The 144,179-nt window shown below is 43.1% G+C and overlaps 3 protein-coding genes across 3 annotated transcripts; 1 reads left to right on the forward strand and 2 right to left on the reverse strand.

Moving 5' to 3' along the window:
• Nucleotides 1–13,564: 13,564 nt before the first annotated feature.
• Nucleotides 13,565–14,893, forward strand: LOC311329355 (exodeoxyribonuclease 7 large subunit-like; the record flags this gene model as incomplete). Its single annotated transcript, XM_084463208.1, has 1 exon — nucleotides 13,565–14,893. The coding sequence occupies one exon, from the start codon at nucleotides 13,565–13,567 to the stop codon at nucleotides 14,891–14,893; it is 1,329 nt and encodes a 442-aa protein (XP_084319334.1).
• Nucleotides 14,894–29,656: 14,763 nt separating this feature from the next.
• LOC311329356 (motility hub protein FimV-like) lies at nucleotides 29,657–103,235 on the reverse strand (the record flags this gene model as incomplete). The annotated part of the gene is made up of 3 exons (XM_084463209.1): nucleotides 29,657–29,727; nucleotides 101,051–102,742; nucleotides 103,085–103,235. 3 exons carry the CDS (start codon nucleotides 103,233–103,235, stop codon nucleotides 29,657–29,659), a joined length of 1,914 nt encoding a protein of 637 aa, XP_084319335.1.
• Nucleotides 103,236–106,408: 3,173 nt separating this feature from the next.
• LOC311329357 (aspartate-semialdehyde dehydrogenase-like) lies at nucleotides 106,409–112,127 on the reverse strand (the record flags this gene model as incomplete). The annotated part of the gene is made up of 3 exons (XM_084463210.1): nucleotides 106,409–106,516; nucleotides 107,972–108,739; nucleotides 111,930–112,127. The coding sequence occupies 3 exons, from the start codon at nucleotides 112,125–112,127 to the stop codon at nucleotides 106,409–106,411; spliced, it is 1,074 nt and encodes a 357-aa protein (XP_084319336.1).
• Nucleotides 112,128–144,179: the final 32,052 nt, after the last annotated feature.

Genomic DNA, 144,179 nt, shown 5'->3' on the forward strand with positions numbered 1-144,179 from the left:
GAGGGAAACCGGTGTCGTAAGTTTATACGAGCAAGATGCTTAGATCAGATGGTAATCAAGAAGTTATTCCGTGTGGTTCCCTTGCTACGACGCCTCATTAATTAGTTCTCCATGATTACCAAGGTAAGAGCATTCATTATGGAATTTCCAATAAACCTGCCAATCTCCACTTGAATCCAATGAGTATAGCCCTCTTATAGAGCTATGTTTTGTTGGAGAGCTGATTCAAGGTGCTGAATGATAGCATCCAAATAATCACGAGCTTAGGAGAAGCATGAATAATCGATGGTATTGTTGTAGGATGAGTTCACAAGAGGCGGTGTTATGTAGTTATTGGTTTGACAACATTATATCACCATAAAACCGTATCTTTTTCGTTACCGGGTATATCGAAACCTCTAATGTTTAGCGGCTGCATTGTCGTATCAAAAGAGCCGTAGCCAAAGCAATGGTAGGATACTAGGTTCGGAAACTAATCTGATTTATATTATGTGGTCAGTCGCTGGTAATAGTGCTTGAAATTGCGAAAAGCACTCTGATAGAAATAGATTATGATGGTCATCATTTCACTGAACGATAGCTTGGATATCACTGTAGGCTTTGTTGAATGACAGATGAGTTGTCTATGCCATTGTGATTCACAATGTTATGCAGAAATCATTCACATCACAGAATACACCGACAATAGACAAGAGAGCCTCCAGTTCGTTATCATTGGGTTGGTATCCGAAAGATAGCTAAGTAGCTGTGGCTCACCTGTCTTCCACCATCACACTCACGTTAAATTACGTTCTCAAGCTAGGAATAAGAGAGTGTGGCCCAATGTAGAAAGAGAGACTGAGGCCGTGATAGAAGAAGCTTTCGAGGAAGCGCTCAGACTAGATCAGGAGCAGAAACGGCAGTGGATCATTGTTATTGATAAGCACCGGCATCAGCAAAAACTGATTACCTGATATTATGAAAAAGGAGGTAGTTAACGTGAGTTCTACGCTTCAATTTTGACTATAACCATTAGATTGTAAGGGCTTTAGGTATTGTGATGTTTTTTGAACAGTGCCCCATGGCTCCTTCGTATCCTTTGCCTGCCAATCAAGTACTCAAATCACTCCTTTTCTGCAACATGAATATGTACAAAAAGGCTGAAGCCTATGTAGCGCAAGGGATTATTTCGTCGAACTCACGTTAGTTACCGTGAGTTAGGCGCTTCAATTTTGGCTACATCCCTTGAATTTTAATAGCTTGAGGTATTGTGATATTTTTTGAACAGTGCCCAATGGCTCCTTCTGAGCCCTTGACTGCCATTAAAGTGCTCAAAGCACTCTTTTTCTGTAATATGAATATGTACAAAAAGTCTGAAGCCTATGTAGCGCAAGTGATTATCTCGTCAAACCAACGTTAATTATAGTTTGACAACGTTATATCGTCATAAAACCATCTCTTTTTCGTTACCGGATATATCTAAAACCCTAATATTTTAGCGACTGCATTGTCGTATCAAAATAGCCGCACCAAGATCATTATTGATGCAAAAGGAAAAGATAGGAAAAAGTACCATTATAAAAATATGATGCCGCGTTGTGAAAAACTGAAATCCCTGCCAGATGGGTAACAATATTTAGAGTTAGGAACTCCACCGCATGCACTTGAGTCAAAAGCGAAATCCATGAGCGATAGCGAGGCTGCTGAACAACTCTAGTCCGCCATAGAATCGCTATTTAACGTGAGTTAGACGCTTAAATTTTGACTACAACAATTGAATTTTAAGGGCTTTAGGCGTAGTGATGTTTTTTTAAAAAGTGCCCCATGCTCCTTCTGAGCCTTTGCCTGCCAATAAAGTACTCAAATCACTCTTTTCCTGTGACATGAATATGTACAAAAAGGCCGAAGCCTATGTAGCGAAAGGGATTATCTCATCTAACTTACGTTATCTAAAACCATGTTTGAACTAAAGGCCTGAAATCACGGCTTACGCTCTTTCTAGGCTCATTTTAGGATTGGGAAATACTGTAAAGACAAAAATAACCACTATTTTCCCTGTGCATGGTAGCTTCATTGTTTGTGATTCAGAGAAGCCATTATGGCTTCTCTATGACGGCAGGCAATTGGATCAAGTATCAATAATCTCGTAGCATGGTTCGTAATGGCTTACCGGTAATTTCATCCGATGCTGCTCAACAAACGACTGCAATAAATTGTCCATCTGCTTCATCAACTCTGGTTCACCACTGAGCTTGTAGGGACCGTGCTTACGAATACGGTTAACCCCTTCCTCTTTTATATTGCCTGCAACGATACCTGACATGACTCGCCGTAGGTTTGCTGCCAGTTGGTGAGTAGGGAGGCTACTGTCCAGTTCCAGATTTGCCATGTTTTCATGATTCGGTTCAAAAGGATGCTGGAACTCATTGTCGATTTTTAGCAACCAGTTAAAGTAGTAAGCATCACCATGTTTACGTCGGAAGCGGGTTACTTTCTCCAGTCCTAGGCTCATGATTGCCGCTACCCTTGTCGGATCATTAACAATAATCTGGTATTTTTCCTGAGCTTTTCTGCCCAGCGTATTGCCAATGAACTTATTGATCTTCTCAAAATAAGCTTCTGAACCAGCTGGACCAGTGAGAATCATCGTCATTGGTATGTCTTTGTTATCTGGATGCAAGAGAATTCCAATAAGATAAATAATCTCTTCGCAGGTTCCCGGTCCACCAGGAAACACGATGATGCCATGTCCAAGGCGAACAAAGGCTTCCAGCCGTTTTTCAATGTCTGGCAGGATAACCAGCTCATTAACGATAGGGTTAGGGGACTCGGCAGCAATAATGTCTGGCTCAGTCAAACCTATAAAACGTCCATTACTGATGCGTTGTTTAGCATGGCCTATATAGGCACCTTTCATGGGGCCCTTCATCGCGCCGGGGCCACATCCGGTGCAAATATTCATTCGTCTCAGGCCCAGTTGATAGCCAACCAGCTTTGTATATTCATACTCATCCCGGCCAATAGAGTGTCCACCCCAGCACACTACAATATTGGGCATCTGCTCGGTGATAAAGGCATTGGCATTCCTGAGTACTTCGAAAACCAAGTGGGTAATATCTGATGAGCTGGCGTGATCGAAACGCCTATCGCTGGTGATCAGCGAAGAAACATATAGTATATCCCTCAGAACAGAAAACAGATTTTCTCTGACACCACGTATCAGTTTCTTATCAACAAATGCGAATTCAGGCGCATTAATTAACTCTAGTTTTAGCCCACGATGTTCCTGAACCATGCGAATATCAAAATCAGTATAAGTTTGTAACAGCTCTTTAGCACTGTCTCCTTCCATCTCATTACTTAAAACAGCCAAGGCACATTGGCGAAAAAGACGGTGTAAGCCAGCCTTAGTATTATCATGAAGAATATTGACTTCCCGGCTAGAAAGAACCCGCATGAAGCCAACCGGATTAACAATGGCGGAGACTACATTAGATTTACTCATTCTGCCCCCTTATTAGAGAATAATGTTGGCGTCCGGCAGCGTCGTTTTGATGGTTCATGTAATATCAAATGCTTTACCAGACAAAACCATACTTAACTAACGTGAGTTCGACGAGATAATCCCTTGCGCTACACAAGCTTCAACCTTTTTGTACATATTCATGTTACAGAAAGGGAGTTATTTGAGTACTTTCATTAACTGGCAAAGGCTCCAAAGGAGCCATTGGGCACTTCTCAAGAAACATAACTATTCCTCAAGCCCGTAAAATACCTAGGCTGTAGCCAAATTTGAGGCGTCTAACTCACGTTAACTAGATATCTGATCCTATGAATTAAAATAGAGTGAAAAATACAGGTTATAAAGGCTTGGGAAGCTATATTTCCTATTGCCATGTACTCATTATACTGGTTACGCGGTACTCGATTTTTCTTACTTTCCAGAAAAGTCGAACATTCTATGATTTTCAAGGGCTGCAGCCAATACGACCATATGACCAACTTTGAAAACCAGAGAATAACTCCCAACTTACACGCTGATAGCCTCCAGATTAAGCATAATTATGTTGCGTTAATGGACACTGTTTACGCTGTAACCATTTGTACGTCATGGATTTTAAACTTTCATAGTCTCTAAAAAAGTCTAACATCGCGTACTCGTTTTATTCGATTAAGATCAGTCTTGACGAATAGTCACTCCTCTGGCAAATTGGAAGAAATATCATAAAATCATTCTTGTTTTCGTTTTCAGTACCAACTCCCAGAGTATCGTCCAATCATAAAATGAGCCTGATAATAGCGTAAGCCAGTGATTTCAGGCCTTTAGTTCAAAAATAGTTTAAAATAACTTGAGTTCGCCGCTTTAATTTTGGCTTCAGCCATTGGATTTTAAGAGCTTAAGGCATAGCGAGCTCTGTTGGAAAGTGCCAAATGGCCCCTTCTAAGCCTTTGCCAACCAATAAAGTACTCAAATCACTCTTTCCCTGTAACATGATATGTACAAAAATGCTGAATCCTATGTATCGCAAGGAATTATCTCGTCGAACTTACGTTAAATAGCTATTCCCTAGCGGACTGTAGTGGTTCAGCAACCTAGTTATCGTTCATTGATTTCGCCTTTGACTCAAATACATGCGGCGAAGTTCCTTCCTTCAAATATTGTTGCCCATCCAATAGTAGTAGTAGGAATTTCAGCTTTCCATTAAGGAGTCATCATATTTTCATAATGGTACTTTTCCCTCTCTTCCCCTTTTGCTTCAATAATGATTTCAGGAAAAAACATAGCCTGTGAAAGTCGATGTAAGATGTCAGATAGTTTTTATTAAACTCATTAACTTTTGCAGCATGATGTTGCGGTATATGGGCACAGTCCAACATCTTCCTGATAATTGCACCATTTTTTGATTCAACCAATGCATTGTCATTTGTCTTGCGTGATCTGGATTTTGTGGATTTTATGTGGATACTATTCAGTAAATCAGCTTCACGATAATTGATGTACTCAGACCATTGTTAGTGAAAACTATGTAATTTGAAGGGAAAAGCCACAGCAACTCTTCAAGTACAGGTATAAGAAAAGCTTATTGATTTGGTCTACTGAACAGACCACCTAAACTAGGTTACCTCATTCACTGCCTTGATATGTACAACCATTTCACTTTATCCTGATCCCCCTAATGAATAGTATCAACCCTGATGCAACTTGGCTGGCCATAAGGCTGTAGTTTCCGGCGAGTTCCAATGGCACGCTTTACATAACGAGTGACATTTTTATGCTGCCGAACTGTTTGATATGTCTTTGGCTGCCGCGAGTTGTACCACTGTGAAACTGAGCTATCGGACAGTAGCTCATAATGATGATCCCCACACTGATAAGCCAGTTCGCAATCCTCTTACGACCTAGCCATTCAGCTCATTATTGGGCCTATCGTCTACGCCAGCAACCAAATCTCCGCCTCGGTATAGCGAGATTTAAATCCATTGACCGTACGCTGTTTACGCTTCAGGCAGCCTTGGTCAAGGCACTCCTTAACCAAGCCGGTAATCTTGTCTCTGGAATAACCTGAAGCAACGGTTTAATGTTGCCTAATTATCCCCTTCTCAGACTTGCCCAGATTGCTGTATCGGAAATTGGTGCGACGCTTTTGATACGACGAGACAGCCGCTAAAACATCAAGATTTTAGACATATCAGGTAACGAAAAAGGAAAGGTTTTATGGTAATATAACATCGTCAAACTAATAATTACATAACACCGTCTCTTGTGAACTCATCCTACACCAATACCACCGATTATTCATTCTTATGACCAGCTCATGATCATTTTTACACTATCATTTAGCACCTCGAATCAACTCTCAAACAAGAGCATGGCACTATAGGCAACTATGTCCATACTGAAGGCAATTGGTGTAATTCTTTTGATACGACAACGCAGATGCTAAAACATCATGGTTTTCGATATATCAGGTAACAAAAAATAGACGGTTTTATGACGATATAACGTCGTCAAACCAATAACTACAATAGCACTGTTTATTATGAACGAATCCTACGCCAATACCCTCGATTATTCATTCTTCTCACTAGCTCGTGATCATTTGGGCACTATCATTCAGCACCTTAAATCCACTATCCAGCAAGAGCATGGTACCATAGCAAGCTATATCCGGACTGAAGGCAACGAAGTGTTGCGCCTTCTCCTCCAAGAATATCTGGATAAACAAGCCAATGATGAGTCGCAGCAATCGTCGGTAACGAGTAGCGACGGTGAGCAGAGCAATCACGTTAGAAAAAATACCTCCCGCCAACTGACCAGCTTATTTGGTTCTGTCATAGTCAGGAGTCGCAGTTACAGCCAGCTGTAGCAAGCAAGCGTGTTCCCGCAGCATGCTCAGTTAAACCTCAATACTGGCAAGTACTATGATGGCATGAGGGAACAAATGGTAAATGATATGATGGATCTCTCTTATGATTAAACGCTATCATAAGAGTTGCCCTAGGATAGTTGGAAAACGATAGTCTGTGCACCTGATATCTGATACGGCTCAAGACTTTTAGGCTTTTTACGAACAGCGCAAGGTTGTGATTGAGCAAACAGGAGACCTGCAGATCCTAAGTTTTTACGATAATGGCTTGGTGATGTGCTAAGAAAGGTTGAGGGAAGCAACACGGAAGAACGCGCAAAAGAGTCAGCATAAGCTGCAAACTAGGCTCAGTCCTAGAGAGAAGAAAGATTACAAACAAATGGCACAGGTAGCCACCGGCTATACGGTGAAACTAAATCTTCGAACGGCAGAATCGGTCATAGATATGGATCGGAAGAGCGCCACATTGCTCAATTCCGTTATCCCGTCAAGAATAAGAGAGTGTGGGACAGTGCAGGAAGAGAGGCTGAAGCCGTGATAGAATAGGCTTTCGAGGAAACACTCAGGAGAGATCCGAAGCAGAACCGGCAGTGTGTCATTGTTATTGATGGGCACCAACATCAGCGGAAACTGATTACTTGGATTATGAAAAAGAAGGTAGTTAAGGCAACCATAATCATGGGCTTTATACATGTACTTGCATATCTGTGGAAAGCCGGTCACTACTTACACGACAAGGGGGATGAAGCTATTGAAAGCTGGGTGACAAAACGGCCTATAAATATACTCAGGAGAGAGTCTGACCAAGTGGCCTGTGGAATCTGGCCAAGTGCGAGCAAGATAGGTATGACAAAACTGGAGGCTATTGATAAGTATGCAGACTATCTTCAAACAAACCGTCCCATGTTCTGCTACGACAAGGCGCTGGGTGTTGGCTATTCGATTGCCAGTGGAGTCATTGAGGGAGCTTACCGCCATTTGATCAATGACAGTATGGCTCTAACCGAGGCAAAGTAGCATTTGCAATGGGCAGAGGCTGTGTAGAAGCTACGCGCACCGGAGTCAAGTGGAGATTGACAGAAGTATTGTAACTCCCATAAGGAATGCTCTCACCTTCGTAAGCATGGAGAACTAATAAATGTGGCGTCGTAACAATGGAACCACACCCATAGGAAATGTCTGATGGTGGTCTCAATCCATTGGTAAAACTCATCTTTTAATTCCCTGCTGGGCTCGATATTAGGCGTTACTTGGAGTAGTCACTCTACCTGTTTGAGCATTTTGATGACCCGTGTGTTCATTATGCTTTTCATCCAGTAAGCATGGACGAAAGATTAGAAATTACATACTCATTTCATGCTTGAATAAGGCTTCCATTCAGGCTCATTTCATATCCTGATTGCCACAGTGCCTCAGTCATCTTGAGGAACCTTGCTGCCATGGAGAAAGTTCGCGCAGCCATGTAACCAAGCCTTGGTACCATTGCTTTCAAATCAAAGCACCGGTTGAATCGATAACAATATTCAGCAAGGTATCTTGGCAGATACTTCTGGTTAACATTGTGGTAACCACCTTTTAGAGAATTTTGGACGTCCCCGATCATAATGTTAACGCACGTAAACATCTAATCCATGAGCCATCGATTTGTGACCACCACCTGTCACCACTGCTGTATGTTGGTGTTCGTCATCGTCTATTCCTGTGAATGCACAGAGGCCATCACTGACAACACATCAGGTATGCTACCCGAGATGCTTTGCGCCCAGAGCTCCAGCTCCTTTTCCCGGAAACTGGTGACCATGCTGAAACGCATATACCGCGGGTAGTTGTCCTCGTGATTTTACACTGCAGCAACAAGTGAGTGTTTGTTTTCAGAACATCTTCCACAGTTACCTCCATGTTTTCCACCACCACAATAGGAATCATCCATCTGCACATGTCCTGCAGGAGGCGACTGTCATCCCGTTCTTTCATTACCTGCATAAGCTTGTACTTCAAGCAGCAAGCAGCATAATAACATATGCTCAGCTGTCTCGAGAGTTCCAAGGACTATATGCCATTCTTGGTCTGAGTCATTAAAAACATGCCTAGAAACCAAGTGGTAAAGAGCAGTGTGCTAGCTTCCAGCATAGTGGCACTGGTCACTGACGTCTGGCAGCAGCAGCGATGGCACTGGTAGAGCTAACTGGTTTTTAGGATGCAATACTCCAAGCGGCAACACAGAAGACATTCAAACCCATTCAGCCACGCCATTTAGAACTGGTACAAGCATTGTCGTTCCTAGACATATTGCTGAAAGAACTACACAAGGCCCATGCCTTTATGAAACTGAATTTTGTTCTTGGCCATAACGCACCTCCTACTTCGAGGAAAACCAGTGTCGTAAGTTTACGCCGAAAATAAAGATTAGGTTAGACAATAATTAACGTGAGTTATACACTCAGAAAGCCATTGGTACGCCTTATGTTAGTACCGGAACATCAAGATGTGGCTTCCTAGCCTGCCATGCATAGGCACTCAATACTACCACCAAGTTTACAGCAAAGTTAAATGGTAGACGGTGTCAAGTATGTTCGATATACGGAATATTCTTCCACTAATCATGTACGCTTTCTATTATCGCCAGTTTTCTCAACATCACTTTATCCAAGGCCTGCAGCTCTTTTGCTCCATATTTTCCCTGACTTTAGTTACTAGGTTCAGGCCTTTCTCCTGCAACCAAGCTACCAACTTCTCAGAAACATAGCCCTTATCTCCAGAAATCTAACCAATTAACTCTTCGATGAGATCTAGTACTAGTTTACGGTCATTGGTGTTAGCCGTTGTCACACAAAATGATAGAATTTCTCCAAGATGGTAAATACTCAGGGTGCAACTTAAAACCAAACTTCCAACCTGTAAACGTTTTCTCCAGTTTAACCTCTTCACTAAAGACCTTGTGGCTGCTGATCCTATGGTTGTCACAGATAACGTTGGGCGTTGAATCAATGAATGACAAACCAGTAGGTTGCCACATGAACTGAGATTTTAGATATACAGTCAGTGGTATCAAAGCCTGTTTCATAAGTTCTACAAAGCTATTGTATGATACTTGGTTCGGAACATAATCTGACTGATTGTTGTGTAATTAGTAGCTGGTAATAGTGCTTAAAATTGCGAGATGCACTCTGATAAAAATAGATGATGATGGTCATTACTCTACTGAGCGATAGCTTGGATATAACTGGAGGCTTTTTTAATGATAGATGAACTGCCTATGCCATAGTGATGCACAATGTTATTCAGCAATCATCCACATCACAGAATACACTGACAATAAACACGGGAGCCTCCAGTTTGGTATCCGAAAGATAGCTAAGTGTCTGTGGCTCACCTGTTTTTCACCATCGCACTCACGTTAATCAGGTTTCATATTGAAAGAAACTCCCGGTCACTCTCCATTTGATGTGGTGCGGTTCTTTTGATACGATAATACAGCCTCTAAAACATCATGATTTTCGATATATACGGTAACGAAAAAGAGACGGTTTTATGGTGATATGACATTGTCAAACCAATGACTCCATAACACCGTCTCTTGTGAACGCATCCTCCGCCAATACCATCTATTATTCACCATTCTCACCAGCTCGTGATTATTTGTATGCTATCCAGCACCTTGAGTCCACTCTCCAACATGAGCATGACACCATAGAGGGCTATATACAGACTGAAGGCAATGCAGTGTTGCGCCTCCTCCTCCAATAGTATCTGTATAAGCAGACAAATTATGAGCCGCAGCAATCGTTGATAACCGGTAACGACGGTGAGCAGAGAAATTGCGTCAGAAAAAATACCACACGACAACTGACCAGCTTATTTGGTTCTGTCGTAGTTAGGCGTTGCAGTTACAGCCAGCGGAAGCAATCCAGCATGTTCCCGCTCGATGCTCAGTGAAACCTCAATACTGACCAGTACTCTGTGACGTGAGGAAAAAATTGTCAGCAATGCAATAGATTGCTTTTATTATCGAACGATTAAACGACATCGTAATAGTTGTCTGTGTATGGTTGCAAATCGACAAAATATGCACTTGGTAACGGATACAGCTAAAGACTTTAAGGCTTGTTACGAACAACTCAAGGTTGGATTGAGCAACCAGAAGACCTGCAGAGCCTCAGTTTTGACGATAAGGCTTGGTGATGCGCTAGGAAATGTTAAGAGAAACAACTAGGAAGAACGTGCAAAAGAGTCAGCAGCTGCAAACCAAGCTAAGCCTTAAAGAGAAGAATGATCGCAAACTAATGGCGCATGGAGCCATCGTTTAAACGGTAAAACCAAATCCGCGAATAGCAGAATCGGTCATGAATATGGATTGGAAGAGCGACAACGTTGTTAAATTCCGCCCTCAGCTAAAAATAAGAGAGTGTGGGTCAGTGTAGAAAGAGAGGCGGAAGCCGTGATAGAAGAAGCTTTTGAGGAAGCTCTCAGGCGAGATCCAGAGCAGAAACGCAGTGTGGCATTTTTATTGATGGGAACTCTCATCTGCGGAAATTGATGCCTGTGATTATGAAAAAGAAGGGAGTTAAGCAACCATCATCATGGATTTTATCTATGTACTTGAATATCCGTGGAAAGCCGCTCACTTCTTACACGACAAGGGGGATGAGGCTATTGAAAGATGGGTGGCAGAACGGTCCCTGAAGATACTCAGGGAGAGTCTGCCATGGTGGCCTAGGGAATCAGGCAAAGTGCAAGCAAGAGAGGTCTGGCAACACTGGAGGCCATGGATGAGTGTGCAGACTATCTTCCAGAAACCCATACTGGCTCAGCTATGACAAAGTGCTGGGTGCTGGCTATCTGATTGCCAGTGAAGTCATTGAGGTAGCTTGCCACCATTTGATCAATGATCTCATGGATCTAACCGTGGCAAAGTAAAGTTTGCAAGTGGCAGAGGTTGTGTTGAAGCTACGCTCACTGAATTCTAGTGGAGATTGGCGGGCATATTGGAACTTCCATAAGGAATGCTCTTGCCTTCGTAATCATGGATAACTAATTAATGGGGCGTCGTAGCAAGGGAACCACACCCGATTGAGATCGCGAAGAACTTTACAGGTAAGCAAAAAAACTTCAATGGTGAGCACTTCTTGGCAAGAGGCTACTTTGTAGCGACAGTTGGGCTTGATGAAGAAATTGTGAGAGCGTACATCCAAGATCAAGAAAAGAATGCCTGCAATAGAGATGGGTGCGGCTCTTTTTATACGACAATGAAGTTACTAAAACATCAGGGGTTTTGATACACAAGGTATAGAAAAAGAGACGGTTTTATGGTCATATAACGTTGTCAAACCAATAACTCCGTAACACCGTCTCTTGTGAACGCATCCTGCGCCAATACCATTGATTATTCATTCTTCTCACTAGTTCATGATCATTTGGATGCTATCATTTAGCACCTTGAATCCACTCTGCAACAAGAGAATGGCACCATAGATAGCTATATCCAGACTGAAGGCAACGAAGTGTTGCGCCTTAACCTACAATGGTGTATGGATAAACAGGCCAATGATGAGCCACAACAATCGTCGGTAACTGACAGCGACGGTGAGCGGAGAAATTACGCTAGAAAAAATATCTTCCGACCACTGACCAGCTTGTTTGGTTCTGTCGTAATCAGGAGCCGCAGTTACAGCCAGCGGAAGCAATCCAGCGTGTTCCCGCTGGGTACTAAATTAAACCTCCATACTTACAAGTACTCTGATGGCATGAGGGGAAAAATTGTCAGAGATGTGATGGATCGCTCTGATGATCAAACGATTAAACGACATCGTGAAAGTTGCCCCTGTGTGGTTGGAAAACTACAGGCTACACAACTGGTAGCTGATGCGGCTAAAGACTGTGGGGCTTTTTACGAACATCGCAAGGTTTTGATTGAGCAAACAGAAGACCTGCAGATCCTCAGTGTTGGGGTAATGTCTTGGTGATGCACCAAGAAGGGTTAAGGGAAGCAACCAAGAAGAACGCGCAAAAGAGTTAGCAAAAGCTGCAAACTAAGCTCAACACGGGGAAGAAGAAAGATCGCAAACGAATGGCACAGGTAGCCACCGACTTATACGGTAAAACCAAATCCTAGAACGGCAGAATCGGTCATGGATATAGATATAAAGATGGATAGAAAGAGCGACAACGTGTTAAATTCCATCCTCCCTCTAGGAATAAAAGAGTGTGTGCCAGTGTAGAAAGAGAGGTGGAAACCGTGATATAAGAAGCTTCCGAGGAAACGCTAAGGCGAGATCAGCAGCAGAAACGGCAGTTGGGCATTGATGTTGATGAGCCCATCAGCAGCGGACACTGATTACCGTGATTATGGAAAAGAAGGGAGTTAAGGCAACCGTAATCATGAACTTTATGCATGTACCTGCATGTCTGTGGAAAGCCGGTCACTGCTTACGCGACAAAGAGGATGCGGGTATTTTGCACGCAGGGAGGCGGAACGGTCCCTGAAGATACTCATGGAGGTGGCCCGTGGACTCCGGCAAAGTGCGAGCACGAGCGAGAGAGGTCTGACAAAACTGAAAGCTATTGATAAGTGTGCAGACTATCTTCAAAAAAACCATCCCAAGCTCTGCTATGACAAGGCGCTGCCTGCTGGCTGTACGAATGCCAGTAGAGTAGTTTAGGGAGCTTGCCGCCATTTAATCAAGAACCGGCTGGATCTAACATGGGCAAAGTGGAGTTTGCAAGTGGCAGAGGCTGTGTTGCAGCTACGCTACTGGATTCAAATAGAGATTGCTAGATGTATTGGAACTTTCACAAGGAATACTCTCGCCTTCGCAATCATGGAGAGCTAATGGATGTGTAGTCGTAGCAAGCAAACCACACCAAAAGACAAAGATAGGAGATAAGTACCATTCTGGAAATATGATGACTCATTATGAAAAGCTAAAATCTCTGCCAGATTGGCAACAATATTTGAAGGAAGGAACTCCGCCGCATGCACTTGAGTCAAAGGAGCAATAAATCAGCGATAACGAGGAGGCTAAACAACTCCAGTCCGCAAGAGAATCGCTATTTAAAACTATTTTTGAACGGAAGGCCTAGAATTACTGTCCTAGGCTCTTTTCTAGCTCATTTTAAGATTGGAAAATACTACTCTTTTTAAGGCAAAGTAGTGAAAAATAAATAATCTATCTACGAGTTTCCTCATGCAACACTTTACTGACATCTCAGATAATTACATGGAGACACAGGGCAAAGCCCTCACTGTCACAGAGCTGAATGGTAAAGCCAAGCGACTGCTGGAGATTAATTTTAATAATATTCGTGTTGAAGGTGAGATATCAGGACTGGCTCGCCCAAGCTCAGGCCACTGGTATTTCACCATGAAAGATAAGCAGTCTCAAATTCGCTGCGCAATGTTTCGCAACAAGAACCAGAGGCTGAAATTCATACCAACAGAAGGGATGCTCCTGCTTGCCAGAGGTCGGGTTAGCCTTTATGAAGGTCGTGGCGACTACCAGCTTATCGTTGAGCATATGGACAATGTAGGCACAGGGGACCTTCAAAAAGCCTTCGAAGCCATGAAGATGAAACTAGCAGCTGAAGGACTTTTTGACATTACCCGCAAGAAGCCATTACTGACACACCATAAACACATTGGTGTTATCACCTCCCCTACTGGAGCCGCTATTCGAGACATTCTCACCGTATTGAAACGGCGCTGCCCTAGCATACCAGTCACTATCATCCCCAGTTCAGTTCAAGGCGAGCAGGCCAAAAGAGAACTGGTCAGCGCGTTACAACTGGCAGAAACCGCCAACATATTTGATGTGCTGATTATCGGTCGCGGGGGAGGCTCCCAAGAAGATTTGTGGCCATTTAATGAAGAGGCTGTGGCCAGAGCCATTTCAGACTGCCCTATTACCGTCGTCAGCGCTGTCGGCCATGAAATTGACTTCACCATTGCAGACTTTGTTGCAGATCATCGGGCAGCTACCCCTTCAGCCGCTGCTGAAATCCTTAGCCATGATAGGCAGACTGTGTTAATCCAGCTCTATCTATTACGCAGAAAACTAACAGTATTAACCAAACACAAGCTGCAGTTAAGCCAAAAAGAGCTTGGAAACCTCCAAAAACGCCTCAGACACCCAAGAGAGCGATTAAGAGATCACAGCCAGAGGCTGGATGATCTGGAAATACGACTGAAACAGGCCATAACACTGAAATTGGAACGAGCCAGCTCCAGCCTTGACCGAGCACAAGAGCGCACGCTCCAACAAAACCCACAACGCAAACTGGAACTGCTGAAAAATCGTAATGACAACCTAAACCAAAAACTGACCCAACTCATACTGCATAATGTGGAAAAGCAACAGCTTAAATTGGAAAAGGTCTCTGGAGGATTGAATGCAGTCAGCCCTCTGGCAACCATGTCTCGCGGTTATTCCATCACCACATCAAACAGCACAATTATTCTATACAGTCAGCAACTTAAAAAAGGAGAGCTAATCAGTACCCGCTTCTACAAAGGTGCAGCGCTTTGCAAAATAGAGAAGCTGACACCTTAATCTCAATTAAACGTGCAAGACTGTATTTAAATATCTGCAATCTTGCCATACTGCTTGGATTGGTATTTGAAAAGCTAACAGAATTTTATGGACTCCAGATAACTCTTAACCGTCGTTACAATGACCTGAGTCTGGCTATCTATTTCAAGATTAATTTTATCACTGACTACAACAGTACCAAATGACGTTATTCTCAGTGTTTCCTGAATCAGGTGGACACAAAAACGACCACCATCTACCTTCTCTCCAATAGTTAGACTGCAACCATTCAAAGAAACATAGCCTTTCGGCATGATGTACTCTTTCCACTCAGGAGCAAACTTGAAATAAACAGTTACATTATTTGCTTCCCGCTGGATATCACAAACCTCAACGGTATCATGAATATGACCAGATAACAGGTGGCCACCAATTTCATCACCAAAACTGGCTGCTCTTTCGATATTGACCTTATCACCTCCCTCAAGAACACTAAGATTGGTGACCAAGAGAGTTTCCTTCATCACATCAAAAGTTGCACTTCCATGATCAAATGCAACCACGGTAAGACAACAACCGTTAACAGCAATACTGGCGCCCGTTCTAAGATTCTCTAGCAGGGGAGAAGGCAGCAAAACCGTAATACGATGAAGCTCGTTTAATTTTTCTATATGCCCGATGGGAAAACATCCTTTCACAATACCTGTAAACATACATTACCTTTGTTGACATACTTCAGGATGTTTTTAGACAATGAACCAGTCTCTCAAGAGCAACCAAACTGTTTAGTGTATAATTCCGGCGGTTACGGTGACAACACCCCTTCAGGTGACTACATCACCACACTGGCAACCTCTTCTTCCTGCAATGTTAGGTCATCGTGTAATAGCAGCTGTAGACCATACTCCAAACCTGACAATCGCTATTCTAAAAGAAAAAGTACGCGATGTTCGACTTTTTTAGAGACCATGAAAGTTTAAAATCCCTGACTTACCAATGGTTACAGAGTAAATAGTGCTAGTTAGCTCAACATAATAATGCTTAATCTGACATCTAACAGCGTGTAAGTTGACATTATTCCCTGTTTCCAGCGTGTAGTGATATGTCCGTATTGCTTAAGCTCTTGAAAATAAGACAATTTTCGACTAACTTGGGAAGTAAGAAAAGTCGAGCATCTCGTAAAAAGTGGTAACTGGCAGTAATCTGCACACCGTCGATTCCAAGCTCTACGGCTAACTCTCGCTTGACAGCTTGATCGTAGCTTTCTCCTTAGTAACAACACCTCAGGTTGCAGGATCAAAATAACCATGATAAATGTCTTTACTCAGAGTACTTTCCTGCACATAGAGCAGCCATTTTGGGTTGAAGACACAAATATAGGTTGCTAGATGGCACAGCACTTCCCCTCTCACTTGTCCCTTAGGAACAGACCACAGGCCAACACTATGGCATCCACTACCGACACACTTTCCACAGACGCTTCCGCCTCTTGCTAGCCAAGCATCGAGATATCCTGTTAGCTGCCTTTCATTTATTTCTATGGCAGCATATTATATCTTATATCTTATATCTTATATCAAGCCATTCTCAATCAAAAACAAAAAATTACCCAATTGCTTCCCTGTAATCAATACCAGATGAACCAGTTTATTAAAATTTCCCATGATGATTTATTTCCAGCAACTGTGAAGAGCTGCCATTGCTGAACGCCACAGACAACCGCTAATTAAGTAATTCCAAAAGATAAACCATTGTACCTAACCAATAATCAAACTTAGCCAGCCCGCTTGGCTAGAAGTACTAAAAATAGCCTGCACACTCTTCTTCACTTGCCAAAGCTGTCGTATTGCAACAAACAACTTACCTCAATAAACTCAAGTTCACCTGTCGGTTGCAGGTCATACACAAAGAGCCATTACCACATACAGCTTTATCACTACTGTCTTTGCAACACGCCGGCCACTGATATGCTCTTTCTAGGCTACCTCCTGAGCTGAGAATGCCGGCAAATATTGTAGCATAGTAAAGGTGATATGGGTGTGGTCCCTTGCTACGACGCCCCATTCATTAGGGCTCCATGATTACGAAGGCGAGAGCATTCCTTATGGAAGTTCCACTACGCCTGCCAATCTTCACTTGAATCCAATAGCGTAACTTCAACACAGGCTCTACCCCTTACAAACTCCACTTTTACCAAGTTACTCCATACGGTCATTGATCAAATAGTGGCAAGCTCCATCAATGACTCCACTGGCAATCGAATAGCCAGCATCCAGCTCCTTGTAATAGCAGAGCCTTGGACGGTTTTTTTGAAGATAGTGACACACTTATCAATAGCCTCCAGTTTTGGAGGACCTCTCTTGCTCGCACTTTGCCGTATTGCCCGGGCCACCTTGTCAGACTCTCTCCTGAGTATCTTCAGGGACCGTTCTGCCACCCAGCTTTTAATAGCCTAATCCTACTTGTCGTGTAAGCAGTGACCAGCTTTCCACAGATATTCAAGTATCAAGGTGCTGAATGATAGCGTCAAATGATCACGAGCTGGTGAGAAGAATGAATAATCGATGGTATTGGCGCAGGATGCGTTCACAAGAGACGGTGTTATGGAGTTATTGGTTTGACCACGTTTTCATGGTGATATAACATCGTCAAACCAATAGCTCCATATGGTGTGGTTCTTTTAATACGACAATGCAACCGTTAAAACATCAGGGTTTTCGATATATCAGGTAACGAAAAATAGACGGGTTTATGGCTATATAACGCCGTCAAACCAATAACTCCATAACACCGTCTCTTGTGAACGCATCCTGCGCCAATACCATCGATTATTCATTCTTCTCACCAGCTCGTGATCATTTTGACGCTATCATTAAGCGCTTGGAATCAACTATCCAACAAGAACATGGCACCATAGAGAGCTATATCCGGACTGAAGGCAACGAAGTGTTGCACCTTCTCCTCCAATGGTATCTGGATAAATAGACCAATGATGAACCGCAGCAATCGTCGGTAACTGGTAGCACCGGTGAGCAAAGAAATCACGGCAGAAAAAATACCTCCAGACAACTGACCAGCTTGTTTGGTTCTGTCGTAGTCAGGCGTCACAGTTACAGCCAGCGGAAGCAATCAAGCGTGTTTATGCTGATACTCAGTTAAACCTCAATACTGACAGGTCCTCTGATGGCATGAGGGAAAAAATTGTTAGAGATGTGACGGATCGCTCTTATGATATAACGATTAAACGACATCGTAAAAGTTGCCCAAGTATGGTTGGAAAACTACAGGCTATGCACTTGATAGCGGATACGGCCCAAGACTTTGAGGTTTTTTACGAACAGAGCTAGGTTGTGATTAAGCAAACAGAAAACCTGCAGATCCTCAGTTTTGACGGTAATGGCTTGGTGATGCGCCACGAATGGTTGAGGGAAGCGACTAGGAAGAACTCACAAAAGAGTCAGCAGAAGCTGCAAACCAAGCTCAATCCTAGAGAGAAGAAAGATCGCAAACGAATGGCAAAGGTAGCCACCGGTTATATGGTAAAACCCAATCCTAGAACGGCAATCTGTCATGGATATGGATCGGAAGAGCGACAACGTTGTTAAATTCCGTCCTACAGTCAAGAATAAGAGAGTGTTGGCCAGTGTAGAAAGAGAGGTGGAAGCCATGATAGAAGAAGCTTTAGAGGAAACGCTCAGGCTAGATCCAAAGCAGGAACAGCAGTTGGTCATTGTTATGATGGGCACTCTCATCAGCGTAAACTGATTACCTAGATTATAAAATGGAATGGAGTTAAGGCAACCATAATCATGGACTTTATCCATATACTTGAATATCTGTGGCGAGCAGGTCACTGCTTACACGACAAGGTGAATGAGGCTATTTGAAAGCTGAGTTACAGAACTGTCCCTGAAGATACTAAGGTGAGAGTCTGACAAGGTGGCCATGGGAATCAGGTAAAGTGCAAGCAAGAGAGGTCTGACAAAACTGGAGGCCATTGATAAGGATGCAGACTATCTTCAAAAAAACCGTCTCAGGCTCTACTATAACAAGGAGCTGTATGCTGACTATCCGATTGCCAGCGGAGTCACTGAGGTAGCTTGCCGCCATTTGATTAATGACCGTATGGATCTATCCTAGCCAAAGTGAAGTTGGCAAGGAGCAGAGACTGTGTTTAAGCTACGCTCACTGAATTAAAGTAGAGATTGGCAGGCGTATTGGAATTTCCATAAGAAATGCTCTCGCCTTCGTAATCATGGTGAACTAATGAATGTGGCTTCGTAGCAATAGAACCACACCAATTGTTATTGATGGACACCCTCTATAAGCAGAAACTGATTACCGTAATTATGAAAAAGAAGGGAGTTAAGGCAACCATAATCATGGACTGTATCCATGTACTTGAGTATCTGTGGAAAGCCTGTCACTGCTACACGACAGATGGTATTAGGGTATTGAAAGCTAGGTAGCAGAACGGTCCATGAAGATACTCATAGGAGAGTCTAACAGTGACCATAGGAATCCGGCAAAGTGCTAGCAAGAGAGGTCTGACAAAACTGAAGGCAGTAATAAGTGTACAGACTATCTCCAAAAAAACCGTCCCAAGCTTTGCTATGACAAGGCGCTTGATACTGACTATCCGATTGCTAGTGAAGTCATTGAGGAAGCTTGCCGACATTTGATCAATGACCGTACGGATCTAACCGTGGCAAAGTGGAGTTTGCAAGTGCCAGAGGCTGTGTTGAAGCTACGCCCGCTGGATGCCAGTGGAGATTGGCAGGCATATTGGAACTTCCATAAGGAATACTCTCGCCTCGTAATTATGGAAAACTAATGAATGCCCCGTCGTAGCAAGGGAACCACACCCATCTCGCATTAAGCTTCCTTCACGTTTTTTAGTCAAAACATGAATATTAGCTACCGTAGCAACGGTAAAACCTATACAAGTCACACCGGCATAGCCGGTGGTTTATCAGATCTTAATTAAAGCTCACCTTCATTATGAAGATCGATCATGTCATTATCTGTCTGACGACTGCTGTCATTACGACTGGAAGCCAACAGAGCGAGATAATTTGCATCAATATTACCGGCCACATAATGACCATCAAACACAGAGCAGTCGAAGTCTTCAATAGCGTGGTTCAATGATGAAACTGATTTTTTGAGGTCATCCAAATCCTGAAAAATAAGCTTATCCGCACCAATGAGCTCTCCAACTTCTTCATCTGTACGACCGTGAGCAATCAGCTCTTCACTGGTTGGCATGTCAATGCCATAAACATTGGGATATCTAATAGCAGGCGCTGCAGAGCAAAAATAAACTTTTTTAGCACCTGCATCGCGAGCCATCTCAACAATCTGCTCACAGGTAGTGCCACGAACAATAGAATCATCCACCAGTAGTACATTTTTACCAGCAAACTCCTGCCCAATCGCATTCAGTTTCTGACGAACTGATTTCTTGCGAATAGCCTGCCCTGGCATGATGAATGTCCGTCCAATATAGCGATTCTTAACCAAGCCTTCACGATAAGGAAGGCCAAGACGTGTAGCCATCTCAAGAGCTGAGTTACGGCTAGTATCAGGAATAGGCATCACCACATCAATATCATGGTCTGGCCACTCCCTGAGAATCTTGTTGGCCAGTGTCTGGCCCATACGCAGGCGAGACTGATAGACAAAAATACCATCAACACTGGAATCAGGACGGGCCAGATAAACATACTCAAACATACATGGCGTCAACTTGCCTGGGACACAATGATCACTGTATAGCTTACGTTGTTCATCAATATAAATGGCCTCACCAGGTGCCACATCACGAACCAGTTCAAAGTCCAGAGCATCCAAGGCCACCGACTCAGAAGCAAACATATATTCCGTGCCCTGCTCTGATTCACGCTTGCCATAGACGAGCGGTCGAATGCCGTGAGGGTCACGAAAACCAACCATTCCATGACCATTTATCATGGCAACCACCGCATAACCACCTTCACAACGCTGGTATACCCCAGTAAGCGCATTAAAAATATCTTCTGCCAAAGGCTTATGCTTGCCCTCTTTTGCCAGCTCATGGGCAAAGACATTCAGCAGAATTTCAGAATCGGAATGGGTATTAATATGCCGGAGATACCTTTCATAAAGTGACTGTTTGATGTAATCCGCATTGGTCAGATTGCCATTATGAGCAAGGACAATACCATATGGTGAATTAACATAAAATGGCTGAGCTTCAGAGGAACTGGACGTTCCAGCAGTAGGATATCGAACATGGCCAAGTCCAGAAGTGCCACTGAGACGCTTCATGTGGCGAGTTCTAAAAACATCCTTAACTAGACCATTATCCTTACGCAGAAAGAAGCGACCGTCATCAAGAGTCACCATCCCTGCAGCATCCTGCCCTCTGTGTTGCAGCACAGTCAGCGCATCGAACAACAGCTGGTTAACATTAACCGTTGCCGAAATACCGACAATTCCACACATGTCTCGTCCTCAGGATTGATCAGCTTAATTGCGTTCAGTGCCAGCGACCGTGGCTTCCTGCCAATTCAATAGAATTTGCCTGTCCCTTGTTCCATCAGTCAACCACATAGCAGGCGGCTATCAAGGTTTGAATCATACGCTATTTATTAGGATAACTGGAACTATAGATAGCAAAAAGCCAGATTAAGTTCAAACTTAACCTGACAGTTACTTTACAAACGAAAGGAGACAATAGGCTGGATTCTGATAGTGGCCAAGCTTAGACTAGCTATGCATCAGTGGCCCCATAAGATCAACAACCGTCTGTTTAGACCAGTCGAACAATAGCATAAAATGAGGTAGGAGTACGGACTGCTGCCAAGCTTGATCATGTTCCAATGGAGCCATAGTGAGCAACCCAACCAAAATAGTGACCAACAGACAACCACGCAAGCCGCCAAAAACCATACCCAAAATGCGGTCTGTCCCAGACAAACCAGTGACCTGAACCAGTTCAGCAATAATACGGTTGACCAGCGCACCAGCCATCAGCGTTGCAATAAACAGCAAAGCGCAAGCTGCCATAACACGTACCGATGGTGTCGCAATATAGTCAGTGAATCGTTCTGACAACGCCCCGCCAAAAGACAACACAACAAAGATCGCTGCCAGCCAAGATAGCAAAGAGAGGACCTCTTTAAAAAAACCACGCTTTAAACTAATTAGCGCGGATATGATAACAATACCGGCGATCAGCCAGTCGATCCAAGTAAAGGTCAATGTAATACCACGTCAGCTTACCATATTAGCGTAAGCCCATAATATTTTAACGGAAGGCTTACGTAGTTAATTAGTATGATAATAAACTACATATCAAAACAATAACATTCGCTATGTTCACTTTTCTTACTTTCTCTGAAAGTCGAACATTCCCTGATTTTCAAGGGCTTCAATCAATACGACTATATGACCAAACTATGAAAAACTGAGAATAACGCCAAACTTACACATCGATAGCCACAAGATTAAGCATAATTATGTTGCGCTAACGTACACTATTTACGCTGCAACCCTTGGGAAGACAAGGATTTTAAACTTTCATGCCGTCTAAAAAAGACTACCGTCACGTTAACATGGAAGCTGCAATTAAGCAGTCTCAAATCTATGTGATTTTTTGACATTCTGCTTTACTGCGGAAGATAAAAATAGCCAATCTACCAGAACACTGTCCGGAGTAAAGCCAGAAACAAAGTCAACCATAATGCTTCTTGCATGGTCATAGTCATGACTCTCAATCGATAGTAGTATCCTCTCAATCCCCTGACTTAAAATCTCCCAATCAGAGCTCTCTTCCATAGCTCGATATATCAATGGATGCTTGGTCTCACCAACATTGTCACCAATCAACAGCTCTTCATAAAGCTTCTCCCCAGGTCTCAAACCAGTGTATTGAATTTCAATGTCACCCTCTGGATTATCACCATTCATCTCAATAAAGCCTGACAACTGAATCATATGCCTTGCAAGGTCAGCAATTTTAACTGGTTCGCCCATATCCAACAGAAAAACATCACCACCAGCTCCCATTGATCCAGCCTGAATTACTAATTGAGCAGCTTCTGGAATAGTCATAAAGTAACGCGTTATTTCAGGGTGCGTAACTGTAACTGGCCCCCCGGTTCGAATCTGTTCGCGAAACAGAGGGATAACAGAGCCACTAGAACCAAGCACATTTCCAAAACGGACCATCGTAAACCGAGTATTATTATTCACAGAGCAAGTCTTGCGAAACAGTGCCGGATCCAGTAACTGTACAGTCTGTTGATTACTAAAGGCCTGCAGTACCTGCTCAGCAAGGCGCTTGGTCGCTCCCATGACATTAGTGGGTCTGACCGCTTTGTCTGTGGAGATCAACACAAAATTTTTCACTCGACAAACCATTGCTGCTTGTGCCGTATATACTGTCCCCAGCACGTTATTGCGAATACCTTGTGAAATATTGTGCTCAACAATTGGCACATGCTTATAGGCAGCGGCATGGTAAACCGTATCTACCTGATACAACCTCATGATGTCAAGCAAGCGCGACGGATCATTAACCGAGCCCAATACAGACACCACATCTAATGTGAGAGGTAGTTTTGCCAGAATACGCTGCAAATCATACTCAATTTGATACAAATTAAACTCGGAGTGCTCAAATAGCACTAGACGACTGCAGCCTAATTTTATAATTTGCCTGCACAACTCAGAGCCAATTGATCCGCCAGCCCCAGTCACCATGACCGTTAAATCAGCAATACATTTATGCAGCAACTGCTCATCAGGTGACACCTGCGAGCGCCCAAGTAAATCAGAGACCTCAACCTCTTTGATGTCCTGCACTTTTAAACGACCACTGGCCAAATCTGCCATTGCAGGCATGGTCATAACTGGCAACTGCAGTCGTTCAAGGCTACTGATCACAGCCTTACGCCGGGACTCTGAGATAGATGGCATCGCCAATAAAACCTGATCCACCACCTGTTGCTTAACCAACTCTGGTAACTTACTACTATCGTATACTTTTCGACCATAGACAATACGCCCTGTCAGAGCAGGATTGTCATCCACAAATAAAACTGGCCGGTAATCCCAGCCCCTATCCAGCGCAGAAACTAACTGACAACCAGCATTACCAGCACCATAGATAGCCACTGGCTTACCTCGATGGTGGTAAGAACCTTCTATTACTGTCCAAAAGGGAGACATAACAATGTCCCGCAATGAAAACCCCAAAAGCCAATAACGAGCAGCAAAACGAGAAACCCCTAATAAGAGAATCAGCATCATACCGAACAGAAACGGCAAACTACGAGGTACGTCCCAACCAGCCACATAAGTAATTAAAATTAAGCCAGTAAATGACAGTACTCCGACCCGGAGTAAAGTCATAGATACTTGGGAATTCATGTACCTAAGCACAGCACGGTATAGCCCAGTGTGAATGTTGATCGGCAGAACCAGAAGTGGTGCTACCAGCGCCAAACGGAGAAACAACTGCTGATTAACTAAAAAATCACCCCACCCCAATCGTGTGATAAATGAGGAAAACAACGCAACCCAAGTAATCAATACATCAATAGCCAAAATTATGATGCGCTTTTGCACTCTGGGCAAGTTAATGAGTTTTGTTCGTAGCATAGTATGATAAATACTAGAATTAGGTACTGGTAACGTTACCACGTCTACCGGTTTAAAAAGAAAGGATATTGATATACCCCAAAATAGTATGGCACGGTTTAGCTGCTATAACTTCCGTAAAAAGTCAATCATTTGATTCCAAAATATATTTTATTTTCTCTATTACGAAGTATATTTGCTCTTCATTCATATTGGAACCAGATGGAAGGCATACACCAGAGCAGAACAAACTCTTGCAAAAATCATCATCAGAATGTTGAAAATACGTTACTCCTGAAAATAGCGGTTGAAGATGCATTGGTTTCCATAGATGTCGAGCTTCTATATTAAAATCACTTAATTTGGCAATCATTTCCCTAGGTTTCACTATAGTTTTCTCATGGTTCAAACGCACTGCAGTTAGCCACCTGTTTGAAAAATCACCGTCTGGTTCTGGCATCCATTCAAGACACTCAAAATCAACCAAACTATTTTGATACAACTCAAAAACTTTTCGACGAGCCAAAACTCTCTCATCCAATACTGCGAGCTGTCCTCTACCTATGCCCGCCAGCACATTACTCATACGATAATTATAACCAACTTCCACATGTTCATAATGAGGAGCCGATATTCTGGCCTGTGTGGACAAGTATCGTGCCTTTTCGATCATAGCCAAATCATCGGAAATCAACATACCTCCACCAGAGGTTGTAATTATTTTGTTCCCATTGAATGAAAATACGCCAAACTTTCCAAAGGTACCGGTATGTTTACCTTGATAAAGTCCCCCCAGTGATTCTGCCGCATCCTCAACGACAGAAACATCGTAGCGGTTACAAATATCCATTATTTCTGACATCTTTGCACTTTGCCCATAAAGATGAACAACGATAACCGCCTTGGGTTTTTGCCCTGCCGCCAGACTTGCCTGTAATGCCCGCTCAAGAGCCTGAGGCGACATATTCCAAGTATCCGGTTCAGAATCAATAAACACAGGCCTTGCACCATGGTATAAAATTGGGTTGGCACTGGCAACAAAGGTAAAACTGGAACAAAAAACAGTATCACCATAGCCTACATTCAGAAGCCGCAAAGCCAGATGAATCGCCGCAGTGCCAGAGCTAACGGCAGCAGCGTGTCCCGATTTTACATATTCTGAAATCTCTTTCTCAAAGCCATCAACATTAGGCCCTAAAGGAGCTATCCAGTTGGTCCGAAATGCTTCTTCAACATATTTTTGTTCCAACCCCCCCATATGCGGAATGGAAAGAAGAATTCGTGGCTGTATTTCTCTTCTCAAGTGCAGAGCCACAGGACGCCCATATCCATCGATAACAGGAAGCTGACTAACCTCATACTTATCCATTACGTCAAGTGCATACGAACCACTCATACCCACCGCCACCGTAATCGGTTTCTTGGCAGGTAATTGCATTAAGGTATCCTCCATTCCACGACCAGACAACAACAATCTCCGAATATCACCATCCGTTACGGTACGTTTAAGAACGCCCTCTTCATCGACCAGCAACAAAACCGAGGCCCCACTATTATCCAGTGAAACCAAAGCGTCTTTCAGTGTGTACTGACTTGTAACAAGAATATTGCCAAGTTCTTGCATCATTACTCCGTTAAATTTCTTTCCCCGGGACACCTGCAACAGTTTTACCAGCGGGAACATCAGAGGTGATAACTGCACCCGCGCCGATCACCGCATTTTGCTCAATACGAACCATGGTAAGTACTATTACCCCAGCACCAATATGAACGCCTCCGTATATTGTTGCATTGGGCGCAACGTGAGTGAAGGCACCGATACAACAATCATGGTCAATAACAACTCCATGATTAATGATGCAACCTCCATAGATAATTGCATCAAATTAAATACCTGAGCGTACCGCAATAAAAGGGCCCACAAAAATCGTGACAGAGGGTAAGATACTTGCGTCAGAATGAATAACAGAAGTTTAACAAGCGTTAATTCCCACAATAAGATCGGACAACTGTTTTCTTGCGCTACTACTACAATTGCAACATGCAAAATAGTGACAGTTTACCGGTAGTATCCATCAACTCTACTGCATATTTACCCAGAAGAGATGCACTGCCACAACATTATCAGGCGGTCAGCAAGAGCAATTTTGATCTTAGGGCTTGATAATCTATCATACTTCACTGACGACTTTTGCATGCCAGCATGCCCTATGATGAGTATTTCAGTAGACATTTACTTTCTCTAAAATAGCCATATCTATGATTAGATCATCCAAAAACCGGACAATATTTTCTGATGCACTGCCGCTACCATAAACATTCGACCACTCTTTCCCACGCAGAGCCATCGCCATATCCAACCCGAGCCGAACCTCAACCTTACTGGTTCCAGTATCGACTACATTAGGATTTCGCTCTCTAAAGTTCTGTCTTGTCCCAATATTCAAAACAGGAGTAGCAAGAGAGGCGGCCTCAATGATTCCACAACTGGAATTACCTACCATAACTTCCGCATAAAATATCAGTGATAAAAAATCATTCCTAGGAATATGAACAGCAGTCTTCATGTTTTTATGACTATGAAACTTGGCAATTTCTTCCTTGATCACCAGCCCACCTACATCAGAGTTTGGCATAAGCATCAACACTTGGATATCAAGCTCTAATACAACGGATAGTAAATTATTAACTTGTGACGAAAGGTATACTGTCTGTTGAACTACAGGATGAAACAAGACCAGAACCAAAGGCATATCCAAATCCAATGAATACCGGTTAAATAAAGGTGTTTTCTCAGCAACCTTTAGCCGGACAATCGAATCCAGTCCAGGAGCACCTATGACACAGATTGTATCCGGACGCTCGCCCATGCGAATCAACCGTTCTCGAGCGTCTTCTGTTGTCACAAGATGATAATGGGCAAACTTTGATACAGCGTGACGAATAGATTCATCAATAGTTCCCGAGCGTTCACCACCATGTATATGGACAATCGGGATATTCAGATGTACTGCGGCAATAGCACCGGCCAGCATCTCTCCTCTGTCACCCAGTAAAAGCAACAAATCTGGTTGCTCTCTTTCTAAAATACGACTAAAAGCAACTATTTTTTCGCCAACTGCACAGGCCATCTCAAGATTAGATGCGCCCGATAAAGACACGGGGACCTTAGCCACAATATCAAGGCAAGCATTTTCAATTTCCTGCCATGTATCGCCATACTCTTTGATAAGGTGCATCCCTGTAACAACAACACCAAGCGACAAATTCGGATGTAGGTGAATTTTTTTTAAACTTTCTTCCATCAAACCAAAATCAGCCCTAGTGCCAGAAATATATAGAATTTTACGCATCAAACCAGATCCTGCCAATTGACCTGAGTACCACTCTCCTTGGATACCTTAAGACATCGGCCAAGAACTTTGTGCAGGTCTTTTGGAGGAATCCCAGTCCCTGGTCTCAACAAGATAACCTCACTCTCCTGAATAGGTTTGTTGGCAGGAATATCAGCCACTAAAGTTACACTTCGACGAACCAGATCACGAACAGGTAGTTCACTTAGTGTCGGTTTTTTTTCACCATTACCTAGACAAGCTTCGACTTGTCTGATTTGCTTCACCATTTCTGCCAACTGATCAGGCTCCAGTGATGCCTTGTGATCCGGCCCTTCCATCTCACAGTCCAGTGTGAAATGTTTCTCGATAACCGCTGCGCCCATGGCCACAGCCGCAACAGGAACCAGAATACCATCCGTATGGTCAGAATATCCTACAGAGAGTTCAAACTGCCTAGCCATAGTTTTCATAGCCTTTAAATTTATATCTTCATATGTGGCAGGGTAGTTTGAAGTGCAATGCAAAATAGTCAGAGACTTGTTCAACCCACCTGTTAGATCAAGCCTCAAACGTTCCAATCGTATAGTTTCTACAGCCTCGGCCACCTCTTCCATGGTGGCCATACCAGTGGACAGTATGATGGGTTTATCAAATGCACACAGCGCCTTAAGAAATGGAATATTGGTAAGCTCGCCGGAAGGCACCTTTAGCCTTTCCATTCCAGAATCTATCAGGTAATGTGCTGAATCCATATCAAAAGGTGTAGACATAAATTCGATATTTTGTTCTTTGCAGTGGTTAAATAGCTCCTGGTGAAATTCAGCTGACATTTCAAGTTTTTTAAGCATTGAAAACTGATCATTAATTCCAGTATTAACTCGCTGGTATTCAGCAGTTTTAGCATATCTGGAGACTAGTTGCTCCGCTTTAAATGACTGAAATTTAACCGCATCGGCCCCAGCTTTTGCCGCTTCATCAATGAGTTGCAACGCAAACTCTAGAACCCCGTTATGGTTAACACCAGCCTCTGCAATGATAAAACAGGATCTCATATTAAAACTTCTCTAATAAATATCAAACGACAATCAATTGGTGCGGCTCTTTTGATACGACAATGCAGCCAATATAACATCATGGTTTTCGATCTATCAGGTAACGAAAAAGAGACGGTTTTATGGTGGTATAACGTCGTCAAACCAATAACTACATAACACCGTCTCTTGTGAACACATCCTACGCCAATACCATCGATTATTCATTCTTCACACCACTTGTGATCATTTGGACGCTATAATTCAGCATCTTAAATTCACTATCCAACAAGAGCATGGCACCATAGAGAGCTATATCCACATTGAAAGCAACGAAGTGTTGCGCCTTCTCCTACATGGGTATCTAGATAAGCAAGCCAATGATAAGCCACGGCAATCGTCAGTAACTGGTAGCGACGAGGAGTAGAGCAATCGCGTCAGAAAAAATACTCCCAGACAACTGACCAGCTTGTTTGGTTCTGTAGTAATCGAGCGCCACAGTTACAACCAGCGGAAACAATACAGTGTGTTCCCGCTGGATGCTCAGTTAAACCTCAATACTGACAAGTACTATGATGGCATAAAGAAAAAAATTGTCAGCGATGTGATGGATCGATCTTATGATCTAACGATTAAACGACATCGTGAGAGTTGCCCCGGGATGATTGGAAAACGACAGACTATGCAACTGGTAACTTAACTGATAAGGCTCAAGGCTTTGAGGCTGTTTACGAACAGCGCAAGGTTGGGATTGAGCAAACCGAAGACCTGCAGATCCTCAGTTTTGACGGTTAGGTCTTGGTGATGCGCCGGGTAAGTTTGAGGGAAACAACCAGAAAGAACGTGCAAAAGAGTAGCAGAGCTGCACACCAAGATCAGTCAAGGAGATAAGGTAGATCGCAAACGCATGCACAGATAGCCACCGTTTATACGGTAAAACCCAATCATAGAACGGCAGAATCGATCATGGATATGGATCGGAAGAGCGACAACGTTGTTCAATTCCGTCCTCCCTAAAGGAATAAGAGAGTGTTGGCCAGTGTAGAAAGTTAGGCGTAAACCGTGATATGAGAAGCTTTCTAGGAAGCGCTCAGGATAGATCTGTAGCAGCAACGGCAGTGGGTTATTTATGGGCACTCTCATAAGCGGAAACTGATTACCTAGATCATGAAAAAGAAGGGAGTTAAGGCAACCATCATAATGGACTTTATCCATGTACTTAATATCTGTGGAAAACCGGTCACTGCTTACACGAAAAGGGGAAGGAGAATATTTTAAGCTGGGTGGCAGAACGGTCCATGAAGATACTCAGGAAATAGTCTGACAAGGTGGCTCGGGAAATTCGGCAAAGTTCTAGCAAGAGAGGTCTGACAAAACGGGAGACCATTGATACGGGTACAGACTATCTTCAAAAAAACGTCCAAACTCTGCTACGACAAGGCGCTGGATGCTGACTATCCGATTGACAGTGTAGTCATTGAGGGAGCTTGCCACTATTTGATCAATGACCGTATCCATCTGACTTGGGCAAAGTGTAGTTTGCAAGTGCCAGAGGCTGTGTTAAAGCTACGATCACTGGATTAAAGTGGAGATTGGCAGGCGTATTGGAACTTCCATAAGGCATGCTCTCGCCCTCGTAATCATGGAGAACTAATGAATGTGGCGGCGTAGCAAGGGCACCACACCAAAAGCCATTGGGACACCTCCTGTTAATACTGAAACATCAATGTGTGGCTTTCTTGGCTGCCGTGCATAGGCATTCAATCCTGCCATAAGGTTTACAGAAAAGTTAAATGGTGAACGATGTCGAGTATCGTTAGATCTGCAAAATATTCTTCACCTGGTCATTGACTCTTTCTATTACTGCCAGTTTCTGCAACATACTTTATCAAAGGACTTCAGCTCTTTTACTTCATAGTTTTCCTGACTTTCGTTACCATGTTCAGGCCTTTCTCCTGCCACCAAGCTACCACCTTCTAAGAAACATAGCCATTATCTCCATAAATCCAACCAGTTAACTCTTCGATGAGATATGGTACTGATTTTCAGACATCGGTGTTAGCCGTTGTCAATCAAAATGATAGAATTTCTCAAAGATGGTTAATGATAAGGTGTAACTTAAAACCAAACTTCCAACCTGTAGGCGTTTTGCCACGTTTAGCCTCTTCACTGAAGACCTCATGGCTGTTGATCCTATGGTTGTCACAGACACGAGGACGTCTAATAAATGAATGACAGGCCAGTTGGTTGCCCCATGCACTGAGACCTTAGATAAAACGTCAGTGGTATCAAAGCCTGCTTCATGAGTGCTAAAAAGCTATTGTAGGATACCAAATTTTGGAAATAGCCTGATTTATGTTTTGTGATCAGTCGCTGATAATAGTGCTTGAAATTGCGAAAAGCACTCTGATGGACATAGATGCTGATGGTCATTATTTAACTAAGCGATAGCTTGTATATCACTGGAGACTTTTTTGCATGACAGATGAGTTGTCTATGCCATTGTGATTCACAATGTTACCGCAATGTTCTACTTTTCTTACTTCCACGAAAAATCGAACCTTCCATAATTTCCAATGACTTCAGCCAATACGACCATACGACCATACGACCATACGACCATACGACCATACGACCATACGACCATACGACCATACGACCATACGACCATACGACCATACGACCATACGACCATACGACCATACGACCATACGACCATACGACCATACGACCATACGACCATACGACCATACGACCATACGACCATACGACCATACGACCATACGACCATACGACCATACGACCAAACTCTGATAAACCGAGAAAAACGCCAAACTTACACGTGATAGCGCCAGATTAAACATAATTAACGTGAGTTCAATGGTGAAAAACAGGTAAGCCAAAGCTACTTAACGTAAGTTCGACGCTTAGAAAGCCATTGGTACACCTTCTGTTAGTACCGCAACATCAATATCGGCTTTATGGGCTGCCTTGCATAGGCAATCATTACTGCCATCAGGTTTACAACAAAGTTAAATGGTGAACAGTGTCGAGTATGTTCGATCTGCAAAATATTATTCAACTTATCATTTACGCTTTCTATTACTGCCTGTTTCCTCAACATCACTTTATCAAAGGCCTTAAGCTCTTTTGGCTTCATATTTTTCCTGACTTTAGTTACTAGGTTCAGACCTTTCTCCTGCAACTAGGCTACCAACTTCTCAGAGACATAGCTCTTATTTTCATAAATCCAACCAGTTAACTCTTCGATGAGATCTGGTACTAGTTTACGGTTATTGGTGTTAGCCGTTATCAGGCAAAATGATAGAATATCTCCGAGATGGTTAATGATAAGGTGCAACTTAAAACCAAACTTCCAACCTGTAGACGTTTTCCCAGTTTAGCCTCTTCACTGAAAACCTTGTGCCTGTTGATAACATAGTTGTCACAGACAACGATGGGCATAGCATCAATGAATGACAGGCCCGTTGGTTACTTCATGCACTTATATTTTAGATACCCAGTCAGTGGTATCAAAACCTGTTTCATGAGTTCTTCAAAATGTTTGTAGGATACTAGGTTCTGGCAATAGTCTGCTTTATCTTGTGTGATCAGTCACTGGTAATGGTGCTTGAAATTGCGAAAGGCACTCGGATGGAAATAGATGATGATGGTCATGATTTCACTGAGCGCTAGCCTAGATATCACTGGAGGCTTTTTTGAATGACAGATAAGTTGTCTGTGCCATTGTGATTTAAATGTTATGCAGAAATCATCCACATCACAGAATACACTGACAATAGACACAGGATCCTTCAGTTCGTTATCTATGGTTTGGTATCAGAAAAATAGCTAAGTGGCTGTGGCTAACCTGTCTTTCACCATAGAACTAACGTTAGTTTACGTCAGCTCAATATAATTAACGTGAGTTCTACGACCAGAAAGCCATTGGTACACCTTCTGTTAGTACCAAAACATCAATATGTGGCTTTCTTGGCTGCCGTGCATAGGCAATCAATCATGCCACCAAGTTCATAGCAAAGTTAAATGGTGAACGATGTCAAGTATGTTAGATCTGAGTGATATTCTTCAACTAATTATTTACGCTTTATATTACTGCAGTTTCCTAGACATCACTTTATCAAAGACCTTCAACTCTTTTGGCTTCATATTTTCCTTGACTTTAGTTACCACGTTCAGGCCTTTCTCCTACAACTAGGCTACCAACTTCTCAGGGACATAGCCCTTATCTCCATAAGTCCAACCCGTTAACTCTTCGATGAGATCTGGTACTAGTTTACGGTCAGCGGTGTGAGCCGTTGTCAGGTAAAATGATGAATTTCTCCAAAATAATAAGGTGTAACTTAAAACCAAACTTCCAACCTGTAAACGTTTTCCCCAGTTTAGCCTCTTCACTGAAAACCTTGTGGCTGCTGATCCTATGGTTGTCACAGACCCAGATGGGCGTAGGTTCAATGAATCACAGGCCAGTTGGTTGCCCCATGCACTAAGACTTTAGATAACCAGTCAATAGTATCAAAGCCTGTTTCATGAGTTCTACAAAACAATTGTAGGATACTAGGTTCGGGAAAATAGTCTGCTTTATGTTATGTTATCAGTCGCTGGTAATAGTGCTTGCAATTGCTAAAGGCACTCTTACGGAAATAGATGATGATGGTATTATTTCACTGATCGATAGTCTGGATATCACTTTAGGATTTTTTGAATAACAGATTAGTTGTCTATGCCATTGTGATTAAAATATTATGCAGAAATCATCCACATCACAGAATACACTGACAGTAGACACGGGAGCCCCCAGTTCGTTATCTATGGATTGGTATCCGAAAGATAACTAAGTAACGTGAGTGCGACACTCAGAAAGCAATTGGTACACCTTCTGTTAGTACCGAACATCAATATGTGGCTTTATGAGCTGCCGTGCATAGGCAATAAATCCTGCTATCAGGTTTACACCAAAATTAAACGGTGTACGGTGTACGGTGTACGGTGTACGGTGTACGGTGTACGGTGTACGGTGTACGGTGTACGGTGTACGGTGTACGGTGTACGGTGTCAAGTATGTTCGATTTACGCAATATTCTTCAACTAATCATTCACACTTTCTATTACTCCCGTTTCCTCAACATCACTTTATCAGAGTCCTTCAGCTCTTTTGTCTTCATATTACTCCTGACTTTAGTTACTAGATTCAGGCCTTTCTCCTGCAACCAAGCTACCAACCTCTCAGAGACATAGCCCTTATCTCCATAAATCCAACCAATTAACTCTTCAATGAAATCTGGTACTGGTTTACAGTCATCGGTATTAGCCGTTGTCAGGCAAAATTATAAAATTACTCCAAGATGGTTAATGATAAGGTGTAACTTAAACTCAAACTTCCAACCTGTAGACGTTGTCCCACGTTTTGCCTCTTTACTGAAGACCTAGAGACTGTTGATCATATGGTTGTCACCGGCAACGATGAGCGTCGAATCAAGAAATGACGGGCCCGTTGGTTGTCCCATGCACTGAGACTTTAGATGAATTGTCAGTAGTATCACAGCCTGCTTCATGAGTTCTAGAAAGCGATTGAAGGATACTAGGTTCGGGAAATAGTCTGCTTTATGTTGTTTGATAAATAGCTGGTAATAATGCTTGAAATTGCGAAAAGCACTCTTATGGAAATAGATGATGATGGTCATTATTTCACTGAACGATAGCTTGGATATTACTGTAGGCTTTTTTAAATAACAAATGAGTTGTCTATGCCATTGTGATTCACAATGTTCTGCAGAAATCATACACATCACATAATGTACTAACAATAGACACGGTAGCCTCTAGTTTGTTATCTATGGTTTGGTATCCGAAAGATAACTAAGTGGATGGGGATCACCTGTCTTTCCCCATCAAACTCACGTTGGATAAACAGGCCAATGATTGTTTCAGCCATGGCCACTGAAGATTTTATCACAACTGTTTACTGCCTGATCGATGATTTTCTTTAGGTGTGGTTCCCTGCTACGACGCACCATTCATTAGTTCTCCATGAGTCCAAGGCGGGAGCATTTCTTATGGAAGTTCCAATACACCTGCCAACCACCATTTGAATCCAGTGAGCTAGCTTCGACACAACCTCTACCCATTACAAACCCCACTTTGCCACGGTCAGATCCATACGGTCAGTGATCAAATAGCTACAAGCTCCCTAAATAACTCCACTGGCAATCGGATAGCCAGCATCCGGCGTCTTGTCATAACAGATCATGGGACGGTTTTTTTGAAGATAGTCTGTATACTTATTTATGCCTCCAGTTTTGTCATACCTCTCTTGCTCAGATTTTGCTGGATTACCCGGGCCACCTTGTCAGACTCTCCCCTTAGTATCTTCAAGGACCGTTCTGCCACCCAGCTTTCAATAGCCTCATACACTTTGTTGTGTAACATTAGTTCGACTAGATAATCCCTTGCGCTCCATAGCGCTTAAGCCTTTTTGTACATATTCATGTTACGGGAAAAGAGTGCTTTGAGTACTTTATTGGCTGGCAAAGGCTCAAAATGAGACATTATGCACTTTTCAAACAACATCACTATGACTAAAGCCCTTAAAATCCAAGAGCTGTAGCCAAAATTGAAGCGTCGAACTAACGTTAATTCTATGGTGAAAGACAGGTGAGCCACAACCACTTAACGATCTTTCGAATACCAAACCATAGATAACAAACTGGATGATCCCGTGTCTATTGTCAGTGTATTCTGTGATGTGGGTGATTTCTGCATAACATTGTAATCACAATGGCATAGACAATTCATCTGTCATTCGAAAAAGCCTCCAGTGATATCCATACTATCGCTCAGTGAAATAATGACCATCATCATCTATTTTCATAAGAGTGCCTTTCTCAATTTTAAGCACTATTACCAGCGACTGATCACACAACATACATCAGACTATTCCCCGAACTTGGTATACTACAATCGCTTTGTAGAACTCATAAAACAGGCTTTGATACCACTAACGGTTTATCTAAAATCTCAGTGCATGGAGCAACCAACTGGCCTGTCATTCATTGAATCGACGCCTATCTCGGTCTGTGACAACCATAGAATCAACAGCCACAAGGTCTTCAGTAAAGAGGCTACACGGGGGAAAACGTCTACAGATTTTAAGTTACACCTTATCATTAACCATCTCGAAGAAATTCTATCATTTTGCCTGACAACGGCTAACATCGATAACCGTAAACCAGTACCAGATCTCATTGAAGAGTTAATGGGTTGGATTTATGGATATAAGGGCTATGTCTCTGAGAGGTTGGTAGCTGAGTTGCAGGAGAAAGGCCTGAACCTAGTAACTAAAGTCAGGAGAAATATGAAGACAAAAGAACTGAAGGCCTTTGATAAAGTGATGTTGAGGAAACTGGCAGCAATAGCGAGCGTAAATTATCAATTGGAGAATGTTCCGCAGATCAAACATACTAGACACCGTTCACCATTTTACTTTGCTGTAAACCTGATGGCATGATTGATTGCCTATGCACTGCAACCCAGAAAGCCACATATTAATGTTTCGGTACTAACAGAAGGTGTACCAATGGCTTTCTGAGCGTCAGACTACACATTGTAGCAGCAGTGACCGTCTTTCCACAGATATTAAGTACATGCATAAAGTCCATGATTACGGTTGCCTTAACTCCCTTCTTTTTCATAATCTAGGTAATCAGTTTCCGCTGATGATGGTGCCCATCAATAACAATGACCAACTGACGTTTCTGCTCCGGATCTCGCCTGAGATCTTCCTCGTAAGCTTCTTCTATAACGGCTTCCGCCTCTCTTTCTACGCGGGCTTACACTCTCTTATTCTTGGCGGGAGGACGGAATTTCACAACGTTGTCGCTCTTACGATCCATATCCATGACCGGTTATGCGTTCGAGGATTTGGTTTTACCGTATAAACGGTGGCCACCTGTGCCATTCGTTTGCGGTCTTTCTCCTTTCCTAGACTGAGCCTAGTTTGCATCTTCTGCTGACTCTTTTGCGCGTTCTTCCTTATTGCTTTCCTAACCATCCCTAGCGCATCACCAGTCCCTTACCGTCAAAACTGAGAATCCGCAGGTCTTATGTTTGCTCAATCACAACCTTGCACTGTTCGTAAAAAGCCTCAAAGCCTTGAGCCGTATCCGCTACCAGTTGCATGCCTGTCGTTTCCCAACCATACCTTGACAACTCTCACGATGTCGTTTAACCATTCGATCATAAGAGCGATTCATCACATCGTTGACAATGTTTTTCCTCATGCCATTAGAGCACTTGTAAGTATTGAGGTTTAACTGAGCATCCAGCGGAAACACGCTGGATTACTTCCTCTGGCTGTAACTGCGACGCCTGACTACAACAGAACCAAACAAGCTGGTCAGTGGTAGGGAGGTATTTTTTCTGACGTGAGTTCTCTTCTCACCGTCGCTACCAGTTACCGACGATTGCTGCTACTCATCATTGCCATCCTTATCCATGTACCCTTAGAGGATAAGGCGCAATACTTAGTTGCCTTCAGTCTGGATATAGCCATCTATGGCGCCATACTCCTGTTGAAGAGTAGATTCAAGGTACTCAATGATAGCGTCCAAAGGATCACGAGCTGGTGAGAAGAATGAATCATCGATAGTATTGGCGTATGGTGCGTTCACAAGAGACGGTGTTATGGAGTTATTGGTTTGACAACGTTATATCCCCATAAAACCGCATATTTTCGTACTGGATATATCGAAAACCCTGATGTTTTAACACTGCATTGTCGTATCAAAAGAGCCTCACCAAATGGCATTGAACCTCTCAAATAGCTCGCAAGCTGCTGGCACACAATATCGTGGCATATCTGAACATCACGCCCTAGCGTACCTAAATGAAGTGTGAGGACTTAATAACTGACACTTAAGAAAAACAATAGAAATGCTGGAGCCTGCTTTTGGGTGAACCTATTGAACTTACAATAGTTAGATAAATAATGACCTATTAATAAACTAGTCGAACTTCGAGTGTTATCTTTTATTTCAAATCTATGACCATTTTATATCATTAACGCTGTTCGACTTTTTTAATTCGCCTTAAAAGTAGGACATCTCTTGAAGACCAAAGCTTACGGCTATTTTATGTATACGGTCAAGCATAAAAATACTGGCATTAACCACTATTTCAAACGTCACGGGACGTGTATTTAGCACATTCAACCACAGACTAAAATTCATTAATAGCTTTGTAGTCCTTGGTAACTCGAGAAACTTTAATTTCCACGGCTCATGGGAAAGTCTAACATCTAATATCATTATGAGTAGAAAACGGATGGGAGCGGTTGCATTGTCGTATCAAAAAAACAACACCAAAAGAGAATTCAATCTTATTTGTTAGACTGTTCTGTGAATAAGCTGCTTGCATTTTGGTCAGCTAATTGTGTAAGAATAAAATCATTTACTAAAGTACACTTAACTCCGTTAATATATTGAAATGCGCCGTCATAAGGTGGAAACCAAAAAGCTCTAATTTTTTTAGAAACATCATCTTCTGGTTTTACTTCCTTCATGGTTTCCATATCCATTCGACTAAAATACCTACCTCCAATATTAGGAATAGTGTTCAACATACTTCCATTCTGAATAATCTCATTAATAGTTTTCACAAACAGATCAAAAAGAACCGTCTGGGATTTAGCTTCTAATGTTTTCGCAGTTTCAAATCTTTGGCAAATTTTAAACCGTATAACATCTATTATACCTCCCGTGTCGATATTTTCATCCATATAGTGGGAGCTTACGCCCCACTCTTCAAGCTCATCCATAATAGCCATATTATAACCAGCAGTACCTTTGTAGTCAGGCAGCATGGCAGGGTGGAAATTAACAACACCAAGTTTAGGCTTGGTAAGAAACTCATCAACAAGTTTACGCCAGAATAAAACTGAAATACCTAAGTCAAAAGATAGACTGCCAACCTTTATAGCCTCCAGTGCTTGGGCAAATTCAAAAACAGTTAAACCATTGCTTTTAGCAACATCATAAGTAGGAGAAATATCAAGATGACTGTCGGTTAACACACCAACAACTTCAATATTATCCAGTGTTAGTAAATAAGCCAGTGCGTCGGCAGCTACCTGCTTTCTTCCCATAAAGAGAATTGTAAGCATTAATAATTTCCTTTATGGCATATATTTTTTAAAAAAGACCATATGGCATCAAATTTTAAGGCTCTTCCTCAATTTGAGTTGGGTGTGGTTACCTTACTACGACACCACATTCATTAGTCCTCCATGATTACGAAGGCGAGAGCATTCCTTATGGAAGCTCCAATACGCCTGCCAATCTCCACTTGAATCCAGTGAGCGTAGATTCAACACAGCCTCTGCCCCTTGCAAACTCCACTTTGCCACGGCTAGATCCATACGTGTCATTGATCAAATGGAGGCCAGTTCCCTCAATGACTCCACTGACAATCGGATAGCCAGCAGCAACGCCTTGCCGTAGCAGAACCTATGACGTTTTTGTTAAAAATAGTCTGCACACTTATCAATAGACTCATGTTTTGTCAGACCTCACTTGCTCGCACTTGGCCTGATTCCCATGACCACCTTGCCAGACTTTCCACTGAGTATCTTCATGGACCGTTCTGCCACCCAGCTTTCAATAGCCTCATCCCACTTGTCGGGTAAGCAGCAACTGGCTTTCCACAGATATTTAAGTACATAGATGAAGTCCATAATGATGGTTGCCTTAACTACCTTCTGTTTCATAATCTAGGGAATCAGTTTCCACTTATAAGAGTGCGTATCAATAACAATGACCTACTGCCGTTTCTACTCCTGATCTCGCCTGAGTGCTTCCTAAAAAGCTTCTTCTATCACGGCTGCCGCTATCTTTCTACACTTGCCCTCACTCTCTTATTCCTGCCGGAAGGACAGAATTTCACAACATTGCGCTCTTCCGATCCATATCCATGACCGATTATGCCGTTCTAGGATTTGGTTATACCGTATAAACTATGGCTACCTATGCCATTCGTTTGCTATATTTCTGCTCTCTTGGACTGAGCTAGGTTTGCAGCTTCTGCTGACTATTTTGCGCGTTCTCCCGTGTTGCTTCCCTCAACCCTTACTAGCGCATCACCAAGCCATTACCGCCAAAACTGAGGATCTACAGGTCTTCTGTTTGCTCAATTACAACCTAGCTCGGTCCGTACAAAGCCTCAAAGTCTTGAGCCGTATCCACTAACAGTTACATAGCCTATCGTTTCCCAACCATTCTTGGGCAACTATCACGATGTCGTTTAATCATTCTATCATAAGAACGATCCATCACATCGATGACAATTTTTACCTCATGCCATTATGGATGGTTAACTGAGCATCCAGCGGAAACACGCTGAATTACTTCCGCAGGCTGTCACTGCGACGGCTGACTACGACAGAACCAAACAAGCTGGTCAGTTATCGTGAGGTATTGTTCCTGACGCGATTCCTCTGCTCACCGTCGCTACCAGTTACCACGATTGCTTCGACTCATCATTGACCTGCTTATCCAGATAACCGTGTAGAAGAAGGCACAACACTTCGTTGCCTTCAGTCTGGATATAACTCTCTATGGTGCCATGCTCTTGCTGGAGAGTGGATTCAAGGTACTGAATAATAGAGTCCAAATGATCACGAGCTGAGGAGAAGAATGAATAATCTATAGTATGGGCGCAGGATGCGTTCACAAGAGACGGTGTTATGAAATTATTGGTTTGACCACATTATATCACCATAAAAATGTCTCTTTTTCGTTACCGGATATATCGAAAACCATGATGTTTTAGCGGTTGCATTGTCGTATCAAAAAATCCGCACACAATGCCTTTTTGCCCAGTTCTCCCAGATTACCAGCCTCCTTAAGTAACTTTTCCTGTACCATTTGGTCAGCGCTTTCTGGTCACAGAGCCTGCGATTACCATCCCGGAACATAACCCAACGTTGCTCAACCTCTCCATAACAGGAAGATACCTCAGCAGAGTAATAATCCTCATGGCCCTCAACAGGCTGCAATGGCATCAAAAGTGCTTTTTTAACTAACTCCTTTGCCTCCTTGATATTCATGGAAACCATAGAGATAAACAGCTGTTTTTGCTTATCTAGAGACTTAATGATTCCGGCAACATATCAGTGCCACATCAGCTACCATATAGCGGTTATTCAAAGCCTATTTACAGCAGGGCAAGTGTTTTTTGATGATCTCATTAAAGCAGGTTTTGTCGTTTATATTGCCGCGGCATGGAGCCATGAATAGAGGAATGCCAGCCTGATTCTCTGTCATTAACCACAAGACCACCAGATTAAAGTCAGGACGGTGATCACGACTATAGCCCTAGCAGATATGGATACAGCTCAAGTCATCTGGGTTTTCATCGCTGTTGTAATCACCATCCACATGCAGGCTGGTACCGTCCAGATTAACTGCCCTACAAGGCAGTTTCAGATTATTGACGACCTTGATGACAAGGTTCAGATACAACTCGCGGACGCCAGTGTCATACAAGTCATAAATAGCCAGTCCAAGAATTTTATCGTTTAAATGTTCTGGCTGAATGCCTTCTCCAACCAGCTGATCAACAGGCTTGTTCTCGAAAAATTATGGAAACATATGCAACATTTTACCGGCAAAACCAAGGCCATTAATAATCATTGCTACAACTACCTGTCCGATAGTGACATTCCGTGCATCAGAGTCATTGGTTATGCGTGCATCAATATATTCAGCTATCTTTAGCTACCGGCATGTTACGGCAACCAAACCAAAGTGATCCATACTCTTAATCTGGTACTGAAATGGCTGTATCATGATTCCCCTGAATGTCTTGTACCGTTTGGACAGTGTGATTCAGGAAAATATCAATTGGGCTGGTGAAAAGCAAATGGGTGTGGTTCCATTGCTACGACGCCAAATTCATAAGTCCTCCATGATTACGAAGGCAAGAACATTCCTAATGAAAGTTCCAATACGCCTGCCAATCTCCACTTAAATCAAATGATCGTAGCTTAAACACAGCCTCTGCCCCTTGCAGACTCTACTTTGACTAGGCTAGATCCATACGGTCATTGATCAAATTACGGCAAGCTCCCTCAATGACTCCACTGGCAATTGAATAGCTAGCATCCAGCGCCTTGTCGTAGCAAAGCTTGGGACGGTTTTTTTGAAGATAGGCTGTACACTTATCAATGGCCTCCCCTTTTGTCAGACCTCTCTTACTCGCACTTTACCTGATTCCCCGTGCCACTTTGTCAGACTATCACCTGAGTATCTTCATGGACTATTCTGCCACCAAGCTTTCAATAGCCTCACTCACCTTGCCGTATCAGCAGTGACCGGCTTTCCACAAATATTCAAGTTCATGGATAAAGTCCATGATGATGGTTGCCTTAACTCCCTTCTTTATTCATAATCCAAGTATCAGTTTCCGCTGATGATGGTGCTCATCAATAACAATTGGTGTGGTTACCTTGCTACGGCGCCCATTCATTAATTCTCCATGATTACGAACGCATGAGCATTACTTATGGAAGTTCCCATACACTTGCCAAGCTCCACTCGAATCCAGTGATCGTAGCTTCAACACAGACTCTGCCCCTTGCAAACTCCACTTTGCCACGGTTAGATCCATACGGTCATTAATCAAACGCGGCAAGCTCCCTCAATGACTCCACTGGTATTTGAATAGACAGCATCCAGCGCCTTGTCATAGCAAAGCTTGTGACTCTTTTTTACAAGATAGTCTGCATACTTATCAATTACCTCACGTTTTATCAAACCTATCTTGCTCGCACTTTGCCTGATTCTCCGGGCACCTTGTCAAACTCTCCCATGAGTATCTCCAAGGACTGTTTTGTTGCTCAGCTTTCAATAGCCTCATACCCCTTGTTGTGTAAGCAGTGCCCGGATTTCCACAGATATCCAAGTACATGGATAAAGGCCATGATGATGGTTTTCTTAACTCCCTTCTTTTTCATAATATAGGTAATCATTTCCGCTGATGATGGTACCAATCAATAACAATGACCAACGGCCGTTTCTGCTCCAGATCTTGCCTGATCGCTTCCTCGACAGCTTCCTCTATCACTGCTTCCGCCTCTCTTTCTATACTGGCCCACACTCTCTTATGCTCAGCGGGAGGACGGAATTTAACAACGTTGTCGCTCTTCCAATCCATATCAATGACCAAGTCTGCCGTTTGAGGATTGGATTTTACCGTATAAACGGTTGCTACTGTGCCATTCGTTTGCGATCTTTCTTCTCCCACAGACTGAACCTAGTTTGCAGCTTCTGCTGACTCTTTTGCGCGTTCTACATAGTTGCTTCCCTAAACCAGTCCTTGCGCATCACCAAGCTCTTACCATCAAAACTGAGGATCTGCAGGTCTTCTGTTTGCGCAATCCCAACCTTGTACTTTCGTAAACAGCCTCAAAGGCTTTAGCCGTATCCACTACCAATTGCATGTCTGTCGTTTTCCAACCACACTATGGCAAATCTCACGATGTATTTAATCGTTCGCTCATAAGAGCGATCCATCACATCGCTGACAATTTTTCCCCCTTATGCCATCAGTACTGGTAAGTATTGAGGTTTAACTGAGCATCCAGCGGAAACACGCTAGATTGCTGCCACTGGCTGTAACTGCAACGCCTGACTACGACAGAACCGAACAAGCTGGTCAGTTATCGGTAGGTATCTTTTCTGACGTGATTTCTCTGCTCACCGTTGTCCCCGTTACAGACGATGACTGAGGCTCATCATTGGCCTGCTTATTCAGATACCATTGTAGGAGAATGAGCAACACTTCATTGCCTTCAGTCATGATATAATTCCCTATGGTGCCATGCTCTTGTTGGATAGTTGATTCAAGGTGTTGAACGATAACGTCCAAATTATCACGAGCTGGTGAGAAGAATGAATAATCGATGGTATTGACGTAGGATGCGTTCACAATAGACAGTGTTATGTAATTATTGGATGAACGACGTTATATCATCATAAAACCATCTCTTTTTCGTTACCGGATATATCGAAAACCATGATGTTTTAGCGGCTGCATGGTCATATCAGAAGAACTGCACCCAAAGCAGATCTAACCTAAGCCTAATTCTCGTCTAAACTTGCGTCACTGGTTTTCCTCGAAGGATGAAATGCGTAACGGACAAGAACATAATACCTGTACCAGTTTTTCAAATGCCGGTAGCATAATGAGTTGGAATGTCCTCTGTGTTGTTGCTTGGAGCATTGCACCATAGAAACCCGTGAGCTCTACCAGTGCAACCGCTGCAGCCGACAAACATCGTTTATAAGTGCACTATTCTGGAAGCTAACAAACTGCCCTTTACCTCGGGGTTTCTAGGCATGTTTTTAATGACTAGACCAAGAATGGAATATCGGTCATGGAGCTCTCAAGACATCTGGGAATCTCTTATAATACTGCTTGGAGCTTGAAGATAATGAAAGAACTGAATAACAGCCATCCCATGCAGGGACATGTGCAGATGGATAATTCCTACTGGGGTGATGAAAAACATGTAGGCAACCGGGGAAGAGGTTCTGAAAACAAACACCCAGTTGTTGCCCCGCACGAGCCAACGAGGAAAACCACCCGCTGTATATGCATTTCAACATGGTCACTAGTTTCCGGAAAAAAGAGCTGGAACTCTGGGCGCAAAAGCATATCGGTAATCATACCTGCGGTGTTGTCAGTGAAGGCCTCGGTGCATTCACAGAGATAGCCGACGCCGGACACACACATACAGCAGTGGTAACAGGTGGTGATCACGAATCGATGGCTATGAATTGTTCATGTTGGTCAACACCATAATCGGGAACGTCAAAAATTCTCTGAAAGGCAGTTACCACAATATTAACCAGAAGCATCTGCTAATATACATTCCTTAATATTGTTATCGATTCAACCGACGCTTTGATTTGAAAGCAATGGTATCAAGGCTGGATTACATGGCTGCACGAACTTACCTCATGCCAGCAAAGCTCCTCAAGCTGTATTAAGAACAATGGTAATCAGGTATAACTAAACATTTTTAATAAGCTGGTATTTTAAAGCCCATCTACCATCTATCATCTCCCAAATATCTCTATTCCTAAATTTATCTACAGTATCCCAGAACTCTTCTTGTGAAACCTCATGAAAACGAAGAAAATCTTGAAAATATTCTTCAGGAAACTCATCGGATAAGCGATTAACAATATCTACCGCCTCATCTCGACTCATTCGATTATTCCAAATATCGTAACAGCATTGATCGGTAGCTCTCCAGAAACCAAACTTTAGATATTTAAACCATATATTTATTTCGCACAATTTCTCATCCATGTTGTCATAATTCAAATAATTGCCTGATAAAGGGCCAGCCCGCCGACCTGTAAACCCACGATCTTTTACAATCTCATAATTTTTCCTTCCATACCAATGAATAAAATGACCTAAATAAATACTGTTGATATTTGTTTTTTTCAACTTTCCATATTCTGGGTATTGGTAGAAAAATACATCTCTATCGGAAATATCTGAACCAAGCCAGTCATTAACTGTTTTTTCTTTAATCAGATCACTTTTATTAATTGCAATGGCGCTTGGTTTGCTCTCTTGCCTCTGTAGGCCACCAAACTCAAAAGCTATATCCTCACCCCAAACTACAAGTGGAACTTCATAAATCAGTGCCGTATTAATTACACTTGAAAACATCGCACAGTGCTCAGCCCAATTAGGTTCACCCTGCTCAAGAAAGCACTTTCTGCGGATTTTTCTGAAAACACTTGGTTTCATGGTAATTTTCATATGATCAACATTTAAATCCTTGATCATATTATTTAGGTTTTCAATACCTTCAGTAGTTGGCAAATGAGAAGCTAGGGTGACACATAACACTTTTAAACCAAAGCGCTCGGAGAGCATCATGGCCTGAAACCAACTATCTTTACCTCCGCTCACTGGCACAATACAGTCATAAAACGGATAGCATGCTGCTTTAATCTCTGCCACGAGCTCTTCTAGCTGACGAAAGCGCTTGTCCCAGTCTACGCTTTCTTTAATATCTTTTGTTCTGCATGCGTTGCAAAAGCCACTTTCATCAAGAACAACACCTGGTTTTGTATCCGGCATTACACAGTATGTGCAATATTTCATTCTTAGCCCTCAACGGCCTTGAAGTTAAACTCATCGATATAGGATCTACCTAAGAGAATGTATTCATCCGTGATTTCATGCTCTTCAAGCAGCTCTGTAATTTTATACGCCATAGGATCAGTGACTGGTAACTCCAGATATTTATCAGAATCAAGATTATGGTGATTTTCTACGGAATCTGTTAAAATCCATTGGCCATCAATATTTTTACCCCAAATTCGGCTATCTCTAAATGGTTCAAGATAATCCAAGAAAGCCTCTTCAGAAATATCCAGCCACTTCAAAAATTTATCAAGCTGTTTTGGTTTTACTGACTGATATTCTTTTACCAGTTCAATTGCATCGGAACGACTCAAACGACTCAACCTGATATCACGTGAAGCGTGGTCACTTACCTTGCCATAACCATATTTAAGAAACTTAACATAGTCGTGAACACTGGCATTATTACCACAATAGATAGATTCGTAAGTATTGTAGGTTCTTTCCTGTGTGCAGGTTTCATACCCATACTTTGTAATCATTTTATCTATCTGTTTTTGGGAGTCCCAAAACACATAATTACCAAGATAGAGACCACGAACACGAGACCTTTCCAGCTGTTCATCGCTGGGATATGTGTAGGTTTGAAGATCTTTTCTGGATATTTTTGTGCTCTCACCAATCAAAGACTCGGCATCTAAACGACGAAGAGAATGCTCTTTGCGAACTTTTTTAGTCATCTCAACCTGGTCATGATGAGAAAACATACCAACTTGGTCCAGCCAACCATTTACCCCCCAAATAATAAGAGAGATATAGAGTTTGGTTGCAACCTGAATTGGAAAGGTTTGACTACCGGCCAGAACATGCCAATATATATCACCTATTTTTTTAAAGGTAATCCTAGTAATTTCCTTGACTGTATCAGGACCTACAGTAGACATCATATGATCACAATCCAGCTTTGTGATCAGTCTGGCGAGATTTCGCACTCCAACTTTTGTATTGAAGTTCGTGTTATATGTTACCAGCAGAGGGTTGAGTTTAAATTCATTTTTTATAGTATCTACCACAAAAAAATCGTCACCGGTTCCTGTTACCGGAATAATACAGTCATAACTGGTTCTAGGTCGTTCTCTATACTGTGATAGCAGTTCACAAAACTTACCTTTTTTATCATCCCAATTAATTTGATATTTTTCCTCATGCACCAAACAACCACTACAAATCCCGCGATGATCAAAAATTGGATTCAATGGGTGATTCCAAGGGTATAAACAGCGTTTACAATATTTCATATAAATTATCTTAATCCTATTGTTTAGTATGGACGCCCCATTGAATCAAACTCAAAGTTTTCATACTTTACACTAGAGCTTAATCGCACATCAACACCATTTCTCAGCATGGTTGATTTCGCTGCGATAGTACTATGCTCACTGTGCTGAAATATATTAGCGGCCGCCACGGCCTGACACCCTCCTTCGATAATACCGACAGGTAAGTGATCAAACTGCCCAACCCCTCCACAGGCAATAACTGGTATCTTTAATTTTGAACTTACCGACTTCAATAAATTTACGTCATACCCATTTCTGGCACCGTCACGATCGACAGAATTAAGGAATATTTCTCCCGCACCAAGTGCTTCAAGCTCCAAAGCGTAATCTGTTGGCTGTTTATCAGTCAGCGCCATCTTTGAATGATCATAAACCCTGTAGCCATCTTCAGTTAATTTCACATCTATTGATACTGTTATACACTGGCTGCCATAAACAGCTGCTGCTTTACTAATGAACTCTGGGTCATGAATTGCAATCGAGTTAACACATATTTTATCTGCCCCTGAATCCAAAAGATTTTTCACACCCTGAAGGCTCTTTATTCCACCACCTATTGTCAAGGGAACAAAGCACTCTGTAGCAGCCAACTCTACCAGTTGTACATTGTGATTGCGGTTAGCACAGGTTGCATCGATATCCAGAATAACAATTTCATCCACATCCCAATTAACAAAAAACTCAATTGCCGTTTTAATATTGCCAATAGGTAAATAGCGATTAAAATTAAAACTTTGGACTACCAGTTCACCCTTGGTAATTATACATGGAATTAATCTGTATTTAAGCATAACCAATACTCTCAGCCCACAATATTGCCTGCTTCAGCGTATCCAATCCATTTTTATGACTTTTCTCAGGATGAAACTGCATACCTAATATATTCTTATGCTGAACAGCAGCTGTTAGCTCTTGATCGTACTCAAAAGTTGCTAGTTTATATTCCTCTGGACAATCTGCGTAAAAACTATGGACAAAGTAAAAGTTTTTATCTTCGCCTAATGCATCAAAAACAACAGACGGTTTCTTAACCATAATATCGTTCCAGCCAATATGAGGAATACGATAACTATTATCTAACTGCATGTATCTAACATTGCCTGGTATCCAGCTAAGTCCATTATTAAGACAGCCCTCTTCAGAAGTTTCAAATAAAAGATGCATCCCAAGACATATCCCAATAATTGGCTTGTGCTTATTCAAAACCTGATCATTTAACAACTCAACCAAGTTATGCTTTTTTAAGTTTTCCATAGCGTATGGAAAAGCACCAACTCCTGGCAAAATGAGAAGATCTGAATTTTTTATGACATCTGCATCAGAAGAGATATCAATTTGAAAATTTCCGATATGAAGTAAAGCATTTTTTATGGAACGAACATTTCCCATCCCATAATCAATAAGAGTAATTTTCTGCACCATATTTACTACACTATCCATTTACAAGCTCCAGCCACCATCAACAATGATATTCTGCCCAGTGATGTACCTTGACAGATCTGATGCCAAAAAGTGGCAGGCACCTTTAACATCATCTTCACAAGCCATACGACCAAGAGGCGTCATCTGCTTATATCGCTCCTGAAAATCCTCATCTTGGCCGCGCTCAATTCCACCAGGGCTTATGCAATTTGTTCGGATAGGAGCTAATACTGTAGCAAGATACTTCGTCAACTGAACAAGCGCGCCTTTACTGGCAGCGTAGGCAGCCGGCGTTAAATAATCCATACCACGGTACAAATCCATTTTTTGACCAGCTACACCATAAATGCTACTTATATTGATGATTGATGCTGATTGAGAGTGTTCGAGCAGTGGCAGGCAATGCTGAATCAGCGAGAATACAGCCGTCATATTTAAATCAAGTGCTTTCTTCCAAATGGAAACTTCCTGTTGTTTAAAATTAGTTGCCCAACCATTTAATTCTGAACTACCAACAAAGGCAGCACAGTTGATAAGTACATCTAAATGTCCATGACCACGTGATATCCATCCAGGAACACTGGCGATTGCTTTCTCATCACTAAGATCCACTACAAACCCACAATGGTTACCACCGTAATTGCTGGTCAGCTGATAAATCGCTTTATCTATGTTTGCCTGGTTCAGGTCAATTATAATGACAGAGGTGCCTACTTCAGCAAGTGCTTCAGCCATAGCTAAACCAAGGTGGCCTGCACCACCGGTAATCAGTGCTACACGGTTGGACATATCAGACAACTGGCGTAATGAACTCATATACTATGGCCTTTGTCTCACTAAAAATTCTGCAAACCTAAAATCTAACATTGTATCTATATCGATAGCTCTTTCATCTGGTATTAACACACTCTTAATCTGGCCATCAAAAATAGACTGTGCCTCCAATATAAATTCCGGAGAACTAACATATGCGACGGTTGTCATATCATAAACTTCAGGTACATCTTGCCTGCGGGTATAGCGTGTACAATCTGTAGACTTATTAACAATTTCGCAAAAGCCATACTTATTTTTAATTACCATGTTAAAAAATGGGCTACGAGCAGATTCTTTAACAGTAACAACTACGTCAGGATTTTCGGTTTTGTATAAATTTATACAGGACTCAACATCCTCAACACTTCGAAGTGGTGATGTTACAGGAAGACTGACAAAAACATCAAACTCCCAACGAAAATGTCTTTTATATTCAGTTACAGCGTGTTTCCACGCATCAAACTCACTACTATTGTCACCAGCTAATGCTTCAGGACGCATAAAAGGCACGTCAGCACCAAGGCTTCTTGCAACTTCAGCAATTTCTTCGTCATCTGTTGATACAATAACCTGATCAATCGATGGACTCTCTATTGCAATTTCTATTGAATATCCGATAAGTGGTATGCCATTTAGTGGTTTGATATTCTTGCGAGGAACCCCTTTAGAGCCACCCCTTGCAAATATGAAGGCAATACACCTATGCTGAGTTTTCATTGATAAGTGGTCTCGGATGTGAAGAAGAGCGAATCGAATCGATAACAGTCATTGACCTTAAGCCATCCTCGATAGAAACTGGAACTTCCATATTATGTTCAACAGAATGAATAAAGGCTTTTAATTCTGCTAAATAGCTCCTGTTACGATCCATATTACCATGATAAAGCGTGACCTCTCCGTCATGGCTGAACAAAGTAACATTGTCGGCTATAGCATCCCAAACAATAGAACCATTTTCACAGATGGCTTTGCACTGACGGAATGCTTTTCTTTGTAAAAAATCAAGATGAATCGTAGCATTGGTCATAGTGCTATTTCTTTCAAAACCTGCATGCGCGATTACCAGATCATCAACATCAATCTCAAGATTGCTGACTTTTATCGCAGCACCTGAAGAATAAACAGGCTTACCAAAAATCCATGACAAGTAATCCAGTTCATGACTTAACTCGAGAAGCGCACCACCTCCCAATGACCTTTTTGCAGAAACAGAGTCTCTATAATCGATCTCTGTCCTCCAATCGGGAAGATACTGGCCCACTTCAGCCTTAACACATAAGGCTTTACCATATTTTTCAGATTGCAGTAATGAACGGAAATAAATTAATGAATCCACAAATCTCATGTTATAGCCAACCATTACCTTAACATTCATCTCTTCAGATTTTTGTTTGAACTCTAAAAGGCCATGTGATGTATTACTGACTGGTTTTTCAATAAATACATTAATACCTCTTTCAATCAGCCGAGTTGCTGTGCCCAAATGATAAACAGATGGGGTGCAAATGAAGGCAGCCTGCACATCAAACTCCATTGCGGCTTCTAAATCATGAACGACACGGCACCCTTCATAGCTTGACAACTCTTTCCTTCTGCTTAGGATTATTATGTCTACTTCTGGGTAAGATGCTTTTATATTGGTAAGATGTCGCTTACCAATACTACCAAGTCCAATTAACAGCAGGCGCATAATGTTTACCATAACAACTACTTTAACGCGATGTTCTACTTTTCAGTCGATCCAATAAGGCATGACTGAACCTACTTTCTGCTATTTAAAGCAGTCCAAAATAAAGATGGTTTCAGCCAAGACCATTGGAGATTTTATCACGACTGTTTACTGTTTGATCGATTATTTGCTTAAAGAACTCTTTCTGGTATCTTTGCGCAGTTTGGGCTTACCACCAAAACTATCGAACAACGAAGCTATCACAATGAGGTGGTTCTCGAGTAACTTGGGCATCACAAAGACAAACATATCTGAAAATACTTTGCTTAACACTGGCTATACCTATTTCCTGATCTTCCATCCAGATCCGCATTTATAAAACAAGGTACCAATTTATGCCATGCAAAACAGTGCCTTCAGAAACAGCTGGTTCAGCTAATGCATACTAACAATGCTGATATCTACCTTATTGATGGTTTCCCTATTGATGTTGCTGTTCAGCCACAAGCGAAGAACAGCACAATATTCAAGGGCAAAGCTGATCACGGTTACTGCGCGTCCAAGCAAAAGCATTTCTACTGGTTTCATGGACACTTGTCGTTGAGGCTATAGGCATGCCGGGAGGTTTTACTATGACCGCAGAGAATGTTGATGAACGCGATGCTACCTACTACATACTCGAAGTCATTGCCAACCTCTTATTGAGTGACTAAGTGATACATACGGTCTGAGTTCAAAGATAATGGCCAAGCTCTGGCATCACTTTACAGACGCCGCTGAGGAAAAACGTGAAAATAGCAGACCTAAGTAGTTCATCAAGCTGATGATGCGAGTACGGCGAAGAATTGAGACCGTAATTGATCAGCTTGCCGAGCAATCTGAAATTAAAAAGTGCCACTGTCTGTATAAATGGAATTTGACCTCTCGAATGGCTTGCAAGCTGCTGCACACAATATCGGTCCATATCTTAACCTTATGACCACTGTGCCTCATCCAGCTAGGAGCCTTACTGACATGTGGCAAGTTCGCGCAACCATGTAACCAAACCTTGATACCATTGCTTTCAAATCGAAATACCGGTTGAATCGATAACAATATTCAGCAACGTATCGTGAAAGCTGCTTCTGGTTAATATTGTGGTAACTGCCTTTCAAATAATTTTTGACTTCCCCGATCATGGTGTTGACCAACGTAAACTACTCACTAGCCATCCATTCATAGCCACCACCACTTCTGTATGTAGGTGCCAGGCGTTGGCTATTCCTGTGAATACACAGAGGCCATCACTGACAACACAGCAGGTATGAGCACCTAGATGCTTTTGCACTTAGAGTTACAACTCCTTTCCCCGGAAACTGGTGACCATGCTGAAACGCATATGCCTGTGGTTCCCTTGCTACGACGCCACATTCATTAGTTCTCCATGATTACGAAGGAGAGAGCATTCCTTATGGAAGTTCCAATACACCTGCCGATCTCCACTTGAATCCAGTGAGCGTAACTTCAACACAGACTCTGCCCATTGCAAACTCCACTTTGCCTCGATTCGATCCATACGGTCATTGATCAAATGGCGGCAAACTCCCTCAATAACTCCACTTGCAATCGGATAGCCCGCGTACAGCACCTTGTCATCGCAGAGCCTCGGGCGATTTTTTTGAAGATAGTCTGCACACTTATAAATGGCCTTACGTTTTATCAGACCTCTCTTGCTCTCACGTTACCGGATTCCCATGTCCACCTTGCTAGGCTCTCCCCTGAGTATCTCTAAGGACCGTTATGCCACCCAGCTTTCGATAGCCTCATCAACCTTGTCGTGTAAGCAGTAACCGGCTTGCTACAGATATTCAAGCACATGGATAAAATCCATAATGATGGTTACCTTAACTCCCTTCTTTTTTATAATAACGGTCATCAGTTTCCGCTGATGAAGGTGCCCATCAATAACAATGACCTACTGCCGTTTCTGCTCCTGATCTAGCCTGAGCGCTTCCTCGAAAACTTCTTCTATAACAGCTTCCGCCTCTCTTTCTACACTCGCCCACACTCTCTTATTCCTAGAAGTAGGACGTAATTCAACCACATAGTCGCTCTTACGATCCATATCCATGACCGATTCTGCCGTTCGATGATTAGGTTTTACCGTATAAACGGTAGTTACCTGTGCCATTATTCCTTTGCGATCTTTCTTCTCTCCCGAACTGAGCCTAGTTTACAACCTCTGCTGACTCTTTTGCGCGTTCTTCCTAGTTGCTTCCTTCAACCATTCTTGGCACATCACCACGCCATTACCATAAATACTTAGGATTGCAGGTCTTCTGTTTGCTCAATCCCCACCTTGCGCTGGTTGTAAAAAGCCTCACAGTCTTGAGCAGTATACGCTACCAGTTGCATAACCCCTCGTTTTCCAACCATACTTGGCTAACTCTCACGATGTCGTTTAATCGTTCGATCATAAGAGCAATCCATCACATCGCTGACAATTTTTTCCCTCATACCATCAGAGTACTTGTCAGAATTGAGGTTTAACTGAGCATCAGCGGAAACACACTTGATGGCTTCCGCTGGCTGTAACTGCGACGTCTGACTACGCCTGAACCAAACAAGCTAGTCAGCTATCTGTAATATTTTTCTGACGCAATTCCTCTGTTCACCGTAGCTACTCGTTACCACGATTGCTGCTGCTCATCATTGCCGGTTTATCCAGATGCCATTGGAGGAGAAGGCGCAACACTTCGTTGCCTTCAGTCCGGATATAGCTCTATATGATGACATGCTCTTATTGAATAGTGGATTCAAGGTGCTTCATTATAGCGTCCAAATAATCACGAGCTGGAGAGAAGAATAAATAATCGATGGTATTGGCGTAGGATGAGTTCACAATAGACGGGGTTATGTAGTTATTGGTTTGACGACGTTATATCACCATAAAACCGTCTCTTTTTCGTTACCGGATATATCGAAAACCCTTATGTTTTAGCAGCTGCAGTGTCGTATCAAAAGAACCACACTCAACGCATATATAACTGGTGGTTTTCCTCGTTGGGTTGCACGGCGGCAACAAAGAGGTCTTTGTTTTCAAAACCTCCTCCATGTTGTTCACCACTTCAGTAGGAATCATCCATCTGCACATGTCCCTGCAGGGGGCGGCTGTCATCCCGTTCTTTCATTACTTGCATAAGCTTGTGTTTCAAGCGCCTAGCAGCATTATAAGAGATTCCAAACTGTCTCTAGAGCTCTATGCCAGATATGCATTCTTGGTCGGAGTCATTAAAAACATGCCTAAAAACCAAGTGGTAAGGGACAGTTTGCAAGCTCCCAGAATGGTGCCACTAATCAATGATGTCTGACAGCAGCAGCGGTTGCACTGGTAGAGCTCACGGATTTTTATGGTGCAATACTCCAAACATCAGCACAGAGGACATTCAAACCCATTCTGAAAAGGCATTTGAAAAACTAGTACGGCACTTACGTTCCTAGTAATATTGTTGAAAGAACTCCACCACGCTCATGCCTTTCTGCAACTGAATTGTGTTCTTGGCCATAACGCACCTCTTACTTATAGGAAAACCGATGTCGTAAGTTTAGAAGAAAAGGAGGCTTAGGTCAGATAGTAATTAGGTATCTTAATATCATGTCATGGCGTCCGCCAATACAGTCCTGATTACACTGTTCATCAGCTGCTTAAGGAGCCTTGCGGGCATGGGCCAAGTGCACGCAACCATCTAACCAAGCCTTGATACTATTGCGTTCAAATCAAAGCGTCGGTTAAATTGATAGCAATATTAATCAAGATATCTTGGCAGATACTTCTGGTTAATATTGTGGTGACTGCCTTTCAGAGAATTTTTGACGTTTCAGATCATGGTGTTGACCCACGTAAACAACTCATTAGCCATCGATTCGTGACCATCACCTGTCACCACTGCTGTATGTTGGTGTCCTGCACAGGCTATTCCTGTGAATGCAACGAAGCCATCACTGACAACACCGCAGGTACGATCACCGCGATGCTTTTGCTCCCAGAGTTCCAGCTCCTTTTCCCTAGCACTGGTGACTATGCTGAAACGCATATTAAGCTGGTGGTTTTCCTCGTTGGTTTACACGACGGCAACAAATTGGTGTTTGTTTTCAGAACCTATTCCTCGTTTGCCTCCATGTGTTCCACCACCTCAGTAGGAATCATCCATCTGAACATGTCCCTGCAGGGGACGGCTGTCATCCCGTTCTTTCATTACCTGCATAAGCTTGTGCTTTAAGCACCAAGCAGTATTAGAAGAGATTACCAGCTGTCTCGTGAGCTCTATGGCCGATACGCCATTCTTGGTCTTAGTCATTAAAAACATGCTTAGAAACCAAGTGGTAAAGGGCAGTTTGCTAGCTTCCAGAATGGTGCCATGGTCAATTATGTCTGGTGACGGCAGCGGTTGCACGAGTTTTTATGGTGCAATACTCACGACAACAACACAGAGGACATTCAAACCCATTCGGCCACCGGCATTTGAAACCATGGTCACGGCATTTTTGTTCCTGGCCATATTGCTGAAAGAACTCCACAAGCCTCATGCCTTTCTGAAACTGAATTTTATTCTTGGCCGTAATGCACCTTATGCTTCAAGGAAAACCGGTGTCATAAGTTTAGATGAGAAGGAGGCTTAGGTCAGATGGTACTCAGAATACAGTTCGAGAACTTAATCGCTGCCGCCTAAAAAAAAAACAATAGAAAGGCCGGAGTCTGCTTTTTGGTGACTACATTTGGCTTACGATTGTACAATAAAGAACTACTTATCAATAAACTAAGTCAAACTTCTAGTTACTTTAGTAAATCCTTGATAACAAAAATAACATTGTCAGTTGCAGCACCAATTTCAGTTAGTGAGCAATTTTCCGGCTTGCGGCCCAGTGCATCAATAATCGATGAATTTAGCTCATCAAGATGATCAACCCCAATAGAAACCCCCATTTCATCATATGGTGCATCACGAGAAAAAATAGAAAACTTAATATTGACTAATGGTTTTCTTAAAAGAGCTGCCTGCATACCTACCGTAGAAGATAAAACTAAGACACAATCAACAGCCACCAAGAGTTCATTAAGATCATCTTGCTGAGTACTTATTTCAACACGACCTGAGCAAATTAAAGGTTTTCTCATGTCATTTGGATGAGGCCTTATAACCAACCTGATATCTGGATGAGTATTTACCAGCTTACTTAGCTCCTCTTCTACTTTAACTGGCAATAAAACGTCTCCATTTTGATCAGAATAATGATGTGACTCTGGCTCAACATTTGATGCCCAAAGCACAACCTTATCTATTTCCTGCCATTTTTTTGTGTTTCGAAATGCTCTCTTATCCTCTAAACCATGGTATATCGACAGCTCATCAAATGCCGGATTGCCAGTTACGACAACTTCATCATAGAGTCTTCCAGCAGTAATCATTCTGTCTTTAACATAGTTAGAAATCACACATACCTTATTTGCAAAACCAGGCAAGCCGATCCACGAGATTTCCTGAATTGCAAATAAATCCACTATGCATATGGAGGGAATGCCCAGTTGTGATGCTGCGTCTATTGCTGCTCGTTCTGCTCTGGGGGAGTTTGTGGCTACAACCAGATCTGGTTTCTCTTTAGAAAGATATTTTTTCAAAGTATTCAAAGGGTAAAAGGCTTGCCTGCCATTTTTCCCGTATATTGCTTTTGCTTTTTGTTCCCCAAGATCATCTACCAAATCACAATAAGAAAGTCCCATATAGGCAATACTTTCTTCTAAAGGCACTATTGAATTTTGTTGTTCTTGACCAACAAGATTTTTCCCTACCTCAAGAGCATGCGAGTTGTCATTATCAATTAGATCTTTAAAGCCAAAAAAAGGTAGTTGATTATATTTTAATACCCGAGGTGCTGTGGTCAATGCAAGGTAATGGCATTCATATTGTTTATCAGTAATGAGCTTCTTATAAACAGGTAAAATGGTGTTAATGTGTCCACCACCATACGATACAAATAGAATTTTTTTCACAAGTGTTTTTTACCGAACAATAAATTCAAAAAGCAAATAAGACAATCAAGCAATTTCTTATAATTACAATATACTTTCCTGATTACCACTGTTTATCCGACAGCTTCAGGAGCCTTGCTGCCATGGAGCAGGTTCGCGCAACCATGTACTTAGGCCGTGATACCAGTGCTCTCAAGTTAAAGAGCCAGTTGAATAGATAGAAATATTCAGCAAGGTATCTTGGCAGATACTTCTGGTTCACATTATGGTAACTGCCTTTCAGAAAATTTTTGACGTTCTCGATCATGGTGCTGACCAACGTAAACAATTCATTAGCCATCAATTCGTGATTACCACCTGTTCCCACTGCTGTATGTTAGTGTACGACGTCGGCTATTCCTGTAAATACACAGAGGCCATCACTGTCAACACCTCAGGGATGATCACCGAGATGCTTTTGCGCCCAGAGTTCCAGCTCCTTTTACCAGAAACTGGTGACCATGCTGAAACGCATATACAGCTGATAGTTTTCCTCGTCGGTTTGCACGCCGGCAACAAATTGGTGTTTGTTGTCAGAACCTCTTCCACGTTTGCCTCAATGTTTTTCACCACTACAGTAGGAATCATCCATATTAACATATCCCTGCAGAGGACGACTGTCATCACGTTCTTTCATTACATGCATAAGATTGTGCCTCAAGCACCAAGCAGTATTATGGGAAATTCCCAGCTGTCTCTAGAGCTCCATGGCCTATACGCCATTCTTGGTCTGAGTCATTAAAAACATGCCTAGAAACCAAGTGGTAAATGGCAGTTTATTAGCTTCCAGCATGGTGCCACTGGTCAATTATGTTTTGGACGGCATCAATTGCACTGGTAGAGCTCTCTGGTTTGTATGGTGCAATACTCACGATAACAACACAGAGGACATTCAAACCAATTCAGCTACCGCCATTTGAAAAACTGGTACGGCATTGTTGTTCCTAGTCATATTGCTGAAAGAACTCCACAAGGATCATGCCTTTCTGAAACTGACTTTTGTTCTTAGCCATGATGCACCTTCTACTTCTAGGGAAACCGGTGTCGTAAGTTTAGCCGTGCAGGATGCTTAGGTAAGATGGTAATCAGGTATGTTTTTGCACAATTAAGGATTGTGTAGTTGGTAATTCGCCTTAGGTCATTGAAACGCATAACTCAACATGATTATCATTGTACCTCAGTCATCCTAAGGAGCCTTGTTAGCATGCCAAGTTCGCGCAGCCATGTAACCCAGCCTTGATCCATTGCTTTCAAATCAAAGCTCAGGATGAATCAATAACAATAGTCAACAAGGTATCTTGCCAGATGTTTCTGGTTAATATTGTGGTAACTGCCTTTTAGAGATTTTTTGACGTTTCCGATCATGGTGTTGACCAACGTAACCAACTAATTAGCCATAGATTACTGACCACCACCTGTCACCACTTCTGTATGTTGGTGTCCAGCATCGGCTATTCTTGTGAATGCACCAAGCCATCACTGACAACGCAGAGGTATGATCACCGAGATGCTTTTTCGCCAAGAGTTCCAGCTCCTTTTCCCGTAAACTGGTGACCATGCTGAAACGCATATTATACAACTGGTGATTTTCCTCGTTGGGTTGCACGGCGGCAACAGATGAGTATTTGTTTTCAGAACCTCTTCCCCATTTGGCCCTATGTTTTTCACCACCCCAGTAGGCATCATCCATATGCACATGTCCCTGCATGAGACGGCTGTCATTCCGTTCTTTCATTACCTGCATAAGCTTGTGCTTCAAGCGCACACAGCACTATGCGAGATTCCCTGCTGTCTCGAGAACTCCACGACAGATATGCCATTCTTGGTATGAGTATTAAAAACACGCCTAGAAACCAAGTGGTGAATGGCAGTTTGCTAGCTTCCATAATAGTGCCACTGGCCAATAATGTCTGGTACCGGCAGCTATTGCACTGGTAGAGCTCACAGTTTTTTATGGTGCAATACTCCAAGCAACAACACAGAGGACATTAAAACCCATTCGGTCACTCATTTGAAAAACTGATCCCATCATTATTGTCCCTAGCCATCATATTACTGAAAGAACCACACAAGGATCATGCCTTGATGGAATTGCATTTGGTGTGCTTCCCTGCTACGACGCCACATTCATTAGTTCTCCATGATTACGAAGGCGAGAGCACTCCTTATGAAAGTTCCCATACGCCTGCCAATCTCCACTTACATCCAGTGAGCGTAGCTTCAACACAGCCTATGCCCCTTGCAAACTCCACTTTGCCACGGTTAGATCTATACGGTCATTGGTCAAATGGCGGCAAGCTCCCTAAATGACTCCACTGACAATCTGATAGCCAGCATCCACCGCCTTGTCATAGCAGAGCCTAGGACGGTTTTGTGGGAAATAATCTGCACACCTAACAATGGCCTCACGTTTTTTCAGACCTCTCTTGCTCGCACTTTGACTGATTACCCGAGCCACCTTGTCAGACTCTCCCATGAGTATTTACAGGGACCGTTCTGCCACCCAGCTTTCAATAGCCTCATCCCCCTTGTCGTGAAGCAGTGCCAAACTTTCCACAGATATTCAAGTACATATATAAAGTCCATGATGATGCTTGCCTTAACTCCATTCTTTTCCATAATCCAAGTAATAAGTTTCCTCTGATGAAGGTGCCCATAAATAACAATGACCAACTGTCGTTTCTGCTCATGATCTAGCTTTGGCACTTCCTCAAAAGCTTCTTCTATCACGGATTCCGCCTCTCTTTCTACACTGGCCCACACTATCTTATTCTTGGCTGGAGGACGGAATTTAACAATATTGTGCTCTCCCGATTCATATCCATAACCGATTCTGCCATTCGAGGACTGGATTTTACCATATAAACGGTGACTATCTATGCCATTAGTTTGCGATCTTTCTTCTCTCACGGACTGAGCTTGGTTTGCATGTTATGCTAATTCTTTTGCGAGTTCTTCCTAGCTGCTTCCCTCAACCATTCCTAGCGCATCGCCAAGCCATTACCGTCAAAACTGAGGATCTTCAGGTCTTCTGTTTACTCAATACCAACCTTGCGCTGTGCATAAAAAGGCTCAAAGTCTTGAGCCGTATCCGCTACCAGTTGTATAGCCTGTAGTTTTCCAACCATACTAGGGCAACTTTCACAATGTCGTTTAATAGTTTGATCATAAGAGCGATCCATCACGTCACTGACAATTTTCCCCCTCATGTCATCAGAGTACTTGTAAATATTGAAGTAGAACTGAGCATCCAGCGGGAACACGCTGGATTGCTTCCACTAGCTGAAACTGCGACGCCTTACTACGACATAACCAAACAAGCTGGTCAGTTGTTGTAGGTATTTTTTCTAGCGTGATGTCTCTGCTCACCGTCGCTACTCGTTACTGACGATTGCTGCGGCTCATCATTGGCCTGTTTATCTAGATCCCCTTGAAGGAGAAGGTGCAACACTTCGTTGCCTTCAGTCCGGATACAGCTCTCTATGGTGCCATGCCCTTGTTGGATAATGGATTCAAGGTATTGAATGATAGAGTCCAAATAATCACAAGCTGGTGAGAAGAATGAATAATCTATGGTATTGACGTAAGATGCGTTCACAATATACGGTGTTATTAATTATTGGCTTGACAACATTGTACCATCATAAAACCATCTATTTTTCGTTGCCGGATATATCGAAAACCATGATGTTTTAGCGGCTGCATTGTCGTATCAAAAGAACCACACCAAATTGAATTTTGTTCTTGACCATGACGCACCTCCTACTTCTAGGCAAACCTTGGTCGTAAGTTTAGACGAGAAGGCGGATTAGGTTAGATGGTAATCAGGGATACTTTTTACGAAAAGATTTAAAGAAATATATACAACAATAACACATCAAAGCAGTCATTGGTGGTATAGCCATCATCATCGTTGAATATCCAAATAGCCCACCAATTAACGCCACAGAAATCAACAAAAGAAACAATTGCAACCATTTATAAAAAATAAATATAGTTACTATGAGCAAGCACAATATGAAAGCTATAAGAGAAATGTATATTTTGACAAATATTTCATAATCATCAAGTAAGATCGCCCCGAATCCATGGCCTAGCATCTGAATAAAACCAGCCCACCCACCACCATAAAAGTTAACATTTTTAAAAAACATCATTGACAGAAAATGGTACAAACATGCTGAAAAAAAAACAAATGCAAGTAATAACACCATACTTTTCTTAATATCAATTTTTAACAAATAATAAATTAAAACAAGAATAAATGAAATAAAATATACGATAAAAGTACCGCTACTAACACTTGAAAAAAACAAACCTAGAAAAAACCACAGTACTATTGATGATAACGACAGATTTTCCAAAAAAAAAGAAACGTATAATAAGATTGATGCAGCAAATATTGCAAAAATTATTCGCCCATTCATAAAGAGACTCACTAGACATAACATAAAAAAGATTAAACTAAAACTCATCAACCTTTGTTTTCTTGCAGCTAAACCTGAGATATAACAAACAACTTTATTAATGTACGATACTGTAATATAAATAAGTATTGGAACCAATATCGTAAATAAATAATTATAATCGACACCTATTAGTTTTGATCCTTCAAATATCGGCAATACCAAATAGAATCTCAACGCATGTTGATTGCTCATCAAGCTCAAATTATCATAACCAGAATCCCAGATATGAATAACTTGCAGCCATAATTCGAAGCAAAACACACCATATACGCAAAATAGAAGGTAGGTAAAAAACAAAGTCCATTTCAAAATAAATTCAGGAACTATATTGCCTATACTAAAAGCCTTCATTTGATTTAACACCACCATTAATCATTTCAATTGCATACAAAGTAATACCTGATGACAATCGTACCTAAGCTAGTTTGAGAAGCCTTACTGGCATGTGGCAAGTTCTCGTAGCCATGGAACCCAGCCTTGATACCATCACTTTCAAATAAAAGCGCCGGTTGCATCGATAACAATACTCTGCAAGGTATCATGGCAGATACTTCTGGTTAATATTGTGGTGACTGCTTTTCGGAGAATTTTTGACGTTTCCGGTCATGACATTAACCAACGTAAACAACTCATTAGCCATAAATTCGTGACCACCACCTGTCGCCACTGCTATCTGTGAGTGTCCAGCGTAGGCTATTACTGTAAATGCACCGAGACCATCACTGACAGCACAGCAAGTATGATCACCTAAATGCTTTTGCGCCCATAGTTCCAGCTCCTTTTCCCGGAAATTGGTGACCATGCTGAAACGCATATACAACTGGTAGTTTTCCTAGCTGGTTTGCACGGCGGCAACAAAATAGGTATTTGTGTTCAGAACCTCTTCCACGGTTGCTCCATGTTTTTCACCGCCACAGTAGGAATCATCAATCTGCACATGTCCAGCAGGGGACGGTTGTCATCCAGTTATTTCATTACCTGCATAAGCTATGCTTCAAGCACCAAGCATCATTATAAGAAATTCCAAGCCATCTCGAGAGCTCCACGGCCATATGCCATTTTTGGTCTGAGTCATTAAAACCATGCTTAGAAACCAAATGGTAAAGGGAAGTTTGCCAGCTTCCAGAATAGTGCCACTGGTCAATGATGTCTGGTGGTGGCAACGGTTACACTGGTAGAGCTCACAGGGTTTTATGGTGTAATACTCCAAGCAACAACATAGAGGACATTCAAACCCATTCGACCACCGGCATTTGAAAACCAGATCCCAGCATTGTTGTTCCTGACCATATTGCTGAAAGCAACTCCACAAGGATCATGCCTCTCTGAAACTTAATTTTGTTCTTGTCCATAACGCACCTCCTACTTCGATGGAAACCATTGTCGTAAGTTTAGACGAAAATGATACTTAGGCTAGATGGTAATCAGGAAGTCATATAACGATCTTTGCGTGACTTATCAAAATGTGAGGGGAAACTAAAGCACCACTTTCTTGGAGCCATTAACAGGTAACGATTCTGCACTACGGTTATTTACATTTCTATCGATCTCTAGCAATGACCGAGAATCGACAAATACCGTTACAGTCTAATAAAACAATCAGTCAATAAATATTCTAAACCAGATTTCAAGCGCCATCAAAGCCCGAATTTCACGAGTATTATTTTCTACACCACTACAATGTTCATCATACAAACGACGCACATAGTCATAATTAAATAGTTTCCTATCAGTTACCATCACAGAGAACAGCAAATCTTTACATAGCTCTGCCAGCTCACTTTTGAACCAATCACCAACAGGAACTGTAAACATTTGTTTTTTCCTATAAGCAAGCTCTTCACCAATCAGTGGCGCAACCGCTTTTTTATAGATGTATTTTGTTTCTCCGTTTTTCAGTTTAAGTTCACCGGGCATCGAGAAAGCCAGCTCTACCATGCGGTAATCAAGAAATGGCGCCCTGTTCTCTATAGAAACAGCCATCCCCATACGATCCGGCTTTACCAGATTATTACCTGACAGCAGCAACATTGTGTCAATATAGAGAGCCTGATTAATACGATCCATATTGGCTGCTTTTCCATAAAGTGATTTAAGCGTATCACCAGCATTTAGTGATGCTATTTTCTCCAGACTATCTTTAGAAAATAGCTTTCCCATCCCATCTGTATCAAACAATAAAACATGATTCGCATATTGTTCCTGAAACTCACTATCAGTTAACTGATAAATATCTTCATTAAAGAATGATTTGTACTTGTCATATCCAGCAAACAACTCATCAGCACCATCACCAGTCAACACCATTTTGACATATCCTGAAGCCAGACTTGCTACTTTATAGGTTGGAAGAAAAGACACATCTCCGTGTGGCTGATCACAGTGATAAGTAGCCATAGGCCACAAATCAATCAAGTTTGGTTCCACCTTCTGCAGTATGTGGTGTGTGGAAAACCTTTCAGCTGCCGCCTGCGCAAATGGTGACTCATCATACTTTGGATCATTGAACCCAATAGAAAATGTGTTAACCGGCAGTTTAAGATTCTGACTCATAAGCCCAACTACAGTACTGGAATCAACACCCCCAGAGAGAAACGCTCCAAAGGGAACGTCTGCCCTTAATCTTATTTTCACTGAATCAGCTAAAATCGTATTAAACTCATCAATCCATTGTGATTCAGTTTTCTCAACAACGCTAACTTTAGAGACATCCCACCAACAATAATTCTCTACGCCTTTCTCTGAAATTTTCAACCAATGGCCAGGCATAACGTGTTTTACACCATCAAACATTGTCAATGGAGGTGGGACATAGTTAAATGCAAGAAAATTATTTAACGCCTGATAGTCAAGATCTGGCTTATTGATGGCTTCTAATATAGATTTTATTTCTGAAGAAAAGACAAGCTGTTCATTTTTTTGAAAATAATAAAGCGGTTTTTCACCAACACGATCTCTGATGAGATACAACGCTCCAAGCTTTTTATCATAAATAGCAATGGCAAACATGCCGTTCAACTTTGCAATACCGTCTATCCCATATCTCTCGTAAAGTCTTAGAATCACCTCTGTGTCACAGTGTGTGTGACATATATGACCATCATTTGACAGCTCCAGCGTAAGCTCAATATGATTGAAAATCTCACCATTCTGGACAACAAATATATTCTTGTCATCTGAGACAAATGGCTGCTGCCCATGCTCAATATCAAGTATCGCCAGCCTCTGATTGCCCACGGCAACAGCCTGAGATGAATCATGGTAATAACCTTGTCCGTCTGGTCCACGGTGATTTATCGATTGACCAATTTTTTGAAGAGTAGTATCAGAAAGTCTAATATTGTTATTGTCAAAGTATCCAAAAATGCCACACATTCCTAGTTACCACCATTAGATAGAATTTGTTTAACCGTCATTAAGATAATCAGCAGATCCATACTCATAGAATTTTTATCGATATATTCAAGATCTAAGGCTGTTCTTTGCTTTGGCGTTGCCTGTGAACGTAATGTTGCTTGTGCAAGCCCTGTTATACCTGGTTTTACCGAGTTACGTTTTACCCATTGGCTCTTTTCGTACTCTTTTTCCTGTTCAGGAACATTGGGTCTGGGCCCAACAATACTCATATCCCCCTGCAATACATTCAAAATCTGAGGTAGCTCATCAAGACTTGTTCTTCTGATAAAAGCACCAACCTTGGTTATTCTTCTATCATTAGCTATAGTAAAGTAATGGCAGCTGCTCGAACTAGACGCACCAACAACCATACTACGAAATTTATAAATAGAAAAATGATGACCATTAAGACCTATTCTGGTTTGTTTAAATAGCACATAACCTTTTGAATCTAGCTTTATCGCAACAGCAGTAAACATAAGGATGGGAAAAACACATATAATAGTCGCCAAAGAAACTAATAAATCAAATAGCCGCTTCATTTCTTTTCCTCGCCACGAAATCTTTCACCAATGCTTTCAACCTTAGATTATCAACTTCTATTTGTTTCTGATCTCTTTGTCGTAAACGTTCCTCCTCTTTTTTCAAGTTATCTATTTCCTGCTTTAAATTCACAACCGTTTCCAGTTCTTCTTCGCTTTTACTTTGTCGGTAGAACGTTCTCGACAATATTACTGAATTGGAACCCAATCTTACATGCTCAGCAAGAACAGCCTCTCCAGGCACAATACCTTCCCCAATTCGTGCTATCCCACCAAAGCCAAAAGCAAGTCCTGCCTCTTTAATAATATGAACCATCTTATCAATAAAACCATTGGCCAGAGGCTCAAACATGAAATCAAGTTTCATGTCCAAATGAAGATCATTTAGCCCTATATATATTTCTGAAAGCCCCTTAACCTCAACTATACTTTGCAGAGAATTAGCCGCTTCATACGTTTCAACCAATGGTATAATCCCCACCCTGCCATCAACGTAGTATGAAAATATTTGCACTTCTTCTACCGACCTAAACATCGGCAACATTAACAAATCAGCACCAACGGAAATGGCAGAGTCTATTTCATACTTTGTGTTCCCGTGCAATGGATTCACGCGCACCATAAGCTGAATGTGTTTTAATCTAGACTTTATTTTGGGCACATCCCACAGTGAATGCTGACTAATCAGCGTATCGAGATGCCCCTGACGTTCTTTTTTCCCAAGTATTTCCAAATCTACAAATATTCGTCCTACTCCACAAGACTCAGCATATTGTGCAAGCTCAGGGTCATTGGTAATAAACAGGTATTGAATCATAGATTTCGCATCTTCATTATTAATCTTCCTCTCACCTCATTGTTAAGCAATGCAACAATCATTAAAAACAAAGCAGAAACAAGAGCAGATAAAAATATAGTTTCCCAATTAGATATGCTCAAATCTTGAATCTCTGAACACAGAGCATGTACCAATACTGAACTTATCAGAGCACCAAGGATAAACTTTATGTCAAATAAAACTTTTACCCATTTTATATGGTCGATGCGAAGAAAAAGCAGCAGGAAAATACTGATCAATGCATAACCAGAAATCATAGACAGCATTATTGCTGTCAGATCATTACCATAAACACATGATTTACAGATCAATACAAACGAAATTAAACCTGTAATGTTAACAACAAGCGGGATATACGTATTTTGCCTAGAATTAAATACAGAGGTTAAATACGTAGATATCCCCATTAATGGCAACAGCAACATCCCCTGCGATGCAAGTTCTGAAATACTATTTATGTTATCGACGGTAATTCTACCGTAACCGAACACAACTGAACTATAAGATTCACTTATAGCACTTAATGAACTAGCGACCAGAATTGACAGCACCAGTGTTGTCTGCATCCCATACTTCACTGCTTTTGCGTGGGCATCTGCATTATCAAAATAGCTTTTGGAAAGCTCAGGAAACAAAACGACAGAGAGGAATGTCACCGTCAATGCCATTGGAAATTCTATCAGCTTAGTAGCATAGTTAAGAACTGAAACACTACCATCCCCCAGATACGTTGCTTGAGACCTAGCAATAACTGGAAATAAAAGAAGTGTACTGCCTGAAACCACGGCCTGAATATAGCGCACAGCCAACTCCTTGTTAATAACACATGGTTTAATGCTTTTTAATGGTGTAAATTTTATATTCCCAACCTTTACTACTTGTGATACAAGCCTCAACAGTCCTCCAAATAGTACAAATACAGACAACAAATAAAGGCCACCATCCACTTGTCTTACTACTTCCAAACCAAAAATAATTGAACAATTTGCCATTAGTGTTCCCATCGCAGGGACAGCATATTGGTTCTTTGCTTGCAAAAAGGCAGTAGTGGCCCCAGACATAACTGTTAAAGGAACCAACCATATCACCCAGCGAATAACCTCGACTGATTTCTCCAGCTGTGCATTACTAAAACCTGGTGCCAATAATGAAACCAAAAACTCCATGTTAAAATAAAGATACACGGCCAAAAGGAAAAACAATAAACCAAAACATAATGTAAATTGATACAAAAGCCGTCTGCCAGTTTCTGGGACACGAATGAATTCAGGTATCAGTACCGCCCCCAAAGCCCCTCCCATGAGAATATTTACCAGTATATCTGGCACACTTAGCATAAAAACAACAATATCAGCCTCAGACCCTACTCCGTATACGGAGGCCACAAAGCTTTCGCGAATAAACCCAGATATCCTGCCAAATAAAATCCCAAGATTTAATATAATTGAGGAGATCAGAAGTGTTTTAAGCATTACATATAGTGCCCACGGGGAAATAATGAAACCACACACCATACAAGCACCTCAGACAGATATTTAGTGCTCATGGAGGCCTTCTTTTGCTTACTCTTAAAACCTGAGGTGAAGGCTAAATTCCATTGCTTAGCTGGTGACATCAGTGTCAGTTGTTACATTCATCAAACGACCGCAGTTAGCTTTACAGCTCCCGTCAGATCTCTCCTCCATGCCAGATAATGTGACAAGTACTAGGTTGTAACTACGTGAAATACACCTCCTATACAGCATTTAAAGTGGCTATAGTAAGAATTGACATGGTGTATATGGTAAATACCTTCTACGAGTGCTGGCCTGCTGACGTAACCCGCTCTTTCAACTCAAACCACAGTACGTCTGCAAGTTTCTCGTGTGCCACAATTGGCATCCGCGCAGACCGTAGCCTGAATCGATATACGTACATTTAAGTGCCTGCACAGACCAGTTGCACTTCCGCTTTCCAAGACACCATCAACGGTGTTCTTGTTACAGTCACGAGCCACCATAATCGGTATTTTTCTGACTTTGACAGGATCATTGGCGTGTTTTCGCGAAGGCCTTGCATATTTTTTCTTCGGCCCGTTAAGGATTCACGGAGAAAGGTTTCATCAAACTCAGTGATACCACTTAACTATTCTGCTTGGTAATTTTTAATAACTTCAAGAAAGTGATGACGCCAGAGAAACTAGGTTTTCAGGTCAATTTCACTCTCTGTGCCTGCTGGCCAAAGTGTCAGAGAGTGAGTATCCAGGCAAGATAACTGTCCTACTTTCCTAGTATCTGAGCATTGCCAAATGGTTCCACTGAAAGCATTAGTGTGGCATAACAGGGTTTGCAGTAGTAGCATTGTCTGCCGTTACGCTTTCCACAGTGATTTATGTGAATACCTCGGCAAGTAGGCCATTTTTGGTGTTTATTAAACTCGGTAAGTACCATCTTTTCAAGATCGGATATGACATCATTACCGGTAGGTACAGCTTCACCATAATAGTCTACTGAAACTTCTACAATCTTGATTAGAATACCTAGAAGAGTGCTGTCCAGCATACCATAGTGTTCCAGAGTTAAGGTCAAAATGGAATCAATAAATTTTTAGAATAGTCCAGATTGCATAAGATGACCCATACAACTCAGGAAGTAGTAGGAGTTTAGTTAGTCCAACCATTAACGGTAACTTAGCCTGCTTTGAAGGTTTTTGTATTATTCCTAGCACTAACCGCTACATGTCAAAAACCAGATAGCATTTCAGCAGCATTGCTTCTTCTAATTCGGCAATCATCTTCATTCATTGCAACATCAATCTTCCAATGTAGTTTATTTTCTATGACCCAATGTTCTCTTGCTTCTTTTGCTAAATCATCTTCTGTTAATTCAACAGATAAAATATAATAACACCTGCTAATGTGTTTGAATTGAATTCAACATCATCCATTCTAACGTAAACAACAATGTCAAGTATCTTCATTCCTTTCCAATCAAAAGAGAAGCTGACAAAGTCATCAAAAACATCACTACCATGGAGACGACTTTACATTATTCCATGACTTTTCTCTTCTGTACAATAACTATCTTAAGTGGTTATAGTTATCCGGACACACAGACTATGGTAGTATCAAAGCCCCCTAAGGGGTGTCCATATGTCAGAAAAGAAAGTTAAAACCTATACGGCAGAGTTCTATGAATCAGCTGTGAAACGTGAAACTGGTTGTAGAATCAGATCAGCCAGTCACTGCAACCGCCAGAGATCTTGGTGTTAACATTAATACCATGCATACATAGATTGCCAAGTATCATCGACCTAAGTCATTTAGAAAAGTCTAGAAGAATTCTGAGCCCGTATACAATGAGCTGAAACGTTTACGTAGAGAAGTAGTAAGGCTTACAGAGGAGCATGCCATCCTAAAAAAGGTGGCAGCCTCCTTTGCAAGAGAAAGTCTCTAAGATTACGGTTCATCAGAGCTATGAGCCAAGTTATGTCAATATCCTGCACAGGCTAGGAGTTCCAGTCCTGAGTCGAAAAGATACAAAGAAGATCAAGCATTCAAAGTAGATAACGTAAATTCGATAGTGGAAGACGGTGGAGCCCCAGCCACTTAGCTATCTTTCTGATACCAAACCAGAGATAACTAACTGGAGGCTCCGTGTCTATTGTCAGCGTATTCTGTGATTTAGATGATTTATGCTTGATATTTGAATCACCATGGCACAGACAACCAATCTGTTATTCAAAATACCTACAGTGATATCCAAGCTATCGGCCAGTGAAATAATGACCATCATCATATATTTCAATCAGAGTGCCTTTCGCAATTTCAACAACTATTACCAACGACTGATCGCACAACATAAATTAGACTATTTCCCGAACTTGGTATCCTACAATCGCTGTGTAGAACTCATGAAACAGGCTTTGATACCACTGACGGCTTATCTAAAGTCTCAGTGCATGGGGCAACCAACTGGCCTGTCATTCATTGAATAGATGCCAATCGTTGTCTGTGACAACCGCATGTTCAACAGCCACAAGCTCTTCAGTGAAGAGGCTAAACGTTGGAAAACATCTACAGACGGGAAGTTTGGTTTTAAGTTACACCTTATCATTAACCATCTTGGAAAAATTCTATCCTTTTGCCTGACACTGGTTAACAACGATGACCGTAAACCAGTACCAGATCTCATCGAAGAGTTAACTGGTTGGATTTATGGAGATAAAGACTATGTCTCTGAAAAGTGTTTAGCTTGGTTGCAGGAGAAAGGCTATAACGTGGTAACGAAAGTTAGGAAAAATATGAAATAAAAAGATTCCAAGGCCTTTGATAAAGTGATGTTACGGGAACGGGCAGTAATAGAAAGCGTAAATGATCAGTTGAAGAATATTCCGCAGATAGAACATACTCGACATCGTGCACCATTCAATAACTTCGCTGTAAACCTGATAGCAGATTGATTGCCTATGCACGACAGCCAAGAAAGCCACATATTGGTGTTCCAGTATTTACATAAGGTGTACCAATGACTTTCTGAGCGTATAACTAACGTTAAATATCAAGGCCACACATGAGACTAGTCTCCAAACTTACGGTGAGCATCGCATTAAAGACGATCTGCTAATATCGGCAAACCTGTCAGTCGTCAGATAATTCATCGCTTGATGGATGAAGAAAAAATCGCCGGTAAAACCAAACCAAAGTTTAAAGCAACCTCAAATTCCTGCTATAACAAACCAGTGGCAGAAAATGTATTAGACCGAGATTTCCAGCGGGTACAGCCAAATCAGGCGTATCCTAGCGACATTACGTATGTGCCAACTCGTGATGGCTGGCTTTACTCGTCTGTCTTTATCCACGTGTGCTCTGAGGCATTGTTGGTTGGTCTATTAGCAGCAGAACGACAGCAACGCTGGCCACTGACCCGCTGGACATGGCGATGTGTAAGCGTAGGCCACAGAAAGGTCTTGTGGTTCACAGTGATCGAGGTAGTTAATACGTCTCTGATCGCTATCAGCAGTTGCTTAACAACAATGGCTACATATGCAGCATGAGCCGCAAATGGAACTTTTGGGATAATGCTATAGCCGAGAGCTTCTTTCATACACTGAAGACAGAACTGACTCATCATGAAAACTTCCTGACAAGGGAAGAGGCAAAGCAGGCAATTTTTGAATATATCTAAGTGGTTTATCATAGACAGAGAAAACACTCGACTAATGTCTACTTGGCACCACTCGTGTATGAACAGAAACTTGCTATGGCAGCGTAAAAAAGTGTCTGGAAAATCCTTGCCATATCACTTCACCGCACGTTGCTGCATGCCGTCTATAGAATTCCAACCAAACTTCATTTGTCGTGCAATAGCCTTAATGGTTGCCTCTTGCAGCCAGTCAATAACCATGGCTTCAAGCATAGCTGTATATGGGAATCTGGTTCAGACCAAGAAGCGTTAATGGCCAACACCTTGTGTTCAGTACAGCTTGTGCGGGGCACACTAGCAACAAGGATGGTTTGAAATTAGCATGTATCCAAGTGTCTCCAGATTTGAATAATATAATCGTAACCGTGGCAGATAGCGTAACAAACACTGCATTGGCATGGCTTTTCCCCATTGTGTTCAATAATCACTTTAACTTGCTGTTCCTCAAGTGACAGCTAAACATTAGAAACGAACCAGAAAATTCTATACTCAGTATTTGAGAATAAAGTTGCTTATCACACACTCGTGAATCCTACCATTGAGTGTTTGAAATTATGCTAAACCACCAACTTAAATTGAGGAAGGCCTTATTTTTCCCTAATTAAGCACGCACCCGTTATGTTCACTCCAGCTTGCTGTAGACGCTGGTTCGCCATTACAATCTCATCGACTGTTGTTGTTTCTGCCTGCACGACCAGTATGTTACTATAACACAGGCCACCAACAATGGCTGCATCGGTATATTCCAGCACTGTGGGCACATGAATCAGAACCACATCATAGCGACCTGAAAGTTGCTCAATTAGTTGCCTGAAGGATTGCCCCCCCAACAGTTCAGACGGGTTTTCAGGGCAATCATTCCCGGCAATCAGATCAAGGTTTTTACCAACCGACATTACCTCTGGCTCAGATTCGTAAACTGAGCCTTCTGCAACCAGTAAGTCCATCAGACTAGTTACTGGAGAATCAAAGTCTTTATAGAGACTCCCACTGCGCATGTCTGCATCTATAAGCAATACTTTTCTACCAGCTGCCGCCAGCAATCTGGCTAGGTTGGTGACCACATAGCGTTTGCCAACCCCAGCTGTCGAACTGCAAACCTGTACCAGATTACTACCAGAATGACCATCAGCATTTGCCAGTATGTACAACAGGTTGGTTCTTAGCACCCTTAGTCCTTCGAGATCGTTATCAGCTACCGAGGCCAGCGTGACCAACCCTGTTTTGTGTTTCAGTTCTTCTGCGGTTCTTATGCCCTTGCGAAACATTTCACGGATAAAGACAGCCACTACCCCCACCATTCCACCCAACATTAAGGACAGCACCAGTACCAAGGTATATTTGGGAGAGACTGGTTTTTCTTCCGCTTCTGGCTGACTTAACACGTAGACACCGGAATCGGCCAGCTCACTGGCCCCATGAAGCATCGCCTGTTGATGAATGGCATAAGCGTAGCGGGAGCGTGCAACTGCAAGGTTATTTTCCAGCTGCAGTAACAATTGCGCTCTCTGTTTGCCCAAGGTAACCGTTTCGGGCAAGATTGTTTCAGTGAATTTAGCTTCTGCCTCCTGAAGGTCTACACGAATGGTAGCAACATGACCATTTAAAACCGTAACAGCGCGATTCAACGTTGCCTCCAATTTCTGACCGCTCGATTTAACGAAAAGATCATTGATACGGTTCAACTGGAGTATCAATTTTTGAGGCTCAACCCCACTGACCGATATTTCAATAACGCCAGTATCACGACCTTTCTCTTTAACCGAATACCGTTCCAGAAACGCATTGATATCAGTTGACGGTACACCTTCTTCTTGCAAGGCTCTACGGAGAAAATCAGGAGCTTTCAGTTGTTCTATATCGGAACTCAACTGAAGTTTATCCAACTTGACATTACTAACTCCAAAAAAAGCTAGGATAAATTCACTCTGATTATAATCAATCCTGATAAGAGTGCTCACTCGCCAGAGTGGCTGTACTGCGATCAGGTAGAGCAGTGCCAGCGTCAGAAATGCGAGTATAAAACCAACTACCACCCGCTTCCAGCAAATCAGAATTACACCAATCGCAGAGAATGAGATCATATCGTCATCAATGGCCTGCATAGCAAATCGCTCAGAGTTTTGTGTCATGAAAGTATGGCTAAATAATTATTGATTTCGCACAAACCAAAAAGGATTTTGGTCAACATAACACGGGCACGAAAAAACCATGCCACCTAGCACCTGAAAACACCTCAGACAGCTATTGAGGACTCACGGCTGCCTTCTTTTGCTTACGCTTCAAACCTGCTTTAAAGGTTTTTGTATGTATGCAGAGCATTAACCGTAACATGTCGAAAACCAGATAGCATTTCAACAGCATTGCCTATTCTAATTAGGCAATCAGATTCATTAATTGCATCATCCATCATCCAATGGAGTTTATTTTCTATTGCCAAATGTTCTCTTGCTGCTTTTGCTAAAGCCTACCTGATTACCACTGTTCATCAACCAGTTTAAGGAGCCTTGCTGGCATAGGCAAGTTCGCGCAGCCATGTAACCAAGCCTAAATACCCTTGCTTTCAAATCTAAGCACCAGTTGAATCGACAGCAATATTCAGCAAGGTATCTTGGCAGATGCTTAGATTAATATTGTGGTAACTGCCTTTCAGAGAATTTTTAACGTTCCCTATCATGGTGTTAACTAACGTAAACAACTCATTAGCCATCGATTCGTGACCACCACCTATCACCACTGCTATATGTTGGTGTCTGGCGTTGGCTATTACTGTGAATGCACCTAGGCCATCACTGACAACACAGCAGGCTATGGTCACCAGATGCGTTTGTGCCCATAGTCTAGCTCCTTTTGCCGGAAACTGGTGACCATGCTGAAACGCATATATAGCTGGTAGTTTTACTCGTTGGGGTGCACTCCGACAACAAATGGGTGTTTGGTTTCAGAACCTCTTCCACGTTTGCCTCCATATTTTTCACCACCCTAGTGGGAATCATCCATCTGAACATGTCCCTGCAGAGAACGGCCGGCATCACGTTCTTTCATTACCTGCATAAGCTTGTGCGGCAAGCGGCAAGCGGCAAGCGGCAAGCGGCAAGCGGCATTATAAGAGATTACCAGCTGTCTTGAGAGCTCTATGGCAGATATGCCATTCTTGATCTGAGTCATTAAAAACATGCCTAGCAACCAAGTGGTAAAGGGCAGTTTGCTAGCTCCCAGAATGGTGCCACTGGTCAATGATGTTTAGTGACAGCAGCGATTGGATCGTAGAGCTCACGGTTTTTTATGGTGCAACACTCCAGACAACAACACAGAGGACATTCAAACCCATTCGGCCACCGCCATTTGAAAACCTAGGCACGGCATTGTTGTTCCTTGCCATATGGTTGAAAGAACTCCACAAGGCTCATGCCTTTCTGAAAATGAATTTTACCTTGGCCTTGATGCACCTTCTACTTCTAGGAAAAACGGTGTCATAAGTTTAGGCGAGAAGGATGCTTAGGTCAGATGGTAGTCAGGAAAGCCTATGCTATTAATGCAACCGATGAAATATAATAACGAATGCTAATGTCTCCTGAATTGAATACTCAATCATCCATTCTTACTGAAACAACAATGCCAAGTATTTTCATCACTTTCCAATCAAAGGAGAAGTTGACAAAGTCATCAAAAACTATATAGAACGGTGTTCCATTCTTCCATAACTTTTCTCCTCTGTGCGATAACTATCACCTTCCAATTTATTAACTGTCTCAATTGGAAAGTGTTTTTTAAATGGATCATTAAGCATTCCATGGTTGCCTTTTACCGGCAGCAAATAACCTACCTCATTATCGACAATTTTCTTAGCAACCTCTCTCTGTCCCCATAGCCACAATAGCGACAAAGCATCCACGAAGTTCGAGAGATCTAGCAATTCAGGTCTACCGTAATTTCATTACTATTATCGTTGATATTAATTTATCTAAGAACCATTTCATTCGCAGCAACACAAGCACTCACCATACGGATTGCACCTTGTCCCTTGCTTTTATCATAAGATCACCTTGCTGTTTTACAATAAATAGCAATAATTTCACCTTCCCTTAGCTTACGACACTCTTTCATCCGTGCAATAAAGCAGGTTGTGATTGCTTTTGATTAACACAGTAACTTACTCTGTAAGTGGTATGATCTGAAATGATTTAGTGCTCAAATTCACCATACTGTTTTAAACAATCAAGTATTTCATTACCGCAATATTCAATTCCTTCCAAACTACCACACTGCAATAACTGTGCAGATAGTTCATATCAAAATATCGGAAAGTTTATGTTACACTTTCCCCTGCTAACGTGGATCGTAAATAACAGAAAGTTTGCTCATCAAATCAAGCGCACATCCAAATCTTTTCCTGATTACCACTGTTCATCAGTCAGCTCAAGGAGCCTTGCTGCCATGTGGCAAGTCCGCGCAGCCATGTAACCAAGCCTTGATACCATTGTTTTCAAATCAAAGCGCCGGTTGAATCGATAGCAATATTCAGCAAGATATCTTGGCAGATGCTTCTGGTTAACATTGTGGTAACTGCCCTTCAGAGAATGTTTGACGTTCCCTATCATAGTGTTGACCCACGTAAACAACTTATTAGCCATCAATTAGTGACCACCACCTGTTACCACTGCTGTACGTGGGTGTGCAGCATCGTCTATTCCTGTAAATGCACCGAGACCATCACTGACAACACAGAAGGGATAATCATCGAGATGCTTTTACACGCAGAGTTGCAGCTCCTTTTCCCGGAAACTGGTGACCATACTGAACCGCATGTACAACTGGTAGTTTTCCTCGTTTGGTTGCACGGCGGCAACTAATGGGTATTTGTTTTCAGAACCTCTTACACGTTTGCCTCCATGTTTTTCACCACTCCAGTAGGAATCATCCATCTGAACATGTCCCTGCAGAGGACGGTTGTCATCACGTCCCTTCATTACCTTCATGAGCTTGTGCTTCAAGTGCCAAGCAACATTATAAGAAATTACCAGCTGTCTCGATAGCTCTATGGCCTATATGCCATTCTTGGTTTAAGCCATTAAAAACATGCCTAGAAACCAAGTGGTAAATGGCAGTTCACTAGCTCCCATAAATGGTGCCACTGGTCAATGATGTATGGTGACGGCAGCGATTGCACTGGCAGAGCTCACGGGGTTTTATGGTGCAATACTCCAGATAACAATACAAAGGACATTCAAACCCATTCAGCCACCGCATTTGAAAAACTGGGCACGCCATTGTTGGTCCTAACAATATTGCTGGAAGAACTCCACAAGAATCATGCCTTCCTGAAACTGAATTTTGTTCTTGGCCATGATGCACCTTCTACTTCGAGGAAAAACAATATCGTAGGTTTAGACGAGAAGTATGCTTAGGTAAGCCGGTAATTAGGAATCTTTTTATACAAGACCATAAGTATTTTCGAAACCTAAAATTATCCTGAAAAGAGCGTAAACCAGTGATTTCAGGCCTTTCGTCCAAAAATTGTTTTAAATAGCGATTTACTGGCTGACTGGAGTTGTTCAGCCTCCTCATTATCGCTAATTGATTCCGCCTTTGACTCAAGTGCATACGGAAGAGTTACTTCCTTCAAATATTGTTGCCAATCTGGCATGTATTTCAGCTTTTCATAAGCCATCATCATATTTTCATAATGGTACTTCTCCATCTCTTGGCCTTTTGCATAAATAATAATTACAGGAAAAAAGCATGGCCTGTGAAAGTTGATGTAAGGTGTAAGATAGTTTTTATTAAGCTCGTTAACTTTTTCAGCATGATGGTACAGTATATTGGCATAACCCAGCATCTCCCTGATAATTGCACTATTTTTTGATTCAACCAATGCATTGTAATTGGTCTTGCATGATCTAGATTTTGTGCACTTTATGTGAAGACCAGCCAGTACATCAGCTACAAGATAATTGATGTACTCAAACCAATTGCCTGAGTGGAAACCCTGTAATGTGAATGGAAAGCCTCCAGCAACTATACGAGTACAGGCATCAGAAAAACGTCATTAATTTGTTCTACTGGACAGACCCCTTGTAACTTGGTTCCTAATATACTGCATTGATATGGTACAACCATTTGACCTTATCACTCTGATGAACAGTATCAATCATGATGAAACATGGCTGTCAATCAAACTTCGGTTTCCGTCTAGTCCTGATGGCTAACTTTACAGAAAGAGTAATGTCTTTATGCTGCCGAACAGTTTGATATGTCTTTGACTGGCACAAGTTGCAGAGATGTGAAACTAAGATGTCGGCCAGTCCTCATAACGATGATTTCCACGCTGTTAAGCTCGTTTGCAGATCCTCTTCACCGCCGGCCTATTCAGCCAGTATCAAACCGAATATCCGCCTTGGTATATAGAGATTTAAATCTATTGGCCGTCCGCTGTTTACGCTTCTGGCAACCTTGGTCAAGGTACTCCTTAATCAAGCAGGTAATCTGGGCTCTGTAATAGCCTTAAGCAACGGTTAAATATTGCCGAATTATCCCCTTCTCAGGTTTGCTCAGATTGAGGTATCGTAAATGTCTGGCGGTGGTCTCAATCAATTGATAACACTCATCTTTTGATTCCCATCTGGTCTCAATATCGTAGTTGTTTGAAGTAGTTACTCTATCTATTTAAGCGTTTTGATGAGCCGTATGTTCATTATGATTTCCATCCAGTAATCATGCACAAAAGGTCAGTAACAACAGGATCATTTCATATTGCAACTAGGCTTCCCTCAAGGCTCATTTCATATTGGAAGAAGCTTGCGCGTACTGTTAGGCACCAAATAGCCAGAAACAAAGATCACTTATTCTCTCCGTGAGAGTCAAGGAATAGCAGTCGGTTCATTTACAGCTCATTCATGGGCAACGAAAAATGACCAAAAAAGCTTGGTAGCCGGGTGACATACTGCCACCCAGCCCCTAAAAACCGTACGTGCAACTTGCATGCATACGTCTCAAACCTCACCTGCATTCACTACCTGCTATTTAATTACGTAGGGTCTTGGTTCCCTTGCTGCGACGCCACATTCATTAGTTCTCCATGATTACGAAGGCGAGAGCCCTCCTTATGGAAGTTCCAATACTCCTGCCAATCTCCACTTGAACCTAGGGAGCGTAGCTTCAACACAGCCTCTGCCCCTTGCAAATTCCACTTTGCCACGGTTAGATCCATTCTGTCATGGATCAAATGGAGGCAAGCTCAATAAATTACTCCACTAACAATCGGATAAACAGCATACAACCCCTTAACATAGCAGAGTCTAGGACGGTTTTTTGAAGATAGTCTGCACACTTATCAATGGCCTTACGTTTTATCAGACCTCTCTTGCTTGTACTTTGACTGATCCACCTGACCTCAGTGACAGACTCTCCCCTAAGTATCTGCAGGGACAGTTCTGCCACTCAGCTTTCAATAGCCTATCAACCTTGTCATGTAAATAGTGACCGGCTTTCCACAGATATTAAAGCACATGGATAAAGTCCATGATGATGGTTGCCTTAACTGCCTTCCTTTTCATAATCCCGGTAATCAGTTTCCGCCTATGATGGTGTCCATCACTAATAATGATCCACTGCTGTTTCTGCTCCTGATTTAGCCTGAGTGCTTCCTCTAAAACTTCTTCTATCACGGTTCCCGCCTTTCTTTCTACACTGGCACACACTCTCTTATTCTTGGCTGGAGGACGGAATTTAACAGCGTGGTCGCTCTTCCAATCCATATCCATAACCGATTCTGCCGTGCAAGGATTTGGTTTTAACGTATAACCGGTGGCTATCTGTGCCATTCGTTTGCGATCTTTCGCCTCTCCCGTACTGAGCTTGGTTTACAGCTGATGATGACTCTTTTGAGCGTTCTTCCATGTGCTTCTCCCAACCATTCTGGGCGCATCACCAAGCCCTTACCGTCAAAGCTGAGGATCTGTAGGTCTACTGTTTGCTCAATCACAACCTTGCGCTGTTCATAAAAAGCCACAAAGTCTTGAGCCGCATTCGCTACCAGTTGCATAGCCTGTCGTTTTCCAACCATACTTTGGTAACATCTAACTATGTCGTTTAATCGTTCGATCATAAGAGCGATCCATCACATTACTTACAATTTTTCCCCTCATGCCATTAGAGTACTTGTAGTATTTAGGTTTAACTGAGCATCCAGCGGGAACACTCTTGATTGCTTCCTCTGGCTGTACTGCGCCGCCTGATTACGACAGAACCAAACAGCTAATCAGTTATCTGGAGGTATTTTTTCTTGCGTAATTGCTCTGCTCACCGTAGCTACTCGTTACCAACGATTGCTGCGGCTCATCATTGCCCTGTTTATCCAGATACCCTTGAAGGAGAAGGCGCAACACTTCATTGCCTTCAGTTCGAATATAGCCTCTATGACGCCATGCTCTTGTTGGATAGTGGATTCAAGGTGCTGAATGCTAGCGTCCCAATAATCACGAGCTAGAGAGAAGAATGAATAATCGATGGTATTGGCGTAGGATGCGTTCACAAGAAACAGGGTTATATAGTTATTGGTTTAACGACGTTATATCACCATAAAACCGTCTCTTTTTCGTTACCTGATATATCGGAAACCATGATGTTTTAGCTGCTGCATTGTCGTATCAAAAGAGCCAAACCAAATTACGCCCACATCCTTGTGCCATTCGACACCAAGGATCCACCAATTGACGATCAGCAGGGGCTTTTTCCAGAACATCATAAACAGCCTGTTTGTCGTGTAATTGGTCACCGTGTTGAAACGATGCTCCACAGATGGAACAACTGTTTTGTCACCTGAACAATACCTATTGTCTTTGCTTAATAAAAGGATTCCTTAAGCTGCCTTCTCCTACTTCGCTGCTCACAGTATTCCCATTGATCAAGATCATGTGGGTTGAAGCCACATGAGCCTTAGTATGCTTGGTTATCTGTATACACTCATGCTAGGATAGACATAAGCTGTCGCCCAGAATGTCAGAACATCCATCCATGCTCGGGAAAATACCGGTACTTCACCCAATGATTTGACTTGTTTCGGTAACGGCGCTTTAGCCAGAACCAGATAAGTTCCTATGTTCGATGATCGACATACTGAATGTCCGCTTACTGTTAGCATGGCGATAATAGTTGCCACAACCACCAATGGCTTGGTTGAGACAACTGATCAGGCAGGTTTGCGTTGCCTGCTTATGTCCCGATATAACATCCTTTATCTGCTTAATGTGAGCCTCCACATTAACCTTCGCAAAATAGACAAGTACAATCTTTCAACTGTATCGCTTGATCTTGAAACCTAGGAAGTCAAAAACCTTGCCTACATGAACAATATTGGTTTTAGCTTCGCTCAACTGCAGTATCTGCAATGACAGACACCGCTCAAGCTACTGATCACATACTCCGTAATCACTTCACTCGACAAAGCAGTGACGGCAAAATCGTCAGCAAAGCACATCAGGTAAATGCCTTTGTCGTTTATTCGGCAAACAGCTGGACAAAGGTGTCGACCGCTTGTGCTGGTACAACCAAACCGTCTTTCCAGACCATCCATAGCAATGTTTGCCAATGATGCTAGATAGTCACGCCTTGTGGTGTACCTGCTCCCGTTGGTTGCATTTAACTCCATTCAATAACACCAGCCTTTAACCCACGACGTATTGTCTTGGTGAAACCCGGCGTCCGATCCAATATGGCTTCATGCTTTATGTTATTGGAATAACCGGGAATATCAGCATCAAGCACCCACTTGCTGCCATTATTTCTTCGCAGTGGATGGCAATGGCAGTGACGGCATACATACAAGAGCATCCCGGTCGAAAGCTATAGGGTGTGGTTCCCTTGCTACAACGCCCAATTACCAATTACCAATTACCAATTACCAATTACCAATTACCAATTCATTGGTCCTCCATGATTACGAAGGCGAGAGCATTCCTTATGGAAGTTCCATACACCTGCCAATATTCACTTGATCCAGTAAACGTATCTTCAACACCGCCTCTGCCACTTGCAAACTCCACTTTGCCCAAGTTAGATCCATACGGTGATCGATCAAATGGCGGCAAGCTCCCTCAATGACTCAACTAGCAATAGGACGGCCCTCATCCAGCTCCTTGTCATAGCAGAGCCTAGGACGGTATTTTTGAAGATAGTCTGCACACTTACCAATGACCTACCGTTTTGTCAGACCTCACTTGCTCACACTTTGCCGGATCCTCATAGCCACCTTGGCAGACTATCCCATGAGTATCTTAATGGACCATTCTGTCACCAAGCTTCCAACAGCCTCATCCACCTTGTCGTGTAAACAGTGCCCGGCTTTCCACAGGTATTCAAGCACATGGATAAAGTTCATGATGATGGTTGCCTTAACTCCCTTCTTTTTCATAATTCAAGTAATCAATTTACAATAATGATCGGTACCCATCAATAACAATGACCCTCTACCGTTTCTGCTCCTGATCTCGCCTAAGCGCTTCCTCAAAAGCTGCTTCTATCACGGCTTCCACCTCTCTTTCTACACTAGCCCACACTCTCTTATTCTTGGCTGGAGTATGAAATTTACCAACGTTGTCGTTATTCCGATTCATATCCATGACCGATTCTGCCGTTCGAGTATTTGGTTTTACCGTCTAAGCGGTGACTACCTGCGCCATTCTGTTTGCGATCTTTCTTCTCTCCCCGACCGAGCTTTGTTTGCAGCTTATGCTAACTCTTTTGCGCGTTCTTCCTAGTTGCTTCCCTCAACCCTTCTGGCGCATCACCAAGCAATTACCGTCAAAACTGTGGATCTGCAGGTCTTCTGTTTGCTCAATCACCACCTTGCGCTGTTCGTAAAAAGTCCCAAAGTCTTTAACCGTGTTTACTACCAGTTGCATAGCCTGTCATTTTCCAACCATATCGTGGCAGCCATCATAATGTCGTTTAATCGTCCGATCATAAGAGCGATCCATCACGTCGCTTACAATTTTCCCCCTCATGTCATCAGAGTACTTATCAGTATTAAGGTTTAACTGAGCATCCAGCGGAAACACGCTGGATTGCTTCCGCTAGCTGAAACTGCGACGCCTATCTACGACAGAACCAAACAAGCTGGTCAGTTGTAGGGAGGTATTTCCCATGACGTGATTCCTCTGCGCACCATCACTACTCGTTACCGACGGTTGTTACGGCTCATCACTGGCCTGCCTATCCAGATACCATTAGAGAAGAAGGTGCAATATTTCGTTGCCTTCATTCTGGATATAACTCCATGCAGCGCCATGCTCTTGTTGGAGAGTGGATTCAAGGTACTAATGATAGCGTCCAAATGATCACGAGCTGGTGAGAAGAATGAATAATCTAGGGTATTGACGTAGGATGCGTTCACAAGAGACGGTGTTATGTAGTTATTGGTTTGACAACTTTATGTCACCGTAAACCAGCCTCTTTTTCGTTACCGGATATATCAACACTTATAATGTTTTAGCGGCTGCATTGTCGTATCAAAAGAGCCGCACCAAAAGCCATAAGAGTTTACCTCCAAGCGGCTTTCCCATGGTGGTTCCATGGACAGTTTTAAGTTTTACTAGTGCCTGCATGACACAATCTTAAACAATTGGAATTTCCAGATGACGTTGCTTCCTGTTGGCCTTGATAATATAAACTAGGCGTACCGGTTTTGGCCTATACCATCTCAGTGTCAATCCTTCTTACAGCAACGCCAGACGTTTAACCTGAGTGTCACAAACAACTCCATCAATACCAAGCGTGTTTTTACCACCATTCCCCCATTGTTACCTATCGTACAGCCAAAAATTTTGCGCTAGTGAACAAACCAGCACCTTCTGAAGACTTTCTACCTTCTTCCACAGTTGGCCCTTTGCAGCACGATAGGTACAGCCTTACAGCAAACGAGCACTGTCTTCGACATTAGACAAGTTTATGCCAAGCCAACCTGAGTGCTAGTGTCCTGTAGTGGGTTCAATGGCAAGCATTGCCTAAACCTCTCTACAAACAAACGTTATGGCACAGCTTGTCTAACGTTGAGGCCAGTCGGAAGTTGGCATCCTTTCGGATTGGGTCAAAGTTCTAAACCATATCTACCTCATTACAAGACAGTATTCGTTTTTCCCTATCTCCTCTACCCTCTCCACCGTACCTTTCCTTACGGTAATGATCCATTCATACACGGGGATTAACGGGCTACACAATTGATAAGCTTGAGTCAAATGAACCGAGGATGGTGGAGTGTGTACTCCGGCAGAAGTATTGGTATCGTCAGATTTAGCGCGCAGAAGCTAAGATCCTGCCTCCATCCATTTCTGGCTCTGCCTGCCAGTTTCTTGGGTAGGTTGCCGGTGACGAAGCTTGAAACTCTTCACTTACGCCCACCCATCCGGTCCTCTCCTAGCCTGCCACCGGTTGAGACTACCGGTTTGAAGGCTTTGTCCACGGAACTTCACCCCTTGGATTACTCCTCAGTATCTCTTGGTAGGAGCATCTGAATATACAGTAGTCCAAATCACACAAGGTGTAGACACCTCAAACTTACAATTATAAATCAAACAATGGGCGCGATTTTATAGCCGCGAGCACGCTACCGCCAGTCGATTCAAGCACATACCGAAACAGCTCTGAGTAATACAACGCGCCCAACAAGTGGTTTTGTCACATCCGCGCAATGAATTCTTATGGCACCATAAAGTAAAAAGACCTATAAAGCCTCATTACATTAGCAGCTCTTATAAGAGAGATCATTCTACACGATATACAGAAAGTAATCACGAAACGTGCAAGTTTATGTCAGTAAAATTCATTTTAATGCAGCTCTTTTTATACGACAATATATCAGTTAAAACATCATTGTTTTCGATATATCAGGTAACGAAAAATAGACAATTTAATGGCGTTGTAACGTTGTCTAACCAATAACTACATAACACCATCTATTTTGAATGCATCATGCACCAATACCCTAGATTATTGATTCTTCTCACCAGCTCGGTATCATTTGGACGCTATCATTCAGCACCTTGAATACACTCTCCAACAAGAGTATGGCACTATAGAGAGCTATATCCAGACTGCAGGCAACTAAGTGTTGCGCATTCTCCTCTAAGTGGATCTGGATCAGCAGGACAATAAGGAGCCGCAGCAATCATCGGTAACTGGTAGCAAGAGTGAGCAGAGAAATCACGTCAGAAAAAATACCTCACAACAACTGACCTGCTTGTTTGGTTCTGTCCTAGTCAGTCGTTGCAATTACAGACAGCGGAAGAAATCCAGCGGGTTTCCGCTGGATGCTCAGTTAAACCTCAGTACTGACAAGTACTCTAATGGCATGAGGAAAAAATTGTCAGCGATGTGATTGATCGCTCTTATAATCTAACGATTCAACAACGTAGTGGGAGTTGCCACAGTACGGTTGGAAAACAACAAGCTATGCAACTGGTAGCTGATACAGCTCAAGACTTTTAGGCTTTAAACGTGAGTTCGACGAGATAATCCCTTGCGCTACAAAGCGCTTCAGCCTTTTTGTACATATTTATATTACAGGAAAAGAGTGATTTGAGTACTTTCTTGCTTGGTAAAGGCTAAGAAGAAACCATTGAGTACTTTTCAAAAAACATCACTATAACTCAAGCCCTTAAAATCCAAAAGCTGTATCCAAAATTGGAGCATAGAACTCAAGTTTTTTACAAACAACGCAAGGTTGTGATTGAGCAAACATAAGACCTGCAGATCTTCAGTTTTGACGGTAAGGGCCAGCTGATGCGCCGGAATGATTTATGGAGGCCACTAGAAAGAACGCGCAACAGAGTCAGCAGAAGCTGCAAACTAGGCTCAGCCCTAGAAGAGAAGAAAAATCGCAAACGAATGCCACAGGTAGCCACCGTTTATACGGCAATATAACGTGAGTTCGATGGTGAAAGACAGTAGAGCCACAGCCACTGAGCTATCTTTCTGATACCAAACCAAAGATAATAACTTGGAGGCTACCGTGACTATTGTCAGTGTATTCTGTGATGTGGATGATTTCTGCATAACATTTTAATCACAATCGCATAGACAACTCATCTGTCATTCAACACAGCCTCCAGTGATATTTTAGCTATCGCTCAGTAAAATACTGACAATCATTATCTATTCCCATCAGAGTGCCTTTCGCAATTTTAAACACTATATACCAGCGCCTTATTACACAACATAAATCAAACTATTACCAAAACCTAGTATCCTGCAATCGCTTTGTAGAACTAGTGAAACAGGCTTTGATACCACTGACAGTTTATCTAAAGTCTCAGTGCATGTGGCAACCAACTGGCTTGTCATTCACTGATTCTACGCATATCGTTGTCTGTGACAATCATAGGATCAACAGCCTCAAGGTCTCCAGTGAAGAGGATAAACTAGGAAAACCGTCTACAGGTTGGAAGTTTGATTTTAAGTTACACCTTATCCTAAACCATCTTATTGGAGACATTTTATCATTTTGTCTGACACCGGCTAACACATATGACCGCAAACCATCACCAGATCTCATTGAAGAGTTAACTGGGTGGCTTTATTTGGATAATAGATATGTCTCTGAGAAGTCGGTAACCTAGTTGCAGTAGAAAGGCCTGAACCTACTAACGAGAGTCAGGCAAAATATGAAGCCAAAAGAGCTGAAGTCCTTTGATAAAGTGATGTTACGGAAACTGGCAGTAATAGAAAGCGTACAATGATCAGTTGAAGAATATTTTACAGATTGAACATACTAAACATCGTTCACCATTTAACTGTACTATAATCATAATGGCAGGATTGATTGGCTATGCACGGTAGATCAGAAAGCCACATATTGATGTTCCAGTACTAACAGAAGGTGTACCAGTGGCTTTCTGAACATTTAACTAACGTTAATATACGGTAAAACCAAATCCTCGAACGGCAGAATCGGTCATGAATATGTATTGGAAGAGCAACAACTTTGTTAAAGTACGTCATCCCGCCAAGAATAAGAGAGTGTGGACCAGTGTAGAAAGAAAGTAGGAAGCCGTGATAGAAGAAGCTTTCGGGTAAGCGCTCAGGCTAGATCCTAAAAAAACACCAGTTGGTCATTATTATTGATGTGCACCATCATCAACAGAAACTGATTATGGTGTAGCTCCCTTGCTGTGACGCCCATTTCATTAGTTCTCCATGATTACGAAGGCGAGAGCATTACTTATTGAAGTTCCAATACGCCTGCCAATCTCAACTTGAATCCAGTGAACGTAGCTTCAACACAGCTTCTGCCCCTTACAAACTCCACCTTACCCCAGTTAGATGGGTGTGGTTCTTGTGATACGACAATGCAGCCGATAAAACATCAAGGTTTTCGATATATCCGGTAACGAAAAAGATACGGTTTTATGGTGATATAACGTCGTCAAACTAAGCACTACATATGGTGCGGCTATTTTGATACGACAATGCAGCCGCTAAAACATCATGGTTTGCGATATATCCGGTAACGAAAAAGATACGGTTTTATGGTGATATAACGTCGTCAAACCAATAACTACATAACACCGTCTATTGTGAACGCATCCTACACCAATACCATCGATTATTCATTCTTCTCACCAGCTCGTGATCATTTGTACGCTATCATTCAGCACCTTAATACACTATCCAACAGGAGCATAGTACCATGGAGGGCTGTATACAGACTGAAGGCAACGAAGTGTTGCGCCTTCTCCTCCAATGGTATCTGGATAAACAGGCCAATGATGAACCGCAGCAATCGTCGGTAACGAATAGCGCCGGTGAGCATAGAAATTACGTTGGGTGTGAGTCCCTTGCTATGTAGTTATTGGTTTGACAACGTTCTACCACCATAAATCCGTCTCTTTTGGATTACCTGATATATCGGAAAACATGATGTTTTAGCGGCTGCATTGTCATATCAAAAGAACCACACACAATTCATTTTATGGAACAAAACGAACAAGAATCCCCTCAAGCTGCATCTCTTTTCTGATGCTTATATTTAACCGCTGCAGCTCATCCGGCCTGAGTGCCGGGCCGATGTATACACGATAAAATATTTTCCCATGTCCCATAGAAACTTTTTTCTGGTAAGCACTATACCCTTGCGCTTTAAGCTGCTTCTCAAGATTGTGGGCGTTGTTTTTATCTGCAAAGGTAGCCAACTGAAGAGACCATGCCTTCAAATGACCTTCATCATCAACACCACTCGGCTTTACAGCATTATTTTGCTCAAGCACTTCTTCAGAAGACGTGGAGACCACCTCCATAACATCAGGAACATTACTGAGCTGGTCCACAAAAGCGTGGACAGGCGGCGGTTTCAGATCAGTGACTCGGGGAAAGGGCGTCGAAGATACCAAGGGATTTGTCTCCCCACCCGTAAAAAGCGCCGGGGCGAGAATTATCAATAAGGCTAGCAATACTACGGCACCGATCAGTCTTTGCGTAAGTCCCTCGCCCAAGATGCGCTCCAGATATCCCCAACAGGAGAAAGTAACAATAATGGTTATATAGTTTCAATTAAGTGACAGCTGGTCAAGGCAGCAGAAACAGTCCTAAATGAACCTGTCACTAAAACACGATCTCCTAGATGTGAGCACTCCAACGCACGCTTCAAAGCCTCTGCAATACTCTGATAGTTTTTTACTGAGTACTCTCTGGCACTCAGCTTTTCCGAAAGCTCATCAACAAACAATGCTCTTGGAGAATCAAACTGAGAAACATACCACTCATCAATATTGCTACTTAAACAGCTGACAACTGCCATGTAATCCTTGTCTTTACACATGGCAACAACAGCACTAGTCTTACCACCAGTGGGAAATTCGTCAAGCCGCTGTTTTAACATTTCTGCAGCCTGATGATTATGAGCAACATCAAGAACTACTTCTACCTGTTCACCAAAACCATTTTTCACGAATAGCTTCTGGAATCTCCCAATGACAGCCACCTTTGACAATCCTTTTCTCACCGCTTCAGCCGAAATTGGATCAGGCAAGAACTGAAGAGCCTGTATTGCTGTAGCTGCATTATCAATCACCACACTGGGAACAGGCATATTTTCAAACTTCATACCACCAGCACTTGACCAACTCCAATGACTCCCCAGTCTTTCTAATGAAAATGCCTCACCCTTACAATAAAGCGGACTACCCAGACGCTCAGCCATCTCGGTTACAGCATGAGGTACAGGATGGTTGCCAAAAACAGCAGGCTTATGTGCTCGAAATATCCCAGACTTTTCTTTAGCAATAGCTTCAATGCTATACCCAAGATACTCCTGATGATCCATAGCCACTGTAGTAATCACTGATACATCCGGATCAACAACATTAGTCGCATCCATACGCCCACCCAACCCCACTTCCATCAGGGCAATATCGACGTCCGCTCTTTGGAAACAATCAACTGCAGCAAGCGTGGCAAACTCAAAATAGGTTAGCCACGTTGCTTTTCTACCATCATCAATCTTCTCAAATGAATCACACAGCCAGTCATCAGCCACCTGCTCTCCATTGATACGAATTCGCTCGTTAAATTTTAGAAAGTGAGGTGATGTAAACAGCCCAACCTTATAACCTGCAGCCATTAAGATGGCTTCCAGCACTGCCAGTGTAGACCCTTTACCATTAGTACCACCGACCGTAATAATAAAGGAGGTTGATTTAAGCAAATCTAACTTCTCACCCACCAGACGAATGCGATCCAAGCCAAAATCGATCTCATGTTCAGGCCTAGTTTCTTCCATCCAAGTCAACCACTGAGAAAGGCTTTTTGCAGGCTTCAAAGTTACATCTCCAGACGGCCAGTTATAAGGTGGTATTGGAACGACGGGAACAGAGAATAATACGCAATTTTATAGAAAGAAAAAGTCCGGTTTAGAGAAAACCGGCATGGAATGTTAAGCAGCTGCAACAGTACCAGAAAACTCTGCATCAGAGTCAGGCTTGCCATGCATCTTACGGCAAAGCCGTGCAATGGTAGATCGCATTTCAGATCGATCAACAATCATATCAATCGCACCATGATCCAACAGAAACTCACTGCGCTGAAAACCTTCTGGTAGTTTCTCTCGAACAGTCTGTTCAATAACCCTAGGGCCAGCAAAGCCAATCAAAGCAGCAGGCTCAGCCATATTAACATCGCCCAGCATGGCAATACTGGCAGATACACCACCATAAACTGGATCGGTCATCACAGAAATATAAGGAATACCAGCCTGCTTCATTCTTTCCAAGGCAGCACTAGTTTTTGCCATCTGCATAAGAGAAAACAGCGCCTCCTGCATCCGCGCACCGCCACTGGCTGAAAAGCAAATCAGCGGCATCTTTTCTTCCAAGCAAAGCTCGGCAGCACGGGCAAATTTTTCACCAACCACAGACCCCATAGAGCCGCCCATAAAAGAAAACTCAAACGCGACAACTGCTACTGGAACCTCTTCAACCGAACCACGCATGGCAACCAAAGCATCTTTTTCACCAGTTTGCTTTTGTGCCACAGCAAGGCGGTCACGATATTTTTTGGTGTCACGAAACTTTAAACGATCAGTAGGCTCAAGCTCAGTAAAGAGCTCTTCTCTTCCATCCCAATCAAAAAAACAATCCAACCGGGTACGAGCACTGATTCTCATATGATGCTGACACTTGGGACATACACCCAGATTTCTGTCCAACTCAGGGCGGTAGAGCACTGCCTCACACTTCACACATTTGCGCCACAAGCCTTCTGGCACACTACTGCTTTTCTGCTCACTAGCAGAACGTGATAACGATGGAATCAGTTTATTGACTAACCAGTTGCTCATTCATTCATCCTGTCATCTGTGAAACCATCTAAAAAGCACGGTTCTTAATTTCGTATATTCCAAAAAAATTTGGAGTTACACTAAGACGTCAACGAGCTAAGCCTTTAGGCCATCTGGACCAAAAAGCTTAAACCTACTAAACGCCTAGACCGTGCTGTCGTACCAGTGAGCGAGATCAGCCCACGCTGTACCAACTTCAAAGGCTACTGATATTAACCTGATATTTTGATCAGATGCACGACAAGCCTTACAGACAGTGCCAAGGATAACTACTCTTTGAAAAGCTCTCTTGGCAAGTAGTTCGAGAAAAACAAACCCCCATGCCAGTATTATCTGTCCATAGCTGGGCGCATTTCGGCAATCCTGCTGGAAACACGGTAAATAGAGGCCTCTCCCTCACTACCGTACTGAGCCAACTCAGATACCAGCAATCACTCCATACACAGCACGACCAATGGCCGCAGCATACTTCCAGTCGATAATACCGAAGCCAACACCAATAGGTACTTTGACACATCTCCGGATGTGATTGACCAGCTCCTAGACTTCCGCAGCATTCAGCGTCGCAGCTACGGCAATCCATTTCGGGGAAACACAATAGAGATGCCAAGTGGCAACACCACAGAGTTTCGCAATACGCTCATCCGATATCGTTGGTGTAATCAGGTTGACCATGTTCATGCATGCGATCATGCAGCATACACAGCAAATCACTGCAGCTTCCGAGGACAGATTCACCACAAGCACACCGTTAGCACCTGCCTCACTCGCCAGCTCAACAAAGCGCTCGTAACCCATAATCTAAACCGGATTGCAATACCACATCAGGACAATCGGTGAAACATTAACACTATGCCTAAGCAAAGAAACTATTGTAAACCCGTCATACAATGTAACACATTGTGATACAGCCCGCTCGTGAGACAGGGCAATAACTGGACCATCCGCTACCAGATACGAAAACGGAACGCCCAACTCAATAATATCTGCACCACTGGCCACGAGCTAATGCATAACATCCACCGTTTAACTGGGATGATCACCTGCAAGATTATAAGTAATGAGCTATTGCACCCACGATCCTGCAATATTTCAAAACACGTTTTGATTCTATTCGTTTCAAGACTCGTGCTGTGCCACCTTATACTTCGAAGCCATAAATAGCTGCAACGGTATGGATATCCTTATCACCACGACCAGCCAGATTATAGATAATAATCTCGTTCTTACTCATGGGTGGTGGGCCAGTTTGTCTACCTATGCCAAGGCGTTAGCGCTTCCCATGGCAGACATAATACCCTTAAGTTTGGTCCGCTTTCTGAAGGCTGCTAATGTTTCATCATTGATGTCATAAAGGTACTCGGCACGGCCAATATTTTGCAGATAACTATGCGCCTAGCCAACAACCTAGTAATCCAGCCCGGTTGAAACGGAATGGCTTTTGATGATTTGACCATGCTTATAGGTCATAATGTAGGTTCTGGCACCATACAGTACGCCAAGTCGTCCCGAGGTCATACGGGCACTATGCTTGTAGCCACCTCAACACCACACAGCTTGACATCTTTATCCTTCATGAATTCGTTGAACAACCACATGCCATTCGAACAACCAAACACACAGGCCACCATGGCATCAGGCAGACTACCATCTTTCTCAAGAATCTGTCGACGGACTTCACGCCCAATAATGCTCTACAGGTTTCTGACCATATTCCGGATAAAGCGATGGCCCTCAGACGGTACCCAACAGATAAAACATATCTTATTGGCGTGCAATCCAATCCATCATAGCTCCATTAATGGCATCATTCGGTGTCTGAAAGCCGGTTTCCACCGGGACCACCGTTGCACCCAGCGACTTCATACGGTAAACATTCAGCTCCTCGCGTTTGACATCTGTTGCGTTTATATACTCAACGCACTCGAGCCAAAGGCGGGCAGAGACTGTCGCTAAAGAGACACCGTGTTGGCTGGCACAAGTTTCAGCAATAATCATAGTTTTACCCATATGTTTGGCCAACAGCATACGTATTTTATGTGTACCAGTATGATCCAAGTCTTCACGCTTAAGATAGATTTTTGTGCCACCACGTTCACGTGTCCGGCATTATGCCAGATTAAAGTGGAGAAGGTCGTCAGACAAAATCGGCTCCAGATCAAAATCTTCCTGAAGATTCTTGTCATGCCGGGGATCACTTCAAGTACTATTAAATTCTTCCAACGCACTCATGAGAGTTCCGGCCACGAAACGCCAACCAAAGCGGCCAAAATGCTCCATTAAATTCTGTTGATCGTGCACATGCTCTTCAAAAAAGCAGAATAAAAACTCATAATTTTCTTGATCTACCATTATCTTCCCGCCGTCTTGATAAAGGCTTTGATTCTATCGTGATCCTTAATGCCAGCATAACGCTCAATATCACTGTTGACATTAACTCCATATGCTCGAACCCTGTTAATTGCCTGAGCGATATTATCAGGACTTAGGCCTACAGCCAAAACTACAGTATTATTAAATTCCTCTGGACTGTTAGTGGTTCTTCTGATACGCCTCTGTGGGCGCTAAAATATCATGGGTTTCGATATATCTGATACCGAAAAAGAGAGTCTGATGGTGATATAACGTCGCCAAACCGATACCGAAATTATTCATTCTTCTCACCAGCTCGTGATCCTGTGGACGCTATCATTAAGTACCTTGAATCCACTATCCAACAAGAGCATGGCACCATAGAGAGCTATATCTAGACTGAAGAGAACTAAGTGTTGCACCTTATCCTCCAAGGGTATCTGGATGAGCTGGCTAATGATGAACCGTAGCAATTGCCGGTAACTGGTAGCGCCGGAGAGCAGAGAAATAACGGCAGAAAAAATACCTCCAGACATCTGACCAGCTTGCTTGGTTCTGTCGTAGTTACAGCCAAGGAAGCAATCCAGCGTGTTCCAGCTGGATGCTCAGTTAAACCTCAATACTGACCAGTACTCTGATGGCATGAGGGAAGAAATTGTCAGCAAGGTGATGGATCGCTTTTATGATCGAACGATTAAACGACAGCGAGAGAGTTACCCAAGTATGGATGGAACACGACAGGCCAGCAACTGGTAGCGAATACAGTTCAATACTTTGAGGTTTGTTACAAACAGGCAAGGTTGGGATTGAACAAACAGAAGACCTGCAGATCCTCAGTTTTAACGGGAATGGCCTAGTGATACGCTAGGAATGCTTGCGGAAAGCAACACGGAAGAACGCGCAAAAGAGTCAGCAGAAGATGCAACCTAGGCTCAGTCCTGAAGAGAAGAAAGATCGCAAACAAATGGCTCAGGTAGCTACCATTTATACGGTAAAACCCAATCCTCGAACGGCAAAATCGGTTGTGGATATGGATCGGAAGAACGACAGCGTTGTCAAATTCCGTCCTCCAACCAAGAAAAATAGAGTGTTGGTCAGTGTAGAAAGAAAAGCGGAAACCGTGATAGAATAAGCTCTCGAGGAAGCACTCAGGCTAAATCTAGAGCAGAAACACCAGTGAGTCATTGTTGTTTATGGGCACCATCATCAGCGGAGACTGATTACTTGGATTATGAAAAAGAAGGGAGTTAAGGCAACCATTCTCATGGACTTAATCCATGTACTTGAATATCTGCGAAAGCCAGTCATTGCTTACACCTCAATGATGATGAGGCTATTGAAAGCCGGGTGGCAGAACGGCCCCTGAATATACTCAAGGAAGAGTTTGACAAGGTGGGCCAAGGAATCCGGGGAAATGCGAGCAAGAGAGCCTGGCAAAACGTGAGGCCATTGATAAGTGTGCAAACTATCTCCAAAAAACCCGTCACAGGCTCTGCTATAACAAGGCGCTGAATGCTGGCTATCGGATTGCCAGTGGAGTCATTGAGGCAGCTGGTCGCCATTTGATCAATGATCGTATGGACCTAACTTGAGCAAAGTGAAGTTTGCAAGAACATAGGCTATGTTGAAGCTACGCTCACCAGATTCAAGTGGAGATTGACAGGCGTGTTGGAACTTCCATAAAGCATGCTCTCGCCTTCGTAATTATGGAGAACTTATGAATGTGACGGCGTAGCAAGTAACCACCCCAAAATGTGTTATATCTAGATTCCCAGCTGGCACAGCTCAATCAGGCGTATGCTGGCTATATTACGGACATTACGTCTGTACCAACTCGTGATAGCTGGCCTGTACCTGACTGTCTTCATCGATGTGTGCTCCATGGCGTTGTGGGCTGGTCTATGAGCGACAGAATGACAGCAACGCTGGTCACTAGCTCATGTAAATGACGCTGTGGAAGCGCAGGCCACAGAAAAGTCTTTTGGTTCACAGTGATAGTATAGTTAATATGTCTCAGATCGCTATCAGCAGTTGTTTAACGACGATGGATATGTATGCAGCATGAGCCGCAAATGAACCTGCTGGGATAATGCCGTAGCCGAGAGCTTCTTTCATACCATAAAGACAGAACCGACTCATCATGAGGCCTTCCTGACGATGGAAAAGGCAAAGCCGGCAATTTTTTGATATAGCGAAGCGTTTTATAACCGACAGAGAAGGAACTCGACTAATGGCTACTTGGCACCGGTCGTATGAACATACACTTGCTAAGCAAGTATAAAAAAGTGTCCGGGAAATCCTTGCCATATAAAGGACTTTTATTTAAGAAATAGGATAAAGTAAAATTGTTCTTTTGCACTCAACTGCCAGATGTATTTAGTCGTTTTTGTGGCCGCACAGGGGCTCAAGTGGCTCGATCAGATGCTAGAGTGTATAGCCCTTGGACTTGTCTTTAGTTATCCATTTTAGGTGTTTTTTTTCATGCCCCGTTATGCCGCCAGTGTTCAATATGATGGCTCCCATTTTTTTGGTTGGCAGATCCTTAAAACCAAGTTACCTACTGTGCAGGCTGCTGTGGAAGCAGTCCTTTCCAAAGTGGCTAACCACCATGTTTCTGTTATCTGTGCCGGCAGGACGGATGCCATGGTGCATGGTTGTAATCAGATTATCCATTTTGAATCAAACTCTATTCGTACCGAGCGAGGTTGGGCTTATGGCGCAAATGCTAATCTGCCTGATGAAATCGCCATAAACTGGGTAAAACCAGTTTCTGATGATTTTCATGCCCGCTTTTCCGCTTTGTGGCGTCGCTATCGTTACGTTATTTATAACCATCCTATTCGTCCTACGCACCTGTCTAAAGGAGTGACTTGGAACTATCGCCAGCTGGATGTTGGCCGTATGAGGGCTGCTGCAGAATACCTCTTAGGTGAGCATAACTTTACGTCTTATCGTGCTATGCAGTGCCAAGCAAAAAATCCGGTGCGCCATGTGACCAAGCTGGATATCACTCGTCATGGGCCTCTCGTAGTTATGGATGTTCAGGCCAATGCCTTTTTACATCACATGATTCGTAACTTTGCTGGGGTGCTGATGTCTGTTGGTTGTGGTGAGCGTGAGCCGATCTGGGCAAAAGAGGTACTTGATGCACGGGATCGTGGACATGGGGGGGTAACCGCTTCTCCCTGTGGGCTCTATTTTGTAGACGTGGGATACGACGATGTGTTTGAACTACCTGTCAGCGAGTCAACCCCCCACTTTATTGCACCTTTGATACCACTTTGATTTTTTTTGAAACATTGAATCTAATGAGTATTTCCCAAACCTAAAATGAGCCTGAAAATAGCGTAAGCCAGTGATTTAAGCCATTCCGTTCAAAAATGGTTTTACTTTTAAATAGGGATTCTCTAGCGGACTGGAGTTGTTCAGCCACCTCGTTGTCGATCATTGATTACGCCTTTGACTAAAGTGCATGCGCCGGTTGCTTTTCACATCCCCAATAGATATTTCCCTAGATCTCACTGTCCAAAAGGTAAAAGACATTGTGCTTGGTTACCTTACTACGACCCACATTCATTAAGTCTCCATGATTACTAAGGCAAGAGCATTCCTTATGGAAGTTCCAATACACCTGCCAATCTCCACTTGAATCTAGTGAGCGTAGCTTCAACACAGCCTCTGCCCATTGCAAACCACACTTTGCCACAGTCAGATCCATACGGTCATTGATCAAATGGAGGCAAGCTCCCTCAATGACTCCACTGGCAATCTGATAGCCAGCATCAAGCGCCTTGTCATAGCAGAGCTTGGGACAGTTTTTTGAAGATACTCTGCACACTTATCAATGACCACGTTTTGTCAGACCTCTCTTTCTCGCACTTTGCCGTATTCCTATGACCACCTTGTCATACTGTCCCCTGAGTATCTTCAGGGACCGCTCTGCCACCCAGCTTTCAATAGCCTCATACTAATAGTCATGTAAGCAGTGACCGGCTTTCCACAGATATTTACATGATAAAGTCCATGGTGATGATTGCCTTGACTAACTTATTTTTCATAATCACGGGAATCAGTTTCCGCTTATGAGGGTGGCCACTCAATAACCATGACCATCTGCCGTTACTGCTCCTGAGCTCGCCTGAGCACTTCCTCGAAACTTCTTCTATCACGGCTTCGCCTCTCTTTCTACACTGGCCCACACTCTATTATTCTTGGCTGTCGGACGGAATTTAACGACGTTGTCGCTCTTTCGATCCAGATCCATGACCGATTCTGCCGTTCGAGTATTGGGTTTTACCGTATAACCGGTGGCTACCTTTCCCATTAGTTTGCGATCTTTCTTCTCTCCTAGACTGAGCCTAGTTTGCAGCTTCTGCTGACTCTTTTGCGCGTTCTTCCGCATTGCTTCCCTCAACCATTCCATGCATATCATCAAGCCATTATCGTCAAAACTGAGGATCTGTAAGTCTTCTGTTTGCTCAATAACAACCTTGCGCTGTTCGTAAAAAGCCTCAAAGTCTTGAGCCGTATCAGCTACCAGCTACATAGCCTGTCGTTCTCCAAACATACTTTGGTAACTCTAACGCTGTCGTTTAATTGTTCGCTAATAAGAGCAACACATCACATTGCTGACAATTTTCCCCCTGATGCCATCAGAGTACTGATCAGTATTGAGGTTTAACTGAGCATCCAGCGAAAACACGCTGAATTGCTTACAATGGCTGTAACTACGACAGAGCCAAACAAGCTGGTCAGGTGTCTATTGGTATTGTTCCTGACGCGATTCCTCTGCTCCCCGGCGCTACCAGTTACCGGCAATTACTACGACTCATCATTAGCCAGCTCATCCAGATACCCTTGTAGGATAAGGTGCAACACTTAGTTTCCTTCAGTCTGGATATAGATCTCTATGGTTCCTTGCTCTTGTTGGAGAGGAGTTTAAATGTGCTGGATGATAACGTCCAAATGATCACTAGCTGGAGAGAAGAATGAATAATAAAGTATATTGGTACAGGATGCGTTCACACTAGCCGGTGTTACGGCGTTATCGGTTTGACGACGTTATATCACCATAAAACCGTATCTTTTTCGTTACCTGATATATCGAAACCCATGATATGTTAGCGGCTGCATTGTCGTATCAAAAGAGCCGCACCAAAAGCAGATTCAGCTATCTTGAGCTCCATTGGTGTTGCGGCAACCAAACTAAGATGATCTATACTCTTAATCTGGTACTAGTAGGGCTGTATCATGATTTCCCTGAATGCCTTTTACCGGTTAGACAGTGGGATTAAGAGAAATATCAATTGTGACGGTGAAAAGCAACTCAATGACTCCACTGGCAATCGGATAGCCAGCATCCAGCGCCTTGTCGTAGCAGAGACTGGGACGGTTTTTTTGAAGATAGTCTGCACACTTATCAATGGCCCCCAGTTTTGGATGACCTCTCTTGCTCGCGCTTTGCCTGATTCCCATGACCACCTTGTCAGGCTATCCCATGAGTATCTTCAGGGACCATTCTGCCACCAAACTTTCAATAGCCTCATATCCATTGTTGTGTACGCAGTGACCGGCTTTCCACAGATATTCAAGTATGATGATGGTCGCCTTAACTACCATATTTTCCATAATCGAACGTAAGTTCGACGCTTAGATTTTGGCCACAACCATTGGATTTTAAGGGCTTTAGGCATAATGATGTTTTTTTTGAAAAGTGCCCAATGGCTCCTTCGGAGCCTTTGCCTGCCAATAAAGTACTCGAAGTACTCTTTTTCTGTAACATGAATATGTACAAAAAGGCTGAAGGCGGTATAGCGCAAAGGATTATCTCGTCGAACTCACATTAATCTAGATAATCAGTTTCCGCTGATGATGGTGCCAATCAATAACAATGACCAACTGCCGTTTCTGCTCCTGATCTCGCTGAGCGCTTCCTCGCAAGCTTCTTCTATTACGGCTTCCGCCTCTCTTTCTACACTGGCCCACACTCCCTTATTCCTGACGAAAGGACGGAATTTAACAACGTTGTCGCTCTTTCGATCTATATCCATGACCGATTCTGCCGTTCGAGGATTGTGGTTTTCCGTATAAACAGTGGCTACCTATGCCATTCGTTTGCGCTCTTGCTTCTCTCCCGGACTGAGCCTAGGTGGTTACAGCTTCTACTGGCTCTTTTGCGAGTTCTTCCGTGTCGCTTCCCTCAACCATTCTTGGTGCATACCATGCCCTTACCGTCAAAACTGTGGATCTGCAGGTCTTCTGTTTGCTCAATAACAACCTTGAGCTGTTCGTAAAAAGCCTCAAAGTCTTGAACCGTATCAGCTGCCAGTTTCATAGCCTGTCGGTTTCCAACCATAGTTTGGCAACTCTTACTATGTCGTTTAAAAGTTCGATCATAAGAGAGATCCATCACATAGCTAACAATGTTTTGCCTCATGTCATCAGAGTACTTGTCAGTATTGAGGTTTAACTGAGCATCCAGCTAAAACACGCTGGATTGCTTCCGCTAACTGTAACTGTGACCCCTGACTACGACAGAACCAACAAGCTACTCAGCTATCGGAAGATGTTTTTCCTGACGTGATTTCTTTGCTCACCGTAGCTACCAGTTCCAGACGATTGCTGCGGCTCATCATAACCTGCTTATACAGATACCCTTGGAGCAAAAGGCGCAACACTTCATTACCTTCAGTCTGAATATAGCGCTTTATGGTACCATGCTATTGTTGGAGAGTGGATTCAAGGTGCTGAATGATAGCGTCCCAATGATCCCGATCTGGTGAAAAGAATGAATATGCGAGGGTATTGGCACAGGGTGCGTTCACAAGAGACGGTGTTGTGTAGTTATTGGTTTGACGACGTTACATCACCATAAAACCGTCTCTTTTTCGTTACAGGATATATCGAAACCCATAATGCTTAGCGGCTGCATTATCGTATAACAAGAGCCGCACCACTATGATTTACATCCAGTGATAATGAACAAAAGATCATAAATCACAGTCTCATTTCATGTTGGAAATAAGGCTTCCCTTCAGGCTCATTTCATATTGTAAGAGACTCTACATACAGAACTGACCCAGCTTAATCATAGTATCTTGGAAACTACTAAATTGAGTTGATGTAGTCATCGTTACAAAGACCACCATATCCGTTGCCCACTCAGTATCCACATAAACCAATACTCGCGGCGTTTCCTTTATTCCTAAATTGGCAGGCACACCAGCAGAGATGGTTAGAACAATCAACAACAACAATTTCTTATTCATATTTTAGCTCTGCTTTATTTACTTTTAGTCTTCCTTCCCTGCCATATACCCTCGTGACTACCAAAATATACGATACATCCAGCCACCAGACGTTCTTCCCAACCAGCTTCCTCACTAAGCAACAGCAATTTGTCCTTAATGAGCTGTTATTTATACGAACAAAGAGATTACATGTTTTTTTGAATACCAATACCTATTAAGTTTTCTAATTACCGATCACATTTACGTTCAAAATACATTTATATTTACAATTTCGGCCACTTATACATAATCAACGTGAGTTCGAAGCTCCAATCTTGGCTACAGCCATTGGATTTTAAGATCTTAAGACATAGTGGTGTTTTTTGAAAAGTGCCCAATGGCTCCTTCGTAGCCTTTGCCAGCCAATAAAGTACTAAAATCACTCTTCCACTGTAACGTGAATCTGTACAAAAAGGCTCAAGCCGGTGTAGCGCGAGGAATTATCTCGTCTAACTAACATTAATCACCTATTAATAAAAGTGGCTAACAAAAACGAACTCTGTAAAGAGCTCGCTGTTATAACAATTTAAGTGCTATACGCGATGTTCAACTTTTCTTACTTTCCAGAACAGCCGAACATTCCATGATTACCATGAGCTTCAGCCAATACGGCCATATGACCAAACTCTGGAAAACCCAGAATAACACCCAACTAACACGGCGATAAACTAAAGATTAAGCATAATTATGTTACGCTAACGTACACTATTTACGCTGTAACCCTTGGGAAGCTAGAAATTTTAAATTCCCATGATCTCTAAAAAAGTCGAACAGCGCGTGTGCTATTCAATTAGACATGCTGTTCCTAACCTGCCCCTGCACTATCCAATAGTGACATGGCTTCCTGCTGCTGCTCATCACTGCCTTGCTCAATGACTTCTTGCAGAATAACTGAGGCTCCTTCCATATCGCCCATGTCCATATATGCTCTGGCAAGGTCGAGCTTAGTTGCGACTTCATCAGCCGCTGACAGGAAGTCAAGATCATCATCAAGAGAAGCCTCTAGGCTAGACACCTCTTCATCAGAGAAAACTGCCTGACTGCTATGGGAAATAGCATCCTCAGCATCAGATACAAACTCGAGATCAAGGTCATCAAGATCAAAATCCACCGTTCTGTCATCAACCGTCGCTTCTGGTGCTACTTCAAGTTGCTCAGCAATCTTTGGCTCACTACCAATATCCAAGTCATCAAGATCGAAGTCAAAATCATCAAGTGAGTCGATACTTTGTTCATCGACGTCGCCCAGATCGAGATCATCAAGATCCAAGTCTGGCATCCCATCTTCTTCAACTGGTGCAGCGACACCTTCAAACTCATCAGGAAAACGCGCCTTGAAAGCATCTGCCTCTCGAATAGCCCCAGTATCACCAGTGGCTTTAAGAGCTGCAAGAGCCTGATTAAACTTATCAAACTCCCCACTTTCAGAGTGGACTTCCAAGAGCTTCAACCTTAAATCTGTTCTACTAGGCTCATTAAAGATAGCCTGGTTCAACAACTCCTCAGCCTGACCCAAACGGCCATAGGCAATATAAATATCAGCCTCACTCAGAGGGTCTTCCGTCTGTTGAGTCGTTTCTTCATCATCCGCCTCAACCTCGTCAATGACCGAGTCATCAATGGCCAGCGCTTCATCAAACTTCAGTTCATCTTCTTCGCTGGGCTTAGCTGCCGGCTTTGGGGAGTAGATATGGCCCTCCCCATTCAAATCCAGCGACTGGAATTCCATCTCATTTTCTTCATCAACCACTGTTTCCTGCAGTTTCTTACGCCGTCGATAGAATAGCAACCAAGCTCCAGCAAATGGTATTAAGGCCAAGAGAATCAATAAAAGCTGGTTACCAAACAATACATCCATCAAACTCGGCTTTTTGACTGATTCAAGCTGGCTCTGAATGGGCTTAGGCTGCGTCACCGCTTTAGGTTTGTTCTGACTTTGCAGGGCGGCCATCTGGCCATCTTTCATCACCACCAAACGTTTCAACGTAGCAATCTGGTCATCAAGATTTTTCAGCCGACTCTTGAGTTCAGCATTCTCCCGACTCAACTTATCCAGCTGCTCACGAGTCATTGCCAACTCAGTTTGTAGCGCAGCACTAGCGTCTGTCGAACCACCTCCCAGATCCTGACCTCGCCCGGATGCCACTTCATTTGAGACAATGGCCAGCTTACCATCTACTGATTTCTGACTACCTTTAGAGACAACGTAGGTTCTCCGAGTAGCATCAAGCTGGACAACCTGACTCCGTCCCTGCCACTCCCGATTTTGTCTTGAAACATCAGCAATGGCTTCATGAACCGTCAGACTGGCAATATCCCTGCGATTAGGGATTCTGAGAACCTGGCCACTTTTCAGACGATTGATATTATTATCAATGAACGCCTGAGGATTGCCACGCTGAATGGCCAGCATGGTCTGCTGAACAGTCACATCAGAGCCTGTACGAACTTTCTCAGCAATCTCCCAGAGACTGTCATTTCGCTCAACTTGATAAGTTTTACCTAGAGCACCATCATCATGTGCAGAAGAATAGTTACGATCATAAAATACTCGATTAACCGGCTGCCGCTGATTATAGTCATTATAATCAACAGGGTCAGGAGAGGGCAGGTAGTCACGATTAGTCACTGGAGGCTCATCCAAAACAGTATTCGTTCCGTAATGAATCGGGGCCGACGTCGGCTTTACAACAGGAATTGACGACTGTCCATTGAAGGCTGGTGGATCCAGAAGCAAGGCATACTCTTTTAAGAGGCGCCCACTGGGCCAATGTACTTCTACCAAGAAATTGAGATATGGCTCGTGAATTGGGCCTGAGCTTGTAACTTTTATAAGGCCTTTACCGTTAGGTCCAACTTCAGTTTTAAACTGAAGATTATTCAACCTGAAGGGACGTTCAACACCTGCGCGCTCAAAGTCTGACTTACTGGCCAGATTGGACAGTATCTCACTGTTGGTCAGATCCTTTACTTGCATCAACTCAATCTCAGCCATCAGGGGTTGGTTTAATGCAGAATAAAGCTTCACCTCCCCAAGACCCAGCGCGTAGGAATTAACTGAAGCAATACCCCCTGCCAGCGCCGATATCGCTACTACAAGTTTTTGCAGTCTCATCGTGAATCCTTGTTATATACATAGACTGTTTGAGCTCCTCCTGCCTTCAGCTGTCAAGCAAGCAGCCCACTTCCTCTGATCAGCCTTTACTTACAACATAGAACACCAAGCAGTTAGCCTAAGTTATCACTTAGCAAAGTCTTTTATCAATAACCCAATTCATTCAACGGCACGAACAGCCCACCTTTTGAGGCTATCGGCCACAAGCCAGAAACTCAAGTCTGTCTCGTAGTCTGATCTTTGACGAAGTTTACCAACATGAATATGATCTCTGTCAGCTGCATCCTCAACGGTTGGTAGCTAATCACCCTAAGCCAGCGGCACATAAGGAAGCTCTGCCGGTAAAAACTGTATTCCCTGAATATAATCGGCTGGACAGTATCCAGATCAATAACAAAGCTGACACCAAAAAATACAGGGGCTGTGATACAAGTCACACGGATACCCATTTCCTTACCCATGGATAACAGCAACTCATTGCGTATGCTGGTTTCATTACCTTAAGGTTCACCTTCTTTTGCTGTCTGCCACGGCATCAGGTTATAGGCCAGACGGCGTAAATAATCGCCACTCTAAACCGGGTTACCATTAAACAGTTCAATCGTTTGTTTACGCAGGACATCGATGCCTTACCCAAAAAGGCCGCCTGTTGCATGATAACCAGATTCAAACGATTGAGGCCGCAACGCTGGTGAACCATTTGCAGTAAAGGCAACAAACAGACAACGACAGTGCCGGGAACAGCGTAGTAGTGATTTCCAGCCACATTTTCGAGAAAATACTCATTAAAGCCAGCCATCACCGGCAAAGTATAACCATGTGTTGCTGCGCCTGTGGAAGCATCAAAAATGACACATCCACATTCAACAGCCATGGTCATCAATTTAGCATTCTGATCACAGCCTACTGGCATTAACAGACAATCAGTCGAAGAAAAATATGCATCCTCAAAAGTCATAAATTCTAGCGTTTCACCATGCAATTCAACTGAGCCTGAAGACTTGGACGATTCACAGAGTGGATAAAGACTCATGACTGGCAAAGGCTTACCGTCAAACAGTTGCTCTTCTAATTGCAGGACCTAGTTTCTCCAGTCAGCGTATCGGCAGCATAAATCACGCAATACTAAACTTTTTTAGAGACCATGAAAGTTGAAAATCCCTAATTACCAACGAGCACAGCGTAAATAGTGTACGCTAGCGCAACATAATTATGTTTAATCCTACGACTCCGTCGTGTAAGCTGTACACTATTCCCAGTTTCCCTGAGTTGGGTCATATGCCAGTATCGGCTGAAGCCCTTGAAAATCAGGGAACGTTCTACTTTTCTGGAAAGTAAGAAAAGTAGAACATCGCGTTCAATAGAAACATTATATGTCCGGTTCATTGAACGAATGTCCCAGTCACAAAAAAATAAATGCCCTATGATCCAACTCTCAATCAAAACTCCATAAATGTTAGAAAGCCGTTGAGTGCGGCTCTTTTGATACGACAATGCAACCGCTAAAACATCATGGTTTTCTATATATCAGGTAACGAAAGAGAGACAGTTTTATGGTGATATAACGTCATACACCCAATAACTCCACAACGCCGTCTATTGTGAACGCATCCTGCGCCAATACCCTCTATTATTCATCCTTCTCACAAGTACGTGATTATTTGGACACTATCATTCAGCACCTTAAATCAACTCTCCAACAAGGGCATGGCACCATAGAGGATGTTAGTTCAATGGTGAAAGACAGTGGAGCCCAGCCACCTAGCTATCTTTCGGATACCAAACCAGAGATAACAAACTGGAGGATTACGTGTCTATTGTCAGTATATTCTGTAGTGTGGATGATTACTGCATTACATTTTAATCACAATGGCATAGACAACTCATCTGTCATTCAAAAAAGCCTCCAGTGATATACAGGCTGTCGCTCAGTGAAATAATGACCATCATCATCTATGTCCATCTGGTGTGGTTCTTTTGATACAACGCCACATTCATTAGTTCTCCATGATTACGAAGGCGAGAGAATTCCTTATGGAAGTTCCAATACGCCTGCCAATCTCCACTTGAATCCAGAAAGCATAGCTTCAACACAACCTCTGCCCCTTGCAAACTCCACTTTGCCACAATTAGATCCATACAGTCATTTATCAAATGCGACAATCTCCAATGACTCCACTGTCAATCGGATAGCCAGTATTCAGCACCTTGGCATAGCAAAGCTAGGGACGTTTTTTTTGAAGATAGTCTGCACACTTATCAATGACCTCACCTTTTGCTAGGCCTTTCTTGCTCGCACTTTGCCTGATTCCCCGGACCACCTTGTCAGACTCTCCCCTGAATATCTTCATGGAACGTTCTGCCACTCAGCTTTAAATAAGCTCATCCCGCTTGTCGTATACGCAGTGACCGCTTTCCACAGATATTCAAGTACATGGATAAAGTCCATGATAATAGTTGTCTTAACTCCCTTCTTTTTCATAATCCCGGTAATCAGTTTCCGCTGATGAGCGGTACCCATCAATAACAATGACCCACTACCGTTTCTGCTCTGGATCTAGCCTTAGCGCTTCCTAAAAAGCTTCTTCTATCACGGCTTACGCCTCTCTTTCTACACTGGTCAACACTCACTTATTCCTAGCTGGAGGACGGAATTTACAACATTGTCGCTCTTCCGATCCATATCCATGACTGATTCTGCCGTTCGAAGATTTGGTTTTACCGTGTAACCGGTGGCTACCTGTGCCATTAATTTGCGATCTTTCTTCTCTCCCAGACTGGACCTAGCTTACAGCTTCTGCTTCTTTTCTGCGCGTTCTTCCTAGTTGCTTCCCTCAACCATTCTTAGCGCATCACTAGCACCTTACCGTCAAAACTGAGGATCTGCAGGTCTTCTGTTTGCTCAATCCCAACCTTAAGCTGTTCATAAAAAGCCTCAAAATCTTGAGCCGTATCCGCTACCAGTTGCATAGCCTGTGTTTTCCAACCGTACTTGGGCAACATCTTACTATGTCGTTTCATCGTTCGATCATAAGAGCAATCCATCACATCGCTTACAATTTTCCCCTCATGCCATCATAGTACTTGTTAGTATTGAGGTTCAACTGAGCACCAGCGAAAACCCGCTGGATTGCTTTACTGGCTGTAACTGCGCCGCCTAACTACGGAAGAACCAAATAAGCTGGTCAGTTGTCTGGAGGTATGTTTTCTAACGTGCTTTCTCTGCTCACCGTCGCTACTCGTTACCACGATTGCTGCGGTTCATCATTGGTCTGTTTAGTCAGATACCCTTGGAGGAAAAGGCGCAACACTTCGTTGCCTACAGGCTAAATATAGCTCTCTATGGTGACATGCTATTGTTAGATAGTGGATTAAAGGTGCTTAATGATAGCGTCCAAATGATCCCGAGCTGGTTAGAAGAATGAATAATCGATGGTATTAGCGTAGGATGCGTTCACAATAGACGGTGTTATGTAATTATTGGGTTGACAACGTTATATAACCATAAAACCGCCTCTTTTCCGTTACCGGATATATCAACAACCCTGATATTTTAGCGGCTGCATTGTCGTATCAAAAGAGCAGCACCCAATGGCATATCGGCCATGGAGTTCTCAAGACATCTTGGGGCCTCTTATAATGCTGTTTGGCGCTTGAAGCACAAGCTTATGCAGGTAATGGGAGAACGTGATGACAGCCATCCGCTGCATGTACATGTACAGATGGATCATTCCTACTGGAGTGATGAAAAACATGGAGGCAAACTGGGAAGAGGTTCTGAAAACAAACACCCATTTGTTGACGCCGTGCAAACCAACGAGGAAAACCACCAACTGTATATGCGTTTCAGCATGGTCACCAGTTTTCGGACAAATGAGTTGGAACTCAAGCCGCAAAAAAATCTCGGTGATAATACCTGCTGTTTTGCCAGTGATGGCCTCTGTGCATTCAACAGGAATAACCGACACCAGACACCAACATACAGCAGTAGTAACGACAGGTGGTGGTCACGAATCGAAGGCTAATGAGTTGTTTACGCTGGTCAACACCATGATCTGGTACGTCAAAAACTCTCTGAAAGGCAGTTACCACAATATTAACCATAAGCATATGCCAAGATACCTTGCTGAATATTGTTATCGATTCAACCGGCACTTTGATTTGAAAGCAATGGTATCAAGACTGGGTTACATGGCTGCGCGAACTTGCCACATGCCAGCAAGGCTCCTCAAACTTACTGAGACTCAGTGGTAATCAAGAAATATCCTGCAGAAATCATCCACATCACAGCATACACTCACAATAGACACGGTAGCCTCCAGTTCGTTATCTCTGGTTTGGTATCCGAAAGACAGCTACGTGGCTGTGGCTCCACTGTCTTTCACCATCGAACTCACGTTAACGTACACTTTTACGCTGTAACCCTTGGAACGTCAGGAATTTTAAACTTTCACGGTATCTAAAACAGTCAAACACCACGTGACAAGAAGAATTGATTATAGCAAAATTGTCAGCATACGACGCAGCGGTTCCGCTGCCCCCCATAATAACTGATCACCAACAGTAAACGCGGTCAAATACTCAGGCCCCATATTCAATTTCCGCAAACGCCCTACCGGAACCACCAAACGGCCTGTCACGGCTGCAGGGGTTAACTGGTGAATGGTTTCGTCCCTGTGATTCGGAACCACAGATACCCAGTCATTTGCCCCAACAATCATCGCTTCAATATCTGCCATTGGAATATCCTTACGCAGCTTGATGGTAAGCGCCTGACTATGACAGCGCATTGCTCCAATACGGACGCAAACCCCATCAACTGGGATCGGTAAATTCTGACGACCAAGAATTTTGTTAGTCTCTGCCTGAGCCTTCCATTCTTCACGGCTCTGACCATTCTCAAGCTCTTTATCAATGTAAGGAATAAGACTGCCAGCTAAAGCAACACCAAACTCACTAAGCGGCAGATCAGCGCTTCTTAATAAAGAAGAAGTTTTGCGATCAATATCCAGAATAGCACTGGCTGGATCCACCATCTCTGCTGCAACATTACTTTGTATACAACCCATCTGGCTGATCAGCTCACGCATACTAAGTGCCCCAGCACCACTAGCCGCCTGATAGGTCATGGCACTGACCCATTCCACAGCATCCAGTTGAAACAGGCCGCCAATAGCCATCAGCATCAAAGAGACAGTACAGTTACCACCAATGAAATTCTTAACGCCATCATTCAGTGCTCGATCAATTATATCACGGTTAACCGGATCAAGAATAACCACCGTGTCATCCTTCATGCGCAGTGAAGAAGCGGCATCAATCCAGTACCCTTCCCAACCACTGTCACGAAGCGGTTGAAAGACTTTACCCGTATAATCGCTACCCTGGCAGGAAATAATAACGTCCATATCACGGAGGGCATAAACATCATGGGCATCCTGTAATGCACCCACAGGAACACCAACATCAGGTCCTAGCTGCCCCAGTTGAGAAGTGGTAAAAAATACAGGCTCTACGTCTTTGCCCTGCAGTCTAACAAAATCATTTTCTTCCTGCATGCGCTCCATCAGTACGGAGCCAACCATGCCTCTCCAGCCAACAAAGCCTACTTTTCCCATACTGCTTCCCCCAAAATGATCGCCCACAGCTCAAGGCAGACCACAGAGATCGCCTTAACTCAATAAACAACCAACAACCGCACGCCTATTTCTACAGTACCCATAAACTAACATCCTTCAGAGGCAACATCGCCAGCTCGATAGCCCTTATCAAGCACATCACTGACCTCTTTTTCAATCGCACCCGCAGCTGCACCTTCTCCAATGGAGTAGCAAAGCAACATGACCAGTAACAGAATATGCACCAGATGGTTTGCTTTGTTTTCCCTAGTAATATCAGGTGCCGAACCATGCACCGGCTAATACATCCCATGGTTCTTTCATTCAGGGATGCAGAAGGCAACATACCAATAGAGCCAGTCAACATGGCTGCGCAATCACCGAGAATATCACCAAACATATTACCAGTGACCATTGCATCAAAATGCTTTAGCACACGAACCAGCTGCATGGGCCCATTGTCAACATGCATGTGTCTCAGCTCACCATAGCTGTAACTGCCTGACTCTTCGATCACAACATCACGACATCACGACATCACGACATCACGCCACAAGCAGGTAACCTCCAATACGTTGAGCTTATCAACCGAACACAGCCGCCCACCACGCTTTTGTACAGCTTAGTAGGCTATTTTGGCAATGCGTCGAACCTCAGACTCACGATAAACGTAAGTAACGTGAGTTCATGCTCCAATTTTGGCTATAGCCTTGGATTTTAAGGGATTGAGGCATAATGATGTTTTTTGAAAAGTACCAAATTGCTACTTCGTAGCCTTTGCCAACCAATAAAGTCCTCAAATCACTCTTTTCCTGTAACATGAATATGTACAAAAAAGCTCAATCCTATGTAGCGTCAAGGATTATCTCGTCTAACTCACGTTAAGTATTAAAACCTTCACGCTCACCATTTCCCAGTGCTCTCACACCACGTGGCTCACCAAAATAGATCTCTCCAGTCAGCTAGCGTACGCTAAGAATATCCATACCAGCCACCAACTCTGGTTTCATGATGGAAGCTTCAGCCAACTGTGGAAAGATAGTAGCATGCGTAGATTGGCCAAAAGGTCCAGCTCCGATCGCAGTTCCAACAGTTCTATTTCAGAGCGGTTAGCCATGGGCTAGCTATCCCATTTAGGACCTCAAATTGCTCCAAGCATCATGACATCTGAACTTTTTGCCACATACATAGTTTCATCACTGAGAGGCACACCATATTTATCAATGACAACACCACCGACTAAGGCGTAACTGACTTCAATATCGAGTCCAAAGGCTGCTTATCGGCGCCCAGAACCTTCAAGGCTTCGGTCATAATTTCCGGCCCAATACCATCACTAAGAAACCATAAAATCTACTTACTAATTGTTATCACTTATTAACAGAAATGCTTTTACATATTTTGTTCCCACGTACCTAGGAGGTCGAAAAACTGTCTAAGTCGGTAATCCTGAAAAAGATTGCCAATACCATGACCTGCACATTGTAGGCATCCATCATAGTTACTTACCTACGAAAACAACCATGGATTACCTGCCTTGTAACTCTGTTAAAAATCACTACCTGGCTAGCGTCAGACCAATCTCACCCAAACCATTCAGGAGACAGTGGCGACGAAATTCATCAATGGGGAATGGCAATTCTTCGCTATTGGGCTTAACCACACCTCTCGTTCAAGATCAATCGTCAGCTGATACTACTAATTTTCGTCAACTTCTTTGAACAACTGATCCCCCAGCTCTCCAGAAAATGTGATAGGAAGAATGGCGTTTTTAAAACAATTGTTACACGCTGTTGGATTTTTTTAGAAGCCATGAAAGTTTACAACCCATGACTTACCAATGGTTACAGCGTAAATAGTTTACTTTCGCGCAACATAATTATGCTTAATTTGGCACTATCGACGTGTCAGTTAGTCGTTATTCTCAGTTTACCATAGTTTGATCATATGACCGTATTGGCTGAAGCCATTGAAAATTAAGCAATGTTCGACTTTTCATGGGAGTAAGAAAAGTCGAACATCTCATATTATTATAAACAATGTATGCAAAACTCATCGCGATAACACAGCGAAAGCCAAAATCATCCAAAGCCCATTGCGTATGTGCACGGCTGGAACCACAGCCAAAATGCTGCCATCTAACAGGATAGAAACACCCTGATAACGAGGCTTATTCAACACAAAATCCGTATGAAGCGACGCTTAGAACAATCCTGACCAAGGTAACCTTCATCCTGATAACGAAGCTCCTCAAACAGGTTGACGCCAAAGCCTCTGCACTTGATTTACTTTAGAAACTGTTTGGGAATAATCATGTCAGTATTAACATTGGCACGATACAGAAGAGCCACTAATCCTTTATATACAGTGAAAGACTGCATGCTAATCCTGCCTCCATTACGCCACTGACTCTTGGATATCAAAAGTACGAACATACACAAGATAACCCGCGATGTCCGCTGCTGCTGCCATAGCTTGGCTAACCAGCTTGGTCCGTCCGCCAAAACAATAACACCCCTCAAAATTACAATTTGAGGTGGATCACAATGCTCACCATGACCCTGTTTGTCTACATTCATCGCTAGGCACATGGAGCATCCAAGCTCTCGTCACTGAAGACCTCCAGGCACAAAAATCTGATCCAGCCAATCGGCTTCTGTCTATGCTTTTACCAGACCAACCGGGCACCACCAATGCTTCTTTCACTGAGTCAGCAGCGCGCCGCTCTTATAACAACAGCTGCCGCTTCACGCAGGTCTTAAATACGTAAATTAGGCAGGAACCAATAAAGACACCATCCACCTAGATATCCGTTACTGTCTGACCTACAGTCAGCCCCATATATTCCAGTGCCCTAGCATAGCCCTATGTACTAGTTTTATCTGGAAGCATCTTCAGGGAATGTACCACTGACACCCACCGGCAATACCATTCCCGGTGACGTACCACAGCTTACCTGCGGCTTGATATTCTCACCGTTAAGAACCACAACTTGGTCGAACTCAGCATTATCATCAGAGTGCAGAGCTTCCCAGACCTTTACCACCTGTTCCCATTCGATCCCCATGGGGATCGAATGGTCTGCCATGAATATAGTCAATCGTGTTATCATCAACGTCCACCACACTGCCTTAGCTCCAGTCTCGATGGTCATATTGCGAATCACATCACCACAGAACTCAATAGCAAAGCCAATACCACCGGCAGTGCCAATTCGACCGATTATGTAAGACTAACATCCTTAGGCGTAACTCCAGCACCAAGCGCACCATCAACACGCACCAGCATATTTTTCATTTTTAAGGCCCCCAGACACAAAGTCGTCAGCACATGCTCTACTTCTAATGTGCCGATACCATTAGCCAGAGTACCAAAAGCGCCGTTGGTTGACGTATGAGAATCACCACAGACTACGGTCATGCTTGGTAAAGTCACACCATGTTCTTGGCCAACCACATGGACAATACCATGCCGCTGATCCTGCACATCACACTTTGTAATACTGAAATAATCACAGTTTTAATCAAGCGGCTTTACCTGTATTTTTGAAACTTGGTCTTCAATACCCTCAATGCCATATTGCCGCTCATTCAATGTAGTGGGTACGTTATGCTCAGGCGTTGCCAAGTTGGCATCCAAGAGCCATGGCTTGCGGCCAGCAATCCTCATACCTTCAAAAGCCTTAGGTGATATTACTTCATTGAACAGGTGTCGATCGATATATATCAACACATAGCCATCATCACGCTGATGAACAAAATAGGAATCCCATAACTTGTCATAAAACGTTTGGGGGTGATCTCATTGCGCGACGCCCAATTCATTAGTTCTCCATGATTACGAATGTGAGAGCATTCCTTATGGAAGTCCCAATACACCTGCCAATCTCCACGTGAATCCAGTAAGCGTCGCTTCAACACAGCCTCTGCCCATTGCAAACTCCACTTTACCACGGTTAGATCCATACGGTCATTGATCGAATGGAGGCAGGCTCCATTCGATCACTCCACTGCCAATCTGATAGTCAGCATCCAGCGCCTTGTCATAGCACAGCCTAGGACATTTTTTTTGAAAGTAGTCACACTGATCAATCACCTCCCGTTTTGTCAAACCTCTCTTGCTAGCACTTTATCGGATGCCACTGCCCACCTTGTCAAACTCTCCTCCGAGTATCTGCAGGGACCGTTCTGGCACCCAGCTTTCAATAGCCTCACAACCATTGTTGTGTAAGTAGTAACCGGCTTTCCACAGATATTCAAGTACATGGATAAAGTCCATGATGATGGTTGCCTTAACTCCCTTTTTTTTCATAATCCAAGTAATCAGTTACTTCTGATGAGGGTGCCCATCAAAAACAATGACCCACTGCCGCTTCTGCGCCTAATCTAACCTAAGCGCTTCCTAGGAAGCTTCTTCTATCACGGCTTACTCCTCTCTTTCTACAGTTGCCAACACTATCGTATTCCTGTCTGGAGGACGGAATTTAACAACGTTGTAGCTCTTCCGATCTATATACATGGCCGATTCTGTCGTTGGAGTATTTGCTTTTACCGTATAAATTGCGGCTACCTGTGCCATTCGTTTGCAATCTTTCTTCTCTCCCGTACCTAGCCTAGTTTACAGCTTCTGCTGACTCTTTTGCGCGTTCTCCCTAGTTGCTTCCCTCAGCCATCCCTAGCACATCACTAGGCCATTACCGTCAAAACTGAGGATCTGCAGGTCTTCTGTTTGCTCAATCCCAACCTTGCGCTGTTCGTAACAAACCTCAAAGTCTTGAACCGTATCCACTACCAGTGGCATAGCATGTCGTTTCCCAACCATACTTGGGCACTCTAACTTTGTCTTTTAATTGTTCGATCATAAGAGCGACCCACCAACATCGCTGACAATTTTTCCCCTCATGCCATCAGAGTACTTGTCAGTATTGAGGTTTAACTGAGCATCCAGCGGAAACACGCTTGATTGCTTCCGCTGGTTGTAACTGAGACGCCTGACTACAACAGAAGCAAACAAGCTGGTCAGTTGTCGGGAGGTATTTCCCATGATGTAATTTCTCTGCTCACCGTAGCTACACGTTATCGACGATTGCTGCGGCTCATCATTGACCTGTTTATCCAGATACCTTTGGAGGAAAGGGCGCAACACTCGTTGTCTTCAATCCTGATATAGCTCTCTATGCGGCCATGTTCTTGTTGGATAGTGTATTCAAGGTGCTGAATGATAGCGTCCAAATTATAACGAGCTGGTGAGAAGAATGAATAATCAATGGTATTGGCGTAGGATGCGTTCACAATAGACGGTGTGATGTAGTTATTGGTTTGACGACAGTATATCACCATAAAACCGTCTCTTTTTCGTTACCTGATACATAGAAAGCCATGATGTTTTAGCGTCTGCATTCGCATATCAAAAGAACCAACCCATGTCTTTTACTGTTTGGACAGTGGGATTCAGTAACATGTCAATTGTGGTGGTGAAAAGCAGAACATAAGGTGTGCCAATGGCCTTCTGAGCGTCAAACTCATGTTAATTGACTGTTAGTTCGATAGTAAAAGCCATGGAAGCCCAAACCACTTAGCTATGTTGCTGATACCAAACCAGAGCTAACGAACTGGAGTATACCATGTCTATTGTCAGTGTATTCTGCGATGTGGATGATTTCTGCATAACATTGTGAATCACAATGGCATAGACAACTCATCTGTCATTCAAAAAAGTCTCCAATGATATCAAGGCCATCGCTCAGTCAAATAATACTCATCAGAGTGCCTTTCGCAATTTAAAGCACTATTACCAGCCACTGATAACACAACATCAATCAGACTATTTTCCTAACCTGATATCCTACAATCGCTTTGTAGAACTCATGAAACAGGCTTTTATACCACTGACGGTTTATCTAAAGTCTCAGCGCATAGGGCAACAAACAGGCCTGTCATTCATTGAATCAACGCTCATCGTTGTCTCTGACAACGATGTGATTAACAGTCTCAAGGTCTTCAGTGCAGAGGCTAAACGGGGAAACCAGCCTACAGGTTGGAAGTTTAGTTTTAAGTTACACCTTATCATTAACATCTTAGAAAAATTCTATCGTTTTGCCTGACAACGGCTAACACCGATGACCGTAAACCAGTACCAGATCTCATAGAAGAGTTAACTGGTTTGATTTATGGAGATAAGGTCTATGTTTATGAGAAATTGGTAGCCTAGTGGCAGGAGAAAGGCTGAACTTGGTAACAAAAGGCAAGAAAAATATGAAACCAAAAGAACTGAAGGCCTTTTATAAAATGATGTTGCGGAAACTGGCAGTAATAGAAAGCGTAAATGATCAGTTGAAGAATATTTCGCAGATCGAACATTTCGGACATCGTTCACCATTTAACTTTGCTATAAACCTGATGGCATGGTTGATGCCCTACGCACGGCAGCCAAGAAAGTAACATATGGATGTTTCAATACTAACAGAAGGTGTACCAATGTCTTTATGAGCGTCGGACTCACGTTAATTTGACAACGTTGTCGCTTTTACAATCCATATCCATGACCGATCCTGCCATTCGAGGATGTGGTTTTACCGTATAAACGGTGACTACCTGTGCCATTGTTTGCGATCTCTCTTCTCTACATGACTGAGCCTAGTTTGCAGCTTGTGCTGACTCTTTTGCGCGTTCTTCTTGGTTGTTTCCCTCAATCCTTATGGACGCATCACCAAGTTCTTACCATCAAAACTGAGTATCTGCAGGTCTTCTGTTTGCTCAATCACAACCTGAGCTATTCGTAAAAAGCCTCAAAGTATTGAGCCGTTCTGATACCAGTCGCATAGTCTGTCGTTTTCCAACCATACTGTAGCAACTCTCACGATGTCGTTTAATCGTTCGATCATAAGAGCGATCCATCACATGCTAATAATTTTTCCCCTCATGCCATCAGAGTACTTGTCAGTATTGAGGTTTAACTGAGAATCCAGCGAAAATACGCTATATCGCTTCCGCTGGCTGTAACTATGACGCCTGACTACGACAGAACCAAACAAGCTGGTCAGTTGTCTAGAGGTATTTTTCCTGACGTTATTTCTATGCTCACCGTAGCTACCAGTTACCACGATTGCTGTGGCCCACCATTGTCCTGCTTATCCAGATACCCTTGGAGGAGAAAGCTCAACACTTCGTTGCCTTCAGCCCTAATATAGCTCTCTATGGTGCCATGCTCTTGTTGAATAGTTGATTCAAGGTGCTGAATGATAAAATCCAAATGATCACAATCTGGAGAGAAGGATAAATAATCGAAGGTATTGGCGCAGGATGCGTGCACAAGGACGGTGTTATGGAGTTATTGGTTTGACGACGTGATATCACCATAAAACCGTCTCTTTTTCGTTACCTAATATATTGAAAGCCGTGATGTTTAGCAGCTACATTGTCGTATCAAAAAAGCCTCACACAATTGAATTAACTATGCCATTAATACTTACCACTTTTTTGAAGCTCTACCGCTCCATCACTGCCAAAGCTGGTTCAATAATCCGGTTAAATGGCGCTAACGAGTTCATAATTATCTGTCCATAACGAGCAGTGACCAGTAACCGATCCATAATAGTGATTCGTCCGCAGTCCTGCCCTGCCCGCAATAAGCGCCCACTGGCTTGTATTAAGCGAATAGCGGCATCTGGTACCTTTATTTCCATAAACGGATTGCGCCCTTGGGATTCCGTCCATTCAGACAGAGACGCTTCCACTGGATCAGCAGGTACCGCAAATGGAATCTTGGAGATAATGACGTGTTCGCAGTAGTGCCTAGGCAAATCAATGCCTTCGGTAAGGCTGGCCAGCCCAAACAGAATACTGACTTTACCATCATCAATCTGCTTACGATGTTTTTCATCAGTTCCTGTCGAGAGCAATCATCTTGCAGAAGTATTTTCCCCTGCCATTCCTGCCCCAGACCAAAATGCACATCTTTCATCTGCCGACGAGAAGAAAACAGCACCAGCATCACTTTTGGCCGGTCCTCTCCAGAGAGCAAATCTGGCAAAAGTTCAATAATCGCTACGGTATGTTCTTCTGCATTCTGCGGATACGATGCCATGGCAGGGATCACCAGAGAGGCCGCTTCATTATGAAGAAAAGGACTAGGCACCACGATACAACGGAAATCAGCAGATACTCCAGAGCGCATCCGGAAACGACTAAAACTACCTAGCACCGCCAATATTGCTGAAGTTACAATAATTGCATGGGCTAGATTCCAGAGTGTCTGACACAAAGTCATAGACGACATAATCGGACTGCTGAACACTTCCAACTCTTCACCAAAAGAGCTTTCACTCCATTTCACCCAACGTGCACATGGAGACTCACCTTCTTGATCTTGCATGGCATAGGTGAACCAGAGCTGAAAATGGCTTTCCATACGAGACTGCACACCACCAATGTCATGGTACAGTTGCTCAGCCTGCCAGCAATCAATTCCTAGAACATCACCATCCATTACATCATCCATGGCGTTTGCAACATTTGCCAAGATACCGCTGCACTTGCTGAAACCAGCCTTCAATCGTCCAGCTTGCTGTCGTAGTGGTTCAGGCACAACCCCTTCTGGGAAACGATAAAAAGCTACTTGAGTTTCACCTTGATCCATAAAATGAGCCTTCGGCTCGACCTGCACAATACTGTGCAACATCTCTCTTGTGTGGCCAAGGGCATTCACCAGCGAATCAAACTCTACCTGAATCAGCTCCAGAAGTTCACCCAGCTCACTAGGTAGTGCCTGCTGACTCAAAATTTTCTGCAAATGATGGTCTGCTTTCTCAAGCCAGCCGTCCGTACCATTTACCAGCGACTGCCAGGCAAAGTGATCAATCGCCTTGTCAGGCAGATGGTGTCCCTAGTCAAATGCATAGATCGCATCTTTCGGTTCAGGAGGAATTGCACCGCCACCTATGGCAAGATCAGCCAACACAAGATCATGGTTGGCCACCACAACATCCGTGTGTTCAAGATCACCGCGAACCACATAGAATGGGCACTATTGAAAATAACCTCAGCGACGGCGGCTGCACTGCCCATAGTCAGTGGTAATGGTACACCACTGCTGATCTTCCAGTGCAACAGGCCAACTGTCTCTGTCACCTTCCCATTTTGACGCAACAAACGCCTCCAACATACTCTTGTACATGCCTAGGGAGGATTGATCATTTCCCAGAGTAAAACCATAGTAGGCGAACATATCCATCAAAGAAGCCGGAGCTTCTTCTTCCTGCAGCAGTCTATTCAATTTACTGAGATAAGCGTATCGCCCACGCCCCTTTGCCAACACATAAGAAAACTTTAATCCGGTTTGTAGAATGATATCTGACCGGTCTTTATTGGTAACCTGCTCTTGGAGGGTAACGGTTGCCGTGGCAATCACCAAGCGTTTTTTAGCTGCTTGCGCCATAACAACCGTAGGCAACACATACCCAACGGTTTTATAGTCACCCGTACCTACTTCAATAACGGTTACGGACGGGTCTGAAATCCTGCGACCTTCACTGTCTGTCTTGATATCACCAAGCGTTCGTGCACTCTCTGCGATCATCTGCTTATGCCCAAGCCTAGCCTTTAGGCTTTTTACTTTTCAGAAAAGCACTGTAAGCCTTCTGGATTGCTCTTTCCTGTGGTTCATCAAGCACAATACCAATCGCTCTGTAGGAATCTTTAAAATTATCTGGTGCGGCTCTTTTGATACGACAATGCAACCGCTAAAACACCATGGTTTTCGATATATCAGGTAACGAAAAAGGGGTGATTTTATCATAATAGAACATCGTCAAACCAATAACCCAATACCACCGTCTCTTGTGAACACATCTTACGAATACCCTTGATTATTCATTCTTCTCACAAGCTCGTGATCATTTGGACGCTATCATTCAGCACCTTGAATCAACTATCCAACAAGATCATGGTACCATAGAGAGCTATATCCAGCCTGAAGGCAACGAAGTGTTGCGTCTGATCCTACAAGGGTACCTAGATAAACAGGACAATGATAAGCCGCAGTAATCGTCGGTAACTGGTAGCGATGGTGAGCAAAGAAGTCACATCAGAAAAAACACTTCCAGACAACTGACCAGCTTGTTTGGTTCTGTCGCAGTCAGGCGTCGCAGTTACAACCAGCGGACGCAATCAGGCGTGTTCCAGCTGGATGCTCAGTTAAACCTCAATACTAACCAGTACTCTGATGGCATGAGGAAAAAGATTACCCGCGATGTGATGTATAATTCTTATGATCGAACGATTAAACGACATCGTGAGAGTTGCCCAAGTATGGTTGGAAAGCGACAGGCTATGCAACTGGTAGCTGATACGGCTCAAGACTTTGAGATTTTTTACGAACAGCGCAAGGTTGAGATTTGGCAAACAGAAGACCTGCAGATCCTCAGTTTTGATGGTAATAGCTTGGTGATGTGCCAAGAATGGTTGAAAGAAGCAACCCAGAAGAACGCGCAAAAGAGTCAGCAGAAGCTGCAAACCAAGATCAATCTGGGACAGAAGAAAGATCGCAAACGAATGACACAGGTAGCCACCGTTTATACGGTAAAACCCAATCCTCAATGGCAGAATCGGTCATGAATATAGATCGAAAGAGCAACAACGTTGTTAAATTCCGTCCTCACTCTAGGAATAAGAGAGTGTAGGCCAGTGTAGCAAGAGAGGCAGAAGCCGTGATAAAAGAAGCTTTCTAGGAAGCGCTTAGGCGAAATCAGGAGCAGAAACGGCAGTTGCCCATTGTTATTGATTGGCACCATCGTCAGCAGAAACTGATTACCATGATTATGAAAAGGAAGGAAGTGAAGGCCACCATCATCGCTTACACGACAAGGAGGATGAGGCTATTGAAAGCTAGGTGGCAGGACGGTCCCTTAAGATATTCAGGGGAGAATATGCCAAGGTGACCCAAGGAATTAGGAACAGTGCGAGCAAAAGAGGTCTAACAAAACTGGAGGCCATTGATAAGTATGCATACTATCTTCAAAAAACCGTCTCAAGCCCTACTATGACAAGGCGCTGGATGCTGGTTATCCAATTGCCAGAGGAGTCATTTAGTGAGCTTGCCGCCATTTGATAAATGACCGTTTGGATCTAACCGTAGCAAAGTGGCGTTTGCAAGGGCTAGGGGCTATATTAAAGATACGCTCACTGGATTCAAGTGAAAATTGGCAGGCGTATTGGGACTTCCATAAGGAATGCTCTCACCTTCGTAATCATGGAGAACTAATTAATGTGCGTCGTAGCAAGGGAACCTCACCCAATGGTGAACAGTGCCAAGTATGTTCGATTTACGGAATATTCTCCAACTGCTTATTTACGCTTTCTATTACTGCCAGTTTCCGTAACATAACTGTATCGAAGGTCTTCAGCTCTTTTGACTTCATATTTTTCCTAACTTTTGTTACTAGGTTAATGCCTTTCTCCTGCAACCATACTACCAACTTCTCAGATACATAGCCCTTATCTCCATAAATCCAACCCGTTAACTCTTCGATGAGATCTGGTACTGGGTTACGGTCACCGGTGTTAGCCGTTGTAAAGTACAATGATAGAATTTCCCCAAGATAGTTAATGATATGGTGTAACTTAAAACCAACTTTCAATCTGTAAACGTTTTTCCCCATTTAACCTCTTCACTGAAGGCCTTGTAGCTGTTTATCCTATGGTTGTCACAGACAACGATGAGCGCGAATCAATGAATGGTGCGGCTCTTTTGATACGACAATGCAGCTGCTAAAACATCATGGTTTTAGATATATCTGGTAACGAAAAAGAAACGGTTTTACGATGATATAATGTCGTCAAACCAATAACTACATAACACCACCTATTGTGAACGCATCCTGCGCCAATACCTTCTACTATTCATTATTATCACCAGTTTGTGATCATTTGGACGCTATCATTCCGCACCTTGAATCCACTATCCAACAAGAGAATGGCACCGTGGAAAGCTATATCAAGACTGAAGGAAACAAAGTTTGCGCCTTCTCCTCCTAGGGGATCTGAATAAGAACTCCAATGATGAGCCGCAGCAATCGTCGGTAACTAGTAGTTACGGGGAGCGGAGAAATAACGTCAAAAAAAATACCTCAGATAACTTACCAACTTGTTTGGTTCTGTCGTAATCAAGCGTCGCAGTTACAGCCAGCGGAAGCAATCCAGCGTATTCCCACTGAATGCTCAGTTTAAACCTCAATACTAACAAATACTCTGGTGGCATAAGGGAAAAAATTATCACCGATATGATGGATCGCTCTGATGATAGAACGATTAAACGACACCGTGAGATGTTGCCAACGTATGGTTGGAAAACGACAGGCTATGCAACTGGTAGCGAATACGGCTCAAGACTTTGAGGCTTTTTACGAACATCGCAAGGTTGGGATTGGGCAAACAGAAAACCTGCAAATCATCAGTTTTGACGATCGTAGCCTAATGATACGCCAAGAATGATTGAGGGGAGCAACCAAGAGAACGCGCAAAAGAGTCAGCATAAACTGCAAACTAGGCTCAGTCCAAAAGAGAAGAAAGATCGCAAACAAATGGCACAGAGCCACCGTTTATACGGTAAAACCCAATACCTGAACGACAGAATCGGTCATGGATATGGATCGGAAGAGCGACAACATTGTGAAATTCCGGCCTCCCACCAAGTATAAGAGAGTATGGGCCAGTGTAGAAAGAGAGGCGGAAGCCGTGATAGAAGAAGCTTTCGATGAAGTGCTCAAGCGAAATTATGAACAGAAACGGCAGCGAGGCATTGTTATTGATGGGCACCATCATAAGCGGAAACTGATTACCATGATTATAAAAAATAAAGGAGTTAAGGAAACCATAATTATGAATTTTATCCATGTATTGAATGTCATGGAAAGCCGGTTACTACATACACAACAAGTGTGGCTATTGAAAGCTGGGTAGCAGAACGGTCCCTGACGATACTAAGGGAGAGTCTGACAAAGTAGCCCTAGGAACCCGGCAAAGTGCTAGTACGAGAGGTCTGACAAACCTGGAGGCCATTGATGAGTGTGCAGACTATCTTCAAAAACCCCGGCCCAAGCTCTGCTATGACAAGTCGCTGGATGCTGGCTATCAGATTGCCAGTGGAGTCATTTATGGAGCTTGCCGCCATTTTATCGATGACCGTATGGATCTAACCGTGGCAAAGTGTAGTTTGCAAGTGACAGATACTGTGTCGAAGCTAAGCTCACTGAATTCAGGTGAAGATTGACAGGCGTATTGAAACTTTCATAAGGAATTCTCTTGCCTTCATAATCATGAAGAACTAATGAATGGAGTGTCGTAGCAAGGAAACCACACCCAATGACTTTCTGAGCGTGGAACTTACGTTATTTACGATCCATATCGGAATCGATTCATTACAGGCTGTGCATACATTTTCAAAAACCACGGGCGGTATACTTCAGGGCAACGTTCCAAATGTCTGGTGAACTCGTCGAGCTTCTTTTTCATGTCGATATCAGGGAAAAGCTTTGAAATATCTGGAACTTGTATTGCTCGTTCCTGTTTTATTACATTATTGCCAATGGCTTCCCAAGCAAACAGGTTTGATGGTTGCAACTGATAGTTATGATGGATCTGGTGGTCGACCTCTTTGGCTACCGCAATAGCATTTTCAAGATTTTGTGACTGTGGATTCTCAGATAATGGGTTGCCAAACGCAACGTGAACATGCCCTTTATATCCATTAATCCCCATGACAATACTTTCCAGATCTTCGTCATCTGCTTTCAGGTATTCTCCTGTCTGCTGCTTTTCGAAGAGTTCTCGAGCCTTACTGCAGTCACAGGGATCAAATTCGTAAGAAATGGATACTGGCACAATATTCAATGAACTGATGTTATCAGCAAAAGAGATTTGTTTATCACGACGGCTGACATTAAACATCTTAATGATTGCTTGGTCAGTCTGATCATTGCCATCCTTTGCCCTGCCTTCACTCTGGGCTATCCAAACTGGCTGACCGGAATTAATGCAGTGATGTATGTAGGCAGAAAGATTCTGGAAAGCAATCAGTTTTTCCCTACGGCTAGTGAGAGAGCGCTGCACAATAAAACTTTTGTTCAGGCGCATCAAGTCGCTGACATAAGGGCGTTTAATCAAGTTATCGCCAATGGCTATCTGGCAGGTTCCCATACCATTTTGATAAAGGGCGTAGTTGACCAGTGCAGGATCAAGCACAATATCTCGATGGTTTGACAGAAAAAGATAGGCTTTATCTTTTTCCAAGTGCTCTAGGCCTGAAAAGGTAACCTTATCGGTGGTTGTTTTGATTACTCGAGTGAGGTACGGTTCGATTATGGTCTGGAAGTCCATTACATTATGAATGTGCCGCGTTTTATGCTTCAGCACCACGGCCATCAGCCATGTCATGATGCCGGAAAATTTCTTGGTTAAGTTAGGGTGGCAATGTTGTGCCATAACGCTGAGGAGGTCTTGGTTTTGTAAAAGACGTGCCAGTGTTGGCCTGACCTCATGGTCGTGGTAAGGGCGAATAGCGTCAAAATCTTCCATTGGTGCCAGTGCTATTATACAGCGGTTAAAAAATCGTTATTGATCACCAGTTTATTATCTTACAACGCGATGTTCGACTGTTTTAGAGACCATGAACATTTAAAATCCCTGACTTACCAAGGGTTACAACGTAAATAGTGTACGCTAGCACAACATAATCATGCTTTATCTGACTGCTATCAACGTGTACGATGGGCGTTATTCTCGGTTTCCCAGAGTTTGGTCATATAGTAGTATTGGCTGAAGCCATTGAAAATCATGGGATGTTCGACTTTTCTGGAAAGTAAGAAAAGTCTAACACAGCGTATTACATTGATTGATTCTGGCCTGCATAGACGGTGTCGTTTAATGTAACCTAGGCTTACTTGCCTTACAACGAGTGATCTCTTGCAGTTCCTGAATACAGACTTAAGGATTCTTCTAGTTATGGTGATTCGGTAAGTCTGCAAAACAGCGTTACGTGATATGCGACTTTTTTTTAGCCAACGACAGTTTAACATCCCCCACTTAACAAGTGGCTACAGTGTAAATAGTGTATGTGGGCGCAACATAATTACCGTAAGTTAGATGCTCAGAAAGCCATTGGTACACCTTCCGGTAGTACTGAAACATCAATATGTGGCTTTCTGTACTGCAGTGCATAGACAATCAATACTGCCATCATGGTTACACCAAAGTTAAACCTGATTACCATTGTGCCTCAGTTAGCTTGAGGGGCCTTGTTGGCATGTGGTAAGTTCGCCTAGGCATGTAACCAAACCTTGATACCACTACTTTCAAATCAAAGCTCCGGTTGAATCGATAATGGTGTGATTCTTTTGATACGCCAATGCAGCCACTAAAACATCATGGCTTTCGGTATATCCGGTACCGAACAAGAAACGGTTTTATGCTTATATAACACCGTCTATTGTGAACGCATCCTACGCCAATACCATCGATTATGCATTCTTCTCACCAACTCGTGACCATTTGTACGCTATCATGCAGCACCTTTAATCCACTGTCCAACAAGAGTATGACACCATATGGAGCTAGATCCGGACTGAAGGCAACAAAATGTTGAGCCTTCTCCTCTAAGGGTATCTGGATAAACAGGCCAATTATAAGCCGCAGCAATCGTCAATAACGGTGAGCAGAGAAATCACGTTTGGTGTGGTTCCCTTGCTACGACGCCACATTCATTAGTTCTACATGATTAGGAAGGCTAGAGCATTCCTTATGAAAGTTACAATACGCCTGTCATCTCCACTTGAATCCAGTGAGCGTAGCTTCAAGACAGCCTAGGCCCCTTGCAAACTCTACTTCGCCCCGGTTAGATCCATACGGTCATTGATCAAATGGCGACAAGCTCCATCAATGACTCCACTGGCAATCAGATAGCCACATCCATAACCTTGTCATAGCAAAGCTTAGGACGGTTTTTTGAAGATAGTCTGCACACTTATCAATAGCCTCAGGTTTTGTCAGACCTCTCTTGCCAGCACTTTGCCGGATTCCTAGGACCACCTTGTCAGACTCGCCCCTGAATATCTTCATGGACCGTTCTGCCATCCAGCTTTCAATAGCATATCCCATTGTCGTGTAAGCAGTGACCAGCTTTACACAGATATTCAAGTACATGGATCAAGGCCATGATGATGGTTGCCGTAACTCCCTTCTTTTTCATAATTCAGGTCATTAGTTTCCGCTGATGATGGTGCCCAACAATAACAATGACCAACTGCCGTTTCTGCTCAGGATCTAGCCTGAGCGCTTCCTCGAAAGCTTCTTCTATCATGGCTTACACCTATCTTTCTACACTGGCCCACACTAACTTATTCATGCTTGGAGGACGGAATCTCACAACATTGTCGCTCTTCAGCTCCATATCCATGCCCGATTCTGCCGTTCGAGGATTGAGTTTTACCGTACAAACGGTGGCTACCTGTCCCATTCGTTTGCTATATTTTTTCTCTCCCTGACTGAGCCTAGTTTATAGCTTCTGCTGACTCTTTTGCGCGTTCTTTCGTATTGCTTCCCTCAACCATTCCGAGCGCATCACCAAGCCATTACCGTCACAACTGAGGATCTGCAGGTCTGCTGTTTGCTCAATCCCAACCTTGCGTTGTGCGTAAAAAGCCTCAAATTCTTGATCCATATCCGCAACCAGTTGCATAGCCTGTCGCCTTCCAACCATACCTAGACAACTCTCACGATGTCGTTTAATTGTTCGATCATAAGAGCGATCCATCACATAGATGACAATTTTTTTCCTCATGCCATCAGAGTACTTGTAAGTATTGAGGTTTAACTGAGCATCCAAGAAACACCTAGATTGCTTCCACTGGCTATAACTGCAACGCCTGACTACGACAGAACCAAACAAGCCAGTTGTCGGAAGGTATTTTTTCTGACGTAATTTCTCTGCTCACCGTCGCTACCAGTTACCGAAGATTGTAGCGGGCCATCTTTGGCCTTCTTATCAAAATACCCTTGGAGTAGAAGGAGTAACACTTCGTTTCCTTCAGTCTGGATATAGCTATCTATGATGCCATCCTCTCGTTGGAGAGTGAATTAAAGGTGCTGAATGACAGCATCCAAATGATCACGAGTTGGTGAGAAGCATTAATAATAGATGGTATTAGCGTAGGATGCGTTCACAATAGACGGGGTTATGTAGTTATTGGTTTGATAACGTGATACCATCATAAAATCATCTCTTTTTCGTTACCGGACATATAAAAAACCATGATGTTTTAGCGGCTGCATTATCGTATCAAAAGAGCCGCCCCCAATCGATAACAATATTTAGCAAGGTATCTTGGCAGATGCTTCAGGTTAATATTGCGGTAACTGCCTTTCAGAGAATTTTTGACGTTCCCAAGCATAGAGTTGACACACGTAAACAACTCATTAGCCATCGATTCGTAAACACCTCCTGCCACTACTACTGTATGTTGGTGTCAGACATCGGCCATTCCTGTGAATGGACCGAGCCATCACTGACAACACAGCAGGTATGATCCCCGAGATGCTTTTGCGCCCGGAGTTCCAGCTCCTTTTCCCGTAAACTAGTGACCATGCTGAAACGCATATACCGCTGGTGGTTTTCATCGTTGGTTCGCACGGCGACAACAAAGTAGTGTTTGTTTTCAGAACCTCTTCCCATGGTGCCCACATGTCGTCCACCATCACCGCAGTAATCATCAATCTGCACATATCCCTGCAGTGGAGACGGTTGTCATCCAGTTCTTTCATTACCTGCATAAGCTTGTACTTCAAGTGCAAATAAGCATTATAAGCTGTCTAGAGAGCTCCATGGCCGATATGCCATTCTTGGTCTGAGTCATTACACACATGCCTAGAAACCAAGTGGTAAATGGCAATTTACTAGTTTTCAGGATGGTGCCACTGGTCAATGATGTCTGGTGGTGACACCAGTGGCTGCACTGGTAGAGCTCACTGATTTTTAGAGTGTACCACCCACGGCAACAACACAGGGAACATTCAAACCCATTCTGCCACCGCCATTTGAAAACCTAGTCACGGCATTGTTGCTCCTAGCCATATTGCTTAAATAACTCCACAAAGCTCATACATTTTTGAAACTTAATTTTGTTCTTGCCCATGATGCATCTCCTACTTCAAGGAAACCACGTATCGTAAGTTTAGACTAGAATCGTGCTTAGGTTAGATGGTAGTATCTCCCAATATGAACTGACCCTGAAGGGAAGCCTTATTTTCAACATGAAATGAGCTTGTTATTTCTGATCTTTAATCATCACTTCTATATGAAATGAAAATCATAAAGACGCGGATACATTGTCGTATCAAAGTAGCCACACCATAGCAGTTATTGGTTTGACGACGTCATATCACTATAAAACCGCCTCTTTTTCGGTACCGGATATATCGTAAACCATGGTGTTTTAGCGGCTGCATTATCGTATCAAAGGAACCACCACCAATGGCTTACTGGGCGTCGAACTCACGTTATTTAGAATCATTCTGGTATGGTTCCCTTGCTACGAGGCCACATTTATTAGTTCTCCATCGTTACGAAGGCGAGATCATTTCTCATGGAAGTACCAATACGCATGTTTATCTCCACTTAAAGACAGTGAGCGTAGCTTCAACACAGCCTCAGCACCTTGCAGACTCCACTTTGTCACGAATAGATCCATACGGTCATTGAACAAATGGAGGAAAGCTCCCTAAATGACTCCACTGGCAATAGGCTAGCCTACATCCATCGCCTTGTCATAGCAGAGCTATGGGACAGTTTTTTTGAAGATAGTCTTCACACTTATCAATAGACTCAAGTTTGGTCAAACCTATATTGCTCGCACTTGCCGGATTCCCCTAGCCATCTTGTCAGACTCTCCCTTGAGTCTCTTCAGCGACCGTTCAGCCACCAAGCTTTCAATAGCCTCATCAACCTTGTCGTGTAAGCAGTTACCAGCTTTTTCCCAATATTCAAGTACCTAGATAAAATCCATGATGATGGTTTCCTTAATCCCTTCTTTTTCATAATCAAAGTAATCAGTTCCTGCTGATTATAGTGCCCATCAATAACAATGGCCAACTGCCGTTTCTGCTCCTGATCTCGCCTGAGAGCTTCCTCGAACACTTATGCTATCACAGCTGCCGCTTCTCTTTCTACACTAGCCATCACTCTCTTATTCTTATCTGGAGGCAGGAATTTAATAACGTTGTCACTCTTCCAATCCATATCCATGACCGATTATGCCGTTCTAGAATTGGGTTTTACCGTATAAACGATAGCTACCTGTGCCATTTGTTTGCAATCTTTCTTCTCTACCTGACTGAGCTTGGTTTGCAGCTTATGCTGACTCTTTTGCACGTTCTTCCGTGTTGCTTACCTCAACCACTCTGGGCGCATCACTAGGCCCTTACCACCAAGACTGAGGATCTACAGGTCTTCTGTTTGCTCAATCACAACCTTGCATTGTTCGTAACAAGCCTCAAAGTCTTGAGCCGTGTCAGGTACCAATTGCATAGCCTGCCGTTGTCCAACCATACCGTGGCAACTCTCACGATGTCATTTAATCGTTCGAGCATAAGAGAGATCCATCACATCGCTAACAATGTTTTTCCTCATGCTATCAGAGTACTTATCAGTATTTAGGTTTAACTAAACATCCAGAGGAAACACGCTTGATTGCTTCCGCTGGCTGTAACTGCGACACCTGACTACGGCAGAACCAAACAAGCTGGTCAGTTGTCGCAGGTATTTTTCCTGACGTGATTCCTCTGCTCACCGTCTCGATACCAGTGACCGACGATTACTGCGGCTAATCATTGGCCTGCTTATCCAGATACCAGTGGAGGAGAAGGCGCAACACTTCGTTGCCTTCAGTCCTGATATAGCTCTCTATGGAGTCATTCTCTTGTTAGATAGAAGAGTCAAGGTGCTGAATGATAGCGTCCAAATGATCACGAGCTGGGGAGAAGAATGAATCATCGATGGTATTGCCACAGGATGCGTTCACAATAGACGGTGTTATGTAGTTAACGTGAGTTCGACAAGATAATCCTTGGCGCTACTTAGGCCTCATCCTTTTTGTACATATGCATGTTACAAAAAAATAGTTATTTGAGTACTTTATTGTCTGCCAAAGGCACGAAGGAACCATTTGGCACTTTAAATCCAAGGACTGCAGCCAACATTGAAACATCTAACTCACGTTTATTTATGTTGTGTAATCAGTCGCTGGTAATAGTGCTTGGAATTGCGAAAGGCACTCTGATGGCAATAGATGATGATGGTCATTATTTCACTGAACGATAGCCTAGATATCACTGGAGGCTTTTTTGAATGACAGATGAGTTGTCTATGCCATTGTGATTAACAATGTTATGCAGAAATCATTTACATCACAGAATATACTAACAATAGACACGGAAGCCTCCAGTTCGTTATCTATGGTTTGGTATCAGAAAGATAGCTAAGTGCTTGTGGCTCACCTGTCTTTCGCCATCGAGCACACGTTAAATAAAAAATGCTCCTATATGGAAGCATTTCTTTTAACGGCTCTGTTTACGGGGTTAAATGACTGGAGCAGGACTGACGACATCTGCATTCTGCGCCCGATGCCTCATAAAATGATCCATCAGAGTAATCGCCATCATAGCTTCGGCAATAGGAACCGCTCGAATCCCGACGCAAGGATCATGACGCCCTTTAGTGACCACTTCAACCGGCTCGCCACGCATGTTAATGGACTTACCTGGTGTAGTAATACTTGATGTCGGTTTCAGGGCGATATGGGCAACAAGATCCTGCCCTGAACTGATACCGCCTAAAGTCCCACCACTATGATTTGAAAGAAAACCGCCTGGCGTCATTTCATCACGATGATCAGTTCCTTTCTGGTTGACACTGGCAAAACCATCACCAATTTCAACCCCTTTCACGGCATTAATACTCATTAATGAGCTGGCCAAGTCAGCATCAAGACGATCAAAAACCGGTTCTCCCAGTCCTGGTGGCACACCGGTTGCCATAACAGAAACCATGGCACCTACAGAATTACCTTCAGCGCGAAGACGTGTTATCAGATCTTCCATCTCTGGCACCTTGCCAGCATCCGGTGAGAAAAATGGGTTACTCCTGATTTCCTTCTGGTCAAACAGCTCAGTATTGATATCACCTATCTTGGATAACCAGCCAATGATCTCAATGCCATGAGATTGCAGGAACTTACGGGCAATAGCCCCTGCTGCAACTCGCATGGCCGTTTCCCTAGCTGAAGATCGCCCACCGCCCAAGTAATCTCTAACACCGTACTTATGGGTATAAGTGTAGTCAGCATGCCCAGGCCTGAACCGGTCTTTAATGTTTGAGTAATCTCTAGAACGTTGATCTTGGTTCTCGATCAACAGACCAATTGGGGCTCCGGTAGTTACACCTTCAAAAACACCAGAGAGAATCTTTACTTGGTCCGGTTCACGACGCTGGGTAGTAAACTTGGAAGTACCTGGTTTTCGCCTATCTAGGTCACCCTGAAGATCGTCTTCGGTCAACGGCATACCTGGTGGGCAACCGTCAACAATACAACCCAGAGCAAGACTATGAGATTCACCAAATGTAGTAACCCTGAAGAGCTGTCCTATACTGTTTCCTGCCATACTTAAGCGCGCTCACCATTATTTTCAGGAAATTCTAAGAAGGCTAAAGCCACTTAAACGGCTTTTAACCGGTTCTTAAACAAAGACTGATACTTCCTGCAATCCTCTGCAGACATAACCAGAACGCCATGGCCACCTTTTTCAAAGTCCGGCCAGACAAAAGGTACTTCCGGATATTCATCCTGTAATGCCCATTGACTGTTACCTACTTCCAATACCAGCAACCCATGCTCATCCAAGAAGTCGCCAGCTTGGGCCAGAATGGAACGAGCAAAGTCAAGCCCATTACCACCGGCAGCCAGCCCAAGCTCTGGCTCATGGGTAAACTCTTCCGGTATGTCTGACATATCTTCAGCATCCACATATGGTGGATTGCTCAAAATCAGTTGATACCTAGGCCGTTCTGGCAGAGCATCGAAAAATTCAAATAAATCTGATTTTATTGCCTGTACTCTTCCCCACAGCTCATGACGATCAATATTAATATTGGCCACTTCCAGCGCATCAGGAGAAATATCAAACAGGTCTACCTGAGATTCAGGAAATGCGTGAGCAGTGGCAATACCAATACAGCCGGAACCGGAACACAAATCGAGTACACGGCTAACCTCTACATCGCCAAGCAATGGTTGAAACTGTCGAAGAATAAGCTCTGAAATCGGTGAGCGCGGAACCAGCACCCGCTCATCTACATAAAAAGGCATATCGCAAAACCAAGCCTGATTCACTAGGTAGGCCAGAGGTTTGCGACTGACTGCCCGCTCCTCAATCAAATTAGTCAGTTTTTCACGCTCACGACACGTTAAACGACTATCCAGATAACATTCTGGAAGATCCCATGGCAGTTGCAGCATCTGAAAAACCAAGTGCAGAGATTCATCCAAGGCATTATCACTGCCATGACCGAAGAATAAACCAGCTTCATTAAAGCGAGTCGCTCCCCAGCGTACGAAGTCTCGAATAGAAACCAGTCCTTCGCAGGACTCATTGGAACCGGTCACATGTGCTCCTTCGGACTCAACAGAACTATGTAGTTCAAGATGCATCGAATCCTTACTGCCTTATGATGAGTGGCACAAAATAGCATACTACGTGGTCACGGTTAACGCCTGTTTACATGTTAACTAATACCATTTTTACCTTCTACATATGAGCTATAGGCATAAAAAACGCCTATTTAATCATACAGATAGTCCTCAACAGTAGACACAACCATGACTTTCTTGATACATGGACTGTTACAATCAAGGGTGCTGGCGCTGATAGAAAACTGCCCATGGAAGCTCTTTTGACTTTGCCAAGCTTACTTTCTGCGTCAGAGGCAAACTTCTCTGCTACATCTCTAGCCTTTCTGGTCGCCTCTTTAATCATTTATGGTTCCACATCTTCCAGCCATGTAAATAGATACTCAGACTGCGAACCATAATTTCCAACCGTGCAAACAATGCCTTCCTTACCCAGTCCAGAGAGCCCACTCACTACTGAGCACACTGCCACAATATGTTTCGCGGAGACCGTAATAGTCTGCAGTGCAGTAAATGGACCTCAAGACGACTGCTGTTGCCATACTGATTGGCAAATTTATCGGTAACACTTGGCCACATCAGGCTGATTTCTGCAACTTCAATACCACTCTTTTCCAGAAAAGCCTTAATCCTATTAGCACTGTGTTTAATGTCCCTGTACAGAGACTTCATGTCATTATCAGCTGTCGTAAACTGAATTGACCATATAACAATGTCAGTCGCATATTCTCGCTCAGATAATCATTTTACGGTGACACTTCGCTCATACTACTTGGGCTAAATGGAGGCATCAGCAACCAGATCCACAGACAGGACAACCACAGGAAAAACAAAAAACAACACTAGCTGCTTTTCACCACCATCAATATTTCCCTGAATTCAACTGTCCAAACGGTAAAAGACATTCATGGAAATTATGATACCACCCTTCCAGTACCAAATTAAGAGTCTGGGTCACCTTGGCTTGGTTGCCACAACATGCCGAGAGATGCCTAGAACTAAAGATAGATGAATATGTTGATGCACGCATAACCAATGACTCTGATGCACGTAATGTCACTATAGGACAGGCAGTTGTAGCAATGATTACACGATGTTCGACTTTTCTTACTCCCCAGAAAAGTCGAACATTCCCTAATTCCAATGGCTTCAGCCAATACGCCAATATAATAAACCTCTGGAAAACTGAGAATAACGCCCAACTTACACGCCTATAGCCGCCAGATTAAGCATAATTACGTTGCGCTAGCGTCACTATTTACTCTGTAACCATTGGTAAGTCATGGATTTTAAACTTTCATGGCCTCTGAAAAAGTCAAACATAGAATATGTCTAGTAATGGCCTTGGTTTTGCCGGTCAACCGTTGCATATGTTCCCAGAATTTTTCGAAACCAAGCCTGTTGATCGACTAGTTAGAGTAAGCATGCAGCCAGAACATTTAAACGATAAGATTTATGGGCTGACTCTTGATGACTTGTATGACGCTGGCGTCAGCTAGTTGTATCTGAACCTTACCATCAAGGTCGTCAATCCTCTGAAACTACCACGCAGGGCATTGAACCTAGACGGTACCAGCCTGAATGTGGATGGGGATTACAACAATGATGAAAACCCAGATGACTTTACCTGCATCCATATCTGCCATGGCTATAGCCGCGATCACGGTCCTGACTTGAATCAGGTGGCCTTGCAGTTAATGACAGAAAATCAGGCTAGTATGCATCTATTTATGGCCCCATGCAGCGGCAATATAAACGACAAAACCTGCTTTAATGAGATCATCAAAAAACACTTGACCTGCTTCAAGGAGACCTTGAATAATCGCTATCTAATAGAGGATGTGGCACTGTATGTAGCCGAAACTATTAAGTTATCGATTAGCCAAAACAGCTGTTTATCTCGCTGGTTCCCATGAATATCAAGGATGCAAAGGAGTTAGTTAAAAAAGCGCCTTAGATGTCACTCCAACCTGTTGCAGGTCAGGTGGATTATCACTCTGCTGAAGTATCTTTCTGTTATGGAAAGGTTGAGCAACGTTGGGTTATGCCCAGAAATGATAATCGCAAGCTTAGTGACCATAAAGCACTGACCCACAGGATACAGGCAAAGTCACTGAAGGAGGCCGGTAATCTGAAAAAACTGGGCAAAAAGGCAGTGGGTGTGGTTCCCTTGCTACGACGCCACATTTATTAGTTCTACATGATTACGCAGGCGAGGGCATCCCTTATAGAAGTTCCAATACGCCTGCCAATCTTCACTTAAATCCAGTGAGCGTAGCTTCAACACAGCCTCTTCTATTTGCAAACTCCACTTTGCCACGGTTAGATCCATACGGTCATTGATCAAATGGCTGAAAGCTCCTTCAATGGCTACACTGTCAATCGGATAGCCAGCATCCAGCGCCTTGTCGTAACAAAAATTAGGACGGCTTTTTGAAGATAGTCTGCACACTTATCAATGGCCTCCAGTTGTGTCAGACCTCTCTTGCTTGCACTTTACCGGATTCTCAGGAACACCTTGTCAGACTCTCCCATGAGTATACCTAGGGGCCGTTCTGCAACCCAGCGAATAGCCTCATAACCATTGTCGCGTAAGCAGTGACTGTCTTTCCACAGATATTCAGATACATGGATAAAGTCCATGATTATGGTAGCCTTAACTTCCTTCTTTTTCATAGTCTCGGTAATCAGTTTCCGCTGATGATGATGCCCATCAATAACAATGACCCACTACCGTTTCTGCTCTGGATCTCGCCTGAGCGCTTCCTAGAAAGCTTATTCTATCACGGCTTACGCCTCTCTTTCTACACTGGCCCACACTATCTTATTCTTGGAGGGAGGACGGAATTTAACAACGTTGTCGCTCTTCCGATCCATATCCATGAGCGATTCTGCCGTTCTAGGATTAGGTTTACCCTATAAACAGTGGCTACCTGTGCCATTCGTTTGCGATCTTTCTTCTCTCCCGGACTGAACCTAGTTTGCAGCTTCTGCTGACTCTTTTGCGCGTTCTTCCGGGTTGCTTCCCTCAGCCATTCCTAGCGCATCACTAGGCCCTTACCGTCAAAACTGATAATCTGCTGGTCTTTTGTTTGCTTACTCTCAACCTTGCGTTGTTAGTTAACAGCATCAAATTCTTGAGCTGTATCCGCTACCAGTTGCATAGCCTGTTGTTTTCCAACCATACTGCGGCGACTCTCACAATGTCGTTTAATCATAAGAGCGATCCATCACATTACGGATAATTTTTCCCCTCATGCCATCAGAGTACTGGTCAGTATCGAGATTGAACTGAGCATCCATCGGAAACACGCTGGATTGCTTCTGCTGGCTGTAACTGCGACGTTTGACTACGACAAACCAAACAAGCTGGTCAGTTGTCTGTAGGTATTTCCCCTGACGCGATTTTCCTGCTCACCGTCGCTACCAGTTACCCACGATTGCTGCGGCTCATAATCTACCTGCTTATCCACATACCCATGAAGGAGAACGCGCAACATTTCATTGCCTCCAGTCTAGATATAGCTCTCTATGGTGCCTGCTCTTGTTGGAGAATGGATTCAAGGTGCTAAATGATAGCGTCCAAATGATCACGAGCTGGTGAGAAGAATTACTAATCAAGGGTATCGGCGTAAGATGCGTTCACAAGAGACAGTGTTATGAAGTTATTGGTTTGACGACGTTATATCACCATAAAACCGTCTCTTGTTCGTTACCTGAGATATCGAAAACCATCATGTGTTAGCGGCTGCATTGTTGTATCAAAAGAACCGCACCATGATGCATGACTTAAAGGTTGGCTTCAGCATAGGATGCAAGTGGTGATCTTGGTACTCCCTGAAGTTGGATTGAACCTCCACGAGGGAAGTACTTCAGGCGTTAAGTCATATAAGATAACCAGGAACTGGTAGTTGCCAGATAAGGCGTATCAATCTGAGCAAGGTTCCCCAAGCAGATAACCTTACTGCCAACCACGACGCGAGTTATGATGGTTTTGATTTGATGAGGTGTCAGGTTTTGGCACTCATCAATTATAATCAGGCTTTGCTGAAAACTCATTCCTCGAATGTAATTCAGTGAATTGAAACGCAATGAAATGAAATGAAGTGGCACTCGATTTAAGGATATATTCCACACTGCGGTTGGTTGACTCGTCATCATTGTGCAGTGCTTCTAGGTTATCGGTGATAGCACCTAGCCATGGTTCCATCTTCTCAGCCTCTGTGCCCGGAAGGAATCCTATGTCTTCATCCAAGCCATGTGTTGAGCGTGCGGCTATAATTCGCCGGTATTATTTGCTGGCAATAATCATTTTGATAGCTGCTGCAAAAGCCAGCATTGTTTTACCGGAGCCTGCCTCACCATTCAGGTTTATCATATGTACATTGTGGACCAGTAATAGCTTTAATGCCATGGCCTGATGGATGTTTAGCGGTTTTAAGCCCTATACCTCCTGCTTCATCAGGTTTTCTCTACTGTAGTGTTGGAAGCTTACATGATGGTCTGTGATATCGACCGCTTTTGCTACAAATCCATGATCGTCTAATAGACATTAATTGGGATAGAGTTCCACGAAAAGTTCACTTTACCTATCGTATACATGGTTTGGCCATCACACTGAGCTGGTTTTACTTCATTGACACGATCCCAGAAGTTGTCTTTGTAATTAAGGTGCCATTGGTGAGCAGACCAATATCGCTGACCAACTGATCACTATGGTAGTCCTCTGTAAGAATGCCGCAACCTCTGGTTTTCAGCCGCATGTGAATGCCTTTGGTAACCAGTATGACGCCGGCCTAGCCAAGCTGGCTGATACTAACAGATGTCGTTAGTTATCTGATTATCGTTATTGATGCTGGCTAGTGTCGTTATTTGAGCGTCGGCATAGCTCATAATGATTGATAGGATTCCGTATGCTTCATATTTGTTGCTCCTCTGGATGGGCACACCCTGTTCTATCAGCTGCATTGTCGTATCAACAGAACGGCACTAGAAAGATATACCTCAAATATTTATTACTATCCTTGATTGTTTCCCTCAGTACACGCAAAGTTCAACGTAGTTTATTGGTAGGTCGCTCGTTATTGAACGATTGCAAGTCAGATATAGTCACCAAAAAACAGACTACAGCCTTTCTACTGTTTTTTAACCTCCATAGATAAAATTATCGAACTTTATCCTGATTATCACTGTTCATCAGTCAGCTTAAGGAGCCTTGCTGCCATATGCAAGTTCGCGCAGCCTTGTAACCAAACCTTGATCCCAATGCTTTCAAATCAAAGCGCCGGTTGAATCAATAGCAATATTCAGCAAGGTATCTTGGCAGATGCTTCTGGATGATATTGTGGTAACTGCCTTTCAGAGAATTTTTGACGTTTCCAATCATGGTGTTAACCCACGTAAACTACTCATCAGCCATCGATTCGTCACCACCAATTGCCACCACTGCTGTATGTGGGTGTTCGGCGTCGGCTATTCCTGTGAATACCCCGAGGCCATCACTGACAACACAGCAGGTATGATACCCGAGATACTTTTACGCCCAGAGTTCCAACTCCTTGCCCTAGAAACTGGTGACCATGCTTAAACGCATATACAGCTGGTAGTTTTCCTCGTTGGTTTGCACGGCGGTGACAAGTGGGTGTTTGTTTTCAGAACCTCTTCCACGTTTGCCTCCATGTTTTCACCACCATGGTATTAATCATCCATCTGAACACGTCCCTTCAGGGGACGGCTGTCAACACGTTCTTTCATTACCTGCGACAAGCTTGTGCTTCAAGCGCCAAGCAGCATTATAAGAGATTCCCAGCTGTCTCGAGAGCTCCATGGCCTATATGCCATTCTTGGTCTAAGTCATTAAAATCATGCCTAGAAACCAAGTGATACAGGGCAGTTTGCTAGCTTCCAGAGTGGTGCCACTAGTCAATGATGTCTGGTGACGGCAGCAGTTGCACTGGTATAGATAACGGTTTTTAGGGTGCAATGCTCCCTACAACAACACAGAAGACATTCAAACCCTTTAGACCACCGACATTTGAAAAACTGGTTACGGCATTATTGTTCCTAGCCATATTGCTGAAAGAACTCCACAAGGTTCATGCCTTCCTGAAACTGAATGTCGTAAGTGTAGACGAGAAGGATACTTAGGTCAGATGGTAATCATGAACTTTATTTACGAACGCCATGACATGATATTCAGATATAAACGATATTATGTACCAGCAGCTTGCGAGCCATTCGAGAGGTCAAATGCCATGTATTCCGACAGAGGCACTTTTCAATTTCAAATTTCTCGGCAAACTGACCAATTACAGTCTCACTTGCATCATCAGTTTGATAAACTACTTAGGTCTGCTGTCTTTCATGTTTCTCCCCAGCACGTCTGTAAATCGATGCCAAAATCTTGGCAATCATCTCATGATTACCACTTTACCTCAGTCAACTTAAGAAGCCTTGCTGCTGTGTAACCAAACCTTGATACCATTACTTCCAAATTACAGCGCCGGTTAAATCGATAACAATATTCTGAAAGGTATCTTGGCAGATTCTTCTGGTTAATATTATGGTAACTGCCTTTCAGAGAATTTTTGACATTTCTGATCATAGTGTTGACCCACGTAAACACTAATTACCGTGGGTTAGACGAGATAATCCATTGCACTACATAGACTTTAGCCTTTTTGCACATTTACATGTTATAGGAAGAGAGTGGTTTGAGTACTTTATTGGCTGGCAAAGACTCCGAAGGAGCCATTGGGCACTTTTCAAAAAACATCACTATGCCTCAAGCCATTAAAATCCCATCCCTATAGCCAAAATTGAAGCGTCGAACTCACGTTAATTAACTATTAAGTGACCACCACCTACCACCACTGCTGTACGTGTGTGTCCAGCGTAGGCTATTCCTGTAGATGCACCGAGGCCATTACTGACAACACCGCAGGTATGATCATCGAGATACTTTTGCCCCAGAGTTCCAACTCATTTCCCCGGAAACTGGTAACCATGCTGAAACGCCTATACAGCTGGTGGTTGTCCTTGTTGGTTTGCACTGCAGAAACAAAGGGTTGTTTGTTTTCAGAACCTCCTCCCAGTTTGCCTCCATGTTTTTCACCACCACAGTAGGAATCATCCATCGGTACATGTCCATGCAGGGAACGGCTGCCATCTAGTTCTTTCATTGCCTGCATAAGTTTGTGCTTCAAGCGCCAAGCAGCATTCAAATAGATTCCATGCTGTTTCGAAAGCTCCAAGGCCGATATGGCATTCTCGGTCTGAGTTATTAAAAACATGCTTAGAAACCAAGTGGTAAATGGCAGTTTGCCAGCTTCCAGAATGGTGCCACTGGTCAATGATGTCTGGTGACAGCAGAAGTTGCACTGATAAAGCTACCTAGTTTTTAGGACACAATACTCCCGACAACAACACAGAGGACATTCAAACCAATTGGGTACGGCTATTTTGATACGACAATGCACCGCTAAAACATTATGGTTTTAGATATATCGGTAACAAAAAAGAGACGATTTTATAATGATATAACGTCGTTAAACCAATAACTCCATAACACCGTCTATTGTGAACACATCCTGCGCCAATACCATAGATTATTCATGCTACTCACCAGCTCGTGGTCATTTGGACGCTATCATTAAAGCACCTTTAATCCACTCTACAACAAGAGCATGGCACCATAGAGATCTACATACAGACTGGAGGCAACGAAGTGTTGCGCCTTATCCTACAAGTGTATCTGTATGAGCAGGCCAATGATGAACCACAGCAATCGTTGGAAACTAGTAGTGACGGTGAGCAGATAAATCACGTCAAAAAAAATACCTCCAGACAACTGACCAGCTTGTTTGGTTCTATCGTAGTCATGCGTTTCAGTTACAGCCAGCAGAAGCGATCCAGCGTGTTCCCGCTGGATGCTCAGTTAAACCTCAATACTGACAAGTACTCCAATGACATGAGGGTAAAATTGTCAGCGATGTGATGGATCACTCTTATGATCGAACGATGTAACGACATCGTTAAAGTAGCCCCAAGATGGTTGGGAAACGACAGATTATATCACTGGTAGCGGATACGGCTCAAAACTTTGAGCCTTTTTACGAACAGCGCAAGGTTGTGATTTAGCAGACAGAAGACCTGCAGATCATCAGTTTTGACGGTAATGGCCTGGTGATGAGCCCAGAATGGTTGAGGGAAGCGACCAAGAAGAACGCGAAAAATAGTCAGCAGAAGCTGTAAACTAGACTCAGTCTTGGAGAGAAGAAAGATCGCAAATGAACGGCACAGGTAACCACCGATGTACGGTAAAATACAATCCCAGAACGGCAGAATCGGTCATGAATATAGATCGGAAGAGCGACAACATTGTTAAATTTCGTCCTCCCAACAATAATAAGAGAGTGCGGGCTAGTGTAGAAAGACAGGTGGAAGCCGTGATAGAAAAAGCTTTCTAGGAAGCGCTCAGGCAAGATCAAGAGCATAAACGTCAGTAGGTCATTGTTATTAATGGGCACCATCATCAACGGAAACTGATTGCTGTGATTATGAAAAATAAGAAGTTAAGGTAACCACCATCATGGACTTTATACATGTACTTGAATATCTGTGGAAAGCCGGTTACTGCTTACACGACAAGGGAGATGAGGCTATGGAAAGTTTGGTGACAGAACGGTCCCTGTAAATACTCAATGGCGAGTCGGACAAGGTGGCCATGGTAATCCGGTAAAGTGCGAGCAAGAAGGTCTAATAAAACGTGAGGCCATTGATAAGTGTGCAGACTATCTTCAAAAAACCGTCCAAGGCTCTGCTATGACACGGCGCTGAATGCTGGCTATACGACTGCCCCAGTGGAGTCATTGCGGGAGCTTGCCTCCATTTGATCAATGACCGTATGGATCTAACCGTGGCAAAGTGTAGTTTACAAGGGGCAGAGGCTGTGTTGATGCTACGGTCACTGGATTCAAGTGTAGATTGGCAGGCATATTGGAACTTCCATAAAAAATTCTCTGCCTTCGAAATCATGGAGAACTAATGAATGGGGCGTCATAGCAAGGGAACCATGCTCAATTTAATTGTGAGTGATTCTTTTGATGCGCCAATGCAGCCGCTAAAACATCATGGATGTTGATATATCCGGTAACGAAAAAGAGACGGTTTTATGGTGATATAACGTTGTCAAACCAATAACTACATAACACCGCCTATTGTGAATGCATCCTACGCCAATACCATCTATTATTCATTCTTCTCACCAGCTCATGATCATTTAGACGCTATCATTTAGCACCTTGAATCCATTCTCCAACAAGAGCAGGCACTATAGAGAGCTATATCTAGACTGGAGGCAACGAAATGTTGCGCGTTCTCCTTCATGGGTATGTGGATAAGCAGGTAGATTATGAGCCGCAGCAATCGTTGGTACCTAGTAGCGACGGTGAGCAGGAAAATCGCGTCAGGGGAAATACCTCCAGACAACTGACCAGCTTGTTTGGTTCTGTCGTAGCCAAGCGTCGCAGTTACAACCAGCTGAAGCAATCAAGCGAATTTTCGCTGGATGCTAAGTTAAACCTAATACTATAAGTACTCTGATGGCTTTAGGGGAAAAATTGTCAATGATGTGATGGATCGCTTTTATGACCGAACAATTAAACAACATAGTGAAAGTGCCCCGAGTATGGTTGGAAAACGCTAGGCTATGCAACTGGTAGCAGATACGGCTCAAGACTTTTGAGAGGTTTACGAACAGCGCAAGGTTGTGATTGAGCAAACAGAAGACCTGCAGATTCTCAGTTTACGGTAAGGGCCTAGTTATGCGCCCGGAATGGTTGATGGAAACAATCATGAAGAACGCGCAAAATAATCAGCAGAAGCTGCAAACTAGGCTCAGTATAGGAGAGAAGACAGATCGCAAACAAATGGCACAGGTAGCAACCGTTTATACGGTAAAACCCAACCATAGAACGGCAGAATCAGTCATGAATATGGATTGGAAGAGCGACAACGTTGTTAAATTCCATTCTCCAGCCAAGAATAAGTGAATGTTGCCCAGTGTAGAAAGAGAGCCGGAAGCCGTGATAGAAGAAGTTTTCAAGAAAGTGCTCAGGATAAATCCTGAGCAGAAACAGCATGGATCATTGTTATTGCTTGGCAGCCTCATCAGCGGAAACTGAGTACCGGGATTATGAAAAAGAAGGGAGTTAAGACAACCACCATAATGGACTTTAACCATGTACTTGCATATCTGTAGAAATCAGGTCACTGCTTACACGACAAGGTAGATGAGGCTACTGAAAGCTGGGTTGCAGAACGGTCCATGCAGATACTAGGGAAGAGTCTGACCAAGTGGCCATGGGAATCAGAGAAAGTGCGAGCAAGAAAGGTCTGACAAAACTGGAGGCATTGATAAGTGTGCAGACTATATTCAAGAAAACCGTCCCATGCTCTGCTACGACAAGGCGCTGGATACTGGCTATCTGATTGCCAGTGAGTCATTGAGGGAGCTTGCTACCATTTGGCCAATGACTATAATGGATCTAACTGAGGCAAAGTAGCGTTTGCAAGAGGCAAAGGCTGTGTTGAAGCTCGCTAACTGACTTCAAGTGAAGATTTGCAGGCGTATTGGAACTTCCATAAGGAGTGCTCTCGCCTTCGTAATCATGGCAAACTAATCAATGTGGCGTCGTAGCAAGGGATCCACACCTAATTGGATTCATGAAGTGTTTTATAATCGACAGAGAGAGCACGCGACTAATGTCCACTTGGCGGCGTTCGTGTATGAACAGGAACTAGCTAGGGAAGCGTAAAAAAGTGTTTGCGAAATAATTGCTATATCAAAATTATATCTAACGCTTTTTTATTATAAAAAGCCATGAACACGCTTAGAAAGCCATTGTGTATCACCCTGCTAAAAGGTATCCATAAAGGTGTATTTAATGAGTGCTGGGCAACTTACCTGCCCAAAGGTGACTTAGGTTCCCAGCAGAAGAAAGTAAGATCAGCTTTTGCTTTCTGGTCAACTTCTTAATAGCGGCCTCTCGCCGACTTGCTGATGAGCGGTTATCGGCATCTTCCAGATAGACAAGTTGCTTTGGCTTGCGTCCCCTGAAAAATCTGGCTCCACCAGCAGCCCCACCATGCTGTTGCCACCTCCGAACAATATCGGTGGTAATGCCTGTGTAGAGACTGTTATCACTGGCGAGAATGATGTAAACTGACCAATGTCCAGCAGACATGACTTGCTCGTCCTAAACGAAATTAAAGTTGTTCTATAACATTGAGAACCGGATGACTAAAGAACATAATCCCATCACTAGGATACGCGATGTTCGACTTTTCATACTTCCACAAAAAGTCTAACATTACCTGATTTTCAAGAGCTTAAGTCAATACGAGCATATGACCAAACCCTGAAAACCCAGCATAACGCACAACTTACACATCAATAGCAGCCAGATTAAGCATAATTATGGTGCGCTCACGTACACTATTTACGCTGTAGCCATTGGTAAGTCATGGATTTTAAACTTCCATGTCTCTAAAAAAGTCAAATATTGCGTAACTGGTATAATAAATATCTCCGTGTTAACTGGGGATGCTTGGAGAAGCATACCAGCATGACTAATCCAGCCTTATACACAACTGCGCAGGTGCCAGATTTTCAACCACTCATCAACAGCTATTAAAGCGTACGAAGAACTAACAACCACATTTCTCATGATCTGCTCTGAACCTTGCTCATAGCATCGTACATGCCAATAACATGCACAGCAAACCAAATCCCCTCTCATAATTTCAGCTGCCAGATCATACTCCATATTATCTATTGCCCATCGACTCAACATGAACAGATACCATCCGTGCATTGCTTCTTTAACCATGAAGATCACTGCCACATGCCTCCCAGAAAACCACTCTTCGAAAATTTAATAATAAATGTGAGTTAGACGAGATAATCCATTGCACTACAATAGGCTGCAGCCTTTTTGTACATATTCATGTTACAGAAAAAGAGTGATTTGAGTACTTTATTGGCTTACAAAGGCTCCGAAGGAGCCAGTTGGCACTTTTTTTTAAAAAACATCCCTATGTCTCAAGCCCTTAAAATCCAACGTGGGTGGTTCTTTTAATACGACAATGCAGCTGCTAAAACATCATGGTTTTCGATATATCAGATAACGAACAAGAGACGATTCTATAATGATATAACTTCGTCAAACCAATAACTCCACAACACCGTCTATTGTGAACGCATCCTACGGCAATACCCTCGATGATTATTCTTATCACAAGCTCGTGATCATTTGGACGCTAGCATTCAGCACCTTGAATCAACTACCAAACAAGAGCATAGCAACATAGAGAGCTATATCTGGACTGAAGGCAACGCAGTGTTGCGCTTCTCCTCCAATGGTATCTGTATAAACAGCCAAATAATGAGCCACAGTAATCGTCGGGAAAGAGTAG

The sequence above is a fragment of the Borostomias antarcticus genome (assembly GCF_949987555.1).
Source record: "Borostomias antarcticus genome assembly, contig: scaffold_186, whole genome shotgun sequence".
Lineage (NCBI taxonomy): Eukaryota > Metazoa > Chordata > Actinopteri > Stomiiformes > Stomiidae > Borostomias > Borostomias antarcticus.